Raw genomic sequence first — 127,975 nt, forward strand, 5'->3', positions numbered from 1 at the left:
CACCTGAGACACACAAATACCAGTCTTCAAACTAACACAGCTTACCAGCTACGCTACACTAAGCCCGTTGCTCAAAGATAGCTTGACCATAGTACACGTACGAAACAAAATTACGAGGAGCTATATTCCATTAAAATTCATCAAACATTTCCAGTGATTGCGCCCTCGTATCGTTACTGCATCACATAATTTTGAATTTAAGGGGAGGCGGAACGATCCATCTTCTCCATGTTAATTTTAGCAAATAGAAGGAACATTTTTTCTAAAACCATTTAACACATTGCTCTGAAATTTGGACTACATGTTCAGTGAATATTTCGTTACAAAGTTATTACGTCATGTTAAGAAATATTTATTGACTTTTGTTTTACAATTTTTTGTAAACAGATTCTTATTTTTTTCTCTAAAATTTTGCACTTTTTCTTCTATAACTCTTGAATTATACAATATTTTTTACAATTTGTTATAAAAATGAAGGAAAAGAAGTAAACAATATTGTGTATAAATTAGCAGTTTTGGGGAAAATATTCCTCAAAGATGAAAATTTAAATGTTACGGGAAATAGCTTCCAAAGTCTTTTAATACATTCGTGCCCCATATGATGGATTATCAGCATCCTCCTCTTTTTCCACTGTTAGTTTCCTTTTCACTGGTATTTTCTTCCCTTTTGCTGCATGTTGTAGGCTTTTGTCTGTTCTTCCTGCACCTCTTAGTCTTTCTTCATCAATTAGGTGCATTGTGTGAAATGGTGTTCTGTCCTGGTTGGAAACCTAAACGATTCAGCACATCACATTTGATAATGTTTCCTTCAGTGTATGTTGCCATTGCATCATACTCTCCAAAATGCAATGTTTTTATCTGTACAAACACTCTTTTGGGAATCCTATGGCTATGGATCTGAGCACTATGGGACTTTACTTCTGAAGTCATCAGTCCCCTAGAACTAATTATACCTAACTAACCTATGGACATCACACACACCCATGCCCGAGGCAGGATTCGAACCTGCGATCGTAGCGGTAGCGCGGTTCCAGACTGAAGCGCCTAGAACCGCTCGGCCACTGCGGCCGGCTTGGGAATCCTAATCCAAATTAAATTATTTACACATTCACTTGGATTTTGTGTTTTCCCATGTAGACACTTTTCCAGTAAACTTGGCTGTGATAAATATCTGAATATGGGCTTAATTACATCATTACAGAATTTGACAAACAGTTTTTATGGGAATATTCCTTTCCTGACTTAGACCATGAGTCATCAGTTGTCGGGCACAGTGCATGTTGTGGGTGCTCATTTGTTGATGCAGTATTAAAAAATGATGCCCATACTGCTCTCCTCATATGCTCAATGCTTCTTGTACTGTGCCCAAATGCACACGCTTAATACCTCTGCAATCTATCAATTGCTTCATCTGTCATTCTTCCTCTTCCTCCAAGGGTCTCACCATCACTAAGCTTCTGGGATCCTGATGTCTGCTTTAGTTTAGTTCCTCTACAGCTTTATATCCCATAGAATCACCATCTCCTAGATAATGTATCATACATTATACCACTCCTATGATCTGGAAAAATTGCTTTCACTCCCTCTAATTCCATCGTTTCACTAGTGCCGTGGAAATTTGTTTCACAACTTTCACTATGTTCGTACTTAGTATTTCCCTTACATCTATAATGTTTTGAGAGATTAAACCATCAATTACTTTGCAACTGTCTCCACTGATAGCTGTCACAACTCTACGTTTCCATGATCCATCTAAAGGAACAGTTAAATCTCTACAATTTCCATTATCTGCCACAGCTTCTTCAACTGCTTTCTTCCTTGTTGCTTGAGCAATATCTTCAGCAGAAGATCCCACCAATTCGTTGTAAAATCCAAACTTGGTTGGTGGTTTTGGGAAGTTCATTCCATATAACACTGTCCCTGCAGCACTGCCCTTGCCAATGCAACGCAAGCCATACACTAGCCTAATATTTATATCATACACCTTCTTTCCACTATTACCACTACGAGGAATATTGTTAGAATTAGAAAGGCAACTTCTGCAGCACATTTGGTATACGTCAGTAACATTTTACATGCCAAACCAATGTGTGAAGTTATTTTCAGTTCCAGTCCTCTTTCTTTGTAAGTTTACATAATACTTTATGTTTCAAAATATTAGAAAGCAATGAAATGTTAATTATTTCATTCACATCATTACTGTCACTTTCATAGTTTTCAAATTTTTCTTTGCGGCCACAAAGTTTCTTGTTGGAAGAAGTCAGTGAAGCAATCTGAGCAGCATCTCCCTTCAAAACAGCAAAAGATTTCTTCTTTCCTTGGTGGTCCAGCGGTTCAGGCGCTCAGTCCGGAACCGCGCGACTGCTACGGTCGCAGGTTCGAATCCTGCCTCGGGCATGGATGTGTGTGATGTCCTTAGGTTAGTTAGGTTTAAGTAGTTCTCAGTTCTAGGGGACTGATGACCACAGATGTTAAGTCCCAGAGTGCTCAGAGCCATTTGAACCATTTTCTTTCTTCTTCCACTCATTGTGCCTTTTCTTAAACACTCGATTGCTGAAACGGGGCAAGCTGATATCCACATACCAAATACGTGAAACAGTTATGAGTAAAATTCGTCAAATACGCAAAATTTAACAGCTAAACAACACAAAGCAAACTCCGCAAGTCAACACACACGGTATAGCGTTTATGTTTACCGATATGAACAGTCACTTGTCACAGCGATAAAGCCATACAACGTTGGAGAACAAAACACTGTCTAATTCCGCAAAGATACCCTGCTATCAGCCAGCGAGTGGCGCCGTCAGAGGGACACAACAAGTTGCTAATATCGTTTACACGGCGCGTCAACTTTGCAGCGATAAAAAAACACATTTAGGATTCACTTAGAAGGGTGAAACATGATTTGTTTTAGTCAGAAAACTTCAAATAATAGTGTAATAAAAAAAACGTTAATTTTGTCATTTTCATCGTTACGGTTCCCCTTAAAAATCCAAATCCATTTATTACAAGCTTCCGAAATCATTCCGAGGAAACTCATGGAAATCTACAACTGTCTTGAAAGTCTATACCGAATTCTCATAGCAAAATATCGATAGTGACACATGGAAACGTATCTCGACGCACATGCAGTAATACAACAATCGTCTAACCCACTGAAGCTCACGTACTCTTCAGCTCCTCGATAGTGACTAACTGCTTCTTTCCACAAAACCATAGTTGAACCATACATCTAGACAACCGTTAAGTCTCTACCCTTATTCTTTCACAATCAATATATACTATTTTGTGGCTCTCGTTTGGTTGCATAGCGGCCAGATCGCCCAGGACGACCCCTGGCACGCATAGATGGTCTTTGCCACTTTTGGCTGAACACTTGTACAACTGGTTTCAATACTGGTTTTATAGAAGATCTGCATACACATTGACTTTAATTACAAGAAATAAAACAGTTTAACAACCTTTACCTGCTTTACGACATTTCACTGCTGTCGTAATAGATTGAAACGATCACGTTATTTAAGTAACGACATGAAACTGTTCAAAATTAATCTTGACACGTTACAGGTGCTACGATCAACTTTCGAGTGTATGGTGTTACCCTCAGTAAGCTGAAGGAATATCTTCAGAGTGTTCGTCGCCACAAAAATACAAACGAACTTTTTCTCCTCCATGATGACGCAAGGCCTCAGACAAACCTGCGCTCCCGATATGAGTTCACCAAACTTCATTGGACTGTTCCTCCTCATCAACCTTCCAACCCGGACCACACACCTTTCGACTGAACATCTGTTTGGGCTTGTGAACGACACACTCCACAGGAAGCAGACGTGGATGATGAGAGGGACATTGGCTCCGACGTCGACCCGTAGAATGGTACCACGTGGACATAAAATCCCTCCCAATAAGGTAGCGTAAGGCCTTTGCATTGAATCAAGATTACGCTGAAACACAATGTTTTATAGCCAAAAGAGTGGGAAATAATATGGCGCATTGGAGACTTGAATAAAAAGTACCTGCTTTCAGGAAAAAAAAAGGAAGTTTTACATTACTTAGTGAATGCCCGTCATAGGAGGTTGGTAGCTTCCATGCGTCATGCGTGACGTGGAATCGATATCATAGAAGAAATGTATACACCAATGCCAGCTTTAATTGTACACTGTAGTTCTCTTATTTCGCAACCAAGGTCGAAATTGATTCAAATACTGAGCACGAATTCCTCACATGCACATTGTATTTCAGCAATGCTGTGTAGTAATGAAGACGCAAGGTACTAGTGAATAAATCAAACAGCTTGGGACGCAATAGCTGACAAGAACTCCTTCTGGAAGTAACATTACCATATCTCGTACAACATTTTAGTGGAAACTGAACTAGAGACGAGGTACGAAGTAAGGAAGATTGTGTTGCAACGTACTATCTTCCACGGATCAGTAACATCGAGCAGAAGCTTAAGTTTGGTTAGGATAAGGAAGGAATTTAGTCACGACCTTTCGATGGAACCACCATGACGTTGACCTCAAGCGCTTGAGGGAAACCACGGGAAAGCAATAAATCTAAGGATCAGAACAGCCATCCTCCTGAACGGGTGTCTAGTGTCTCACCACAGTGCCACATAGGGAGCTTGTGCATGAGGTGTTTTTAAATACTGTACATAACCTTTTGTTTACTTACAGATTTACTTACGAGTACTTAGTGTATTAAATTTAATGGTCACTCATTCGTTCCACTTACAGTAGCCCTACTATATACCGTTTGTCTCGAGTAGTATGGAACAGATAGCCCCTAAATAAAAGGACTATAAGTGGAATTTCCACCGACAACGCTACAAATGGCCCTCAAATTTGGAAGACCTCGAAGGGTTTAAAGAGACCAGTCGGATGTGACAAACTTAGGGAAAGAGACGCTCACCAGAGTATATAGTCTTCTTTCTTGTCGATGACTGAGCTAAACGTCTGTGGTGCCTTAATAATCCAATAGGCGTTTAATTGTCTGCATAAAGATGTAGAAAATACTTCCAGTGATGAAATAATGCCGACGAGAAGACTGTTTTAAATTTTCCAGATCAGGCGAAGTATGGTGAACTCTTGCCCGTACCGTTGAGAGTATGGCGTAAAGCTCGCTACTCGTACTTGCACAGCTTTTCGTTTTCAGTGTGCGGGGGAACGTGACATGGAAAACTATGGACAGCTGTTGGAGAGCGACGTGCTCCCTATCGAAGTAGTTAGCTCGAGTCTCTTGCAGATTTTTTTTGAGGTATTGCGTAAATTATCCACACTGAACTAATGTGAAATTTGTCTCATAACGGAAGTCTGTTCTTACCACAACGGTTTGAGGTGCTCCTGTGTGAAGTTTATAACAGGACGTACGAAAAGTTTTGCACAGACGTCTCTAATTTTTTTTATTTTGTTGCTGGAGGAGAATGAATTTTTTTGGGAACATACATGGAACATTTAGCTATACATTGAGCCTACTCAGTGTACCCTCCATCAGCTGTGACGCATCTGACCCAACGTTAGCCGGCCGCGGTGGTCTCGCGGTTCTAGGCGCGCAGTCCGGAACTGTGCTACTGCTACGGTCGCAGGTTCGAATCCTGCCTCGGGCATGGATGTGTGTGATGTCCTACGGTTAGTTAGGTTTAAGTAGTTCTAAGTTCTAGGGGACTAATGACCACAGCAGTTGAGTCCCATAGTGCTCAGAGCCATTTGAACCATTTTTTGACCCAACGTTCTTTCCATGATGTAAATTCACTTTGGTACAATTTGGGGATTGACTGTTACACCATCGCTTGACACAGGAAATAAGGTCTTTCTCACTGTCAAATGTTTTACGGCCCTGGTGGGCCCCCAGACAACCAAAGAGGTAAAAATCAGACCGAGTGAAGTCCGGACTGTAGCGAGGATGAGGAACAATTTTCCAACCCGTGTTCCTGATCCCCTGCGTCATAAGGGCTGTATGGGATTTGGTATTGTCATGGTGTAGTCTGATGAGCTTACCCTGCAGCTGGGGTCTGTGGGTCTTGTCGGTACGTCAAAGTTTGTACAATGACAAACACTAACGGTCCCAGTTAATTGTGGAGCCAGGTTCTAAAAAGTCAATGAAAATGACACCACGCTGATCCCAGGAGGCCATCAACTTTCGGCCAGCTGTTCGTGAAAGTCTTGGTTTCTTCCTCCGAGGGGAACCCATATCATCTATTTTCACAATATATATGACCTAGTAGATAGTGTCGGAAGTTCCATGTGGCTTTTCGCGGATGATGCTGTAGTATACAGAGAAGTTGCAGCATTAGAAAATTGTAGCGAAATGCAGGATGATCTGCAACTGATAGGCGCTTGGTGCAGGGAGTGGCAACTGACCCTTAACATAGACAAATGTAATATATTGCGAATACATAGAAAGAAGGATCCTTTATTGTATGATTATATGATAGCGGAACAAACACTGGTAGCAGTTACTTCTGTAAAATATCTGGGAGTATGCGTACGGAACGATTTGAAATGGAATGATCGTATAAAATTAATTGTTGGTAAGGCGCGTACCAGGCCGAGATTCATTGGGAGAGTCCTTAGAAAATGTAGTCCATCAACAAAGGAGGTGGCTTACAAAACACTCGTTCGACCTATATTTGAGTGTTGTTCATCAGTGTGGAATCCGTACCAGATCGGGTTGACGGAGGAGATAGAGAAGATCCTAAGAAAAGCGGCGCGTTTCGTCACAGGGTTATTTGGTAACCGTGATAGCGTTACGGAGATGTTTAGCAAACTCAAGTGGCAGACTCTGCAAGAGAGGCGCTCTGCATCGCGGTGTAGCTTGCTCGCCAGGTTTCGAGAGGATGCGTTTCTGGATGAGGTATCGAATATACTGCTTCCCCCTACTTATACGTCCAGAGGAGAACACGAATGTAAAATTAGAGAGATTCGAGAGCGCACGGAGGCTTTCAGACAGTCGTTCTTCCCGCGAACCATACGCGACTGGAACAGAAAATGGAGTTAATGACAGTGGCACGTAAAGTGCCCTCCTCCACACACCGTTGGGTGGCTTGCGGAGTATAAATATAGATGTAGATGCCACTCCATGGATTGGGTTTCACTCCCAGGTTCGGACCAAAACAACCATGTTTCATCCTGGGTAATGACGCTGTCAAAACACTGTTTCCACTCTTCAGTAAAGGTCTTCATGAGATACTCGCACACATTCTTCCTCATCGTTTTCATTTCTCTCGTCAATAATCTAGGTACCAAACGTGCAGAGATTTCTGTACCCTAGTGACTGTACCAGTGATACCACACTACCCAATGACAAACGTGTCCTTTCAACAAGCTTTCAGGGCGAAGCTCAGGGCGAAGCTCATCATCTGGGAGGGGTAGATGGTGGCAATTGTGTTGGGAAAGGAGGTAGGGGGTGTGGAGATGGGGAGAGGGTGGGACATAACGGTAAAGGTGCGGCAACAGGTTGGGGTAGAGAGGAAGGGAGATACCAGAGGGTGAGGGGGATCAAGGGGTCAGACAATATATAGTGTGCAGATGTGTTCGAGGAAAAGGAAAAGGTGGGGAATGGGGATGAGATCGTAGAGGATGTGCATGGGGGATGGAAGGCGGAAGCGGAAGGCGAGGCAGAGTGCATGGTATTCGAGGATAGAACCAGGCTTTATAGAACCAGGGATGGGCGGAAATCCAAGCTATGCTGGCATAGCTGAGGATGGGGCGGATCAAGGATTTGTAGGTGTGAAGGATGGTGGAAGGATGCAGACCTCACGTCCGGCCAGACATGAGTTTCAGGAGGCGGAGTCAGTTGTGAGCTATGTTTTGAATGGAAAGGAGATGGGAATTCCAGGTGAGGTGGCGGTCGAGGGTGAGGCCAAGGTATTTGAGGGTGGGAGTGATGTTAATAGGATGGCCATAAATGGTGAGGTAGAAATCATGGAGACGGAAGGGTGGATGGTGCGGCCTATGATGATTTCCTTGGTCTTGGAGGTGTTGGTACGGAGGAACCACTGGTTGCACCAAGCGATGAATTGGTCATGTTGGGTTTGGTGGGTACATTGGGACTGTTGAAGGGTAGGATAAAGGGTTAGGAAGGCGATGTCATCAGCAAACTGGAGAAGATGAACATGTGGGGGAGGTTTGGGCATATCAGCAGTGTACAGGAGATAGAGGGGAAAGGACAGAACCTTGGTGCACACTGGCAGAGGGATAGAAAGTACGGGAGTTGGAACTGTGGATAGTCACATAGGAGGGACGATGGGAGATGAAGGAAGCAATGAGATGGACGAAGTTGATGGTTAGAGCATAGGTCTGGAGTTTGAAGAGGAGCCCGGGATGCCAGACAAGTCATAGACGTTCTGGAGGTCAAGGGAAACAAAGATAGCAGAGCGACAGGAGTTAAGTTGGACGGAAAGAAGATTGATAAGATTAAAGAGCTGGTCGTCAATGGAGAAGGAAGGCCAGAAGCCACATTGGGTAAGGGGAATGAGGTGGTGCTGGTTAAGGAGGCAGTGAATACGATGAGAGAGGATGGCCTCAAAGACCTTACTGAACATGGAAGTGAGACAGATGGCATGGTAGGAAGAGGTATCAGAGGGGGATTTGTTAGGTTTAGGGAACAGCAGGACATGGGAAGTCTTCCACAGGTTGTGGTAAAATCCAGCGAAGAGGAGGACATTGTACAGAATAGTAAGGACACTCAGGAAGTATGGGAGGGGGGATTCCTTGAGGTGGCAGTAGGTGACACCATCATGACCAGGGATGGTGTTGCTTTTGGAGTGGAGGACGAGTCTGATGTCTTGTGTGGTGATGGGAGTGTTGATGTCTGAAGGGGGTAACTGATCCAAGTACTGGAAGCTAGGGGCGAGCGGTGGGACAGAGGTGTCAGTGTGGTCAAGGACAGTGGGGAAGAGGGAGTAATCAAAATGGGGATCGTCAGGAATGGAGAAGACCTCGGAGAGGTGGGAAGCAAAATCGTTAGCCTTACTGAAGTTGTCAGGAAAGCGTCGATCGTCATGGAGGATGGTGTAATGTGGGGTGGGATAATTACCAGTAAGTGGTGGAAGGCTGACCAGTACTTGGAGGAGTTGGCAGGAAGGGTGTAGTTGAGGCATTTGCATGTCTGGCGTCAGTTCTGTCGTGTCTTTGCTTTAAGGAGGTTATGGAAGTGTCGCTATAATTGCCAGTGGCGGGTGAGTGTATCCCAGTCACAGGTGTGGAGGAAGGAGCAGTAGAGCCTGTGGGATTCAGGCAGAAGGATGGCTTGTGGAGGAAGTATAGGGCAGTGAAGATGGATGAGTTTGATAGGGACATGAGCCTCCACAATGTAAGTGATGGAAGGAGGGAAGAGGCATGGGTGATGTCAGCAGGGTGGTGGAAGGTGAGGGGGTGGCTTTCAACCTGTAAGGCAATGGATTCCCGGTTGGCATCCCGATTGGCATGGCAATAGTCATTTACAGACTTTGGAGGGGCAGCTGGGTGGGTGGCTGCAAGGGTGGGATGGACAGAGGAGATGATGAGAAGGACAGGGAGATGGTCACTACCAATGTGATCGAGGACACCATTGGCGATGCAACCAAGGAGGTTGGGGAAGCAAGGATAACATTAGGGGTGGAGTTATTCTTAGGATGGGTGTGCTGTGGGAGAGGAACAAGGTCACCATGCAGGGTGGCAAGGTACTGAAGCCATTGCCGAAGGGTGACAGGGTCATGGCTGTGGATGCTGAGGTTAGCAGCGATCACACAGCTGGAGAAGGTATGGTCAATGTGGGAAATAAAGTCAAAGGGAAGAGGAGCTGCAGGGTGGATATAGTGGCACAGGTGATGGTGGTCAGTCAGGTCATTAAGGGGGGGTTGTGGCTTGACAGGGAGATGCTCGAGGTGGCCTATTGTGACCCCAACTCGGGCTAAGGGAAGGGGATTGTCAGTGCAGTGAAGGAGATAGGGGCAGGTGCGGACCACATGGTGGGGTTGGAGGAAGGTTTCATTAAGGATGAAGGAGTCAATCTTGTGTTGGGAGAGGGTATGCATTAATAGGTATTTGCATGCAGGGAGGGAGCGAATGTTGAAGTAGAGGAGATGATACTGTTGATGCTCAAAGAGGTTGGAGGTGGGAAGGATGTGGGAAGGGGAGAGAGGGGCTTACATGGAGGGTATTGAGGCGGGTGAAGGTAAAGTGTGCCTGGTTATGAGTGGCGTAGGTTTTTAAGTGGAAACAGAGCGGGCAGCAAGGGAAATCTGCTGGAGTGTGTTGGGGCCGCTGGAAGGCATGGACGTTCTGCACGATGATGGTGAAGAAATGGATGATGTCTTCTGCTGTAGGGGGAGGGCGGATATGGTGGGGCTTTTTCCTTTATTGTGATTTGTACACCTTATACAAAGGCGGGATGGCAAGAAAACAATAATTGAAAAAAAAGAGATGGAAAAGTAACAAATCGGCGGTTAAAAAACAGGAGATACAATAAATAAAGAAACATGAAGCCGTTCACACTCGACGAAAACACACAAAAATACTGTCGGCACTGCATACAAACACTGACGAACGAGACAGTACAAGTGAACGAGGAGCGTGGCAGTGAAAAACACTAAATCACAATCACAACAGCACATACACTAAACTGATGGTAATGATCTCCGGGGCGTAAATGTTCACTTAGTGTGCGCAAGTCAGGAGACCTGCTAAAGAGGGGAGGAAGGTGGTGGAGGAGGGAGGGAGGAGAACAGAGATGCAAATGGCAGGGGAGTTGGGGGGGAGGTGTGAAGGTAGGAGGGGGTGGGGAAGCTTGGGGAAGGAGGAGGGGGCAGGAAGGGAGAGGGAAGGAGAGGGTGCCATAAGGAAAGGACACAGGAAGTGGGAGTGGAGGATCAAAGTTGATAGGAGGGGTAGATGGAGGGGAGGAGGGCATCATCAGGGAGGGGGAGCTGGCAGAAGCCACCTTCGGAGAGGGTATGGAGAGGGGAGAGATGGAGAGCAGGTGGGATAAGGAAATGTAGGAGTGGCAACAGATGGGGTGGGAGAGGATGGGAGAGACCAGCAGATGAGGAGGATCAAGTTTACGGGAGGTGTAGAGGATCCGTATCCATTTGAGGAAAAGGAGGAGGTGGGGGAACAGAATAATGTCGTACAGTATCCGCTTGGGGGAGGGGAGATGGATGCGATAGGCGAGGCAAAGAGCATAGCCTTCTAGGATCTGAAGGGATTTGTAAAAGGTAGGGAGAGCAGAGATCCAGGCAGGGTGGGTGTAGTGTAGTATAGAACGAATGAGGGTATGGAGGATGGTAGAGGGGTCCAGGCCCCATGTACGGCCAGAAAGGAGCTTGAGGAGACAGAGTCGGGAGCATGCCTAGGCTTGGTTCATCCGGAGGTGGGGGGTCCAGGAGAAGCGATGGTTGAGGGTGACACCAAGGTACTTAAGGGTGGGGGTGAGGGCGATAGGATAGCCATAGGTAGTGATATAGAAATCTAGGAGGCGGAAGGAAGGAGTGGTTTTGACCAACAATGATCGTCTGGGTTTTCGAAGGAAGGACCTTAAGCAAGCACTGGTTGCACCAATCAGTGAACCAGTCAAGATGGGATTGGAGAAGGTTTTGGGAGCGCTGCAGGGTGGGGACAAGGGCAAGGAAGCCGGTGTCATCAGGGTACTGGAGAAGGTGGATGGGGAGTGAAGGCAGCGGCATGTCCGCCGTACACAAAAGGTACAGAAGAGGGCAGAGGACAGAACCTTGGGGCACACCGGCGGAGGGGAAAAAGGTGTAGGAATCCGTGTTGTGAATGTTGATGTAGGAAGGACGTTGGGAAAGAAAGGAGCTGATCAGACAGAAAGGGTGAAGGTTTGGAGCTTGAATTGGAAACCGGAATGCTACACGCGGTCATAGGCTCATTCAAGGTCAAGGGAGAGGAAGATAGCGGAGCGACGGGAATTAAGCTGTTTGGAGAGGAGATGAGTGAGGTGAAGGAGAAGGTCATCGGAAGAGAAGGATGGCCGAAAGCCATACTGGCTAACGGGAAGGAGGTGGTGCTGGTGGAGATGCTGGAGGATGCGTCGGGTTAGGATGGATTCCAGGACCTTGCTGAAGACTAAGGTAAGGCTGATGGGATGGTAGGAGGAGACAGCGGACGGCGGTTTACGGGGCTTAAGGAACATCAGGATATGGGAGGATTTCCACAGGTTGTGGTAGTAGCCTCTAGGCAGGACTACATTGTAGAGCCTGGCCAGGGTGGAGAGGAAGGAGGCAGGAGCTTCACAAAGGTGGAGATAGGTGACACGATGTTGCATTTTGTGCGGAGTGTAGCGATGAGATCCTGTGTAGTGATCAGGGCAATGAGTTCGGTGTGTGCAATGTTGTCCAAGTACTGGAAACCAGGTGCGAGGGGAGACGTTTCTTAGCCGCGAGCAGGTTTTGGATGTGTCGCCGGAGCTCCCAGTGGCGTCATAGTGTGTCCAGCTCATGCGTGTGTAGGATGGCATGGTAGAGACGGTGGTATTCACGGAGGAGGAGGACGGCCTGTGGGGGTAAGGTAGGACGGTGGGGGTGGTTAGTGCAGAAGGGACCTGGGCCTCCACAGCCTCAGACAAGGTGTGCTGGAGAAAGGAGGCGGCATGGGTAATATCAGGGTGGCGGTAGGGGAAGGGGTGGCCATCGACCTTGGTAGATAGGGTATCCCGGTAGGCATTCCAGTCGGAACAGGAATAATCATAGACATACTTCGGGGGAGGTTCATTTCGAGGATTGGGGTGGGGGCAACGACCGTTTGAAATGGTGGGGAGGACAGGGAGATGGTCATTACCAATGGGGTCCAGGACATCCCCCGCTATGTGGCCAATGAGGTTAGGGGAGTAGAGGGTGACATCAGGAGTGGAGTTGGATTCAGGGCGGGTGTGCTGGGGAATGGAGATAAGGTCGCCTTGGGGGGAGGAGAGGAACCGATGTCACCACCGTAACTGGGTGGCGGAACGACTATGGATGTTGAGGTCGGAGGCGATCACGTAGGAGGAGAAGGTGGGAGAGAAAGTAGATAGGAATATGGACGTTAGGGCGGACATAGTGCCGCAAGTGATGGTAAGACCAGGAAGAAGAGACTAAGGATCAGGTGTTCGGTGGGGTCGGAAAGGAGAGGTTGGAGCCGAACTGGGATCTGGTGGTGGTGACCAATGGCAACTCCGCCACGAATTTGTGGTGTGTTTTTTCCTTTATTGTTATTCTAAAACCTGTACAACAGGCAGGCTGTCAGCAGCGTTCTTTGCTGCTCTTCAGCCAGAGGAAACACAATGAGAAAATACAGAAAGATTACACATAGATTACAGAACGGTGGGCAAGAAAACAGTTGACACAGAAAGACAAACACGGAGCCGTTCACACTCGACGATAATCCACACTTGAAACTGTTGAAACGACGCACAAACACTGAAGATGGCGATGGCACAGGTGAACGATGGAGTGCGACTGTGAACACTGAACACTAAACATGACGGCACACACGAGACACTGATGGCGATGATCTCCACATGGAGCCCACCATTCAAAACTTTAGGATGTTGCTCCTAGATGGCAGAGTCCCGTTCACAGTTTAGTATGTGTGAAACTGGAAAAAGAAAACATATTATATTTGTTTGATGAAAACACGATAATCCTTTGAAATGTAACCTATAGTCACAGTGCATCGCCGTCGAGTAAATATTATGCAGGTTGGCATGACGTGATGACACAGTGATAGCCCTGTGATGCCTATGACGTAACAAGATGAGGATTGCTGGCTGAGCTGTATATAAAAACGCCACGCCCCTCTAACTGCTTAGTGTTGGGGCCTCCACACCGCGTCGTGTCTTTATCCGGTACGTGCTTGCATGCTGCAGGTATTCTTCATGAGGCATGTCGGATTATTTTATCGTTAATTCATTAAATTATTTTCAGTGATTAGCAGGTCTGCAGGTTAAGGTTGTTCAGTTCTTGTACAGATTCAGCTAAAAGATGAAAGTCCGCCTTAATCTCAGTATACAAACTAATAACCTCGTTAGGTGCAAATCAGCCAGTTTGCTCAACCCGAGGTGTACGTGGTGTTCCCCTTTAAATGAATGGAAACATATTGAAAACAAGTTTTTCTCTACTGCATAAAATACGTATGTAGATGGTGATTAAAATGCTTCTGGGTGTTGTCCCGCATCATTGTGTAAAATGCTTTAACGTTTCGACTGTATTAGAACGGCCTTCCTCAGGCCCTTAAGAAGTCGTTGGAATACAATCGAAACCTTGGTTTTACAAATTATAATTAAAGTATTTTATACAGTGACACAGGACAACACTCAGAAGAATTTTAATTATCATTATACCGACTGCGGAAGCTTAACAATACTACGAATAAACTGTTTTAAGCGCCAACGTACGTTATAATGAAACGAAAACTGAGAGGAAGTAGCTGTCTTCTTCCTCAGCATCGGAACAGTTTTAGTGAGTCAATCCACAACAAGGTCGATCAGTCCTTCGATAATAAGTCAAAATATGGCCTATTACAAAATATGCATTCTTCGTCTGGACCTTCGACTTATGAAAAACCTTGTAATTACTTTCGAGTCAGTCAAATCTTTCCTTGTGTCGATTTCTGCTTCTTCACCTTCTTCACGACTTACACATTTTGGTTCTTACCCATAAAAGTATTAGTTGAATTTTTCTTTCCTTCTTTCTCTTTCCTGCATTTTCTTCAGCTTCCATATAATGTTTGCGAGGACTGGTTGGTATTACTGTTTTGCTCTTTTTCCTGTTGGTGAATTTCCTTGAACTTTCTAGCAACTCACCCGTGATGGAGGCATTAGAAGCTTTGGCGACACAGAAATGACGACGACATACCAGAAATTCCAGCAACCGGAATCAATCCGTCCGATGGTATTTCCGCTGACCCAGGAACAGCTAGCAACTCATTTCGTAAGTCTGGAAATTTTTCGTTTGCAGAAGGCTGAGAAACTGTCTTGGAGCACCCTGGTTTGAGGGACATCGCCTTGAAATGTCTCAGCGCTGATACGTCCTCTTGTGATACTTTGCCTTGTGTTTCTCCTTTTCTTTCTAAACTGTGGTGCAAAATCGAGTTGACAGGTTCTGTCCCACATGTTGTACCTCCTTTTGCATCACAGAGCAAGTTCATCATACAGAGAAAAATCGCGCTTAGTCGAATTAATCACTTATACATTTCTTATTGAGTGACGTGTGTCTTCACAACACTGCTCCACGTCGAACCAACATCGGAGAAAATTCCAGAAAAACACGGAAAGGTTTAGAAGAAAAAAGAACAGGCATTCGATCATGAGGATTGTCTACAGCTTCCCGATATGGCGGCTGCTACTAATTTCGAGCTCTATCAGGCTAATGTCAACACTAGTCAGTTAAGGAGATCTGGAGGTACGAGGTTTGACCTACATATCCTGTTTTGCCCAGCTGCCAGAGAAATGCTGGAGACCCACAGAGAATGCACTATGTTACATTCATAATTTGTCGTTAAATTAAACCGCTTCTGTGGCTGGACTGAACAAAAAGCTGCATCGGACTGGGCGTGAGTAGACTTCCAGCAGAAATTGAAACGTTTGCTGTTGTCATTGACAAGTGTGTAAATCAGAATGTAGTCAGTAATTACGATTGTAGTCTGGCCATGACATGCCACACAAATATTTTAATTCTACCATAAAACCGGAACTTATATTCTCTTTGGTCACTTCGTTCTGAATCTTCTTGTTATGTCAGATTTTATTACGACAGTCCACGACTCAACTCTTCCAAATAGCCCTGTGACGCGACTAATCACTCGTTCTCTTAGTGCGATAGTCACACTGTGATATTAGTATACTGATTCTAATTTCATTTCAACAACTGTCAGAAACTGTTCTAGAAAAGAAACTGCCTGCGAAAGTCCTCTTCAAGTAATCGTTTTCTCTTTGCATTTCTACAACATGAAAGTACGGATTCCGATTTCGGGGAGGTCTGGCTGTTTGTTGTAGATAATTTTTCGTTTCATTTTTTTTATCTACATTCTTTCTGTCAATTCTCGCCAAAGGGACTTAATCTCTTTGTTTCACGGTGTAGTTACGAAGTTGCGTAGTGGAAACTGATGAGATACTTTCTCACTCAATGAAAGTGTGGTGTCCTCTAATAACTTTGTTTGGTCATAAGAATAATCATACAGGAGATTGCCTTATGACGCCTATGGTCACGAACTGTGATCACAATCGTAAATTCTTTGTTGTCTCTCAACGGTCTCGCTGTGCTCACGCCACGTTCAAGAACTACGAGGCTTGCTACATCCTACGAATTTATAACGTTAAATAAAGCCTATAGATATGATTACTAATGATGTCACAGGTTAGCACAATAGAGAACATAAACAAAGCATCCATAATATGCGTAGGATTATGTAATTTAACATTCGATACCCTCTCGAAACGATTAGATAAACTGTTATCACATATCAAGGTGGAATACAGCTTCACGTTCGACACAGCGAAAGAATGCGGAGGAGGGACAAGGATAATGTAACTCACACACACACACACACAGAGAGACACAAACATATTGGAGCATCCAAGCACACCATGAGGAAATGGGCAACCGTTACTTCTTCAACTGACCACCGCTAAACCATTCACACACTAAGCAGAGAAAGCAGAGGTGAGTATGGGAACAGAGTGCTTGGTCGCAAGACAGGATGAAATTAAGAAACTAGAAACGATAAGAAAGTCCCTACACATGTTGTTATATTGTTATTTTGATCACGTGTTACACGTTCAATAAGTGTATTATGTGATAGCTGTTCAAACGTGTGTTTGAATTTCTACGGGACAAAACTGCTGAGGTTCATGGACCCTAGACTTGCACACCGCTTAAACGAACTGAAGCTAATAACAACACACACACCCATACCTGAGGGAGGACTCGAACCTCCGGCGGGAGGGGCCGCGCAGTCAGTGACATGGTGCCTCTAACCGCGCGGCCACAACGCGCTGCTTAAGTGATAGCTATGAAATAAGGAACTCATGTTGTGTTTACACTAACTGGCTAAATGACAACTCATCTAGAAGGCACAGAAAAAGGAAACTGCAAATAAGTAAAGAATGGTCACTGAAGGTGTATTAAGTTTCACTTTGACAATACGTGGTGGCCTTATAGACAAAAGTATGAATTTCTGTAGTACAAGGTATCTGGTTAAAATGGTGTTACATTCGACAGAATAAATATCTCATCACTTGCGGTAAGATACATATTTAAGTTGGTAGGCAAGCAGTGCATGAAAACTGAAACACATTGTGTTATAGTCACTCAAGGTGGCAAGACTGAAAAGAATAAAGCGCATCACACTGAGTTACGCCCTAAAGGGAAAATAAGTAAAGTGTATCGTGAAGCACTTTCGCTAACGTAGCACCGCTGAAAGTAATAGATTAAGCACTATTACGTATTAAGGTTCCTCAGTACAAGGTGTGACGACGTACTTACAAAGCTGGGGAGAGCTGCGTTAACGGGAGTGGCAGAAAATTTACGTTAAATCACCAATTCTCAGCCGGAACCATCCCCCTTCTTCTCTGCCCTCACCCCCCACCCCACTGCCCAGTACAAGCTGGTCGCCGACCGGCTGACTATGTGTGGGCACACGGCTACTGCGTGGTGGAACGTTCCTGCTTGCTCTGTCGGAGTGAGGTCAGACAGCAGGTAGCGGTCGGGCAAGAAGGTAGAGATTCGCCAGGAAACCGAAGCTCCTGGACAATGGACGCTAAAAATTTGGCAGGGGGATCGACCGACTGGTGGGGTTTTGTTTGGGGGCCTTTACAGTGGTGTCATCAACCTTACATTGCGATGCGCCGAATGACAGTTCTGCTCTGACACTGACGACAACCATCTTCCAGTCTTATCCACCGGGTTAAGCTAGCGAAACTGATTGTCTCCGCTACTACCTCTGGCTGCCTGTGGAACATTTAAATGAATGCACTCTCACATTTTCAGCCATTAGTTATAACTCACACGGAAAATTAAGAAGAGGTTGGTGTTGAACAACAGGACAACTGAATGTATTAACTCGTACTTTCTCCCGAAATTCATAATTGAATTCACATGTCAACTCTGTACTGTGAGCACTTCTGGAAGCTTCATATTTGTGATATTTATGAAAGTGATCTGACTGACCCGTTTTTACACTCTGGGTGTGATTAAAGAATAGCACTCTAAGCCACACACTTTGTAGTTTCCGTATCTGAAGAGATATTATCCGCACGTAAATGTCAAAACAAAACTTTCCATGTTCTATGGTCATTCACTTTCCATTTAGCTGCGAGCAAGAAAATCCAGGACGAATATTTGTCTTGTTGACAGGTCTGAAGGAAGCAACTGCTGAACATGAGTGATTTCGTATGGGTAGAAATGCACGACGTTTCATAGGATTTTATGCACCATGCATGTCCAAAGTTTGAGCAATTCCACGTGCACTGCAAGTTTGCACTGCTGTGGTCACATCTTCGACAGACTGAGGCGTAGTGCCGTATACCGATCCCGCCTTGGAGGCGGAGAGCTGGTTAGTGATAGGAGGTGACGCGAGGCTGGACGCGAACGTAGTTTACGTATCAGCCGATAGAGGACAATACTGGATAGGGGGACTGTGATTTTAGTTTCGATTGTGCCCACCAGAGTGCACTAAAGCAATAAAATGTTTTTCATAAACTGTTCTAGTATTTTCATAAAGTGTTATTATGTCTTTTTGTGTATGCAAAACGTTATAAATGTGTTTTAGCAGTGTGAATGATGTGTGAGTGTGGTTTAAGGTTAATATTAAGATAATTGTTTAACGAGTTATGTAGTGGGATTTAGTGTGGGAACATTTCGAAGAAGTATGGATAAGGACGAAGGGGATTTTTGTAGAATAGACTTGTAAAGTAAGTTTATGGTAAAAGGAAAGTTAATTCAGGTATAAATAACAATGTTAACTAACTTAATGCATAAACAAAACTTCAGCATATTAGATAATTACGGCGGTAAAAAGTGCAGTCGTTAGGTTTACTATTTTGCGATTGGTTATTGATAAAAAGCGCGGACTGACGCAGGAGAATGTTGTTTTGCTATTGGCTGTTGAGTAAACTGACCAATCGTAAAGCAATATTCTTCGTGCACCTTTCTCTGCTGGTAGAGAAGACTTTATTCTAGAGAGGAGTAAGAGTCTAGCCAAGAAACATTACCGACGTGTGTAGTAGTAGTTCCGATGGAAATGATAACTTGCCGGATCTAGCAGTGTTTCATACACCAAAAGTGTTGTGCAGTGACGGCATAATTATTACGATGGGTGTGTAGAAATTCCGGAATATTAAGTGAATTTTGTGACGAGAAAAGACATAAAATCCGCGTGGCGTATTGAGCAGGTCGGTGTCTAAAAACTGTGACTCCATTAGGTACCGACAGACAATATTTGGCGAGCATTTCCATTAGAAATCAATCCGTATTTTGGTAGCTATTACGTTTTCGGATAATGCAACAGCATTAACTTGCTAACCTGAGTGAGAGGTATTGTGAGTGACTGTGTTAAGACTAGCAAGGCAGTGATACTTGTTCACCTAAGTTTCAGAATACAGAGAATAAAGAACAAAATTTCCAACCTTTCATTTAGTGTGAAAACTTTCTCAAACCTCAAATCACACACACCTCCAAACGTAGATTAGTGACTTTAATTGCAGCCTGGTTCACGCTTGGCTTCCCTACTGATGGTCTGCTGAGACAATGTTCACAGGTAGGTGCAGGTTCGTCGTAAGGACGGAAGGAACCGCGCAGGCCGCAAGATGTTGGATCAATTGCTTTCCTCCCTATGTCATATTGCACTTCAAAAGAGTCTATCATTCTTGATTTCGTTATTATTTTCTACTGACCTTTAACAGTCATCGCAACAGTGCCTTTTTTCGTACCGTTGAGGGCATGGGCACCCTCGTCTCCTACAAATAGGGGTCGCCAATCATGGGTAACTGGTTTCGTTGAAATTTGTAGCATATATTCATCAATGGAAAGATACCTCTAGCTGTAACAGTTTTTCGTGAAAAATCTCTAGATTTGGAACAAATCAAGGTAGAAGTTCCTTTGTAATGCCTAACCTGTCTGACTATTATGTCTCAATGTACCAGATACCGTGGAAGAACAGCGAACGATTTGTACATCTGATTTGAATTGTTTTAGATCGCTTGCTGATAGCGGGGAAACTTTTTTTTTTAATCAGAAAGAGCCAAAGCGGATCATTCATTTGCCGCAGTTTTTGCAGTATAGCCAAGTGTCTTCCTACTTTTTAAGGGAAAAGTGGTGTTAAAGTTATGGAAAAATACAGTTTTAGTTCATTTGGGTAAGTAAATTTAATTTTATACACAACAAAAAAAGTTTTGCATTAGCCCAGTTCCAAGAACTCATGAAGACAGACGTTCACTATGGGTATTGCATCACAGACACAGTCCCTGTGACTGTTGAGATATGTCATGTCACTAAACCCACCCAAAGATGTAAACAACCGTGCATGGGCAGCGCCTACTAAGGGAGACCGACAGACGATCAGTTCCAGTGATTCCGCCAGGAAGGAGGTACACGGTTCGTGATGTTTGTAGTTCAGCCATGCCTACACGGTCAATACCGTGGTTCGATCGCGTCCGCGTTGTTACTTTGTGCCAGGAAGGGCACAAGGGGAGTGTCCATGCGTCTCGGAGTGTACCAAAACGATGTTGTTCGGACCGGAACTGTTGGTGATACACCTCGCTCAAACCGCCCAAGGGCTACTACTGTAGTGGATGACCGCTACTTACGGATTATGGCTCGGAGGAATCCTGACAGCAATGTCACCTTGTGGAATAATGCTTTACGTGTAGGCACAGGACGTCGTGTTACGACTCAAACTGTGTGCAATAAGCTGCTTGATGTGCAACTTCACTCTCGACGTCTATGCCGAGGTTCATCTTCGCAAACACGACACAATGCAGCACGGTACAGATGGGCCCAATAACACGTCGAATGGAACGCTCAGGATCTCTTCACTGATGAGTGTCGCATGTGCCTTCAACCGGACAATCCCCGGAGACGTGTTTGTAGGCAATCCGGTCAGGCTGGACACCTTAGACATACTGTCCAGAGAGTGCAGCAAGGTAGATCTTCCCTACTGTTTCGGGATTGGCGTTATGTTGGGCCAATGTACGCCGCCGGTAGTCATGCAAGGCGTCGTAACGGCTGTAAGACATGTGAAGGCCATCCTCCGACCGATAGTGCAACTGCAACGATATCGGAAGCATATTGGCGAGGCATTCGTCTTCATGGACGACAATTCGCGCCCCCATCGTGCACTTCTTGTGAATGACTTCCTTTAGAATAACGGTCATTGCTCGACTAGAGTGGCCAGCATGTTCTCCAGACATGAACCCTATCGAACATGCCTGGGACAGATTGAAAAGGGCTGTTTATGGACGACGTAACCCACCAACCACTCTTAGCGGTCGACGCCGAATCGCCGTTGAGGAGTGGGACAATTTGGACCAACAGTACCTTGATGAACTTGTGGATAGAATGCTACCACGAATATAGACATGCATCAGTGCAAGAGGAACTGCTACTGGATATTAGAAGTACCGGTGTGTACAGCGATATGGACCAATACCTCTGAAAGTCTTGCTGTATGGTGGTACAACATGCAGTGTGTGGTTTTCATGGGTCATAAAAAGGGTGGAAATGATGTTTATGTTGAACTCTATTCCAGTTTTCTGTACAGGTTCCGGAACCGTCGGACCCAGGTGATGCAAAACGTTTTTTTATGTGTGTGTTTTGATACTAGCTATATCTGGCCACGCTCTGCTGTGGCTCAATCTGCTTAAATAGAAAAGAGAAAGCACACGTTTGTAACGTGCACGGGAATAGGATATGCCTTCTAATCTTCTTCTTTCCCCTCTACCCAAGCCACCATTCCCTGTATTCACCTCCTCCTTCCCGTTTTTCATTTCCTTCCATCCCTCTGTCCATCCCCTGTTCTTCACTCTCTGTAACCATGGCCAATATTTATTGTCCTTGAAAATTCAGAACCTGCAGTAGTATTCAAATAATAAACCGATTATCCATAAATACAACATTCCTGCTTGTTAACAACTTTTCACTAGTGTATATTTTATATACATACATTAAAGAGCATAATAGTATATCGTCTACATGTGCCTAAAAGTTTAAACATGTAAAACGTTTAAACGTTTATAACTGCAACTTCCCAGCTTGCTAACACCTTTTCACTAGTGTTTATTTTTCTATTTGTATCTGAGTGTTTATTACCGCAACTTGTAAAAATTTGAGGTGAATCCGAAAGGTTCATTTTGAGGTTTTTGGTAACAGTGTATGTACTAAAAACACACATATATTAAAGAATTATGTACTTAAAAACACGCCCATTTTAGAATTCTACGTTTTCTCAGAATTTAAGAGCTATCAGTCCAAAATGTCCGAAGATTAATGATTCTGAACATACCAACAAGACATTTGTTTAAACGTTTCCCCTTACATATAATATGTATTAAATATATACCAGATGGTGTTCTAGCAGATACACAAAAATATGTGCGTACAAGAAAGCAATGTTGTATGAGAATTTTGGCGCGCGCGATTAGCCGAGCGGTCTCAGGCGCTGCAGTCATGGACTGTGCGGCTGGTCCCGGCGGAGGTTCGAGTCCTCCCTCGGGCATGGGTGTGTGTGTTTATCCTTAGGGTAATTTATGTTAAGTAGTGTGTAGGCTTAGGGACTGGTGACCTTAGCAGTTGAGTCCCATAAGATTTCACACACATTTGAAATTTTTTTTTGTATCAGAATTTTAAAACAATCCGTGAAGAACTTCCGGAGATTTGAGATTTTAAAGAAACGAACATCAGCGTTTGTACTTATACAGAAACTATAAATGCTCCTAATGGTAGTCACGTAATGTTTTTGGCCGAATGCTTCTTTGAAATTTTGATAAAACGTTGCATTCGACTGCACGTGTGTTTTTACATATCATTTTTTTTAAAGATATGTAATTTAAAAAGTGTATGTAATTGTATATGCATATCTAAATTAATAAATGTAGTACATGATTTGTCGTAAATTAATAATGGGAAAACGTTGACACAAAATTTCAAAAAGAAAACACCTGAAAACAAGCCTGATCCGTAAAAACACGCCTTTATTAAACGTAACGTTATGTCAAAGTTGTTTACACGGTTCGTAGACTGATAGAGCACGTTAATTCCCTACTGGAGATTAAACGAAGAAAGTAGTGGCAAGTACGGCATCCGCTCACAATAAAATAAATTTGTCACATAATAAATAACTGTAGTCGACATGAACACTAGGATGGAAGAGAGAGATTGACGAATATAAAAAAAATTTCTATCACAAGGATATCGGCATTTCAAAATCCGAAGCAATCAGTTGACTACTTTCGGAGATACATGAGTTTGAACAAACAAACACTTAAATCTTTCTTTATACAGAGATAATGATGAAATTAAAATAGGAATGCACGAAATAAACGAACGAAAACAAATATTCACGTTGTTTCCATAACAATCGATTGAAAATGTGCACGGTATTGAAATGGCGATATCCTTGCGATATAAAGAATTTTTGTATTGGACAATCTCTATCTTCTCTCCTAGTGTTCACGCCGACTAAAATGATTTATTATGGGACTAATTTATTTTATTGTAATTTCGTGAGCGGCTGCCATACTTGCCATTACTTTCGTCATTTAATCTCAGGGACGGAATTAATGGGCGCTATCAGTCTTCGAACATGTGTCAACGTTTGTGTTATGGTATTTTAATTGCCTGTATATCTCATTTTTACGAGGAGCAGAGTTGTCACCACTGGGGCATTTGCTTAAACAGGCATGGAGAACTGCCCAAAAGCAAATCAATGATCCTTAATTCATAGTGTGTATTCATTCCTCCTTGTCTGTTAAACAAGGTGTCTAAATTACCAGAATTTTTTTGTTTGGCATTGTTTCCTCAAAAATTACGTCTATTAAAAGCACAAAATATTACGGACTGTTGAAACAAAAGCCAAAACAAGTGGCGGGCGCATTTTGCAATGACGAACATCTGTACCAAATTCCATCCAGATCCTTCAGTTACAATTTCGAGCCTCCCCTTGTGAGAACGAATTACCATGCGTATAGGACCGCGTAGAAAGGAAAATATTTTCAGAGCAGAGTACCTTGCAACGGCACACATAAGAGAAGCAAAGCTCTATCCATACAGATATTCAAAAACAGATTAGGACACACTTCATCAAACTAAACTAGTTACAACGATGCACCCAAATACAAAGGACTATATTTTGCACCATGAAACACAAGCAATGTGATAGAACAGACCAAAGGTGTATTGCCGACGCTTGGTGGCCAATGATGATAATATTTTGGCGAGCAACCCTGTCGTCATCATCAGGGAGAAGGTAAAGAACTGCTTGACAAATAACTTTTACAAGCCCTTAAAGCTAGGATAATGCCATGAAAGATACATTACGTTCACAGTATGTACTCACTGTATACTTGAATACGTGTTTTGACCAAAGAATTATATCAGTAAATATATGGACCTTCACCACAAAGATGATTCATCCTACATGATCAGGAGCCACGTTAATTCCTGTTTTCATTTCCCAAGTAAAGCGCACGCACGCATTAAATCTAACTAGTTATAATGTAACGTCGGCCGATGACGCAATTTTTTTTATATCTCATATAAGTCACTTATTAAAAGCTATTTATCCTGTGCAGTTACCGAAATGAAGCACTGAAAATATGTTCCAGAAAGCAGCTATGGCGCCAATAATTCTTTACGATTACGACGCGAGCCCTCCGTGCAACCTACTGCGTATTGTAGCCCACCTGGTTGGTGAAAGTGAAACTAAATGACGTCATACAAGAACTGGCTACTACTGAAATGACGCAGGTACGTTTAGTGCTTTTTACTGTTCCAAACTACACAGAATACATGAAATCTTGAAAGTAGCTCCTGTTTTGGAAATTAACCCTTAGACACAAGTGCATGCGGTTCCTCGTAGGAAATTGTGTTAGTTTACAGAGAAATTCCTGTGATATTCATAAAAAGCACTCCGTCTTCAGGCCACAAGGTGGCCCACCGGGACCATCCGACCGCCATGTGTTCCTCCGTTGAGGATGCGGATAAGAGAGGCGTGTGGTCAGCACACTGCTGTCCCAGTCGTGACAATGGTTTTCTTTGACCGGAGCCGCTACTATTAGGTCACTTGGCATCACGAGGTTGAGTGCACTCCGAAAAATGGCAACAGCGCATGGCGGCTGGATGGTCAACCATCCATATGCCGGCCACACCAGACAGCGCTTAACTTCGGTGATCTCACGGGAACCGGTGCATCAACTGCGGCAAGGCCGTTGCCTCTGTGATATTCATAACGTTACGTAATGGAAAAGTAATGTTTCATAAACACGGGGGAAAAGATTAAAATACTATGTGCTTTCTTGTATATGTTACACAAATTTAGATAACCAGATAGAAATCAGTATTTGCACTTAAACATAAAATTACATATTAAATGTTCGTAGTACGACACCACAGTGCAAGTAAAGGTCTAGTTTTTCCAGTGAAAAGCATGGAGAAATAAGAAAATGAGTTTAAGGTTTTACGATGAGCTACATTATAACAATCAAGTTATATAGTTAGTTCTGAATCTTCATAACCCCTAATATCCTGTGAAAGCTTGTTTCTTTTAGTTCCGTCATTGCAATGATAAACTACTGCAGATTTTCCGTCTCATGTAAGGTACAATTAATTACTTTTCTTCATTCAAATGCTTTTTAGCACCTCCACTGCTATCGTGAGTATTTAATAGCATTATCCAACAAACATTTAGGCGGAGTTAGGAGTTGTAATTATACAATATATCGACAGTTACTTATAGTGGAAATTGTCGCACAGACGAAGGCGACAGTTTTGAAAATAACATTTCTATGGAATAAACGTTACTAAATGATAAAATATTATTTACGTCATGGATCAAACCAACAAACATAAATACTGTCAACGAAACTCTGTGATACGCTTCTCTGAATATGCGAAAGGTGTTAAGCAACGTGTGGAACGAACAAATATAACACAGTAATTCTATTTGCTTCATAATACGCAATTATGTGAAAAATGATTAAAAGCTTTGAAAATTGCAAGTGGTGTAAAAAATAAAACTGATGAAAGCTTTTCACATACAGTTGCGTGGAATTTTAAGTAATTCAGAGAGAAAAAAAGAACATTCTCTTTATAAATTAGTGTAAAATTGTACTATAATTCAGATTATATAGTAGCTACCTCTGAGTGAGGTAAATCTTACGGTTCCATTTCAGTAAGTGGAAGAATATTTCTGAAGCTAATTTTTTCGTAAGCACTTAACTTGGACGTTAACCCTGGGCCGGTGAACATGCGAGAAAGAGTCCCACACATTCGTCGAACATGCCATACTCTAACAGTACTAGAAACATTTATCATCGTATTTCTTTTACTTACCGATTTATTCATCCTACCAAGATTAAGACTATCGGGTCCTCTCTGAACCCTAACAGGCATTTTTTCATTACGTTAATTACGATAAACACGTTATAGAAGATCTTGAATCTAATATAGAATCAAACATTTAGAAATAAGAATAATATAAAAGAGCCGTAGTCTTTGCCAAGGCACATGACCTGCTTGACTCTTAGAGTGCAGATAGCCGCGCTGCAATATCGTAAGGACACCTTTGAAGAGGCCAACGTCAGTGCTGTTCCTGAAATGGGGCAGCAGCCTTTTCAGTAGTTATAGGGCCAAAAATTTGTGTGATTAACTGGTCTGGCTTGTAACATCGGCCAACATGACCTTTCTGGACGGGTACTGCGAACGGCTCAAAGTAAGTTAAAAGCCCAGCCGTTGCTTTTCTGGAGGGGATGAAGTTCTGCTTCAAGGTTAACTTATGATAGCATTCTCTTGCGTAAAACATTCCGATGCTAAAACAGTCCTGAGATCAGATCTCAAGGCGTTACTCGGGATAATGTTGTCATCAGGAAAAAAACTGGCATTTTGAGGATTAGATCAATTAATATGGTAGGTACGTTAGAAAATTTAAAAAGGGAAATGGATAGGTTGAAGTTAGTGGGAATTAATGAAATCCTGTAACAGGATGAACAGGTCTTCTGGTCAGTTAAATATGGGGTTATAAATATAAAATTAAATAGGAATAATACAGGATTCCGTCGATAATGAATAAGAAAATGGGAATGCGGGTAAGCTGCTGTGAACAGCACAACGAAAACATTATCGTAGTGAAGACAGACACGGAACTAACACCAACGACTGTAGTACACGTTCACATGCCAACTAGCCTTGCACATGATAAATTGAAAGAATATATGATGAATAAATTATTGATATAGTTAATGGAGAGGAACATTTAATTGTCAAGGGTGCCTGATGTAAGAATTCATTAACTGGAAGAGGATGAGAAGGAAAGATAGTACGATAATGGACTGGGGACGGGGGAGGTGAGGGAGAAACGAAAGAGGAAGCCACGTAGTAGAAATTTTTACAGGGCCTAATTTAATCATTACTAACACTTTAATAAGCATGACGGAAGGTTTTATACATCGAAGAGATCAGAAAGCGCTGGATGGTTTTAGATTGAACTCGTAATGCTAAGGCAGAGATTTGGAACCAGATTTTAAACTGTAATATCTAGGAGCAGATGTGGAATTTGACGATAATTTATTTGTTTTAAGATGGGGATTACAACTAAAGGAACAGTAAAAAGGTAGGAAATTGAGTAGGTAGGATCTATATAAGTTGAAGCAGCATAGGTCGTTTAGAGTTCCAAGCGGAGAATTAGGCAACGTCTGAGTGTAAAAGCGGAAAGGAATACAGTAGAAGACGAATGATTAGCTTTGAGAGATGAAATAGTGAAGGCAGTTGGGGATTACATAGACTACAAGAAAGATCTAGTGCAAATCCTTGGATATCGCAAGAGATACTAAATATAATTGATTGGAAATTTGTGGTAAGGTCTTATGGGACCAAAGTGCTGAGGCCATCGATCCCTAACCCTACACATTACTTAATCTAACTTAAACTAACTTACGCTATGAACAACACACACAATGCCCGAGGGAGGACTCGAACCTCCGACGGGGTGATCCGCATTGCCCGTGACAAGATGCCCTGACCGCCCGGCTACCCCGTGAGGCAAATATAAGTGATGAAAGGGAAATATAAATTACCAAATGAATTCGGCGATAAGGAATATAGTGGTCAAAAAAAAAAAAAAGTAACTGATAGTGCAAACTGGCAATGCAGGATTGACGGTAGGAGAGATGCAAGGTTGTAGAAGTATACATTAGAAGTATATATTGCTTTGGAAGAAATAGATACGACCTTTATGGGAACGCTAGATACCACTTGCAGGAAAGTTAAGAGACATGTGGAGAAAAGAGATTCAGCTGATTGAATGCCAAGAGCTCAGATGGAAAGAGAGTACTGAGCAAGAAGGGGAAAGCCGAAAGGAAATACACAAGGGCTATTTAAATAAAATCTACTTGAAGGCAAGAAGAAGTGGATAAAGGTGAGACTGGATATATGAAACTATGAGAAAAATTTGACAGAGCTCTGAAAGACAAAGTTGGAACAAGGCCCCTTCAGAAGGCTTACGATCAGATCTACTGGTTCAAATGGTTCAAATGGCTCTAAGCACTATGGGACTTAACATCTGAGGTCGTCAGTCCCCTAGACTTAGAACTACTTAAACCTAACTGTCCTAAGGACATCACACACGTCTGTGCCCGAGGCAGGATTCCAACCAGCCACCATAGCAGCAGCGCGGTTCCGGACTGAAGCACTTAGAACCGCTCGGCCACAGCGGCTAGCGTATATACCGGTATCCTAGCGTGAGAGAGTCATGACAAAGCTATTCCACTAGTATGCAAGACGCATGAGACAAACGAAATACCTTCAAACGTCAAGAAGAATGTGATAATTTCAATTCCAGAAGAAGCAGATGCTGTCAGGTGTGAATATTACTATATTAGTTTAATAACTGGTTACAAAATACTGACGCGAATTATTTCCCAAAGAATGGTTAAACAGGTACTAGCCGAAATCGAGGAAGATCAATCTGGATTCCCCAGAAATATAGGAACTGGCGAGACACTAATGGTCCTATGACTTAACTTATAAGCTGGGTTATAGAAAGGCAAATTTACGTTTATAGCTTGTTTAGACTTAGAGAAAGCTTTTGACAGTGTTGACTGGAGTACGATCTTCTAACGTTCAGGGAAAATAAATAAAAACTTTGCCATCTGCAGATGACATTCTATTTCTATCAGAGATGGCAAACTGATTTGAAAAGTGAAGCTTCCTCGCTGATTAAAACTGTGTGCTGGACCGAGACTCGAACTCGAGAGCTTTGCCTTTCGTGGGGAAGTGCCCTACCATCTGAGTTACCCATGCACGACTCACGACCCGTTCTCATAGTTTTAATTTCGCCAGTACCTCGTCTCCTACTTTCCAAAGATTGTTGAACCCAATGGCTAGAGTCTGGAAAGGAGGATATAAAATGAAAGTCAACAAAAGTAAAATAAGGACAATTGGGTGTACTCTAATTAAATAAGTTGATGCTGGGGGAATGACACATTAAAAGTGGTATATTGAGTTTGATATTTTTGACGATGGTCGAAGCAGAGGGGATATAAAATGTATCCCGGCAAATGAAAGGAAAGCCTTTCTAAAGAAGAGAGATTTGTTAACACTGAATATAAATGTAAATGTCAGGAAGTCTGTCCTGAATGTATTTGTGTGGAATATAGCCTCGTTTGAAAGTGATAAGCAGATCAGAAAATTAGAGAACTGAAGCTTTGGAAACTTGATGGTACCGGAGAATGCGGAGGAATACATAGTTAGATAGCATAGCTAATGAGGAATTGCTGAACAGAATAGAGGAGAAAAACAATTTATGACGTAACTAGATTAAAAGAAGCGAATTGTTGATGGGACACATTCTCAGAGAATCGTCGATGTGGTAATGGAAGGAAGTTCGGGGAATAGAGAGAAAGAGCAAGTTATTCTTCATTTGGATTTGCAGCTCCTTGTGTCTACCGTGTTTGCAGTTAAAATTGTAGGATGTGAGGTCTGCCAGATTAAACAGAACACCCATCTACAAACAGACCTACACATAAGAACTAAACACAATAAAACAAATAGCGGTAGAAATTAGTTATAATACCCATATGGTAAACAAGTTAAATCAAAAAATATGTACACAGTACAATGACCACACACATGTCATAGTAGAGCAACAACACACACACAAAACCAAATGGCACATGCTCACCTACAATAACAAGATTGTTCAAAGAATAGACAACAGATTATAGAAACGGGGACTCCAAATAGGATGCAGAACAGAGAACACAACACCGAACCAGATCAGAACTCAAGAAACATCCATGGATGGATTTAATAGATCAGGAACATATGAACTCACATGTAACACTTGCCAGTCAGTGTATATAGGACAAACCTGCATAAACTTCAAAACCAGATATTCAGAATATCTCAGAGCTTTAAAAAGCAATAGTTCCCATAGCATATTTGCTGACCACCTTATAGACCACAACCACCACCCAACTACAGTAGAAACAGACTTAAGAATATTAAAACCCAGTCACAGCCTATACAGCAAACTGACTACTGAGGAAAACTTCCACAAACAGAAGGCAATAGCAGAAGGAAAACAGGTCATAAATGGATACACAACACTCTGCAAGGACACACTATTTAAGACATTAAAGGAACTTTCCAAAATAGACAACACAAACATATATATTCTACCACCCGCGCACCCACCCACCCACCCACCCACCCACCCACACACACACACACACACACACACACACACACACACACACACAAAGATAAAATGTATGCAAAATTCAAATTTGGGGCCGAAATCTCTGGCGAACAAATGAACACTGACACGCCTGTGACATACAACAACCACAATTACACTGTGTTTTGGTGAAGTGTACAGTGGTTTTACGACCTTATTTGTGAAAATACGTGTTATATTTACATGAACATCACGAGACCTGGCCATGTGGCTGAGAATAAAAGGGCTTGCCACATGAAAACGCAAGTAAAAACGCATATAGGCGCGAAATATCACGACAAATTAAATTATGTTTTAGATCATATGTTAACTCCTAACAAAATTTCTCATTAACATCGTTCGTTTGCAGATGACAAGCTACCTGTAATAAATAATAGACAAGTGGTTCGGAAAAATCATGCACACCAAGTGTAAAGGTATTCAAAAAAATGAAACGAACTATGTCTGAACTAAATATGTACGTAATTTTGTAATCATTTAATATAAATGTTCACATTTCACGATAAATAAAACGGAAACCCACTGATTTTGGCACAGTGGTGTGACACATGTTTGGGTACTTGGAAAATACGGTGTTTTGCATAACTGGCGGACGTGACATCCTACAAATAGAAACAGCAAGAGACGAAAATAGTAATGATGTTCACATGAATGTAGGGCGCAGTAGTTACTTGGAGATGAAGAGGCTTGCAGACGAGAGAGTAGCGTATAAATCTGTATAAAACCAATCTTTGGGCAGAAGACCCCGACAGTGATGAGATAAATGTATTTATTTGTTCAGAAGATTATAGGAGACGAAAATTTAATTTTGATGGGTGGCTGAAATTCCATAATAGATAATGACGCGAAAGAAAATAGTATAGGAAAATAAAATTGAGAAGAGGTATGAAAAACTAATCCACTTGTTAGATTGCGCATATATCAGAATTTTATCATTGCAATCACATGTTTTAAGAATTAATAGGTTGTATACTTGTAAGAGACCTGAAGATATTGGGAAGTTTCAGAATCATTATATACAAGTAACACAGAGATTTCGCAAACAGAATTTAAATATTTCAGGGGGAACATGTGTACAGTGGCCACAATGTACTGATTATGAACTGCATACAAAACCTGGCTAAGTACAGAACGATGTAATGTTAAAAAGCTGGAAAGTGGACGTACTGAAAAAAAGAAAGGGTGGTGTTATGAGCCCAATGGCACCATTAATCGATGACTGATTGAAACAGAGGAATGGCAAACAAAAAGATACGAATGGATAATTTCGAGAGATGAAACAAGCAAAACGACCAGTCCCAGCCGAAATCGCTGGATAACAAAGGGGATATTTAATCTAATTACAAGAGCAGAAAATTGAAAAAAAATGTAGCAAATGCGGCAGACAAAGAGAATACGAAAATCTAAAACAGTGAAACTGACAGCTAGTGCAAAATGGCAAAGCGGGACTAGACAACTCATGCAAGCCTGTAGAAATGGACATGACCATGAGAAAGACAAATGTTACCCACAGAAAAGCTAAGAAGACCTTTGGAGAAGAATGAAGCAACTCTATGAATATTAGAAGATCAGGTAGTATGCCTGTACTTAGCAGTGAAGGTAACGCAGAAAGACGGAAGGACTGTTGGCCTGTCTATTCTGGAAACAAACTTGAAAAACTTTATTATAGAACGAGAAGAGGAAGTACATGAAATATGAATTATCAGACTTCGAGGATAATTTGACAGAGCACTAAATGCTTAAATTGAAACAACGATTCTGGAGGGGGAGGAAGCCAAGATAAAAATATCCCAAATGGGGCATTTTAGGGACGGGGGAGAGGCGACATGGAAGGGAGAGGAAGAAAACCACAAACTTTAAGAGGAATGCAATAACTTCTATTTAACAAACAGTTGTGAATATTACCAAAAATCTGTTTAAGGACTCACTGTTGGAATGTTTTAGAATACGCACTGACTAAAGACAAACCTACATTCACAGAAAATTTTGGTTGAAACAACCCTTTGAATTTCTGGGGAAACAGGCATATAATAGAGAGAGCGAAAAGTTATCTATTGCTTGTATAGGCACCACACTGCTCTTACCATATTCAAAGGACATGAAGAAGGTAGACTTGTTGCAAAAAGGAGGAAATGTTGTTCCCTTTTCAGGGAGACAAACTCAGGAAATCGTGGTTTATTGATGACACAGTAATACTGTCTGATACAACAAAGCAATGAACTGGATAAGCAATTGAACGAAACTAACAGTCTTGAAAGGAGTCTACAGACGGATATCAACAAAAGTATAACACAAGTAATGGAAATGTACTCGAATTGAATGAGGTCATTAGGTTATAAAGAGCGAAGCGTAATTACTAATACAACCTACCCAGAAAACATGACATCTTTCATCACCCAATTCTGCCAAAATTAATTGATATTAAACAGCTGAATAGACGAATTTTCCACGCCAATGTTTCTTTAGATTTCGATTTCTCGTTAAATCTACGTTAGAAACTTTTTAAATATTTTCTGTACTTTCTTTAATAATTTCATAAACGATGTGCATTGCGTTGTTTTCTTAAAGAAAAATAAAGCGTAAATGGGTAATTAAGATGAAATAATATCCTCTAGTGTAACATGATGTGCAGTACCATAGTTACATGCTGCTCTGTGTTCTTTCAGAAAAATCCGCAGCGCACAATTCCGACGCTGGACGACAACGACTTAATTCTTGCTGAAAGATTACTGCAAACATAATCTGATAACACACGCGAAAGGATTAGTAATGGTGAACTCGCTGGTAAAGACATTCAACAGTCTGGAACTGGTGACATAATTACTGAAAAAAAAGCGACGTTTCAGTCATAAGGGAAACGGCCCCGTAATTGTTCAAATGATTATTTTAAAAAGTAATTTCTTTTTTCGACAGAGTCACAATAATTTAAGTTCCAGATTCCCACTTTCAGCCGTCATCGACCTTCTTCAGATTATAAGACAGATGCTGTAGTTCTCTCCAACCACTGAGGAAACCACATCGTCACTGAAACATTCCTATTGTGTTATGCGTTTGCCTACCGAGATTGTAAAAACGAATTAATTATTCATTTAAACTTTTTTGTTTTATGTTTCTCTCAGCAGATTTCCAGGTTCGTCTATGTTTTAATTTTTTGGGTTCTGTACCTCAATCGGTAAAATCGAAAATCTTAGAGGGTAACTTTGTTGTGCGTGTGTCCGTCTGTCTGCTTGCCTGTCTAACCGACGACTAAAACCGCTTTTCCTCAGGTGAGGGTAGATGTATCAAGTTGAAATATATGTCTACGGTCCCATGGTGGTGTAAAAAAATAAATCTTCGTAGTCAGTGCATAAAAGGCACTGTCATTTATATAATATATTTTGATACTCGCAAATTTAGTCATCGAAACCTATGGGGTACATCGTGTTGACTCGGAATCATTAAATTTTGCAAGAAGCAATTTTTCACAGTACAACCACAGGAAAAATCCAACATATTAATTTGTAATTACATTGCCCCCCTACACAAAAAATTTTCATTTGTTATCTGACTGCCTGTCCGTTCAGCTGTCTGTTAAGACCCTCTTTCTCAGGAACTGGTTGACAGTAAAAGTTGAAATTTATGTTACGTACTAAGATCTCAGTTCTCTTGCCAGTATAATAAATGTAGGCTCCAAAGTCTATACAATTACGTTATATATTTTGACACTCGCCAACTCAATCACCAAAACCTATGGGATATTTCCCGTTGACATTGAACCATGAAATTTGGAAAGAAACCAGATTTCACATTACAAATGAAGAGGAAGAAGCATTGATTTGTTAGTGCATCACACATTTTCTCATTTGCTATTCGACTTCAGTTTTAAAGCATTCTCGATAGTCTTGGTGTTCCCGGGACCAATACTTTGTCAGTTTCAATGTCGATAACAGACATAAATCTTTTATAATTTATATACCCGCTATGTATGTACAGTCTGTGTACATAATTATTTTTGCACAGAACCCTCAGTGCGCTAGTTCTACTCCCAACTGGCCCTTTTTTCTGACTACAAGGCCCGGTTGTTCATTTTGCACTGCTTAGAGCACTTGGTACAAGAAATGCACAGTGCTAGAGCGCAATAATCTGTAACACAATTATGCCCGAAATATGTTTGTTGTTTACGGTTGCCAGTTTAGTGTGTCGAATCACTAATTGTAACAGACACCGGTATGTAAAGTGAGACGCCATCTCTGTTACTTCACTCTGGACTACAGTCTTCTCCTCGAAGATTCGTTTGATGCAGGTCCCCAATGCACCTCTCGTGTGCAAGCATCTCCCTCTCTGCAGAACTTGTAAGTAGGCTGTTTAGGTTTTTTTATTGGTAACGCCGCCGCCACGTAGCGCTCTGTATGAAAATCACTGGCTGTGCCGTGTGCAGTCTGTGGCTGGTTTGCATTGTTGTCTGCCATTGTAGTGTTGGGCAGCGGCAGCTGGATGTGAACGGCGCGTAGCGTTGCGCAGTTGGAGGTGAGCCGCCAGCAGTGGTAGATGTGGGGAGAGAGATGGCGGAGTTTTGAAATTTGTAAGACTGGATGTCATGAATTGCTATATACATTATGACTTTTGAACACTATTGAGGTAAATACATTGTTTGTTCTCTATCAAAATCTTTCATTTGCTAACTATGCCTATCAGTAGTTAGTGCCTTCAGTAGTTCGAATATTTTATTTAGCTAGCAGTAGTGGCGCTCGCTGTATTGCAGTAGGCTGAGTAACGAAGACTTTTGTGAGGTAAGTGATTTGTGAAAGGTATAGATGAATGTTAGTCAGGGCCATTCTTTTGTAGGGATTATTGAAAGTCAGATTGCGTTGTGCTAAAAATATTGTGTGTCAGTTTAAGCACAGTCATGTGTAATTGTTCAAAGGGCACGTTTCAAACTATTGCAACCTACATTCTCTATGACCTGCTTGCTGTAAGTAATTCTTCCTCTCGCTACAAATTTTATCCGCCACACTTCTCTCTGAACCATGTTTTTATTCGCTGATGCCCCAGAAATCTTTTTAATAGTTACGTTCTGTCATTATATACTTTCCTCGCCAGTCAGTTCAGTATACATTTGTTAGTTAACCTATGCCTTTAAGACTTAGCCCTTTTCTGTGGTACCACATTTCAATAGCTTCTAACCTCTTCTTGCCTTTCCCCCTTATTTCACAAGTTTCACTCCCATTTAAGGCTACATTATAGGCCAATACTATTCAAAAATACTTAACAACACTCACATATGGTGCCTTTGTTCTCCTCCAATTCTGTGTAGTATTAACCACACAGTCTTGCCACTTATAGTTCAAATTGTTGTTTGTATTCTTCACTGTTCGGACATTTATATTTGCTGACTTTATGTTTGTGAATATCGTTCCATAATCCTAGCAGCCGCGCTTCATTTCTAGTAAGATAATTCTCCGTTTATGACACCCCTTTCCCTCTTTTTGGTACATGTTTGCACGAAAGACATTGCAAATGCAAGCCGAGTATGAGCTTCATCACCCACCTATGTGCCTGATCTACTTGTAATGTCTCACACCCAGGCTAGGATACGGTATTGAATTTTATAAGTTAATGTTTAATTCTAAATTGCTTTTCAGATTTTATCACATCAGTAGTATTTTACTAAAAATTTATGCTGTTCTTTACTTCTTTTTTCTGTACTTGGCAACTGTATTTTCCAATTTGTCAGTGACATAGATACACAGGCTATGATTTACAGAAATATTTGCGAAATGTTTACTGCTTAACATTACAATTCTTTTTTTAACATGTTTCTTACAATAATTAACCTTACAAAATATTCGGAAATTTATCTATCTTTCAGAACGTCGATCATGACCATCACGTTCTGTTGTATATTATGATCGTGATGGGTCTGTATTGTTCTTATAGCTGTATCGTGAGATCATCACCCGTTATAACGTATGCCAAATGTAAATACATATACGTATGAAAGAAATTATTTCTAGGTATCTGGCACAAAATTAATTTCTTTTTGCAATGCATCATTCATTCTAGTGACGGGCTACTCTTGGCCCACCATGACATCCCCCTGAGGCACGTAAGTCAAGGATGCTACTGAATATATGATATATAAAAAGATTCGATCACCCAACTTTTGTTACAAGACTGACAGAGAAATTCGTGAGCCTTTAACATTACCAAAAAAAAAAAAAAAAAAAAAAAAAAAAGACTTCGCTGAGGGATTTGTAGTTCGTGGAAGAATGGTTTCCTTTGAAGATTGTGATTTGCTTAAGAAAGGTAATGCAGGAGGCATGGAAAATTACTGGCCCATTTCGATGCTGTCAGCATTTTACAAAATAATAGAAGCAATTATGAAAGACAGATCAAAGAATTACCTCAATAAATACAATCTTTTAAGCGAATCGCATTTTCGTTTCCTGAGTGGCAAAAAACCGAGTCAGCCATAGTAGAATTCACAAAAGTTCTACTTGATGCTCTTGATAAAGATGCGTGTGCCACAGGCAGATTTTTGGATCTTTTGAGGGTGTTTGATACAGTTAACCACAAGTTTCTATTAAATAAATTAGAAGCAGTAAGAATAATAGGGGTAGCTAATGACTGGTTTAGATCATACCTAACAGATAGGGTACAAAGAGTAGAGATGACACATACTTCAAATAGATGTATACATTTAGTAAATTACTTATCAAATCAAAATACATTAATATAGGGGTGCCACAAGGTACCATATTAGGACCAATACTTTCCTGATATACATCAATTACTTTCTGAGTAGTGTTACTCACTGATAAAACGAGAGAACACCTTGCCGAGGAAGCAAATGTAACTCTCAAGGAAGTTTATGATTGGTCAAAAAGCAATAAAGTGACATTGCACATAAAGAAAACTAATGCCATGAATTTCAGTTTGAAGAGGAAAATTGACAATGTTAAATTAAATGTAGATGGTACCTCTATAGACTGTGTAACAAATGCAAAATTTCTAGGAATGAATATTCATTCTGAGTTGAAGTGGTGTGAACACACAAAGGTATTTCAAACAGAATGTCGTCACCATGTTATGCCCTTATAACCCTATCATCAGTGTTAACATGCAGTGTCTTTTAATTACATAATTCATAGCTATGACATTGTGACATTCTTTTTTGGCGAACAAATGCGCAAAATATGAACACAATTTTCAAACTCCAGAAAAGAGCCATAAGAATAATAACCAAAAATACAAGTCGAACTCATTGTAAAGATCCGTTCAACACACTGGGGATTTTAAGTGCTCAATGTGAATACATTTACCAGTCAGTTGTAAACATCAACAATAACATTCGTAATTACTGCACAAATAGCTCTGTCCATGACCATGCTACAAGAGATAGACTCAACTTACATTTGCCAAGAAAAAATAAACGTAAAACTCAAAACAGCATTTTCTACAGAAAATGGCCCAGAGATCAGCAGTGTGTGTGTGTGTGTGTGTGTGTGTGTGTGTGTGTGTAGTGAGTGAAGTGTTATGAAAAATGTGTGAATAGTGTGTGCAGTGACTGATAATAGGATATGAGTGAACAGTATGGCATTACATTACTGTATAAGTTATTTGTAAAAAAAGTATTGTATACCAGGAGTAAATCTAATGATTGTCTTTAACTAGAAGTCTGTAACTGTATGTCTATACAAATTATCTTATTATAAATGAGTCTAAACTTGTAAATACTTTGACTTGTCCTATATCCGTGTAAAAAGAGATCCACGGATGAATAAAGCTACTACTACTACTACTACTACAGAATTCTGTCTAGAGTAACAAAACATGAGGTAGAAACATCTTCACGCCTCCATGTGCTGCGAAATCTGATAGAATCTTTAATGTGAACACCTGACGTCATACTGAGTGAATTTCTTTGAACTTGTCCATGATCGACTTTTTCCGCATGCTTATGTTGTTGCAGCAACAACTTTGACGTCTACGGCTTATTAAACGCTAATATTATATTCATTATTCGGATTAACAGCACCATTTACTTACCAATACTGTTGTGTATAGCCTGCGAGGTAGTATGATGAGCTTCCGCAAGTGCTTAATATGCGTTAAGGTCACTATGTTTCGTGCACCAGACACGTTGTCACCACATGCGCGCCTGGTATCACAGAATATGCAATGGATTCCCCGCGCCGTTCTTTGTTATCCCCCACTTCTGCTCAGAGACAGGCAGAGTCTGACTTGGGAATTACCGTTGAATGTTTTAACACAATAACACAAACGACTATGTTTCAAATGGTGTCGTCATTTGCAAGCATGGAGTCTTCAGGAATGCATTGGCATTGCTTTGTACTCTATCGCAGGTAACCATCGTTGTCGATTATGGAGGTGATCTGTGGAGGAAATCGTTCTCCCAGTGTTTCGAAATGACACAGTGGTGTAACTTGTAGCCTCTGGTATGCGTACAGATCAAGAAAACTATACAGCATATCGGTACGTCACGAACATCCTGCGACCTCATGTTATACCTCTCTGTTGACACTATCGTTCTGCTGTTTTACAACAGGTCGATGCTCGTTTACACATGGAGCGGGTCTCTACTAAAGGTCTGCGTGATGCTGAGGTAGTCAGATGGGCAGCAAGATCTGCAGTTCCCTCCTCGATAGAGTACGTGTGGAAGTAGCTCGGACGTCAAGTCATTCCCTATACCAGTACTAACACGGGAAACTCCCCTCATGGTTAGTGGTAAGGGGGCACAGTGCACTGCTCGTCAAAGACTGAACAAAGACCAAACTTGAAAACAGGAAGAAGGTGTACTGAACTGTGAAAAGAAAGCAAAATAGAAACACTGAACGGTCCAAGGATAAGAAAAGCAAGGCAGCAACGGCGTCTTGATTAAGTGGTCACGGTGTTGAACTGCCAAGCGAGCGAGCAGTGTTCTAACCTCCCTCGGGGAATTTTTTTTCCTCGCTGTTCGCTGTATTCAAATCTGCATCTGTGTCATGGCGTAGCGTCCATTTGCAACGACAAGGTGTAAGGTAGTGTCCTTTAATGACAGTTGATTCTGCAAGACTACTCTGTTAGTAGCCGAAAGAGAATACCTTTCGAAAGGGAACCGTTAGATGACAGGGCGACAAGCCACCCGAATCCTCCAGCGGAAAACACATCTGGTGTGTCATACACAGCATAACCATATGAATCTATTGACGACGCTCCTAATTTGTACGCCTGGTAAATGAGTGAGATATGCCTCCTTGCCCGATTTAGGAGATCGTTGAACGCGAATGTAATCGCTCCGAAGGACATGATGAAAACACAATAGTTTGTCACAGGTTCGAATCCTGCCCCGGGCATGGATGTGTGTGATGTCCTAAGGTTAGTTAGGTTTAAGTAGTTCAAAGTTCTAGGGAACTGATGACCTCAGATGTTAAGTCTCATTGTGCTCAGAGCCATTTGAGCCAGTTTGTCACATAAGCTGCAACTAATGAACGCAACAGTTTCTCAATCACACAGTGTCTCCGTACTCTGTCAGAACCTGTGTTTTTAACGTTTCTAAAGTTGCGTTCCGTTTTGCCTGTTTCAACTCTTAAACTCCTTCGTTGTAACATAGGTCATAGCCGTTTTTTTGTTGCTTTCATTTCGGTGAGACTTCTATTTGGTATCTCGTCTGCTGTCAGTATTCGTCAGATTTACTTGAGACGGTAACGTTTTCTTACCAAGTACCTCATATTCTACAGCCAATGTATCGTATGACAATTGCCAAGACAACAGAAAGAGAACAAACATTTCAGTGACCAGGCGGACAATTCATAATAACGTGAGAAAGGAGTTGTGGCTCACCTTGCCTCAGGAGGGGCTGGAACGACTCAGCCACACCCTTCCCAACGGAATCCGTGAATGAATTCAGGCCAGAGTTGGTGGAACATCATACTGCCAAGTTCTTGATAAACGTGACTCGATTTTGTACCCACTGAAGTAACATCACAAACCATCTCGACTCGTGAAGTTTCATTGCGTTTTGCCGGCCGGAGTAGCCGTGGGGTTCTAGGCGCTACAGTTTGGAACCGAGCGACCGCTACGGTCGCAGGTTCGAATCCTGCCTCGGTAATGGACGTGTGTGAAGTCCTCAGGTTAGTTAGGTTTAATTAGTTCTTCGTTCTAGGCGACTGATGACCTTAGAAGTTGAGTCGCTTAGTGCTCAGAGCCATTTGAACCATTTTCTTCATGCGTTTCCTCCTTCCGTTTTAAATATTTCACTTTTATTCTCAGGCAGTGTATTTTGTTTTAATGATTTCCTGACCACCTTGTTTTCTACACATAATAATAGTTATTATTTACTTTTACAGCCGTGCTATCGCTATGTACGTAATATCGAAATATGCGAAAGAGGATTCTCTGTACCTAAGTGGCCCGCATAAGCGAGCTCTTGTAGATCAACGGCTGTTTTTTGACTTCGATATCTATGGAGCAATGGTGAAAATCTGGGTAAGTTCTGCAGTAATTCGACCTGTGAAAATACATGAGAAATGCTTACACGGTGTAAAGAAAACCTGTCAGTTCTCGATCTGATATATTTTTCTTGTCTGCACAGATTCTACGGTTTTCACTCTAGTCGAATATCGCCACTTCGTGAGTTACAGCAATTAGTTACAACGACAAACATTCTTCATCATTAAGCATCAAGTCAACAGAGAAATTCAACCTCCTTGTCTGCTAAGTGTGTCTTACTAGCTCTGTGAGAATGAGTTGCAGTAAATTCAAATACATGACGAAAAACACACAATATGCGAAGCTCGAAACTTCTCACATAGCATATGACGCTAAGTAGTATGGATTTTACTGAAATTCTGTGGATATTTTAGTCTGAGAATGCAAATCAATCGAGAAACGCTGTTCTATGACTTCATGGGAATGAAATAGATGCCGAAGCTGAAAACCAGTTGAGACGTGGTTGTAACTTATCCATCTTCATCAAAGTTAATTTGGAGAAACCGTAAAGAATACAAGGAGAAATTTGGAAAATGGAGTTACATTCAGGGGAAGAAATAAAAATATTGAGTTTCGACGTTGTCATTAATTATGTCAACGAAAGCAAAAGACTTGGGTGATTAGTTGTAAACAGGTTCTAAGATAAACATCAATAAAAGTACAATAAGGATAATAGAGAATAGCAAAATAAGTTTAGATATGTTGGAGGGCATGGAAAAAGAAATGAGACGCTGTAAGTCATAGTCGCATATTGTTACTGAGCATCAAACTAATTGACGCCATAACAGTGAAGAAGACGTTAAAGGCAGACTAACAGCAGGAAAAACGTTTCTAAAAAGAGAGAACATGTTAACATCGAATAAAGATACTTAGATTTTTTTTTAAATTTTATGCTGTGTGGAAATGCAATGTAAACTATAGTCAGTACAGACAAGGAGCGAACAGAAGCTTTCCATATGTTGCGTTGTAGAAGAATGCTAAAAATCATATGCAAAGATCGGATAACCAACGACGGAATAATATATCGTATTAAGGAGACTACAATATGGCGTAGGTTCACATAACAATTCATGAGGCGTAGTGAAATAGTTAACGCATTAAGTACCGGATATTTTTATTTCTGCCTACCCCACTGGCCTTGTATTGCATGGTGCCTGATTTGCATGCAGACTACTCAACGTAACTGTCTAGGAGGTCCTGTAATCTGATTTCGGTACAGTGCTTGACTTCATAAAACAGTATTTTATTGGCTAGCAGTTTTGTGTATGCATATAATGATAAAAATTTACATCTCATCAACTGTGCATCAGTTTTATTATAATCTTTCGGCGCTTGAACATAAAACGTTTCTGCACGTTATGAATCAATAATTTTTAATGCAAATAGAAAGGAAACACTTTTCATAAACTATAATCGTGACGTAATTTAAACTACATTTAAAAATAACGATCATAATCCACCATATTACTGAGCACAAGAGTAAACGCTTTATATTATATAGACAAAATATACACTTATTTCTACAACGTCTATTTTTCATTTGTACCTTTGTTAGAAAATTTACTATCGCTAATACACACGTAGAACTGCTCTGTGACACATAAACAGTTGGACAGTATTGTCATTGAGCCTTTTGGTTCGACTTATTGAGGAGACCTTGCCCTTTGCAGTTGCTATTATTCTACATATTTTATTTAACTTAGACTCAATATATGAACATATGTCCCTAGTGGTTTTTCACGTATGATAATCTCTACAAAGTGGAAGCACACAAAACTTGCAAATATACAGTGTTTAATTCTTTTTGCTGCTGACAGCACAACCTCGCAGGTCTGTGCACGAAATTTCTCCTTTCCATAATTTGAAGTTGATACAGGTTCGTGTTGCTGCAAGTCACCCGATAACCATCCAGGTGGATTTTTATTTGGCGCTCTCCCTGTTTCACAAGGGAATGGCTGGGCGCATCTCTCACTGGGTCCAGAGAGCCTTCATTATCATAATCGATGATCTAGCATTTCCCCACCTACTGGAGAAATTGTTTGTACTATTTCTCATCTGGATTCAGCGCACTGTAACTTCTAAGCGAGTGGAAAAGTCGTTAAAGTATTACATAAAGGACTAATTTTTTGTTCCATGCTTCGATTTACTTAAAACAGGACAGCTCGATAGCCATTGGTCCACACTATTAACTCCTGTGATGTGGACAATGTATTGATTTACACACCGGATTCGTATATCTTCTTCGGTTTTTCTATTTTCATTGCTGTTATCTGAGACGGAAGCATTCCATTCGTGATGCTTTGGATTTCATATTTTGCCGTTAGGCTCGGGTCACTCCAATAGTAACACAGGTTGTCTTTTTGCTTTTCAGGAGTAACTCTGTAGTTGACGCAATGTTATAACATTTACCCTCGTCGATATTAAGCTACATACGAAGATAAGGGTCAAGAACTGGCACAACAAATTTATCCAATTTTCTTCCAATACCAGCGTAAATCTCCATATTGCAGATATAGCTTATGTCACTGTCCACACAGTCCAACAAGAAAAAAATACTACATAATGTTTGCAAGTCTGTACGTTCGAAACCTCTCCATGAAATCACCCCCCTCTTCCAAAGACAATTGCATCTTCTGTTTATAAAATGTTCTAAATATATTGAGGAAATGATCCAGCAAACGCTGAACTTTGGAGAGTCTCTCCCATGTCTATATTTCAATTCCATGCCAGAATGTAAAAATATGCTCCAAACTGTAGCAACTGCGACTTATAGTTTATCTTTACAACTATGTGTTCTTCATTGTCGCATTAGAGAATCAGGCCAAAGAATTTCTTGACGCCTGTTTGTGAAACGGGAGACTACTAGAGTGTTGTAGGCGTTTGTTTAAGTTTCACTGAAGTTTCATCGTGACATGTGCACATTTATTTGCAAAATAGTTCGAACATGCCCATCACAAAACATTAGGGCAATTACAGAAGCAAAAGTGTCACATTGCGCTGCCGAAATGTAACGACCAAAGGATAGCCTTCTAACGGTTGCAAGAGTGGCTAAATATCAATTTCTCATTTATTATTGTTATAATGATGATAAAATAAATCATTCACACGAACAAAATTACCTTCATTTTTGCTGTCGGAATCACATGACACTATTGTCATATTAGCTTCTTGACAGGTCTGAAATAGCCAACCTCACTGGAATCGTTCTCTGACCATACACACATAACTTCGGGATCATTATTATCATTAGCAACATCTGAATATGCAATGGAAAACCCCCAGAAAATATTTCATAGTCATGTATGACGGAAAGTTTTGGCTGACCAATGGATGTACAATGTCTTTTTCCTTGAATATGATTGTGACAATCAAAACTGCTAGAGAATAAACATGAAACTGTACAGCTGATGACATAAATACACTTTTTCCAAATTATTGATCAGCCATAGAAAAGTTGTATTTCAAAGTCGTTCATTTCCTTCCGTTTGTGGAATAGGGCGAACTCTAAGAGGAGGATGGAATTCAAATTGAAGATGGCAAATGTCTTAAATATTAAAATACAGTCACAATGCTAGATATGCAAAACGTACAAGTAGGCAGTCTCCTTTTCCATGTTGCCTATGGGTGGAAACACGTTAATTCACCGATGTTTGTAGGCAGCGTGTGTTAATTCCCTAATGGTGCAAAGTGCCTATGTAGCTGTGTGCTAGAGGGGAAATGGGGTGGGAGAATTAGTGGAAGAAGAGGCGTTATTGTACACTGAGACCGAGACTTGAATGTAGCATGCAGTTTCAAATGGATAACGGTTGTTGTAGTCATGTAGAGGTGAAGAGGACTAGGCAGGATGTAATAGCAGAGACAGACTTTTGACTAAAGACAACATCAATAAAGTCTTTATCCTAAGTCGTAAGCGACCTTTTCGACTCGTTAAACAACGGTGCCACATATGCATAGGAACAATTCGGCGGCGAATGTACGGGAAAGTGCTTTTTATTCCTATGAAGGTGTAACTTGAGCCACCAGTGGTCTATCCGTGGTCGAACGGTAGCTCATCCTGTTCGGTCAGATGGTTAGCTACCCACTGTAATAAAGGAAATGGATTGACGATGAGCTTGAACGGTTGTTACGGGATGTCCGCCACGGACAAAGGCAAAGAAGAAAAAGGTGCAGCATCTTTGATCAGTAATCAAAACGTCTTCAGCCGCAGTTTCAAAACCCGCCACCGCTTAAATTTTGAATAAAAATCATCAGCAATGGTGGCCAAAGACTTTCAGCATAAGAAGTCACCCTCATTCTGCCAAAGGCCTTGTCAAAGCGGATGGAGGAGTGGACAGAGTTTCAGGGCACTCTCTTCTCCTTGGGTCTTGAAACTGCACCTAAAGGCGGAAGAATCAGCGATGATCAACAGCATGAGAATGCAGAAGGAAATGGATACTGATTAAAACACGTACTGTACATCCACAGCACATATGGCCTGAAATTGAAAAATGATTATCTCACCATTGGCAAAAGACTGCAGTCTAGATCTCATTTCGGATCTCCGGAATTAGACTACCAAGGAGCAGGTGACCAAGAGAAGAAGACTGGTAAACGAACGATAGAATAACGTGCTACAAGTCGGGCCATGGAATGCCAGATGTTTGCACGTGGTAGGGAAGCAAGAAAATGTAAAAAGAGAAATGCTAAGGCCCACTCTAGATATAGTGGGGGTCAATGAAGTGAATTAAAACACTAGTCAGGAAAAATCAGTGCGCAATGAATTGGGATACGGAATTGAAATTCTCTGCGAATATAGATACTGTGATAATGAATAGCTCAGTGTGCAGTTCAGTTGGAGAGGAATGGTTATCTCTAAAACGGACAGTCATAGAACTTGCAAGGAAAAGCATAGGTACGAAGAAGGTAACTGCGAACAAACCATGGGTAACAGACTAAATAGTACAGTTGATCGACGAGAGAAGGAAGTACAAAAATGTTCAGCGAAATTCAGGAAGACCTAAATACAAGTCTCTGAGGAATGAAACAAATAGGAAGTGTAGGGAAGCTAAGACGAAATTGCTGTGTGAATAAATCGGAAAAGAAATGAAGAGAATTCCACTCCTACTTGCAGAGGAGAGGGCGGATAGGTGGAAAGAGTACATTGACGGCCTCTATGAGGAGGAAGATTTGTCTGCTGACATGATAGAAGAAGAAGCAGAGTCTACGTGTATGAGAGAGCGGAAACAGTATTAGAATTAGATCTTAAGCGCTTTGCAAGCCTTAATTTCGAATAAGGCAGAAGGGACTGATAACATTCCATCAGAATTTCTAAAATCGTTGGAGGAAGTGGCAACAAGACGAACTGTTCTCGTTAGTGTGTAAAATGTATAGTCTGGCGACGTGTCATTTGACTTTCAGAAAACCATCATCGACACAGTTCCGAAGACAGTAAGAGCCAGCAAGTTCGACAGCTATCGCGCTGTCAGGTTAGCAGCCCTTGAATCCAAAAAGAGAAGAATGGAAAACAAATCAGGGGATGTGTTAAGTTGCGATCAGTTTGGCTTTAGGAAAGTCAAGCGCGTCAGAGAGGCAATTCTGATGTTACGGTTAAATTCGAAGCAAGACTAAAGAAAGTCAAGACAAGTTCGCCAACGCAAATGGTGCAAGATATTATAGGGGTAAGCCATTGGGGAATACGCCTAATACATATAATGTGTACAAGACGGAATAATTAAAGTGGAAGACCAAGAACGAAATGCTCGGATTAAAACGTTTGTAGGAGAGGGGTGTAATCTTTCGCTCTTACTGTTCAAAGTATACATCGAAGAAGTAATGACGGAAATAAAAGAGAGTTTTGGAAATAAAATTCAAGGTGAAAGGATATGAATGATGAGATTCGCTCATGACATTGCTATTCTAAGTAAAGTCGAAGAAGAATTACAGTATCTACTGAATGGAGCAAACAGCATAATGAGTACAGAATATGGATTAAGAATAAACAGAGGAAAGATGAGAAGGAGCAGAAATGAGAACAGCGAGAAATTAAACATTGGGATAAATGGTCACGAAGTAGATGAAATTAAGAAATTCTGCTAGTTAGTGAGAAAAATAAATCAAGACGGGCGAAGAGGACATAAAAAGAGGGTTAGCATTGACAAAAAGGCCATTCCTGGCCGAGATAGGTCTACTAGTATCAAACACAGGCCTTCATTTGAGGAAGACATTTCCGAGAATGTACGTTTTTGATAAAGCATTGTATGGTAATGAAACACTGGCTGTGGGAAATCCGGAAATGAAGAAAATCAAAGAATTTGAGATGTACTACAGAAGAATGTTGGAAATTATAGGAGAATCCGAGAGGAAAGATATATATTGAAAACAGACCAGAAGAAGGGACAGCTTGGCAGGATATCTGTGAAGATATCACGGAATAACTTCCATAGTACTATAGGGAGTTGTAGAGGATAAAAAGGGTAGAGCAAAACAGAAATTGGAATATATCCAGCAGATAAGGGAAGACGTAGATTGCAAGTGCTACTCCGAGTTGAGAAGTGTGGCACAGAAGTAAATTAACTGACTATCTTTATAAAATAAAGTTGATAACTTACAAGGAACGTATTCATTTACAGTAACTTTAAGCTGAAGTTTCTGTAGTTACAAGACCAGTAAGTGGAGTTTTTAATAATTTATCTTTTGTCATAGTAAGTAAACGTTTTACGTATATTTTGGTCTATGATCGATAACAAAGATCTGTCAATATTTCTTTTTGCCTGCAGTATGCAGTTATTGAGGGAAAACCACCAGACCAGACGTATGTGGACAAAATAAACGGTGGACTAGAGACTTGGAACAGAATGCTAGAAGGAAAGCAATGGCTCGCAGAGGATAACATCACACTGGCTAATTACTCTGCTGCTATAATTGCGTCAACAACTCAGGTAGTGCTGTTCTGTTTGTTCACAATTAGTCTCTAAGTGTAAACACAAAAGTAATATCAAAGAATTCAATTTTAGAGTTGTTATGAAACAAGCAAAATTGTTATGTTCACACTGTTGCATCAGTCTTACTTCTCTTCGGTCACTGTATTATGCTGCCTCTTACGTAACCCTTACTCAGTTAAGGTCAGTTTATTTGTAGGCAATATTCTATTTTATCATCTGAATTTTTTTGTTTAAAACGCTGAAAACATGTAAATGCTTTGATTTCAACTATCAGCATTTATTTTATAGGACTGTACTTCTTGCTTCTCATGTTTATATCTCCTTTACTAGAACATTTCATATACACATGCTTAAGAATTTAAATATATGTCTTAGATTTACTTTAGATTTTAAAATGTATTGCCTATGTTCAGAAGAAATCTCAGTTCCATTGTAAATTGAATTTTATATCAGCCGTAGCCGTGGTCTAGGGGTGCCGGCATGGTAACTCAGCGTGTTCGGTCAGAGGGTTAGCTGCCCTCTGTAACAAAAAAACTGAGATAATCGAGCAATAACGAACATAAACGGGTATCTCGCGACGTCCGCACCGAGCAGATGGAACGAACGAAAAACGAACAAAAATGAGATAACAAAAAAAAGAAGGGGTAGCGTCTTTGATTCAGAATCAAAACGTCTTCGGTCCCGGGTTCGATCCCCGCCACTGCCTAAATTTTGATAAATAATCAGCATTGGCGCCCGAAGACTTCCGGCATAAGAAGTCAGCCTCATTCTACCAACGGCCTTGTCAAAGAGGGAGAGGAGCGGATAGAGGTTCAGGGCACTCTCTTGTCCTAGGGGTGGGAAATTGCCCCTAAAGCAATGATCAACGACATGAGGATGCAGAAGGCAATGGAAACCACTGCATTAAAGACACGTAACGTGTATCCACAGGACATGTGGCCTGTAGTTGAAGAAGTGTCATGATGATCTCTCCATTGGCATTCCGGAATAGTATCCCATTCGGATCTCCGGGAGGGGACTGCCAAGGGGGAGGTTACCACGAGAAAAGGATTGAATAATTAACGAAAGGATAACGTTCTACGAGTCGGGGCGTGGAATGTCAGTAGCTTGAACGTGGTAGGGAAACTAGACAATCTGAAAAGGGAAATGCAAAGGCTCAATCTAGATATAGTAGTGGTCAGTGAAGTGAAGTGGAAGGAAGACAAGGATTTCTGGTCAGATGAGTATCGGGTAATATCAACAGCAGCAGAAAATGGTATAACAGGTGTAGGATTCGTTATGAATAGGAAGGTAGGGCAGAGGGTGTGTTACTGTGAACAGTTCAGTGACCGGGTTGTTCTAATCAGAATCGACAGCAGACCAACACCGACAACGATAGTTCAGTTACACAGGCCGACGTCGCAAGCTGAAGATGAACAGATAGAGAAAGTGTATGAGGATATTGAAAGGGTAATGCAGTATGTAAAGGGGGAAGAAAATCTAATAGTCATGGGCGACTGGAATGCAGTTGTAGGGGAAGGAGTAGAAGAAAAGGTTACAGGAGAATATGGGCTTGGGACAACGAATGAAAGAGGAGAAAGACTAATTGAGTTCTGTAACAAGTTTCAACTAGTAATAGCAAATACCCTGTTCAAGAATCACAAGAGTTGGAGGTATTCTTGGAAAAGGCCGTGAGATACGGAAAGATTTCAATTAGATTACATCATGGTCAGACAGAGATTCCGAAATCAGATACTGGATTGTAAGGCGTACTCAGGAGCACATCACAATATAGTAGTGATGAAGAGTAGGCTGAAGTTCAAGACATTAGTCAGGAAGAATCAATACGCTAAGAAGTGGGATACGGAAGTCCTAAGGAATGACAAGATACGTTTGAAGTTCTCTAACGCTATAGATACAGCAATAAGGAATAGCGCAGTAGGCAGCACAGTTGAAGAGGAATGGACACCTCTACAAAAGGGCCATCACAGAAGTTGTGAAGGAAAACATTGGTACAAAGAAGGTAGCTGCAAATAAACCATGGGTAACAGAAGAAATACTTCAGTTGATTGATGAAAGGAGGAAGTACAAACATGTTTCGGGAAAATCATGAATACAGAAATACAAGTCGCTAAGGAATGAAATAAATAGGAAGTGCAGGGATGCTAAGAATAAATGGCTGTAAGAAAAATGTGAAGACATCGAAAAAGATATGATTGTCGGAAGGACAGACTCAGCGTACAGGAAAGTCAAAACAATCTTTGGTGACATTAATAGCAACAGTGGTAACATTAAGAGTGCAACGGCAATTCCACTGTTAAAGGCAGAGGAGAGAGCAGATAGGTGGATAGAATACATTGAAAGCCTCTATGAAGGTGAAGATTTGTTTGATGTGATAGAAGAAGAAACAGGAGTCGATTTAGAAGAGATAGGGGATCCAGTATTAGAATCGGAATTTAAAAGAGCTTTGGAGGACTTACGGTCAAATAAGGCTGAAGGGATTGACAACATTCCATCAGAATTTCTTAAATCATTAGGGGAAGTGGCAACAAAACGACTATTCACGTTGGTGTGTAGAATATATGAGTCTGGCGACATATCATCTGACTTTCGGAAAAGCATCATCCACACAATTCCGAAGACGGCAAGAGCTGACAAGTGCGAGAATTATCGCACAATCAGCTTAACAGCTCATGCATCAAAGCTGCTTACAAGAATAATATACAGAAGAATGGAAAAGAAAATTGAGAATGCGCTAGGTGACGATCAGTTTGGCTTTAGGAAAAGTAAAGGCACGATAGAGGCAATTCTGACGTTACGGCTAATAATGGAAGCAAGGCTAAAGAAAAATCAAGACACGTTCATAGGATTTGTCGACCTGGAAAAAGCGTTCGACAATATAAAATGGTGCAAGCTGTTCGAGATTCTGAAAAAAGTAGGGGTAAGCTAGAGGTAAAGACGGGTCATATACAATATCTACAACAACCAAGAGGGAATAATAAGAGTGGACGATCAAGAACGAAGTGCTCGTATTAAGAAGGGTGTAAGACAAGGCTGTAGCCTTTTGCCCCTACTCTTGAATCTGTACATCGAGGAAGCAATGATGGAAATAAAAGAAAGTTTCAGGAGTGGAATTAAAATACAATGTGAAAAGATATCAATGATACGATTCGCTGATGACATTGCTATCCCGAGTGAAAGTGAAGAAGAATTAAATGATCTGCTGAACAGAATGAACAGTCTAATGAGTACACAGTATGGTTTGACAGTAAATCGGAGAAAGACGAAGGTAATGAGAAGTAGCAGAAATGAGAACAGCGAGAAACGTAACATCAGGATTGATGATCACGGAGTCAATGAAGTTAAGGAATTATGCTACCTAGGCAGTAAAATAACCAATGACTGAGGGAGCAAGGAGGATATCAAAAGCAGACTCGCTATGGCAAAAAAAGGCATTTGTGGCCAAGAGAAGTCTATTAATATCAAATACCGACCTTAATTTGAGGAAGAAATTTTTGAGGATGTACGTCTGGAGTACAGCATTGTATGGTAGTGAAACATGGACTGTCGGAAAACCGGAAAAGAAGAGAATCGAAGCATTTGAGATGTGGTGCTATAGCCGAATGTTGAAAATTAGGTGGACTGATAAGGTAAGGAACGAGAAGGTTCTACGCAGAATCGGAGAGGAAAGGAATATGTGGAAAACACTGATAAGGAGAAGGGACAGGATGATAGGACATCTGCTAAGACATGAGGGAATGACTTCCATGGTACTAGAGGTAGCTGTAGAGGGCAAAAACTGTAGAGGAAGACAGAGATTGGAATACATCAAGCGAATAATTGAGGACGTAGGTTGCAAATGCTACTCTGAGATGAAGAGGATAGCACAGGAAAGGAATTCGTGGCGGGCCGCATCAAACCAGTCAGTAGACTGATGACCAAAAATAAAAAAATAAAAAAAGATCAGCATAAAGCAGATGCAAGCTGCAAGTTGTACTCTGCTTTCTCCGCTTACTAACTTTAAAGTGGTCCTGCGGAGGTATAGGTTAAGAAGACAGTTTCAATAAGTTATAGCAGTCAGAGTAGCGAATTTTCTGACGTAATTAACGCCATAACGTATCTGAAATGTGATTAGATAGCAACAAGACAAAATCGCAACAAACCAGTGTTCCAACGTCAGTCGAAGTGGTCCCATAAAATCCACCGTATTATATTAAACGTAAGAAAACACCTCACTCATATATCGTTCCTCTTATTATCTTTGCACCTGAAAGTATTAAGTGAAAATCGGCTGAAGTTATCGGGAAGGTGTCAAGGAAAACTATAAACTGATGTATTTGTCTGTTCAAGATGTGTGGACAGATGGAACATCGCTTACAAACCATTGACAAGTCAGTAACATTCCCATATGCACCACCAGTGCTGAAGGTGGAAAAGAATAATATCGGTCATTCAATGAACGTTTTGGAATTTCGCGAATAATCGGGATTATAAAAAGCACAGTTATATACACTTCCGAAGATATGCTACCACACTTATTGCCAGACATCAGGTTGGACATAAGACAACAGTTGTGGTACCAATATGGTGGATATCGTACTCATTCTCTTCAGATAATTACAGGCCTTCGCATAAAATTTGGAGGTCGTTCTAGTATTCGTCCATGAACACAAAACAGCATATACTCCTAATAGTTTTCTCTGCCCATTTATTGTGAATAATGTTAAAAGAAGCAGCCTACTAGGAAACGCAGACTCCAGAAGACAAAAAATGTCCCTTAAAGGACTGTGCTAGGATAAGTCTACATGACTTCTTCGGAAATGAATTCTACGGAAACGCTTTCCTTGCCATCGCCAGTCTACATTTGATATCCTCTCTACTTCGACCATCATAAGCTATTTTGCTGCCCAAATAACAAAATTCATCTACAACCTTAAGTATCATATTTCCTATTCTTTTTCCTCAACATCACCTAATTTAATTCGACTACATTCCATTATGCTCATTGTGCTTTTGTTAATGTTCATCATAAATTCTCTTTTCGAGACAATGGCCATTTCGTTCAACTGCTCTTCCATGTTCTTCGCTGTCTCTGACAGAATTAGAATGTCATTGGCAAACCTCAAGGTTATTTATTTCTTCTCCCTGTAGTTTAATTCGTACTCCAAATTTTTCTTTTCTTTCCTTTCCTGGTTGCTCAGTATACTGATTGAATAACGTTGGGGATAGGCTCTAACCCTGTCCCATTCCCTCCTCTGCCATTTCTTCCTTTTCGTGCCCCTCGATTTTTATAACTGCCATCAGGTTTATGTACACCCTTCCGCTTCCTGTATGTTACCTTGCTACGTTCAGAATTTAAAAGAGAGTATTCCAGTCAACATTGTCAAAAGCTTTCTCTAGGTCTACAAATGCTATAAACGAATGCTTGTCTTTCCTAAACCACCCTTCTAAGGTTAGTCGTAGGGTCAGTATTGCTTCGCGTGTTCCTACTTTTCTACGGAATCCAAACTGATATTTCCCGAGATGGGCTTCTATCAGATTTTCCATTCGTCTGTACAGAATTTGTGTTAGTATTTTGCAGCTGTGACTTACTAAGCTGATAATTCGTTAGTTCCCGCACCTGTCAGCACATGGCTTCTTTGGAACAGAAATTACTATATCCTTCTTGAAGTGTGAGGGAATTTTCTCTGTCTTATAAATCTTCCTCACCAGATGGTAGAGTTTTGCATGACTGGCTCTTCCAAGGCAATCAGTAGTTAAGACGGTATGTTGTCTACTCCCAACGCGTTGTTCCGACTTAGGTTTTTGAGTACTCTGTCAAATTCTTCACGCAGTATCGTATCTCCCATCTCACTATCATCTACGCCCTCTTCCATTTGCATAATATTGCCCTCAAGTACATTGGCCTTTCATAGAACCTCTATATACTCCTTTCCGCTTTCCCTTAGAACTGGTTTTCCATCTGAACTCTTGAAATTCATACGGGTCTCTTTAGTTTTGCTGTAGGCGACATCTATCTCACTCCTAGTGATACATGTTTCTGCATCATTATACGTTGTGGTAGATATTACAGTGTACATAGGAGTAGTCAAACATATTACAGAGACACCAAAAACATAACATGTTACCATGCCCAGTACGTTGCAGGAAAATTACTGGCTAACCCCTAGCTTTCAGAGCAGTTCCAAGTCGTGTTGTAGAGGATAAATGGGGGCCCCGTATGGTTTTCAGGGGAATCATAGACCATTATTCCTGTAAAATAGTGACATGTTAGATAACAATGACGGTGATCACGTCCCCTTTTCTCCACGTAGGCCATAAAGGCTCAATAAGACTATTACCTGCTGACTGTGGCCGCCCCGTGGGATGCGACAATTCATCCTCCTGCTCGAAAAACCAGTTCTGGACGATGCGAACTGTGAGAACAGAGACACTGTCGGAACTCTTCCTCCCCTTTGGGAACAAATATTGTACCATATGGTGGACACATAATTCTTGGCAATAATGGCCCTTGCAGAGAAGCATGTGGCCCATGATATGGCTGCCCGAATCATCACCGAACTCCCGCGGTGTTTCACTCTTGGGGCGTAAACTGGGCCGTAAGTTCGAAACAGTGTGAAGCAAGACTCTTCCGATCAAACAACTTGCTTCCACTACACCATAGCCCCGGGTTTTATAGCTCCGGCACCAAGTTATCCTGTGATGGGCATTTGTGTCAATGATGTGCGATTTTGTAATCCCAGCTCGCACTGTATTCCCTGTTTACGGAGCTCCCTTCGTATTGGTTTGATGCTGACAGGTTTCACGAGGTCGACGTTATCTACTGCAATGAATTTTGCAGCTGCCGTCCTCTTAAATTTTCATCATAATGCTCTTCGATGATTATCTGTCACGCTTATGTCCAAGTTGTGACATAATGGGTGATTGGTTTCCCTCTATGAGATATAAATCTCTTATATGTGCCTCGTGAAATATCACACACTTGCGCTATGATGGTTACGGAAGCACCCACCATACGAACACCAACAATTTGTGCAGGTTCGAATTCACTCAGCACTTCATAGAACAATGTTGTAACCGCGACTGACACTTGTAATCTTTTGGGGTCTTGCTTACGTGCCGTTCGTGATCAAATTCAACAGCGCAATCTGCATTTTACAAGGTTTTTCGATATTTTTGTCCTATTCGTGTACGAGCTACTTGTTTTCTTACATTTGGTGCAACGGTGAATTGAGACGCTGCCATCTTGTTAGTGTTTGATTAAGGTCATGCATTTTACATTGTAGAAGTCTTCTTCTTAAGGTCTTCCACAGAAGAAAAAGTTAAATAAGAAATAGTAACCTCTCAGAAAACAATGCTGGTATATCAATTTGGCAACAATAAATATTACAAACCACTTTTGTAAAAGCCGCACGTAAATATGTTTACTTGTTTTGTACGTGTTTGTAGCTCTCTGTCTCAAGTGCTTAAGCATGTATGTTTACTGGGAAAACGCTGCTGAATCTACTGTATATTTTAAATGTTCTCTTTGTAAATTTGTGATAATTCATATTGTGTATTCGCTAGTAATATATTCCTATGTCTCCTGTTACAGAATATTCCAAAAACGGAATTTAATCCATAGAAGTACAAAAATATTGCGGAGTGGCTCTCTAGAGTTGAGAGGTCTAACCAAAACTACGCATACGAGATGAAATTATTCCGTGAAGCAGTGAAATCTCATCTAGAAAAGGTACAAAATAAATCAAAGTGATAATTTTTTTAGTACCCACTGTTTTGTATATTTTTCACAGAAATGTTTTAAATTAAAAATATATTAATTTATTATGAAGCTGATAACTACCATACAAGTATGAATTCTTATTTACAGTTCTTAGTGTGACATACCCAGTTATCAATGATTTCATAGTTTCGTCAAGTCATTACGTATAAAAAAGTGTTTAAAATACGAACTGCCGTTGATGTGGACTGGGTGGCACACCAGAGGTAGCACTTCGACGATTTTTAAGGAATGGGTCGCCAGATTGTAAACATAAAGGCACTTCCACCTTCACCTCCTGTAACATTGGTCTGAAGTATTTAGATTTGCCTAAAGTATTTTTCTCGATGACTAAAACAAGCTATGTATTATCGTGTCTAGGTAACATTTGTAACACGAGCAAAGTTCTGAAAAATTCTTCTGGTGACCTCACTGACCTTACAAAATAAAATATTCTTGGAAATGCTAGGTATCTGAACAGACAGATAGTGAACTTATCATTCCGCCGGAATGTGAGCAGAGTACAAGTAAACCTGATCACCCCAACCACAGTTGATGAACACCTCTGATTATGGTAAGCCAGTGTGTGTTAAAGGAAGGCGGTATTTTCAACTTTTACTATGTTCATTTTTTTTGTTCGCAACTATTTACAGCCTTGTAAGTCTTTCTAGGGTAATTTATGGTTCATGGTGTACAAACGAAATTAATACAAGAAGATTGTAAATACCACTTTCTTTTATAAATTCCTTGCTGTGGTACCCTCTAAAAAATCAGTGTTTGTCGTAACATTGTGCATGCCCACTGCGACAATCCGCTCCAGTACTCTTCTTATAAAAGAGCTTCGTGATCCATACACATTGCGGGAATCTTACAACATACAGGAATGGTGGAAGAAAGATTAGAACTTAATGTGTAGTTGACGACAAGGTCGTAATCGTAGTGTTTGGAATGCGATGAGGAAATAAATACTCCGTACACTTTCAGAGGAACGTTCCTAGCCTTCCCGTCAACCGATTTAAGAATATGCCAGAGATCGTCTCTGGATACACAGGCGGGAGTTTGAAGCGATGTCCTCTCAAATACGAAACCAGTGTATTGTTAATTCACCACGTCACTCGGTGTGTTGCCATACTAGAAAAAGAAAGAGGATTGTCCTTAAAGGAGTGAAATCTACACGTTCATTGGTATTAGAGTATTATCGTCATTTGTAAGTTATTATTCTTTCCCTACATGTCATAATCCAGTGTTCATTTGAGTAGCGCTGCTGTCTCACGATCACGGTGTTCCAGGATCCATTCCCAGTCGGGTCCGGGATTTTCGCTGCTCGGGGCTGGGCTTGTGTGGGTGTGTGTGGTTCTTGTCGCCATTTCATCACCAACGACGACCAATTCCCTGATTTGACAGCAAATAAAAAGAGTTTTGCCGAAAAAACTAGATGGGATTTCACTGCCAATTATGCCATACACATATTCCATATTGTTCCCTCTACAATTATTGATCACAATAGGATGCATAAAATCATAAAGAACACCTCATTGTTCCGGACATTACCCAATGTTGCTAGGAAATGACATATATATAACTACTGTTTAGTACAGGAGGAAAATTTATGCCACCTGAGATTCACCTGCAGAGGGACGTGTTCAAACGTCTCGAAAGCTTTACTGTATTCCAACGAGTAATTTACTCACCAGAAGTTTGTCTGTAATATTAGATTTTCCATTGCTTTTTGCAGAACGATTATAGTGTTCTCTCTTTTTCCGCTTATTTACCCTGTTATCATCACGTTCTAGACAGCAAATGAATACCTGCTTCCAACTCAGTAAAATCTCCATGGCTCTCTCTCTCTCTCTCTCTCTCTCTCTCTCTCTCTCTCTATATATATATATATATATATATATATATATATATATATATACCCCTCTGGAAGCTCAGAGAAATAACGCACCAATCTTGCTTTATAAGATCATAAGACAGTCAGTGGTCTCCTAGTTGTTATAATTTTTATATCTTCCAAGCATATACTTTCTTGCTCACTCGATTCTGTCTTCTGGCGCTTCCTTCCCTATACCAACAGTCACAATGCCCCCACCTATCTTTTAACAGTTTCGTTGTGGTATTAATTAAATATTTCCGTCATCAAGATCTCTAGTGTTCATGTAATTTTAACACCATTTCAAAAATATTCAAATTTTTATTGGTTTACAAGCTCTTATATTTGCAGCTGAGTTGTGATTTCGCCAATTAGTGAAAACAGCAACATGAGTTCCTTATTTCAAAGCTGCGCGGCCCCTCCCGTCGGAGGTTCGAGTCCTTCCTCGGGCATGGGTGTGTGTATTGTTCTTAGCATAAGTTAGTTTAAGCAGTGTGTAAGTCTAGGGACCGATGACCCTAGTAGTTTGGTCCATTACAAATTCTCACATACATTTGAACAGCTATCACTTAATACACTTATTGAACGTGTAATACGTGATCAAAATGAATAACTATATGATTACGGACTTTCTTGTCGTTTCTAGTTTCATAATTTTATGCTGTTTTGCGATCAAGAACCATGGTCCAATACTCATCTCTGCCCTCTCTGCTTATTCTGTGAATGTTTTGGTGGTAGTCAGCTGGAGAAGTAACGGTTGCCTATTTCCTCATGGTGTGCTTGGATGCTCGAAAATGTTTGTGTGTTACATTATCCTTGTCCATCCTCCGCATTCTTTCGCTGTCTCGAAGTTGAAGATGGATATGTTTTCAACAGAGCAGATGATTCCATTGCATCTCACTTTTATGTGTGACCACAGTTTATCTAACCGTTGCGAGAGGATATCGAATATTGGATTATATAATCCTATGCATATCATGGAGCCTGTGTCTAGGCTTCATTCAACAGTTTCACTGGGGTTCGTCAGCGACAAAAAATATCTTCGATGGTCATCTGAAGACAACAACAGGCAGCTTGTCAAAGCAAAGCGTGAAGAGAACACGACAACTAGGCTGCAGACTGAAAAACTTATATATTATCAGTTTGGCATACGAAAGGCCAGGGATTATGAAGTTATGTCTTTTGCTCTGATAATTTCTACTGTCATCTGTTTGTCTACATTTTACTACCACAAATCTCTTATATTTTGGATTGCTAGAAACCTGTTATCACTTACTCAATTGTAACTATGATAAAATTATTACACTATTATATATATATATATATATATATATATATATATATATATATATATATATATATATATATATATATATATATATATATAACGGAATGGCAGTTTAATGGAAACTGAGATATTTGCGAAATTATATTTTGTAGATACTGGACAAATGTATTACTTGCAATAAAAGCGAGCTATTTGGCTCCAGTAAGTAACTGGTGACCAAAGACATCCGGCATAAGAAGTTACGCTCATTCCGACAACAGCCTTGTCAAATAGGGCGGGGGAGCGGACAGTTGTTCAGGGCACACTCTTTCCCTTGGGGTGGCCTACTGACCCTGAAGTCGGAAGAATAATCAACTATCAAAGGCATGATGATACAGAAGACAATATAAATCACTTCATTAAAGACACATGACGTGTATCGACAGAACATGTGTCCTGTAATTTAAAAAAAAAATGTCACGATGAACTATCCATAGCCATAAGATTCCGGAATAGTCTATCGTTCGAATCTTCGGAAGGGGACTGCCAAGGGGAGGGTGACTATTGGAAAGTTAGACGTTTCAACGTGGTAGGGAAGCTAGAAAAAATGAAAAGGGAAATACAAAGGTTCAGTCTAGATATAGTAGGTATCACTGAAGTGAAATGGAAAGAAGACAAGAATTTCTGGTCAGATGAGTAAAGGGTAATATCAACAGCAGCAGAAAATGTTATAACTGGAGTAACATTCGTTATCAATAGGAAGGTGGGGCAGAGAGTGTGTTACTCTGAACAGTTCAGTGATACGGTTGTTCTTGTCAGAATCGACAACAAACCAGCACCAACAACGATGCTTCAGGTATACACGCCGAAGTCACAAGTTGAAGAGATACAGAAAGTATATGAGGATATTGAAAGCGTAAGGAGAAACGAAAATGTAATAGTTATGGAGGACTGGAACGCAGTTGTAGGGAAAGGAGTAAAAGAAAATATAATAGGAGAATATGGGCATGGGACAAGGAATGAAAGAGGGGAAAAACTAACGAATTTTGTAATACGTTTCAGATAGCAATAGTGAATACTCTATTCAAGAATCATAAGAGGAGGGGGTATGCTTGGAAAAGGCCAGATGATACGGGAAGACATCAGTTAGACTACATCATGGCCAGACAGAGATTACGAAATCAGATACTGGATTGAAAGCCTTATCCAGGAGCAGATACAGATTCGGATCACAATATAGTAGTGATGAATAGTAGGCTGAAGTTTAAGAGATTAGTCAGGAGGAATCAATAGGCAAAGAAGTTGGATACGAAATTACTAAGGAATGAGGAGTTAAGCATGAATTTCTCTATGTCTATAGATACAGCATGAGGGAACAGTTCAGCAGGCACTACATTTGAAGAGGAATGGTCATCTCTAAAAAAGACAATCACAGAAGTTGAAAGAAAAACATAGGTACAAAGATGGTAACTGCGAAGAAACCATGGGTAACAGAAGAAGTACTTCAGCTAATCGATGAAAGAAGGAAGTACAAAAATGTACATGGAAATTCAAGATTACAGAAATAAAAGTCGCTGAAGAAGAAAATAAACAAGAAGTGCAGGGAAGCTAAGACGAAATGGCTGCATGAAAAATATGAAGATATCGAACAAGAAATGATTGTCGGAAGGAGCGATTCAGCATGTAGGAAGGTCAAACAATTTTCGGTGAAATTAAAGCAAGGATGGTAACATTCAAAGTTCAATTGGGATTCAACTGTTTAATGCAGCGGAGAGAGCTAATAGGTGGGAAAAGTACAACGAAGCACTTTATCAGTGGGAAGAATTGTCTGACGTGATGGAAGAAGAAACAGCTGCCGATAGGGGATGTTAGGGTTTTGGAGGACTGAGGATCGAATAAGGTAGAAGGGATCGATAACTTTCTATCAGAATTTCTAAAATAGTTGGGGGAAGTGGCAAAAAAAGTCTACTGGTGTGTAGAATGTCTGATTCTGGATACATACCATCTGACTTTCGGAAAAATATCATCCACACATTTCCGAAGTTTGCGAGAATTATCGCAGAATCAACTTAATAGCTCATGCATCCAAGCTGCTGATAAGAATTATTTACAGAAAAATGGAAAAGGAAATTGAGATTGTTTTAGATGATTATCAGTTTGGCTCTAGGAAGCGTAAAGACACCAGAGAGGCAGTCCTGACTTCGCGGTTGATAATGGAAGCAAGAGTAAAGAAAAAACAAAACACCTTCATAGGGTTTGTCGACCTGGAAAACGCGTTCCACAATGTAAAATGGTGCAAGATGTCCGAAATTCTGAGAAAAAAAGGGGTAAGCTATAGAGAGAGACGGGTAATGTACAGTATGGGCAACAGCCAAGAGGGAATAATAAGAGTGGACGCACAAGAACAAAGTGCTCGGATTTACAACAGTGTAAGATAGGGATGTAGTTTTTCACGTATAGTTTTCAATATTTACATCGAAGAAGCAATCATGGAAATAAAGAAAAGATTCACGAGTGGAATTAAAATTCAAGGTGATAGAATATCACTGATACGATTCACAGATGACATTGCTATCCTACGTGAAAGTGAAGAAGAAATACGTGATCTGGTGAATGTAATGAACGGTGTAGTGAGTATGGAATATGATTCTGAGTAAATCGAAGAAAGACGAAAGTAATGGGAAGTAGCAGAAAGGAGAACAGCGAGAAACCTAACATCAGGATTCATGGTCATGAAGTAGATGAAGTTGAGGAATTCTGCTACCTAGGCAGTAAAACAACCAATGACGGACGGAGCAAGGAGGACACCAAAAGCAGACTAACACTGGCAAAAATGGCATTCCCGTCCAGGAGAAGTCTACTAGTATTAAACATTGGCATTAATTTGAGGAATAAATTTCTGAAAATGTACTTCTGGAGCACAGAAATGTATGTTAGTGAAACATGGACTGTGGGAAAATCGGAACATCAGAGAATCGAAGTATTTGGGATGACGTCCTATAGTGTTGAAAATTACGTGAACTCATAAGGTAAGGTATGAGGAAGTTCTGCGCAGACTCGGAGAGGAAAGGAATATGTGGAAAACACTGACAAGGAGAAGGGTCAAGATGATACGACATCTGTTAAGCCATCAGGAAATGACTTCCATGATAGTAGTGGGATCTGCAGAGGGCAAAAACTGTAGAAGAAGAGTTGAATACATACAGCAAATTGAGGACTTAGGTTGCAAGTGCTGATCTGAGGTACAGAGGTTGCCACAGGAGTGAAAGTCATGGTGGGCCGCATCAAACCAGTCAGAAGACTGATTACTCAAAAAAGAGAAAAAGTAACTGTACAGTTTATGAAATATGGAAAGAATTATATTTTCTTTGCCATAGATTCTGTTTTTCGTTATTATTGTTATTATTATTATTATTATTACAATTATCAACATTAAGTCCAAGGATATTTTGATGATGATTGTTAAGCTACATATCAACATTTCTAAGACGTATTAGTTACACAACCACATTTCTGAAACGTAGCAAATGTGATTGCTAATCAGAACAAGTTAGATCTAGGTTCGAGCCCACTCGCTGCTTAGATGCCGAATGCAAACCACCAGCAATTGCAGTCGAAGATTTTCGGTGAAACGAGTAGCCCTTCTTCTGCCAGTGAACTTGTCAAAGAGTGTAGAAAGTGCACAGAAGTTCGTGCGTGGGAAAGTTTCCCTAAATGGTGGAAGAATCAGCAATGATCAATGGATAACGGTGACAACTATCTCACACTCGGCTTGAAAGCTCACAAGAATAATAAGCAGAAAAACGGGAAAGAAAATTAAGGCTCTTTTACATGAAGATCAGTTTGGCTTTCGGAAAGGTAACGTTATCAGAGAGGCAGTTTGGACGTTGTGACAGATTATGGAAGCAAGAGTTAAGAAAAATCCAGATGCGTTCATGAGATGTAGCGCCTTGGAGAAAGCGCTTGACAGTGTAAAATGGTACACGATGTACAAAATTCTGAGAAAAGTAGGGATGAACTACAGTAAAAGACGAATTAAGTACAATACTGTCGAAACCGAAAATGCTTAGCAGTAGATAAATACGTATGAGAATGGTTATACATTGCGTCTCACACTCCATATCCTCCCTCTCTGGCATTCGCCTCCTTCCCCATCTCTCTGTAGTCTCCGACCCCGGTCAATATTCACGTTCTCTCTCTATGTAAATTTCTTCCTCTGTCCATTTCTTCTTCTCCCCTCTCGCTGACCTTGAACCTTGTTCATCATCATTGAAGACGAAGCGTTGATTAGCAACTGAAGTCGATTAATATGAGTGGGTAAATCGGTTGAGGTCCTTGGTGTATGGGGTATGAGAAAGAGACCTCTCCACCTGCTAGATCTGTGAGATGCCTTGCTGCATACTTAAAACTAAATATACAAAATTTTATGACCGTACAAAACTCTATTATGCTGTATCCATAGGCTAACAGCTAAATTCTCACAGATAGCCACTAGCTTTAAGTCTTACATCGTACCTCTAACAGAGTACAATGGCAACTGCTAATGCGTTCTGCGCGCCCCTACTCACAATCGATTCTGCCACTCAACGTCTTTGGTTCAGTGATGTCAAAGATACAATCTCTTCCACGTGTGATAAGCATTTCATGTAATTTTTTATGAAATATATTACAAAATCTGGCACCACGTACAAGTGGGTCCCTCAATTTCTCTTCACAAAAGTGTTTCAAACCCATTAAAGGACCTATTGTCAATTATTAAAATGATTGTGAATTGCAGCAGAAATAGAGTTCAGTTCCGTGTTCGAGATTTGTTCGAATACACAGCACTAGTCTGGTACCAAGTTTCGTTGATAAGGACAGTCTGAAGCACACTGATATTTACATTAAGCACTTACCTTACCTGTGAGAATCAATACCCTCTATCATCAAAAGGAAAGACATGTTATTCAGATGAATCAGAGTGACTAATGTATGAATGTTTAGTGTCACGCCTGTAAGAAACTTGAGGCTGTTGCTCGTGCATGGCACAGTACCGTTCACAGTATAGTACATGTCAAACTTGAAAATGAAAACACATTACAAACTGTTTGAACTGATTGTTTGATGAAAGCACGATGATTCTCTGGAATGTAGCCTATCGTCACAGTGAATCGCCGTTGAGTACAGATTATGCTTGTTGGCATGACGTAGTAGTCCGTGATGACACAGCGATAGCTCTGTGATACCTCTGACGTAACAAGATAAGGATTGCTGGCTGAGCTGTATATAAAAAGGCCACGCTGCTCTAACTGCTTAGTGCTGGGCCTCCACACCGCGTCGTGTCTTTATCCGGTACGTGCTTGCATGCTACAGGTATTCTTCAGGAAGCATGTCGTATTATTTTATCGTTAATTCATTAAATTATTTTCAGTGATCAGCAGGTCTGCAGATTAAGGTTTTTCAGTTCTTTTACACGTTCAACTAAGTGATAAAAAACCGAGTAAATCTCAATATAGAAACTAATAACCTCGTTAGGTGCAAAACACCCAGTTTACTTAACCCGAGGTGTAAGTGGTGTACCCCTTCAAATGAATGGAAAAATATTGAAAACAAGAGAAAAGTTTTTCTCTACTGCATAAAATACGTGAAAACGTTTGTAGATGCTGATTAAAATGCTTCTGTGTGTTGTCCCGCGTCATTGTGTAAAATATTCTAATGTTTCGACTGTATTAGAACGGCCTTCCTCTGGACCTTCGACTGATGAAGAAGCTTGTAATTACTTTCGAGTCGGTCAAATCTTTCCTTGTGTTTATTTCTGCTTCTTTACCTTCTTCACAACTTGCACCTTTTGGTTCTTCCCTATAAAAGTATTCTTTTTGAATTGTGCTTTTCGTCTTTCTCTTTCCTGCATTTTCTTGAGCTACCAAATAATTTTTGCGTGAACTGGTTGGTATTACTGCCTTGCTCCTTTTTCTGTTGGTTAATTTCCTTGCACTTTGTAACAAGTCACCCGTGGTGGAGGCATCAGAAGCTTCGGCGACACATAGATGACGACGACGTACCAGAAACTCCAGCAAACCGGAATCAATCCGTCCGATGGTGTTTCCACTGACCCAGGAACAGCTAGCAACTCATTTCATAAGTCTTGAAATTTTTCCGTTACAGAAGACTGAGAAAATGTCTTGGAGCACACTGGCTTGAGGTACATCGCCTTGAAATGTCTCAGCGCTGATACTGCTTCTTGTGTTGCGTTGCCTTGTGTTTCTCCTTTTCTTTTTAAATCGCGGTCCAAAATCGGGTTGACCCGGTTCTGTCCCACATGTTGTACCTGCTTTTGCACCACAGAGCACGTTCATCATATGCAGAAAAATCGTGCTTACTCGAATTAACCACTTATTGGATGGTGTCTGTCTTCAGAACACTGCTCCAAGATGCGTCTACATCGGAGAAAATTCTAGAAAAACATTGAAAGGATTAAAAGAAAAAAGGATAGTCATCCGGCCATGACGATTATCTACAACTTCCCAAAATGGCGGCTGTTACTACTTCCGATCTCTATCAGACCAATGCAGCACTAGTCAGTCACGAAGATCTGGAGGTACCCAGTTTGACCTACACATCCTGTTTTACCCAGCTACCAGCATTTCGTTGGAGGCCAACAACAGCTTCTGTGGCTGGACGGAACAAAAAGCTGCATCGGACTGGGTGTAAGTAGACTTCCAGGAGAAATAGAAATGTTTGCTGTTAGCATTGACGCATGTGTAATTCAGAATGTAACCAGTAATTACGGTTGTAGTCTGTCCATCACATGTCACACTAACATTTTATTCCTTCCAAAAAACCGGAAATTATTGTCTCTTAGGTCACTTCGTTTTGAATCTTCTTCTTATGTCAGGTTTTATAACGACATCCACGACTCAACTCTTTCAAACAGCCACGTGACGGGAGTATTCACTCGTTTTGTTAGTGTGATAGTGAGACTGTGGTGTTAGTATACTGATTATAATATAATTTCAACAATAGTCAGGAATTGTTCAGGAAAATAAATTGTCTGCAAAGGCCCTCATCAAGTAATCATTTTCTCTTTGCATTACTACAACATGAAAATACGGATTTCGCAATTCAGGGAGGTCCGATTGTTTGTTGTCGATAATTTTCGTTTCATTTTTTTTATCTAAATTTTTTCTGTCAGTTCTCGCCACAGGATTCTAATCTCCTTATTTCACGGTGTAGTTACGAAGTTGCATAGTGGAAACTGATGAGTTACTTTCTCACTCAATGAAAGTGTGGTGTCCTCTAACAACTGTGTTTGGTCATAAGAATAATCATACAGGAGATTGCCTTATGACGCCTATGGTCACGAACTGTGATTACAATCGTAAATTCTTTGTTTCTCTCAACGGACTCTCTGTGCTCACGCCACGTTCATGAAGTACCAGACTGCCTACATCCTACGAATTTATAACGTGAAATAAAGGTAAGCACATTAGAGAACATAAACAGAGAATGCATGATATGCGTAGGATTATATAAATCAATATTCGATACCCTCTCGCAACGATTAGATAAACTGTTATCACACATCAGGGTGGGATGCAGTGGAATCATCTGCTCTGTTGAAAACTTATCCAGCTTCACGTTCGACTCAGTGAAAGAATGCGGGGGATAGACAAGGGTAACGTAATCCACACACATATTCGAGCATCCGGGAACTCTAGTTGTGGTTTACAGTAATTAGCTAAATCACAACTCATCTACAACGTACAGAAAAAGGAAACTGCAAATAAGCAAAGAATGGTCACTGAAGGTGGATTAAGATTCACTTTGACAATACGTGGTGGCTTAATAGACAAAGGCATGCATTTTTGTTGTACAAGGTATCTGGTTAAAATGTCGTTACATTCGACGGAATAATTTTGACAAAACGTTCCATTTGATTTTTAAATACCGAATTTTTAAAAATATGTATAATTTAATATGTATATACAATTGTATATGTGTATATAAACAAAATATTACGGAATGTTGAAACAGAAGCCAAAACAACAGAAGCCAAAACAAGTGACGGGCGCATTTTGCTATGACGAACATCTGTGCAAAATTCAATCCAGATCCTTGAGTTACAATTTAGAGCCTTCCCTTGTGAGAACGAACTAGCATGCGTATAGGCCCGCGTAGAAAGGGAGATATTTTCAGAGTAGAGTGCCTTGCAACGGCACACATAAGAGAAGCAAAGCTTTATCCATAAAGATATTCAAAGAGAGATTATGGCTCACTTCATGAAACTAATAGAGTTACAAATGTGCACCTTTATACAAAGGACTATATTTTGCACCATCAAACAAAAGCAATGTGAAAGAACAGACCACAGGTATATTGCCGATGCTTGGTGATCAATGAAGACAATATTTGGCGAGCAACCCTGTCGTCATCATCAGGGAACCGCTTGACAAATAACTTTTACGAGCCATTAAAGCTAGTATAACGCTTTGAAAGATACATTACGTTCCTGTATATACTCATTGTGTACTTTGAAACGAGTTTTGATAAAAGAATTATATGCGTAAATATATGGACCTTCGCCGCAAAGATGATTCATCCTACACGATCAAGGGCCACGTTAATTAATGTTTATATTTCCCAAGTGAAAAGCACGCTCGTCTTAACTGTAACTAGTTGTAATGTAACTTCTGCCGATGGTGAAAAGCTCTTTTCTTACTTCTCAAATAAGCCATGTAATAAACCCTATTTATCCCGTGCAGTTACCAAATTTACGCACTGAAAATATGTTCCAGGAATCAGCTATGGCGCCAATAATTCTATACGATTACGACGCGAGCCCTCCATGCACCCTAGTGCGTATTGTAGCCCGCCTGGTTGGCGTGGAGCTCAAGAAAGTGAAACTAAATGACGTCATACAAGAAGTGGCTACTACTGAGATGACACAGGTAACTTTAGTGCTATTTACTATTCCAAGCTGAAGACAATACATGAAATCTTGAAAGTAGCTCCTGTATTGGAACCTATCCATTTAGACATAAGTGCATGCGGTTCCTCGTACGAAATTGTGCTATACGTAGATTGTGTTAGTGTACAGAGAAATTCCTGTGATGTTCAGAACGATACATAATTGTAAAGTAACTTTTCAGAAAAGATTAAAATATTATGTGGTTTCTTGTACATGTTACACAAATTTAGATAACCTGATAGAAATCAGTATTTGCGGTTGTAAGTAGGCTGTTTAGGTTTTTTATATTGGTAACACCACGTAGCGCTCTGTATGAAAATCACTGGCTGTGCTGTGAGCAGTCAGTGGCTGGTGGCATTGTTGTAATTCTCGCCATTGTAGTGTTGGGCAGCGGCAGCTCGATGTTAACAGCGCGTAGCGTTGCTCAGTTGGAGGTGAGCCGCGAGCAGTGGTGGATGTGGGGAGAGAGATGGCGGAGTTTTCAAATTTGTAAGACTGGATGTCATGAACTGCTATATATATTATGACTATTAAGGTAAATACATTATTTGTTCTCTATTAAAATCTTTCATTTGCTAACTGTACCTATCAGTAGTTAGTGCCTTCCGTAGTTTGAATCTTTTATTTAGCTGGCAGTAGTGGCGCTCGCTGTATTGCAGTAGTTCGAGTAACCAAGATTTTTTTGAGGTAAGCGATTTGTGAAAGGTATAGGTTAATGTTAGTCAGGGCCATTCTTTCTAGCGATTACTGAAAGTCAGATTGCGTTGCGCTAAAACTATTGTGTGTCAGTTTAAGCACAGTCTTGTACAATTTTTCTAAGGGGTGTCAGTTTAAACACAGTCTTGCATAATTTTTCTAAGGTGACTTTTCATACGGTTAAACACACAATTACACACTAAACGTTCGTAGTACGACACCACAGTGCAAGTCAAGGACTAATTTTCACAGTGAAAAGCATGGAGAAATAAGAAAATGAGTTTTAAGGTTTTATGATGAGCTACATTATAGTTAGTTCTGAATCTTCATAACCCCTAATATCCTGTGAAACATTAATCTTTTCAGTTCCGTCATTGGAATGAAAAACTGCTGCTGATTTTCCGTCTCATGTAAGGCACAATTACTTACTTTTCTTCATTCAAACGCCTTTTAGTACCTCCACTGCTATCTCGACTGCGTAATAGCATTATCCAACAAACATTTACGCACAGTTAGGAATTCTAATTATACACGATATCGACAGTTACTTACAGAAGAAAATCATCTCACCGACAAAAGCGATAGCTTTGAAAATAACATTTCTATTGAATAAATTTTACTATATGATAAAATATTATTTGCATCATGGGTGAAACCTACTAAAATAAATACTTTAAACGAAACTCAGTGATACGCTTCTCTGAATATGCAAAATGTGTTAAGGAACGTGGAACGAAAAAATCAAAACAGTTATTTTATTCACTTGATAATACACAATTATGTGGGAAATGCTTAAAAGTTTTGAAAACTGTGAGTGGTGTAAAAAATAAAACTGATGGAAACTTTTCGCATAGAGTTGAGTGAAATTTTAAGTATTAAATTCTGACAGAAAAAAGAATATTTTGTTTTTAAAGTTAGTGAAATATTGTACTGTAATTCAGATTATACAGTAGCTACTTCTGAGTGAGGTAAATCTTGTGGTTACATTTCAATATGTGGAAGAGTATATCTGTAGCTATTTTTTTGTAATTATTTAGCTTGGACGTTAGCCCTGGATCGGTGAATATGCGAGAAAGTGTCTCTTATATTCGTCGAACGTGTCATACTCTAAAAGTACTTGTAATATTTTTCATCGTATTTCATTTACTTACTGATTTATTCATCCTAGCAAGATTAAGACTGTCGGGTCCTCTCTAAACCCTAACAGGCATTCTTCCATTACGTTAATTACGATAAACGATAAACGTTAATTACGATAAACACTTTACGATTACGAATTACGATAAACACTTTATAAGAGATCTTGCATCTAATATAGAATCAGGCGTTTAGAAATAACAATAACATAAAAGAGCCATTGTGTTTGCCAAGGGACCTGACTTGCTTGCCTCTATGGCCCATATAGCCACGCTGTAGGAACTGCAATATCGTATGGACACATTTGAAGAGGCCAATATCGATGCTGTTCCTGAAATGCAGCAACAGCCTTTTCAATAGTTATAGGGCCAACAGTCTGTGTGATTAACTCGTCTGGCTTGTAACATAGCCAACATGACCTTAATGGACGGGTACTGCGAACGGCTGAAAGTAAGGGAGAAGCCCAGCCATTGCTTTTCTGAAGGTGATGAAGCTCTACTGCAAGGTTAACTTATGATAGCATTCTCTTGCGTAAAATAGTCCGATGGGAGAATAGTCCTCAGTTCTGATCCCCCTCGGCGGGCACTGCTCGGGATAATGTTGTCATTGGGAAAAATAAAACTGGCGTTTTGCGGATTAGATCAATTAAACGGGTAGGTAGGTCTGAAAATTGTAAAAGGGAAATGGATAGGTTGAAGTTAGTTGTCACGGGAATTAATGAAATCCAGTAACAGGATGAACAGGTCTTCTAGTCAGTTAAATATGGGGTTATAAGCACAAAATGAAATACGAATAATACAGGATTACATCGATAATTTATAAGAAAATGTGAACGCGGGTAAGCTACTGCGAACAGCACAACGAAAACATTATCATAGTGAAGACAGACACGGAACCAACACCAACTACTGTAGTACACGTTTACATGCCAACTAGCCTTGCAGATGATAAACTGAAAGAACATGCGATGAGTTAAAACAGATTTTGAGATAGTTCATGGAGAAGAACATCTGATTGTCATGTGTGCCTGCTGGAATAATTCATTAGCCGGAAGAGGAACAGAAGGAAAGAGAGTTGGAGAATACATACGAGGGGGGGGGGGGGGGGGGGTGAGGGAGAAACGAAAAAGGAAGCCGCCTGGTAGAAATTTTCACAGGGCCTAATTTAATCATTGCTAACACTTGGACGGAAGGTTTTGTGCGTCGAAGAGATGCTGGGAGGTTTTAGATTGAACTCTTAATGGTAAGGCAGAGATTTGGGAAGCAGATCTTAAACTCTAATATCTACGGGCAGATGTGGAATTAGACGATAATTTATTTGTTTGAAAATGCGGATTACAACTAAAGAAACGGCAAAAAGGTAGGAAATTAAGGAGATAGGATGTATATAAGTTGAAAGAAACACAGGTTGTTTAGAGTTCCAAGCGGAACATTAGGCAACGACTGAATACAGAAGACGAATGATCAGCTTTGAGAGATGAACTAGTGACGGCAGCTGGGGATTAGATAGACTAGAAGAAAGGCCTAGTGGAAATCCTTGGATATCGCAAGATATATTAAATGTAACTGATTGCAAACTTGTGGTAAGGTATTATGGGACTAAACTGCTTAGGTCATTGGTCCCTAAGTCTACACACTACTTAATCTAACTTAAACTAACTTACGCTATGGACTACACACGCACCCATGCCCGAGGGAGGACTCGAAACCCCAACGGGGAGAGGAGCACGGACCGCGACAAGGTGCCTAAGACCGCGATGCTACCCCACGCGGCAAATATAACTGATGAAAGGAGAATACAAATTTATCAAATGAATTCGGCGAAAAGAAGTACAGTGGTTTAAAAATGTGACTGACAAGTAGTGGAAATTGGTAATGCGGGATTGACAATAGGAGACATGCAAGGTTGTAGAAGTATAATTTCTGTGGAAGAAATACATACCACTTAATGGGAACAATGGATACCACCTGTAGGAAAATTAAAGAGACATATGGAGAAAAGAGAAGCGGCTGTTTGAATGCCGGGAGCTCAGATGGAAAGGCAGTACTGAGCAAGGAGGGGAAAGCCGAAAGGAATATACGAATGGGCTATACAAGGAAAATGTACGTGAAGGCAAGAAGATGTAGATAAAGGTGAGATGGGAGATATGAAACTGTGAGAAGAATTTGACAGAGCTCTGGAAGACCAAATCTGCAACAAGGCTTCTGGAAATGGAAATGCCCTGTGGCTAGGGCCTCCCGTCGGTTAGACCGGTCGCTTGGTGCAACTCTTTCGAGTTGATGCCACTTCGGCCACTTGCGTGTCGATGGGATGAAATGATGATAAGGACAATACCAGTCCTTGAGCGGAGAAAATCTCCGACCCAGCCGGGAATCGACACCAGGCCGTTAGATATGACATTCAGTCCCGCTGACCACTTAGATACCAGGAGCGGACACAGGGTCCTTGCTGAAGGCTTACGATCAGATCTGCTGGTATCCTGGAGTGGGAGAGCAATGAGAAAGCTATCCCACTAGTATGCAAGATGCATGACACAAGCGAAACACCCTCAAACGTCAAGAAGAATGTGATAATTCAAAAATGCTTCAAATGGCTCTGAGCACTACACAACTTAACTTCTCAGGTCATCAGTCGCCTAGAACTTAGAAGTAATTAAACCTAACTAACCTAAGGACATCACACACATCCATGCCCGAGGCAGGATTCGAACCTGCGACCGTAGCGGTCGCTCGGTTCCAAACTGTAGCGCCTAGAACCGCAAGCCCACTCCGGCCGGCTGTAATAATTCCAATTCCAAAAGACGCAGATGCTGTCAGATGTGAATAATACTATTAATTTAATAACTGTTTACAAAATACTAACGCGAGTTATTTCCCAAAGAATGGTTAAACAGGTACAAGCGACATCGAGGAAGATTAGTTTGGATTCCCCAGAAATATAGGAACAGGCAAGACAGTAATGGTCCTGTGACTTAACTTATAAGCTGCGTCATAGAAAGGTAAATCTACGTTTATTGCTTTTATAGACCTAGAGAAAGCTTTTGACAATGGTGACTGGAATACGATCTTCTAAATTCTGGAGTCAGTGGAGTTAAAATTCAGGGAGCGAAAGCTTGTATACAATTGTATAGAAAACGGAGTGCAGTTGTAAGAATCGATGTCATAAAAGAGAAGCAGTAGTTGAGAAGAGAGTGAGCAAAGGTTGTACGGCATTTCCTATGCTATTCAATCTCTATGTTGAGCAAGCAGTAAGAAAGCTTTGGAGAGGGAACTAAAGTTCAGTGAAAAGAAATAAAAACTTTGCCATTAGCAATGGCATTCTAATTCTATCAGAGATGGCAAAGTAGTTGGAAGCGTGAAACTTCCTCGCTGGTTAAAACTGTGTGCTGGACCGAGACTCGAACTCGGGAGCTTGGCCTTTCTCTGGGAAGTGCCCTACCATCTGAGCTACCCAAGCACGACTCACGACCCATCCTCACAATTTTAATTTCGTCAGTACCTCGTCTCCTACCTCCCGAAGGTTGTTGAACCCAATGCCTAGAGTGTGGAAAGGAGGATATAAAATGAACTTTAACAAAAGTAAAATAAGGACAATTGGGTGTGCTCTTATTAAATCAGTTGATGCTGGGGGAATGAGACACTAAAAGTAGTATATTGAGGTTGATATTTTTGACGATGGTCGAAGCAGATGGGATATAAAACGTATGACGGCAACTGAAATCAAAGCATTTCTAAAGAAGAGAGATTTGTTAATACAGAATATAAATTTAAGTGTTAGGACGTCTTTTCTGAAGGTATTTGTGTGGAATATAGCCTTGTTTGAAAGTGAATCGTGGACGATAAGCAGATCAGAAAATAAGAAAACAGAAGCTTTTGAAACTTGATGCTACCGAAGAATGCGGAGGAATACATAGTTAGATAGTGTAGCTAAGAGGAATTGCTGAACAGGAATGAGGAGAAAAACAATTTATGATCTAACTAGATTAGTTGATGGGACACATTCTCAGAGAATCATCGATGTAGTAATGGAAGGAAGTTCGGGGAATAGAGAGAAACAACAAGTGTCTACCGTGTTTTGGCAGTTAAAATTGTAGGATGTGAGGTTCGCCAAATTAAACAGAACACGCATCAACAAACAGAACTACACACAAGAACTAAACACAATAAAACAAATAGCAAGAGAAAATGGTTATGGTACCCATATGGTACACAAGTTAAATCAAAAAATACGTAAACAGTACAAAAATTAACACAAATAATGACCACACACATGACATAACAGAGCAACAACACACACACAAAATGAAATGGCCCATACTCACCTACAATAACAAGATTGTTCAAAGAATAGGCAACAGATTATAGAAACGGGGACTCCAAATAGGATGCAGAACAGAGAACACAACACCGAACCAGATCAGAACTCAAGAAACATCCATGGATGGATTTAATAGATCAGGAACATATGAACTCACATGCAACACTTGCCAGTCAGTGTATATAGGACAAACCTGCATAAACTTCAAAACCAGATATTCAGAATATCTCAGAGCTTTAAAAAGCAATAGTTCCCATAGCACATTTGCTGACCACCTTATAGACCACAATCACCACCCAACTACAATAGAAACAGACTTAAGAATATTAAAACCCAGTCACAGCCTATACAGCAAACTGACTACTGAGGAAAACTTCCACAAACAGAAGGCAATAGCAGAAGGAAAACAGGTCATAAATGGATACACAACACTCTGCAAGGGCACACTATTTAACACATTAAAGGAACTTTACAAAAAAGACAGACACACACACACACACACACACACACACACACACACACACACACACACACACACACACTGACTGGGCTGTGACACACAACAACCACAATAACACTGTGTTTTGGTGAAATGCAAAGTGCTTTTACGACCTTATTTGTAAAAATATGTATTATATTTACGTGTGCATCACGACACCTGGCTATGATGCTGAGAATGAAAGGGCTTGCCACACGTAAACGTAAGTAAAAACGAATATAGGCGCGAAATATCGCGACAAATTAAATTACGTTTCAGGCCATATGTTGTCTCCCAACAAAATTTCTCATCAACATCTTTTGGTTGCAGTTGACAAGCTACCTGTAATAAATAATACACAAGTGGTTCGGAAAAATCATGCACACAAAGCGTAAAAGTACACAACTGGACATTAAAATTGCTACACCAGAAAGATGACGTGCTACAAACGCAGAATTTAACCGACAGTAAGAAGGTGCTGTGATTTGCAAATGATTTACTTTTCAGAGCATTCACACAAGGTTGGCGCCAGTGGCGACACCTACAACGTGCTGACATGAGGAAATTTTCCAACTGATTTCTCATACACAAATAGTAGATGACCGGCGTTGCCTGGTGGAACGTTGTGATGCCTCGTGTAAGGAGGAGAAATGCGTACCACAACGTTTCCGACTAAGATAAAGGTCTGATTGTAGCCTATCGCGATTGCAGTTTATCGTATCGCGACATTGCTGCTCGCTTTGGTCGAGATCCAATGACTGTTAGCCGAATATGGAATCGGTGGGTTCAGGAGGATAATAGGGAACGCCGTGCTTGATCCCAACGGCCTCGTATCACTAACAGTCGAGAGGACAGGAATCTTATTCGCATGGCTGTAAAGAATCGTGCAGCCACGTCTCGATCCCTGAGTCAACAGGTGGGGACGTTTGCAAGACAACAACCATCTGCACGAACAGTTCGACGACGTTTGCAGGAGCATGGATTATCGCTCGGAGATCATGGCTGCGATTACCCTTGACGCTGCATCACAGACAGGAGCACCTGCGCCGGCCGCGGTGGTCTACCGGTTTTAGGCGCTCAGTCCGGAACCGCGCGACTGCTACGATCGCAGGTTCGAATCCTGCCTGGGGCATGGATGCGTGTGATGTCGTTAGGTTAGTTAGGTTTAAGTAGTTCTAAGTTCTAGGAGACTGATGAACACAGATGTTAAGTCCCATAGTGCTCAGAGCCATTTGAACCACTTGAGCACCTGCGATGGTGTACTCAACGACGAACCTGGGTGCACGAATGGCTAGAAGTCATTTTTTCGGATGAATCCAGGTTATGTTTACAGCATCATGATGGTCGCATCCGTGTTTGGCGACATCGCGGTGAAGGCACATTGGAAGTGTGTAAACGTCATCGCCATACTGGCGTATCTCCCGGCATGATGGTATAGGGTGCCATTGGTTACACGTCTCGGTCGCCTCTTGTTCGCACTGACGCCGCTTTGAACAGTGGACGTTACATTTCAGATCTGTTACGACCCTTGGCCCCACCATTCATTCGATCGCAACGAAACCTTTCATTTCAGCAGGATAATGCACACCGTACGTTGTAGGTCCTGTACGGGCCGTTCTGGATACAGAAAATGTTCGACTGCTGCCCTGGCCAGCACATTCGCCAGATCTCTCACCAACTGAAAACGTCTGGTCAATGGTGGCCGAGCAACTGGCTCGTCACAGTATGCCAGTCACTACTCTTGATGAACTGTGGTATCGTGTGAAGCTGCATGGGAAGCTGTACCTGTACACGCCATCCAAACTCTGTTTGACTCAATGCCAGGCGTATGAAGGCCATTATTACGCACAGAGTTGGTTGTTCTGGGTACTGATTTTTCAGGATCTATGCACCCAAATTGTGTGAAAATGTAGTCACATCTCAGTTCTAGTGAAATATATTTGTCCAATGAATACCTGTTTATCATATGCCTTTCATCTTCGTTTAGCAATTTTAATGGCCAGTAGTGTATTAACAACGAGTAACGAACTATTGTTTGAACTAAATATCTACATAATTTTGAAAGCAATTAATGTAAATGTTCAAATTTTAGGATAAATGAAACAGAAATCCACTGATGATGGCACAGTGGTGTGAAACATGTTTGGGTACTTTGAAAAGACGGTGTTTTGCATAACTGGCGGACTTCACATCCCACAAATAGAAACAGCAAGAGACAAAAATAGTAATCATGTTCAAATAAATGTAGGGGTCAGTAGTTGCTTGGAGATGAAGGGCCTTGCAGAGAATAGAGTAGCGTATAAAGCTGCATCAGACCATTCTTCGGGCAGAAGACCGCGACAGTGATGACGTAAATCAATTTATTTGTTGAGACGATTAAAGGAGACGAAAATTTAATTTTGATATCTGAAATTCCATAGTAGATAACGACGCGAAAGCAAAATGGTATAGGAAAATAAAATTGAGAAGAGGTATGAAAAACGAAGCCACTTATTAGATGAGTGTTTTTTTCCGAATTTTATCAATGCCATCACTTGGTTTAAGAATTAATAGGTTGTATACTTGTAAGAGGCCTGAAGACATTGGTAAGTTTCAGAATCATTATATACAAGTAAGAGATTTCGATAACTGATTTTAAATATTCCTCGGGGCACATGTGTACAGTGCCCACAATGTAGATTATGAACTGCATACAAAACCTGGATAACTACAGAAGGAAATAATATGAAAAAGATGGAGGGTGGACGTACTGATAAAAGGAAAGGATGGTGTTAGGAGTCCAATGGCACCATTAATCAATGACTGATGGAAACAGTGGAAAGGCAAACAAAAAGATACGAATGGGAAATCTCGAGGGATGATATAATGAATGCCACAGAGGATGAGACAAGCAAAACGACCAGACCCAACCGAAATCGTTGGGTAACAAAGGAGATATTTAATCTAATTACAAAAGCAGAAAATAGAAAAATGTTGCAAATGGAGCAGGCAAAGGAAAGTACAAAAATCTAAAAAAGTGAAACTGATAGCTAGTGCAAAATGGAAAAACAGGACTAGACAAGTCATGCAAGCCTGTAGAAATGTACATGAGCATGGGAAAGACATATGTTACCCACAGGAATGTTACAAAGGCATTTGGAGAAGAAAGAATCAGCTCTATGAATATTAGGAGATTAGGTAGTATGCATGTACTTAGCAGTGGAGGGAAGACTGAAAGACGGAAGGATTATTGGACTGTCTATACTGGAAACAAACTTCAAAAACTTTACTATAGAACGAGAAGAGGATGTACATGAAATTTGAATTATCACACTGCGAGGAGAATTTGACACTTGCTTCAGTTGAAACAACGCCCTTGGAGAGGGAGACAGCCAAGACAAAAATATCCCATCTGCGGGATTGTAGGGGTGGGGGAGGGGCGAGATGTATGGGAGAGGAAGAAAACCACAGACTTCAAGAGGATTGCAATAACTTCAGTTTAACAAACAGTTGTAAATATTACCAAAAATCTGTTTAAGAAGTCATGGTTGGAATGTTTTAGAATACGTATTGACTGAAGATAAACCTACATTCACAGAAAATATTGGCTGAAATACACCCTTTGAATGTGTGAGCAAGCAGGGATATAATAGAGAGAGAGAAAAGTCATCTATTGCTTGTACAGGCACCAGACTGCTGTTACCATATTCAAAGCACATGAAGAGGATGGATACGTTGAAAAAGGAGGAAATGTTGTAACCTTTATCCGAGAGTATTCAATATACACACAAGCAGTACAGAAAACTCAGGGGAGTATGTTTCAAAAAGGGATTAAAGTTCAGAGAGGAAGACTAAGGAAATCGTTGTTTGCTGTTAATATAGTAATAATGTCCGATACAACAAAGCCAATTAATTGGGTAAGCAGCTGAACGGAACTAATAGTCTTGAAAGGAGGTTACAAGATGGATATCAACAAAAGTATAACACGAGTTATGGAAATCTACTGGAATTAAATGGGGTCGTTAGGTTATAAACAGCAAAGCGTAATTACTAATACAACTTACCCAGAAATCATGACATCTTTTATTACCCAATTCTGCAGAAGGTGACATCTTTCATTACCCATTTCTGCGGAAGGTCGTTGAAATTAAACAGCTGAGTACTGCAGTAGACGAATTTTCCACGGCAATGTTTCTTTAGATTTCGGTTTCTCGTTAAATTTTCTTTAGAAGGTTCTTAAATATTTTCTGTACATTCTTTAATAATTTCTTAAACGATGAGCATTGCGTTGTTTTCTTAAGGGAAAATGAAACGTTCATGGGTAATACAGATGATATGATATCCTCTAGTGTAACATGATGTGCAGTACCATAGTTACATGTTGCTCTGTGTTCTTTCAGAAAAATCCGCAGCGCACAATTCCGACGCTGGACGACAACGGCTTAATTATTGCTGAAAGGTTTGTGCAAACATAATCTTATAACATACGGGAAATGATTAGTAATGGCGAACTCGCTTGTAGAGGCATTCAGCAGCCTGAGACTAGCGTCGTATCTACTGAAAACGGCGACGTTTCAGTCATAAAGGAAACGTTAGTAAATGTTCAAATGATTATTTTAAAAAGTAAATAATTATTTTGACACAGTCACAACAATTGAAGTTCCATTTTCCCTATTTCGTCCGTCATCGGCCTTCTGCAGATTATAAGACACTGAGGAAACAACATTGTCACTGAAACTTTCTTATTGTGTTATGTTTTGGCCAACCTAGATTGTAAAAACAAATTAATTATTCAAATACACTTTTTTGTTTTATGTTTTTCTCAGCAGGTTTCGAGGTTCATCTACGTTTTCACTATTAGGGTTCCGAATCTCAGTCGGTCTAACGGACTGCAAACTACGCTTTTCCTCAGAAGAGGGTAAATGTATCAAGTTAATACGATAGCCTTGGTATTTCCCGGACCCATACTTTGTTAATTTCAATGTCGACAACACATACAAATCTTTTAGAATTTATATTCCTGCTATGGATGTATAGTCTATGTATGTAATTAAGTTTGCAGGGAACCCTCAGTGTGCAAGCAGTACTCGCGACTGGATTTTTTTTTCGGCCTACAAGGTTTGGTTGTACATTTTGCACTGCTTGTTGCAATTCGTACAAGAACTGCACAGTGCTAGAGTGCGCTATAACCTGTAACACAATAACGCCCGAAATCAGTCTTTTGTTTCCGGTTGCCAGTTCACTGTGTCGAATCACTAATTGCAACAGACACTGGTATGTAAAGTGAAACGCCATCTCTCTTGAGTACTTCGAACAGCTCGAAGACCGCGTTTGATTCAGGTCTCCACTGCATCTCTTGTGTGCAAGCCTCTTCGTCTCTGCAGAACTATTGCAGTGTACGTACACTATGACCTGCTCGCTGTATAGAATTCTTGCTCTCTCTACAAATTTTATCCGCCACACTTCTCTCTGAACCAAGTTTACTATTCGTTTATGCCTCAGAATCCCTTTTAATAGTTACGTTCTGCCGTAAAATACTTTCCTCGCCGGTTAGTTCAGTATACATTTATTAGTTATCCTATACATCTAAGATTTAGCCTTCTGCAGTGACGGCACATTTCAATAGCTTCTATTCTCTTATTGCTTTTCCTACTTATTTCAAAAGTTTCACTCCCATTTTGGCTACATTATAGACAAATACCTTTCGAAAATACTTACTAACACTTATATCTGGTGTCTTTATTCTCCTCGAATTCTGTGTAATATTAACCGCATAGACTTGCCACCTATAGTTCAAATCGTTGCTTGTAATCTTCACAGTTCGGAAGTTTATCTTTGCTGACTTTATGTTTGCGTATATCGTTCCATAATTTTAGCAGCCGTGTTTCATTTCTAGTAAGATAATTCTCCGTTTATGAGGCACCTTTTCCTCTTTTGGCACACCTTTGCACGAAAGACAATGCAAATGCAAGTCGTGTATGAGCTCCATCACCCAGCTATGTACCTGATCTGCTTGTTATGTTTCACTGAGGCTAGGACACGGTAATGAATTTTATAAGTTAATGTTTAATTCTAAATTTCTTTGCAGGTTTTACCACATACAGTGCCATTTTACTAAAAATGTATGAAACTCTTTACTTCTTTTTTCGTAGTTGGCAACTGTATTTTCCTATATTGTCAATAACTTAGATACACAGGCTATGATTTACAGAAATATTTGTGAAATGTTTACTGTTCAACATTACAATTCTTTTTTAATATGTTTCCTATGGTATTTACCTTACAAGTCATCTGTCTTTCATAACGTCGATCATGACCGTCCCATTCTGTTGTATTTATGATCATGATGTGTTTGTATGTCTCTTGTAGCTGCATTGCGAGATCATCGCCCTTTATATTGTATGTCAAATATATATATATATATATATATATATATATATATATATATATATATATATATGAAAGAAATTATTCCTTGGTATCTGGCACAAAATAAATTTCTTTTTGTTATCAGTAGTTCAGTCTCGTGACTGGTTAAATGTGGCCCACCACGACTTCCCCTTGAGGGTCGTACTGAAGCTACAGTCAAGGATGCTACTGAAAGGATGATATATAAAAAGATCCGATCACCCACGTTCTGTTACAAGACTGACTGAGGAATTCGTGAGTCTTTACCATTACAAAAAAGACTTCACTGAAGGATTTGTAGTTCGTGAAACACCGGTGTCCTTTGAAGATTGTGACAAATTTCTGACTGTAGAGAAATGAAATATGAGGTAGAAATATCTTCACGTCTCGATGAGCCACGAAATCTGGTAGAATCATTAATGTGGACATCTGACGTCACACTGGGTGAATTTCTTTAAACTTGGCCATGGCCGATTTTTTCCGCATGCTTGGGTTCTTGCAACAATAACATTGATTCTACGACTCATTAAACGCGCTAATATTGTTTTCATTATTCGGAATAACAGCACTATTTACTTACCAGTACTATTGTGTATAGCGTGCAAGGCAGTATGTTGGGCTTCCGTAAGTGTTTAATATAGTTGTCTAAAGCGCCCTATATGCGTTAACATCACTATGTTTTGTGCAACAGGCACGTTGTCACCACATACGCGCATGGTATCAGAGAATATGTAATGGATTCCCCGCACCGTTCCGTGTTATCCCCCACTTCTGCTCAGAAAACAGGAAGAAGGTGTACTGAACTGTGAAAAAAAAGCAAAATAGAAACACTGAACGGTCCAAGGATAAGAAATATAATTCATAGAAACGTAAATCAGCAACGGCGTCGTGGTTAAGTGGTCACGTTGTTGAACCGACAAGCGAGCGAGCATTGTGCCAACCTCCCTCGGGAAATTTATTTTTTCTTCGCTGTTCGCAGTATTTAATGTCCGTCTGCAACAGCAAGGTGTAAGGTAGGGACGTTTAATGACAGTTAATTCTGCAAGACTACTCTATTAGCAGCCGAAAGGAAATGGTTTTCGAATGGGAACCTTAAACGTATGATGAGAAGGCGACAAGCCAACCGAATACTCCACCGGAAAACACATCTGTTTTTTCATAAACAGCACAACTGATGGTACATGTGTCATATCACAGGGATCTCTTGACTACGCACCTAATTTGTACGCCTGGTAAATGAGATATGCCTCCTTGCCCGATTTAGGCGTTCGTTGAATGTGAATGTGATCGCTCCGAAGGACATGATGAAAACATAATAGTTTGTCCTTAAGCTGCAACAAATGAACGCAACACTTTCTCAGTCATACAATTTCTCTGTGCTCCGTCAGAACATCTGTTTTTAGCGTTTCTGAAGCTGCGTTTCGTTTTGCAAGGTTAAACTATTAAGTACCTTCGTTGTGACATAGGTCACAGCCCCTTTTTTGTTATTTCGCTGAGACGTCTATTTGGTATCTCGCCTGCTCTCACTCTCCATCACATTTACTTGTGACGGTAATGTTTTCTTACAACGTACCTCATTTTCTATAGCCAATGTATTGTATGACAGTTGCCAAGACAACAGAAAGAGAACAAACATTTCAATGACTAACGGACATTTCATAATACCGTGAAAAATGAGATAGCACGAAGGGGGTTTCAACACTGTTCGTCCGATTTATAGCCCAACACTGTAACCACTTAAACACGAAGCCGCGGCTATTATATTTGTTTTGATATTGCTCTTGTTCGGCTTCGACCGTTTACTATTTCTGTTTTGCTTTTTTCACAGTTCAGTGCACCTTCTTTCTCTATCCATGCTTGATCTGTGTTCAGTTTTTGACAGGCTTTCCGTTGGGCCATCTTACCACTAAATGTGAAGCAGATGGGATGGGGATTTTCCCTTTTACGGACCAGTTACAGGAGTTGTGGTTCAGCTTACCTGAGAAGGGGCTGGAACGACACTGCCACACCCTTCCCAACTGAATCAGTGAGTGAGTTCAGGCCACAGGTGGTGGAACATCATACTACCAAGTTCTTTATAAACGTAACTTGATGTTGCAACCACTGAACTAACATCACATACCATCACGACTCGTGAAGTTTTCCCTTTCTGTTCTGGGTATTTCTCTTTTATTATCAGGCTGCGTATTTTGTATTAATAATAATATATTGACCATCTTGTTTTCCGCACATAATAATAATAATTATTATTTTCTTTTACAGCCGTGCTATAGCTATGTATCTAATATCGAAATACGCGAAGGACGATTCACTGTACCCGAGTGACCCGTCTAAGCGAGCTCTTGTAGATCAACGGCTGTTTTTTGACTTCGACATCTATGGAGCTATTGGGAAAATCTGGGTAAGTACGGCAGTAATTCTACCTGTGAAAATACATGAGAAACGCTCACACAGTCTAAAGAAAACCTGTCGTTTCTTGATCTGGTTTATTTTCCTTGCCTGCACTGATACCTACCTGCTTATCTCCTTGTAAATCATCGGGCATCACGCTGTCTGGTAGTTTGTGGTGCAGGGTTTGAGCACGAAAAAGCATGATCTAGGAACACAAACTGTGGTAGGAAACTAATCCGCGTCCTAACTGGTGGTGATCTGGAAGCCATTGTAGAACAGCAAACAAATAAAGAAACGGTTATTTTCAACGGTTTTCACTCTAGCCCAATTTCGCCAATTGTTTGAGGGGCTCTGTAGCCCGTTTGTGAGTTACAGCAGTTAATTACAACAATAGAACATTGCTTCATCATTAAACATAAGGTCAACAGAGAAATTCAACCTCATTGTCTGCTAAGTGTGTGTCACTAGCTCTGTGAGAATGAGTTACAGTACATTCAAATATATGACAAAAAAGCAATATGCAAAACTTGCAACTTCTCACCTAGCATGTGACGATAAGTAGTATGTATTTTACTGAATTGCTGCTGATATTTTAGTCTGAAAATGCAAACCAACCGAGAAACGCTGTTCTATGAATTCATGGGAATGAAAAAGAGGACGAAGCTGAAAAATGGTTGAGACATGGTTGTAACTTATCCATCTTAATCATAGTTCATGAAGAGAAAACGGTAAAAGAATACCAGGAGAAGTTTCGAAAACGGAGTTACATTCAGAGAAATAAACAAAAATATTGAGTTTCGACGTTGTCATTAATTTTGCCAGCGACAGCAAAAGACTTAGGTGATTACTTGTAAACAGGTTATAAGATGAACATCAATAAAATCACAGTAAGGATAATAGAGACTAGCAAAATTAAGGTTGGAAATTTTGGAGTGCATGGAATATTGTAACTGAGCACCAAACTGATTGACGCCATAACAGTGAAGAGGACATTAAAAGCAGACTAACAGCTAGAAAAACGTTTCAAGAAAGAGAGAAACATGTTAACATCTAATACAGATAATTAGATTTTTTTTCAAATTTTATGCTGTGTGGAAATGCAACGTGACCTATAGTCAGTACAGGCAAGGAGAGAACAGAAGCTTTTCATATGTTGCGTTGTAGAAGAATGCAGAACATCGTATGGATAGAGCGGATAACACATGACGGAATACTGAATCGGCGTAAGAGGACTACAATATGGCGTAGATTTACATGACAAGTCATGAGGCATCGAAAAATAGTTAACGCATAAATACCGGATATTTGTATTTCTGCTTACCGTAGTGGCCTGATATTGCTTGGTGCCTTATTTGCACGTAGACCACACAACGTAACTGTCTTGGAGGTCCTGCAGTCTGTTATCGGTACAGTTGTTTGACTCCACAAAACAGTATTTTATCGGCTAGCAGTTTTGTGAATGCATATAATGATAAAAAATTGCATCTCATCAACTCTGCATCAGTTTTATTATAAACTTTAGTGCTTGAACATAAAAAGTTTCGGCTCGTTGTGAATCAATAATTTTTGATGCCAATAGAAAGGAACCACTTTTCATAAACTATAATCGTAACATAATTGTAAACTACATTTAAAAATAATGATCACAATACACGATATTATTGAGCCCAAGAATAAATGCAATGCGAATCTGCGGAAATAATTAACATTTGGGTCATCGTTTGTAAAATCCTAATTCCTCTCTCTACCCAACGCTACGGGGAGAGAGAGAGAGTTTTAGTTTTAGCGAATCAAAATTTACGAGGTAAATAAGTATTTTTTATTTATCACTAACCATTATCCACGCCAAAATGAGAACATGGTATTTCTCTTATTACAGCGCCAACTACCAAGAATCAAAGCAAATGTTTAAGACAAAATGTACATAGTTTTTTATGTAGAATCTGATTCTGCAATGAAAAATGGGGGTTCTCATTTGAAATTTTGAAGTTGCCTCCCACCCCATCCCACAGGGAGCTAGGGGTGGCGGACAAATTTTAGCACCAGGATATCCCCCTCGAAAATAATCCACTTTGGATTCTACATATTTTTTCGTCTGAAGCTTAGTTTTCGAGTTAATCTGGTTTGTCAACTGAAAATTTACACCCGGTATACCACAACTGATATGTCTGTTATGTGTTGTACATCTTCATTCATGTGGTAAGCAGCATCTGAAACGAGTTACTTTACTGACAGGCTAACCGTAAGTAATAAACTGATATAAAGAATATGAGATTATACAAAATATAAAAATTTAAAAAAAATCATGTTAGCTTTAATTTCATATTATTTTGTCATAGTAAGTAATCTTTTTACGTATATTTTGCTCTATGATCGATAACAAAGAGCTGTCAATATTTCTTTTTGGCTGCAGTATGCAGTTATTGACGGAAAACCAGCAGACCAGACGTATGTGGACAAAGTAAACGGTGGACTAGAGACTTGGAACAGAATGCTAGAAGGAAAGCAATGGCTCGCAGGGGATAACATCACACTGGCTGATTACTCTGCTGCTCTAATTGTGTCAACAACTCAGGTAATGCTGTTCTGTTTGTGCACAATTAGTTCTAAGTGAAAACACGAAAGTAATATCTAAGAATTCAATTTTCGAGTTGTTATGAAACAAGTAAAATTGTTGTGTTGACACTGTTGAATAGATCTGACTTCTCTTCCGTCACGGTATTATACTGCCTCTTACATAACCCTTGCTCAGTTAAGGTCAGTTTATTTGTAGGCAGTATCCTATTTTATCATCTGAATTTTTTGTTTAAAATGCTGAAACAATGTAAATGCTTTGATTTTAGCTATTAACCCTTATTTTATAAGACTGTACTTCTCTCTTTGCGTGTTTATATCTCCTTTACTAGGATACTTCTTAAACACATACTTCATAAATTATATGACTTTGGAATTATTTTAGATTTTAAAGTGTATTGCCAATGTACAGAAGAAATCTCAGTTCCATTGTCAATGGAATTTTACATCAGCATAAAGCAGATGCAAGCTGCAAGTTGTACTCTGCTTGCTGTACTAACTAACTTTAAAGTGATCCTGCGGGTGTATATGTTAGGAAGACAGTTTCACTAATTGGTAGCGGTTAGTGCAGCGAATTTTCCTACGTAATTAATATAATAACATATGTGAAATGTGATTAGATAGCAACAAGACAAAATCGCAGCAAACCACTGTTCCAACGTCAGTTGAAGTGGTCCCATAATCATCTACTCTACTATATTAAACGTAAGAAAACGCCTCACTCATACATCGTTCCTCTTCTTATCTTTGCACCTGAAAGCCTTACGTGAAAATCGGTTGAAGTCCTAATTATGGTGTCAAGGAAAACTGTAAAGTGACGCGGGTTTCTGTTCAAGATGTGTGTATAGTTGAAACATGGCTTACAAACCATTGACAAATCAGTAACATTCCAATATGCACCACCAGTCAGTTGAATATCCACACTGGCTGCTGAAGGTGAAAAAGAATAATGTTGGTCTTTCAATGCACGTTTTGGAATTTCGCGAATAATTGGGATTAAAAAAAAGCATAGTTATGTACACTTCCGAAGATATGCTACCACACTTACTGCCAGACATCAGATTGGACATCCGACAATGCTTCTGGTACTAATATGGTGGATATCAAACTCATTCTTTACAGTTTCCCTGCCCTTTTGTTGTGAATAATGTTAAAAGAAATACTCTATTAGGAAATGCAGACTCCAGAAGACAAAGTGTCCTTTAAGAGAAGACTGTGCTATAAGAAGGCTAAATGACATTCAGCGTTAAACAAGGTCTGTCTGGAATTGCATGAGTCAGTCAATTCCCATGGTCAGCATTTTGACCACTTGTTGTGTCTGTTGTGGTCTTCAGTCAAAAGACTGGTTTGATGCAACTCTCCATGCTACTCTATCCTGTGCAAGCCTCTTCATCTCCGAGTAACTACCGCAGCCTACAAATGGTTCAAATGGCTCTGAGCGCTATAGGACTTAACATCTGAGGTCATTAGTCCCCTAGAACTTAGAACTACTTAAACCTAACTAACCGAAGGACAACACATACATCCATGCCCGAGGCGGGTTCGAACCTGCGACCCTAGCGGTCGCGCGATTCCGGACTGAAGCGCCAGAACCGCTAGGCCACATCGGCCGGCCCGCAACCTACACTCCTGGAAATGGAAAAAAGAACACATTGACACCGGTGTGTCAGACCCACCATGCTTGCTCTGGACACTGCGAGAGGGCAGTACAAGCAAGGATCACACGCACGGCACAGCGGACACACCAGGAACCGCGATGTTGGCCGTCGAATGGCGCTAGCTGCGCAGCATTTGTGCACCGCCGCCGTCAGTTTCAGCCAGTTTGCCGTGGCATAAGGAGCTCCATCGCAGTCTTTAACACTGGTAGCATGCCGCGACAGCGTGGACGTGAACCGTATGTGCAGTTGACGGACTTTGAGCGAGGGCGTATAGTGGGCATGCGGGAGGCCGGGTGGACGTAACGCCGAATTGCTCAACACGTGGGGCGTGAGGTCTCCACAGTACATCGATGTTGTCGCCAGTGGTCAGCGGAAGGTGCACGTGCCCGTCGACCTGGGACCGGACCGCAGCGACGCACGGATGCACGCCAGGACCGTAGGATCCTACGCAGTGCCGTAGGGGACCGCACCGCCACTTCCCAGCAAATTAGGGACACTGTTGCTCCTGGGGTATCGGCCAGGACCATTCGCAACCGTCTCCATGAAGCTGGGCTACGGTCCCGCACACCGTTAGGCCGTCTTCCGCTCACGCCCCAACATCGTGCAGCCCGCCTCCAGTGGTGCCGCGACAGGCGTGAATGGAGGGACGAATGGAGACGTGTCGTCTTCAGCGATGAGAGTCGCTTCTGCCTTGGTGCCAATGATGGTCGTATGCGTGTTTGGCGCCGTGCAGATGAGCGCCACAGTCAGAACTGCATACGACCGAGGCACACAGGGCCAACACCCGGCATCATGGTGTGGGGAGCGATCTCCTACACTGGCCGTACATCTCTGGTGATCGTCGAGGGGACACTGAATAGTGCACGGTACATCCAAACCGTCATCGAACCCATCGTTCTACCATTCCTAGACCGGCAAGGGAACTTGCTGCTCCAACAGGACAATGCACGTCCGCATGTATCCCGTGCCACCCAACGTGCTCTTGAAGGTGTAAGTCAACTACCCTGGTCAGCAAGATCTCCGGATCTGTCCCCCATTGAGCATGTTTGGGACTGGATGAAGCGTCGTCTCACTCGGTCTGTACGTCCAGCACGAACGCTGGTCCAACTGAGGCGCCAGGTGGAAATGACATGGCAAGCCGTTCCACAGGACTACATCGAGCATCTCTACGATCGTCTCCATGGGAGAATAGCAGCCTGCATTGCTACGAAAGGTGGATATACACTGTACTAGTGCCGACATTGTGCATACTCTGTTGTCTGTGTCTATGTGCCTGTGGTTCTGTCAGTGTGATCATGTGATGTATCTGACCCCAGGAATGTGTCAATAAAGTTTCCCCTTCCTGGGACAATGAATTCACGGTGTTCTTATTTCAATTTCCAGGAGTGTACATCCCTCGGAATCTGCTTAGTGTTATCATTTCGTTCTTGGTCTCCCTCTACGATTTTTACTTTCCACTCTTCCCTCTAAAACTAAATTGGTGCCCCCTTGTTACCGCAGAACGTGTCCTATCAACCGATCCCGTCTTCTAGTCAAGTTGTCTCTCGAATTCCTCTTCTCCCTAGTTCTACGTGATCTACCCATCTAATCTTCAGCATTATTCTGTAGCACTACATTTCAGAAACTTCTATACTCTTCTTATCTAAACTATTTATCGTCCATGTTTCACTTCCATACTTGACTACAATAGAAGCAAATACTTTCAGAAAAGACTTCCTGACACTTACATCTATATTTGATGTAGACAAATTTCTAGTCTTCGAAAACGCTTTCCTTGCCACCTCCAGTCTGCATGTTATATCCTATCTACTTCTACCATCATTAATTATTTTGCTCCCAAAATAGATAAACTCGTCTACTACCGTAAGTATCATAGTTCCTAATCTGATTCCTCAGATTCACATAATTTAATTCGACTACATTCCATTATCCTCGTTGTGTTTTTGTTGATGTTCATCTTATATTCTCCTTTCACGACAATGTCCATTCTATTCAACTGGTTTTCCAGGTTCTTCACTGTCTCTGACAGAATTACAATGTCTTCAGCATACCTCAAAGTTTTTATTTCTTCTCCATGAAGCTTAATTGGTTCAAATGGCTCTGAGCACTATGGGACTCAACTGCTGTGGTCATTAGTCCCCTAGAACTTAGAACTACTTAAACCTAACTAACCTAAGGACATCACACACATCCATGCCCGAGGCAGGATTCGAACCTGCGATCGTAGCAGTCGCACGGTTCCGGACTGCGCGCCTAGAACCGCGAGACCACCGCGGTCGGCCCTTAATTCATACTGCAAATTTTTCTTATGTACTTGAGGGCAATATTATGCAAATGCAAGAGGGCGTAAATGAAAGAGAGATGGGAGATACGATACTGAGTGAAGAATTTGACAGTGCACTGAAAGACCTAAGTCGAAAGAACTCCTTGGGAGTAGACAACATTCCGTCAGAACTACTGATTGCCTTGGAAGAGCCAGCCATGCCAAACTCTTCCATCTGGTGAGCAACATGTATAAGGCAGAGAAAATACCCTCACACTTCAAGAAGGATATAATTATTCCTGTTCCAAACCAAGCTTGTGCTAATAGGTGTGAGAATACCGAACTATCAACTTAATGCGTCACTGCTGCTAAATACTAACACAAATTCTATACAGATGAATGGAAAAGCTGGTAGAAGCCCATATCGAGAAAAATTAGTTTGGATTCCGCAGAAATGTAGGAACACGCGAGGCAATACTGACCCCACGACTCACCTTAGAAGGATGGTTTAGGAGAGACAAGCCTACGTTTACAGCATTTATAGATATAGAGAAAGCTTTTGATAATGTTGAGTGGAATACTCTCTTTGAAATTCTGAAGGTAGCAGGGTAACAGACCGGGAGCGAAAGGGTGTTTACAATTAGTGCAGAAACCACATGGCAGTTATAAAAGTTGAGGGGCACGAAAGGCAAGCAGTGCCTAAGGAGGGAATGAGACATGGTTGGATTCTATCCCAAGTGTTATTCAACCAGTGTATTGAGCAACGAGTAAAGTAAACATAAGAAAAATTTGCAGTATGAATTAAGCTTCATGGAGAAGAAATAAAAACTTTGAGGTATTCTGAAGACATTGTAATTCTGTCAGAGACAGTGAAGAACCTGGAAAACCAGTTGAATAGAATGGACATTGTCGTGAAAGGAGAATATAAGATGAACATCAACAAAAACACAACGAGGATAATGGAATGTAGTCGAATTAAATTATGTGAATCTGAGGAATCAGATTAGGAACTATGATACTTACGGTAGTAGACGAGTTTATCTATTTTGGGAGCAAAATAATTAATGATGGTAGAAGTAGATAGGATATAACATGCAGACTGGAGGTGGCAAGGAAAGCGTTTTCGAAGACTAGAAATTTGTCTACATCAAATATAGATGTAAGTGTCAGGAAGTCTTTTCTGAAAGTATTTGCTTCTATTGTAGTCAAGTATGGAAGTGAAACATGGACGATAAATAGTTTAGATAAGAAGAGTATAGAAGTTTCTGAAATGTAGTGCTACAGAATAATGCTGAAGATTAGATGGGTAGATCACGTAGAACTAGGGAGAAGAGGAATTCGAGAGACAACTTGACTAGAAGACGGGATCGGTTGATAGGACACATTCTGCGGTATCAAGGGGGCACCAATTTAGTTTTAGAGGGAAGAGTGGAAAGTAAAAATCGTAGAGGGAGACCAAGAACGAAATGATAACACTAAGCAGATTCCGAGGGATGTACACTCCTGGAAATTGAAATAAGAACACCGTGAATTCATTGTCCCAGGAAGGGGAAACTTTATTGACACATTCCTGGGGTCAGATACATCACATGATCACACTGACAGAACCACAGGCACATAGACACAAACAACAGAGTATGCACAATGTCGGCACTAGTACAGTGTATATCCACCTTTCGCAGCAATGCAGGCTGCTATTCTCCCATGGAGACGATCGTAGAGATGCTCGATGTAGTCCTGTGGAACGGCTTGCCATGTCATTTCCACCTGGCGCCTCAGTTGGACCAGCGTTCGTGCTGGACGTACAGACCGAGTGAGACGACGCTTCATCCAGTCCCAAACATGCTCAATGGGGGACAGATCCGGAGATCTTGCTGGCCAGGGTAGTTGACTTACACCTTCAAGAGCACGTTGGGTGGCACGGGATACATGCGGACGTGCATTGTCCTGTTGGAGCAGCAAGTTCCCTTGCCGGTCTAGGAATGGTAGAACGACGGGTTCGATGACGGTTTGGATGTACCGTGCACTATTCAGTGTCCCCTCGACGATCACCAGAGGTGTACGGCCAGTGTAGGAGATCGCTCCCCACACCACGATGCCGGGTGTTGGCCCTGTGTGCCTCTTTCGTATGCAGTCCTGATTGTGGCGCTCACCTGCACGGCGCCAAACACGCATACGACCATCATTGGCACCAAGTCAGAAGCGACTCTCATCGCTGAAGACGACACGTCTCCATTCGTCCCTCCATTCACGCCTGTCACGACACCACTGGAGGCGGGCTGCACGATGTTGGGGCGTGAGCGGAAGACGGCCTAACGGTGTGCGGGACCGTAGCCCAGCTTCATGGAGACGGTTGCGAATGGTCCTCGCCGATACCCCAGGAGCAACAGTGTCCCTAATTTGCTGGGAAGTGGCGGTGCGGTCCCCTACGGCACTGCGTAGGATCCTACGGTCTTGGCGTGCATCCGTGCGTCGCTGCGGTCCGGTCCCAGGTCGACGGGCACGTGCACCTTCCGCTGACCACTGGCGACAACATCGATGTACTGTGGAGACCTCACGCCCCACGTGTTGAGCAATTCGGCGGTACGTCCACCCGGCCTCCCGCATGCCCACTATACGCTCTCGCTCAAAGTCCGTCAACTGCACATACGGTTCACGTCCACGCTGTCGCGGCATGCTACCAGTGTTAAAGACTGCGATGGAGCTCCTTATGCCACGGCAAACTGGCTGAAACTGACGGCGGCGGTGCACAAATGCTGCGCAGCTAGCGCCATTCGACGGCCAACATCGCGGTTCCTGGTGTGTCCGCTGTGCCGTGCGTGTGATCCTTGCTTGTACTGCCCTCTCGCAGTGTCCAGAGCAAGCATGGTGGGTCTGACACACCGGTGTCAATGTGTTCTTTTTTCCATTTCCAGGAGTGTATAACTATGACGGTGATCATGTCCCCTTCTCTCCAAGTAGGCCATAAAGGCTCAATTATACTAATACCTGCTGACTGTGGCCGTGCAGTGGGATGCTCATAAAACCAGTCCTGGACGATGATAGCCGTGTGAACAGAGACACTGTCGTCTTGTAACACGTCCTCACCATTGGGAACAAATATTGCACCATGGAATGGACAAATAATTCTTGGCAATAATGTCCCTTGCAGAGAAGCATTTGGCCCACGATATGGCTGCCCGAATCATAACCGAACTCCCGCCGTGTTTCACTCTTGGGAAGTAAACTGGGTTGTAAATTCGAAACAGTGTGAAGTTATACTCGTCCGATTAAATAACTTTCTTCCACTGCACCATAGCCAAGGGTTTTATAGCTCCGGCACCAAGTTATCCTGTGACGGGCATTTGTGTCAATGATGTGCGATTTTGTAATTCCAGCTCACCCTGTGTTCCCTGCTTACGGAGCTCCCTTGGTATTGGTTTGATGCTGACAGGTTTCACGAGGTCGACATTATATACTGCAATGAATTTTGCATCTGGCGTCCTCTTTAATTTTTATCACAATGCTCTTTGATGATTGTCTGTCACGCTTATGTCGGAAGTGTGACATAATGGGGGATGTTTTCTGGTTTCCCTCTATGAGATATAATTCTCTGATACAGCAACTCATGAAATACCAAACACTTGCGCTACGATGGTTACGGAAGCGCCAACCATACGAACACCAATAACTTGTGTAGACACGAATCCACTTAGCCCCTACATAGTGCCCTCAACACTTGATAGACCACTGTTGTGACTGCGACTGACACTGGTAATCTTATGGGGTTTTGCTTACTTGCCGTTCGTGATCAAATACAACACAGAAATCTGAGGGCTTAGCTGGGATCTGCAGCTGTGCATTTTAGAAACTTTTTCCATATTTTTGTCCAATCCGTGTACGAGCTGATTGTTTTCTTACATTTGGTGCAATACCGAACGGTAAATTGCGACGCTGTCTTCTTATTTGTCTTTGATTAAGGTAATGTATCGTACATTGTGGAAGTCTTCTTCTTAAGGTTATAAAAGTTAAATATCTGATAGTAACCTCCCACAAAACAATGTTGGTATACAAATTTGGCAGCCGGCCGGATTGGCCGTGCGGGTCTAGGCGCCACAGTCTGGTATCTCGCGAGTGCTACGGTCGCAGGTTCGAATCCTGCCTCGGGCATGGATGTGTGTGTGGTCCTTGGGTTAGTTAGGTTTAAGTAGTTCTAAGTTCTAGGGGACTGACGACCTCAGCAGTTAAGTCCCATACGTCTCAGAGCCATTTGAACCATTTTTTTTGAATTTGGCAACAATAAATATTACAGATATCTTGCGTAGGTCATAAATTCGCCACACTATGCGCTATAACTTAGGAAAAGCCGTACGTCAATATGTTTACTTGTTTTGTATATGTTTTAGTTCTCTGTCTCAAGTGCTTAAGCATGTACGTTTACTGGGAGAACGCTATTGAATATGATGTATATTTTAAATGTTCTCTTTGTAAATGTGAGATGATTCATATAGTGTATTCACTAGTAATATATTCCTAAATCTTCTGTTACAGAATGTTCCAAAAACGGAATTTGATCCATACAAGTACAAAAATATTGCTGAGTGGCTCTCTAGAGTTGAGAGCTCTAGCCAAAACTACGCAGACGAGATGAAAGTATTCCGTGACGCCGTGCAACCTCATCTAGAAAAGATACAAAAAAGATCAAAGTGATAATTTGTTTAGTACCTGCTGTTTTGCATATATTTCTCAAATAAAGTTTTAAATTAAAAATATATTAATTTATTACGAAGCTGATAACTATTTTTTCAGTTCTGATTATGTTACAGATACAAGTATACATTTCTATTTGCAGTACTTGATGTGACATAACCAGTTATTAATTACTGCATAGTTTCGTCATGTCATTACGTATAAAAATATGTTTAAAATACGAACTGCCGTTAATGTGGACTGAGTGGCACATCAGATGTAAAACTTCGACGATTTGTAAGGAATGGGTCGCCAGATTGTAAACATAAAGCCACGTCTGAAGTATTTATCTCGATGACTAAAACAAGCCATGTGTTATCGTGAATAGGTAACATTTATAACACGAGCAAAGTTTTGAAAAATTCTTCTGGTGACCTCACTGACCCTACAGAATAAAATATTCTTGGAAATGCTACGTATCTGAACAGAGGGATAGTGAACTACACCGCAGGAATGTGAGCAGAGTACAATTAAACCTCTTGACACCAACTAAAGTTGATGAACACCTCTGATAATGTTAGGCCAGTGTATGTTAAAGGAAGGCGGTATTTTCAACTTTTAATGTGTTAATTATGTTTCTTCACAGCTAGTTTCAGTCTTTAAGTGTTTCTAGAGTGATTTATGGTTCTTGTGAACAAATAAAATTAATACAATGAAGACTGTAAATGCCACTCATTTATAAATTCCTTGCTGTGGTACCCTCTATGAAAAAATCAGTGTACTTCGAAACTTTGTGCATGTTCACTGCGACAATCCGATCGAGTACTCCTCGTATAAAAGAGCTGCGTGATCCATACACATTGCGGGAATCCTCTAATGCATAGGAATGTTAGAAGAAAGGTTGGAGCTTAAGGTGTAGTTCACTACTAGGTCATAATCGACGGCGCGCTAGCTGTGGTGTTTGTAACATGATGAGGAAGAAAATATTCCGTACACTTTTAGAAGAACGATCCTAGCCTTCCCGTCAACCGATTTAAGAAAATCGCTGAGATCGTAAGTCTGGACTGACAGACGGGAATTTAAAGCGAAGTCCTCTCAAATACGAATCCAGTCTATTGTTAATGCTCCACGTTGCTGGTGTGTTCCAATACGAGAAGAAGGAAGAATTGTCCGTGAAGGATTGAAATCTACAAGATCATCAGTATTAGCATATTAGCTTCATTTGTATGCTATTATTCTTTCCTTACATGTCATCATTCAGTGGTCTTTTGATTAGCGCTGCTGTCTCCCGATCACGGTGTTTCAGGATCGATTCCCGTTCCGGTAGGGGATTTTCGCTGCTCGGGACTAGACGTGTGCGGGTGTGTCTCGTCCTTATCGTCATCTCATCATCAACGACGACCAATTCGCTGATTTGGCAACAAATAAAAAGAATTTTGCCGAACAAACTAGATGGTATTTCCATGAAAATTATGCCATACACACATTCCATATTGTTCCCTCTACAATTATTGACCTGAATAGGATGTAGTTAGGAAATGACCTATACATGGAACTGCTGTGCAGTGCAAGAGGAAAATATATGTCACCTGAGATTCACGTGCAGAGTAACGAGGTCAACCAATTCGAAAGTTTTTCTGTATTCTAACGAGTAATTTGCTCACCTTAAGCTTTTCTGTAATAGTAGATTTTCCATTGCTTTTGTAGAACGATTACGGTATTACAGTGTTCTCTCTTTCTCCGCTTATTTACCCTCTTATCACCACGTTCTAGACAGCAAATGAATACGTGCTCCGACCGCAGTAAAATCTCTAAAATACCCATGTCCCCCCCCCCTCTCTCTCTCTCTCTCTCTCTCTCTCTCTCTCTCTCTCTCTCTCTCTCTCTCTATATATATATATATATATATATATATATATATATATATATATATATATATTGATGGGTAGAATGTGTGCTTCTGGAGACATACCATCTGACTTTCGGAAATATATCATCAAATATTTTGCTATTATAACTAGTACCATAAATATCTTACATTTCGGATTACTAGAAACCTATTATCCCATCCTCAATTATCCCATCCTCAATTGTAGCTGTGATAAAATTATTCCATATATATATATATATATATATATATATATATATATATATATATATATATATATATATATATATATGTCTACTAGTATTAAACAGAGACATTAATTTGAGGAATAAATTTCTGAGTATGTACGTCTAGAGGACAGAATTGTATGGTAGTAAAACACGGGTTGGGGGGAAACCGGAAAATTAGAAAATCAAAGCATTTGAGATGAATTCCTATAGACAAGTGTTGTAAATTAGGTGGACTGAAAAGGTATGGAATGAGGAAGTTCTGCGAATACTCGGAGAGGAAAGGAATGTGTGGAAAACACTGACAAGGAGAAGGGTCAAGATGATAGGACACCCGTTAAGCCACCAGTAAATGACTTCCACGGTATTAGAGGGATCTGCAGAGGGCAAAAGCTGTAGAGGAAGACAGAGAGTTTATTACAACCAGCAAATTGAGAACTCAGGTCGCAAGTGCTACTCTGAGATGAAGAGATTGGCACAGGAGTGGAAGTCGTGATGGGCCGCATCAAAACAGTCAGAAGACTGATTACTGAAAGAAGAGAAAAAGGTAACTGGAAAATTTATGAAATTTGAAAAGTATACTATTTTCTTGTGAATACAAAATGTACGCTACCATAGTCTACAGTTTTTCGTTATTATTATTATAAAATTTCTTCGTTGTCTTCCTTTAATTACATCTGGTACGGATCCCAAACACTCGAGCAGTACTCAGGAACAGATCGCACTAGCGTCCTGTAAGCGGTCTCTTTTACATGTGAACCACATTTTCCAAAAATTTTCCCAATATACAGAAGTCAACAATTCACCTGTCCTGCCTCAGTCGTTAGATGCTCGTTCCATTTCATACCGCTTTGCAACGTTACGCCCAGATATTTAAATAACGTGACCGTGTCAAGGAGAATACTATTAATACTGTATTAGATCATTACAGGTTTGGTTTTTCTACTCATTCATAGGCAGCTGCCATTCGTCACACCAACTAGATACTTTGTCTACGTCATCTCGTATCCTTCGACAGTCACTACACTCCGACACTTCACCGTACACCACAGCATCGTCAGTAAAGAACAGCAGATAGCTGCTAAACCTCTCCACAAAATCTTTTATGTATACAGAGAATAGTAACGGTCCCATCACATGGCCCTGGGGCACTCCTGACGATACCCTTGTCTCGTCGAGAACAACTTTATAACTTCTATAACTTAAGAAGTCTTCGAGGCACTCACATATCTGTGAACCTATTCCATATGCTCGTTCCTTCTTTAACGGTCTGCAATGGGGCACCGTGTCAAACACTTTCTGGAAATCTATAAATATAGAATCAGCCTGTTGGCCTTCGTGGAGTACATCGTATGTAAAAGGGCATCGCGTAAGAGATGCTATCGAAAACCATGTTGATTCGTGGACGTAAGCTTCTCGGTCTCAATAAAATTTATTGTAATCAAACTAAGAATATGTTTAAGTATTCTACAGCAAATCAGTATTAGGGATATTGGTCTGTAATTTTGCGCCTCAGTTCTTTTGCCCTTCTTTGCGTACGGAAGTCAGCTGGGCCTTTTCCAGTCTCTTCGGACTTCGTGCTGGGCGAGAGATGCGGATAAATGCAAGCTAAGTAAGGGGCAGACGTCGTAAAGTAATCTTTGAAAGTGAACTGGGGTACCTGAAAACCTGGTGACTGGTTTTCAACTCCTTCAGCTGTTTCTCTGCGCCAAGGATGCTTATTACTATGTACTCCATACGGGAGTCTGTTCGATGGACAAATGACGGTATGTTTGTATGATTCTTCTGCGTGAACAATTTCTTGAATGTGAAATTCAAAACTTCGACTTTCGTTTGCTGTCTCCAATTGCCGCAAAAGTCTGGTCAAAAAAATACTGGACGGAAGCCATAGACGCACGGGTTCCCTACCAGATCTTTTGCTAAGATATGTTGGTGGTAATAGTTGTATGCTTTGCGCATGGATATTTTCACAGGTGCACGAATCTCTACTAAGCTTTACTTGTCGTTATTTGTGCGTTCTCATTTGAACCGAGAGTGCCAAATCCATTGTTTCCTCCACATTTCGTCATTAAAACAAGGTGGTTCTTTTCCATCCTTAATCTACTTGTTAGGCAAATAATCATCCAGACCACGATTTCTAATCTGCTTAAACTTTACCCATTTTTCCTCTAAGTCAATCTTACTAGAACCAAGTCATGACAGCTCATTGTTTACTTGAGATGCTGACAACTCCTTATCTTCTCTTTCTAGCAGAAATACTCTCCTAGCCTTCTTAACTGAGTTGTGAACTGTCGTAACCATACTTGCTGCACTGACATCGCCATTGCTTGTCACAATTTCTGAACTGACATTGACGATAAGATACGGTCTACTTTTAGCTACAAGGTGTAAGATATTTCCATTCCTTGTGGGCTGCCGAAATAGCTACTCAAGACAGATTTCAGGAAACCTGTTCAAACGTACTTCGGATGACTGTTTGTTGTACTTCCCTGTAACGAATCCATGGACATCCCATTCTAAATTTCATAGATTACAATCGTCTACAACTAGTAATGCATGATATAGGCATTCACGCGCTAATGATCGTAGACACTCTTTGTATGACTCTCGAGGTGTCACGTCAGAATCAGGTGACTGCTAAAAACATCCAATAATTAACTTGGTTTCACCTAGACCTGATACACCTGACCGTATAACTTCAATGTCATGCTCAACTTCGAGCTCAGTAGAGTCAGTATTTTTGTCACCGTCTCCTACGGCCTCCCATCAGTGATATAAGTTCCATGATTCGCTAAATATCTCAGCCTTCCACTTCTGGTTTAAGCCGGGTGTAGGTCTCGAGAATAATTTGAGCGGGAGAACATGGGGGGCAGTAAATTCTGGAACCTTATTAGGAATATTTCGACAGCTTGCTGATAAAATTTTGACAATCGAAGTACCTTTACTCTGAATGCAGTCTGACTTCCCTTGCTGGGTACTAACTGGCGAGGGTTCATCAGAGTACCTCAAACTGTCGCCTAGCCTAAAATAAACCTCATGTGTACTCCATAAGTACTCTGCAATAGCTACTTAATTTGTGTACTTGTGTACTCCACCTGACCTCTCAAGTGCAACCCTACAAATCCCGAATCGATAACGCAGGTCTGCAAATCTGCTTCCAAGACTATCACAAAGACGACAAATCCATTGGCTGAAACCCTCCACTTGGCTCCCAATCAAAGGACTTCGATCATTTATGGGCTTAGTGTTGCAAACTGAGAGCTCTGTTTGCACTCCTCGCCTAAAGCCAGGAGCCTTCACCACTTTAGCCAGCCACCTATATGCACTGGGGATGGCTTCGGGCTTTATTGGTGCGGATGTGAGCCACAAGTTGCAAACGACTGCACCCTGTACTCCTCTAGCGGAAGGCACGGCCGCCTCAACACCTCGGCAGACATACCGAGTCCACATTGGCTTTCTTTCCAGCCCAGGACGCTATCTGCTTGTGGGGCTCCGTAACAAAACAAAAATGGTTCAAATGGCTCTGAGCACTATGGGACTTAACATATGTGGTCATCAGTCCTCTAGAACTTCGAACTACTTAAGCCTAACTAACCTAAGGACATCACACACATCCATACCCGAGGCAGGATTCGAACCTGCGACCGTAGCAGTCGCGCGGTTCCGGACTGAGCGGCTGAACCGCTAGACCACCGCGGCCGGCGGTCCGTAACACGCGCAATGTTGGATCTCCCAGTAACTACTAAAAACCTGTCCCCCGTTTGTTTACTCCGACTCAGCTGAAGGAGTGACCACCTGAACGCTCACGGGGTGGTTGGGCGAGGCCAAACGACCTTTCTCCACACTCGCCCTACACCTCGAGCGACGCGAATGCGTTACCACCCGCCGTTCACCCTGCTGTAAGGGCGGATTCATCGCGTCGGGTACACTACGAGGTGTCTCGGTAGCAGAAAGTGTGAGCGAAGCAAGCGACACCTGATGTATCTCATATTAAGCGCCAGATTATTCGTCATCGCTACACCCTAAGGAAGCTGCCTGAAGGTGACTGACCATAGCCAAAAGCCCTCTCAGATATTATTAAACTGCGTCCAACTCCTCCTCCGTCCGCACACACCATGCACACATCCTCCCCAACCTAGCGAGAGTAACTGAGAAAGTAAACCGTAAAAGCAGACAGGATCCTAGGTATACAAGTTCCCATCCTCCGAATGAGTCACCAGCTGCCGCTGTAGCCTCAGTGAGCCATGTAGCTGACTGTTCAGAAGAAATGAAAACTGCGAAACAGACTGCTCGAATCTACATACACAAAACCCGATCTTACAGCTCTTAAAAGGAAATACGCATGAAATTTTAGAAGTATGCAACGAGGAAAAGACAGGAAAAGATGATCACTTAACTTGTCGCTTTGTAGATGTGTATCAGTCGAGAGCTGGAGCTTCACTGACTGGCTTAATAAACGAAGGAATGCTGGCCTTCGAAACAAAGCAAATGAGCAACTAATGCACTATAGGTTCAATGAATTTACACGTACAAAAGAGCGAGTTTACACCTATTAAGCAGAAAAATACCACGAAATTTAAAAAAAATACCGTATGAGGAAAAGACAGGAAATGATAAACACTTTGTGACGAAGCAAGCTGGGATCTCTTTACTTCCTCTCTTGTTTTGTGCTTAGGTTTGTGTATTTAATTAGTTTCCTTATTTATTTTGAGTATTTCTAATTACTATATTTTGTTATAGGGTGAAATAAGTATTTATTTCGCGACTTAGATTGTACTGTTGACTTGTAAACAAATAGAAATTCTATACTGATTATAAACATTTGGAAGAAAAAGCACTACGATTCTTAAAATATTTATTTGACTCTGTTCGAAAATTTACTAGCAGAGCCAGCCCTTAGTTCCAAAATAATCACTTGATTTGTCAAAAGCATTGTTAGCGTAACTATATGTGTTAACTTCATCATTTAAACAAATACTTCAGCCTAACATTGTAGTAGCAGAAACAGTTAAAAAGAAAGAAATTTTCTATATCTATTTAGTTAACTGAATGAGTTATGTTTTAATTGTAATTTCTGTAGCTTAAACATCGAACAATGTATAGTTTCAGTACCTATTATTGTGAGGATATATAAAGGCCGGACTTTTCGTCCCGAGTTAGTCAGTCCACGGCCAATTTGCAGATGAGAAACCTGAATTGGTTAGATCAAGAACAATGCATCGACTTAACCGTGAAATAAGTGTTACACCAATAGGCCATGCGTTAAAACAATGACAGAGTCTGTTCAATTTATTTGAAAGACTGTGAACTGTGTGGTTACGTTTTTACTGCTCATGCCAGCCAGCCTGGATGTGGTTTTTAGGCGGTTTTACACATCCCGCTAGCTGAACACCTGGCTGATCCCCAAGTTCCGCCACAGTTACACGCCTCACAGACATCTAAAAATGTTCGCACTATTTCATGACTTACACTAGACGCAGACAGCTGGGGTACACTACTTCCGTCCCGGAGGGCTCGGGGTGGCGGCAGAAAGGCCATCCGGCCACCCTCTGCAGTTAACACTGCAAAATCCGTCATAACAAAGCCGACCCCGGGTTGAGCAGGACAAAGGCCCGAGAAAGAAAGAAAGATATTCAACAGTAAACTATTGTAGCAGTATGCTGATGTTTACCTGCAAACTATTAATGTGGCTTATCAAAAGTTAACCAATAATGAACTGGGCATATTAACTGTGTAATGTTGGGGAGTTTTGAACAGTGAAAGTAGAGAACTGTGAAAGCAACTCCGCAACTGTCGGCTACATCATTTACAGTAGTCAGTGTTGAACTTCCACCCCCCCCATTTTACAGCCAGGTTAACAACGCAGTACATCGACACCGAGGACTGTCAATGAAGAAATAAAGCAGGCAGACGTCACAACTTGACGCTCTGTAGACATACATCAGCTACGAGCTGGGGTCTTAGCTGTGGGAAAGCTCTGACGCGATTTCTTGAGCTCGAAACCATAATCAAAGTTTTCTTGAATGAAAGGAATCTTCTGTACCTGTGTTACAAAACAAATGAGTGGTTATGGATGTTATAATTTTATATTAATTTGTTCAATATATGAATGTTATTAATTTAAAATTACTGGGAGAAAACCAACTGCTGCCAGATTTGTATACTCTTATTAAATCCATTACACAAAAATGTGTTTTGTTTCAATGGCAACTGAACAAAAAAGTGCCAAGCACTCAGTCTGCAATCAGAAACGCCATATCCGGTAGATTTTGTAATTGAAACTTTGAGTGTCTTAAAAATAAATTTTGAGTCTTGATTTCCAGACTTTGATGTAACTGCAAACGATACCAAGATTTTTCAAAATTCTGTTAATAAATGCACAAACCCTCGCCAATAACTTCACGTGGAAATGTTTATTTGCAATGTAGCGATTCTTATAAAGATAGATGTTTAAATTCAGCATTGCTAGAACTGTATAAGAGCCCTCCACTCACGCAGTTTGATCAGTTGCGTAATTTTCCTTGTGGACTTTCTCCGATTTGGACATCACTCATCTCAGTGAGTATTGTGAAAAAATTTATAGTAAAACAACCAAGTACTTTTCACGATTTCTCTAACAAAGTTGAACAACGACGTATCTTTATATACTAGTATATATGTACAAGAACCAAGGAGAAACGCTAGGAGTGGAAGGCAAAGAACGAAGTGTTCAGATTAAAATATATGTATGACAGGTATGTAGCCTTTCACACCTTTTGTGCAGCCTATGAACCGAAGAAGCAAAGATGGAAATAAACGAAAGATTTAAGAGTGGGATTTATATTCAGGGTCAAAGGCTACAATGATAAGACTCACTGATGACAATGTTATTCCTTAATAAAAATTAAGTAGAATTACTGGACTCGCTGAAGGGAATGAACGATTTAATTTGTACAGAATGTGAATGAGGAATAAATCGGTGAAAGACGAATGCAATGAGTGGCAGAAAAGAGAATAGCGATAAACGTCACATCAAAATTGGGGACATAGACGTATACAAACATAAGAAATTCTGCTACCTCAGATTCAAAATCACACATTATCAGCAGCGCAAATTGTTTGTAGTCTGCGTTTTGCAAGACTGCTCTGTAGCCTTTTCTATTGTTGTCTTCATCACCATTAGGAATAAGGACGTATGTACAACCACACAGCCATTTTTCTCACGATATTTGGTTATTGATGGCATTGAAGTCTTCCCTGAACATGTAAAATATAGTATAAAACTTCATAGTTAAGTCGTCTACACGAGTTGTCTTATTTCTTGAAGGAGTCTTTATTGTTAAGAGTATAACATATTCCTTAAGCATTTTATTAACAAAGAAAGACACTATCTTCATCAACATCAAAGTCCGACTGTCTTACGTAATTCCTAAATTATATCTTCTGCAAAGGTCTCGTCGCAACTTCTGTGCAACGGATTCTGGTGCAGTACACCGCTAAGACCATTTCTCCCTGCTACTATTGAATAGCTATGCCCCAGCTTCAGGTAACGCCACAGGTGAACAAAGGATTTACAGCAATCAAACAACTTACTAACAGAGTCACACAAATGAGGAAAAAAGTGATTTGTTGAATGAGTAAGTCTGCAACACTGCCTATAATAATACAATACACGGCCGTCAAAGGCAAATAACAGTGGGTAAACTTAAGGAGAACATAGAAAATGCAGTTTACAACAACTATCGGGTCACGTCTGAGAGTTCCTGTCTTAGTCAGGCCTGGACGACGACCTATAACCCAGTGGGCGATAGCTGCCCTTCTATCTTACGAGAAGGCTTCTGTCCGTTGCCATCCGCTCATTGGCGGATTATGTTCGGCCGGAAATTGGCCGGGGCGAAGTCGATATCTTCATCCTCTGCGCCGCCCGTGGCGAGTCTGTATGGCACTGGAACCAGCTCGCATCTTTTCTCCTGTGGTGCTTCTGCCCTGGCTGTGTCTTGTTCGGACGACACAGCAATTCCGGTGTAAGAATTTTACTAAACCTTCACGGTGGAGTGTCACTGAACAATAACGGCAGGCAGCCAAAACACGTTGGCTTGAAACTTGATGATTTTTTTTCTTTCAGCGATAGGAACCATTAATGATCTTTTTTCAGATTAGAACAGGTTCTTATAAATGGCGTGAATGCCGACTATAGGATACAATGAAAATCCGATCATGATTGGAATGCGTCTTCTTGCCATGACAAAACACGCACCCGGAACATTGAATCAATAGAATTTACTAACGACTTTTAGCTGGAGATTTGTTCCATTGTAGAACTTTCCCTATTGAGAGGACACATTTCATGTAGTGACATTTTCCTAGGGCTTCGCAGTAAAACATTCACTGCATGCAATTAAAATCGTACGTTTTTGTTGTGTGTACCTCAACATATAGCAACATAAAATACATCTATTGATGAAGACATAATAGTAAGAAAGGGACAACCACGGAAAGGCGCAGGAATTACAATTGTAAATTACGAGAAGTTCCGTCCCAAGAATTTCAGGTAAGGTTGGGTTGAGTTGTTTGGAGAAGGAGACCAGACAGCAGTGTCATCGGTCTCATCGGATTAGGGAAAGAAGGGGAAGGAAGTTGGCCGTGCCCTTTCAAAGGAACCATCCCGGCATTTGCCTGGAGCGATTTAGGGAAATCACGGAAAACCTAAATCAGGATGGCCAGTCGCGGGATTGAACCATCGTCCTCCCGAATTCGAGTCCAGTGTCTAACCACTGCGCCACCTCGTTCGGTAATTTCAGGTAAGGATATCATCGTTGAACCAACGGAGATTGCAGGCTGTTTTTTTATAACTGCGCGCACTCCATCTTGTGCATCCATGTTATCTAAATTTACATTTCAGTGCACATTCCTGGAAAGTAAGTAAGAGAGGTGCAGAAGTTTCATAAAAACTGGAAATCCTACAAAAATGTTGAAAATGGGCCCTTTGTGCCCCAACGGATGCGTGTACGAGCAGTAACTTGTCCCGTCGCACACGTTCACATCGGCTAGACTTCATTCGAACAGTATACGCAACTCCAGTGTCTCCACATCGGGAATCGGTTCCGCATACACGATACTTTTCAGAAGGCCCCATAACCAGCAATCGCACGTTACAGGATTCGCTTGTAAGAAACCTGTTTGTATGCTGGCAGCAGTATAGACTGTGTTAATATCGCTGACACCTTTCTGCTCCCTCGGCCAGAGATTCTGTGAATGGATGGACTAGCAGTTAGTGAGTGGATAGAGAAGTGTATGGACATGATTTTCTTAGTGGAGACTGTGTATTGGTAGGGCATGCATTGTGAAGCGAGATGAAATGATGTGTATATAAGAAAATACGTAAGAAAATGTATGAGGATGGATGTCTGGTTGATAATGCTTACTTATTGACAACTACATAACTTTTGGAACTGGATATCACATGAATAAGATAAATTTTCTAAATACATTGTTTATTCTTCAACAAAATCTTTCTTTTGCTAACCATATCCCTACTAGTAGCTAGAGTCTTTAGTAGTTATAATCTTTTTATTTTGCTGGCTATAGTTGCTGTAGCTCGTGTTATGAAGATTTCCTATGAGGTAAGTGACTTATGAAAAACAATGGGGTTTGCACAATCGGGATTCGTGACTGTATTGAGTTTAGGCAATTAATAGAGTTGGAGATAGTTACGAATTTGTTTGATTTCATATTTTCTGGATTTGTCTTATTTTTAAGATTTCTTGCCATTCTTGGCCATTCTTTTGTGTTAATTATTGGAAGTAAATGAGTCAATTATAACAGTCAGATTGCGTTTTGCTTGTATATTGTGATTAATAAATGAATAGCTTACGTTTGAGTTGTACTTGTGAGGGAAAATTATGTAGGTTAGTGTTTAAAAAAAATAATTAAAGAGTTTCTTAAACGGTGAAGGAGCAGACCACGCAACTGGACCTCTTCGTCGTATCCATCTACCTGGGAAGACACGAGTCAGATGTGTCCTCACGTCAACGGCGAAGTGGGCTGAAGTACCATCATGTAAGAGCCACATAACTTTCAAATCATCAATGGTACTACTTCGAGCAGGGGAGGGAAAGTCACCCTCAAGAAATACCGATAGTTCAGGCCTGTTAGGAGACGTGGAAGGAAGACTGGTCCCTAAATACTGTCGCCAATTATTCCAGGCCACATACTCCTGCTGCACCGATGCTGATGATTTGCTGTCACCATACAATGGGGGTTCTGCATATTATCCCACAGATGATTCTTATGAAAGTTGAAGATACCACTCCTCTGTGAGTAGGATGGATGACACAAATCCTGGAGTGGTGGTTGCCTGCTGAATAAACCATTGAGAAAATTGCTCCTAATGTGGAAAGCCTTTCGCTAGTAAGCCCTAAACAAGCTGTAGCTGATAAGGGTGGTAACAGTTGTCATGGAGAATGTTCCACACGGTCGTCTGTCTTAACGTGTACTGCCGGGCCAACTGCCTGCTACCGACATTTTCCTCCAAGTCTGGTGTCCGAATATTTCGTGTACATCCTTCATGATTTCCTGCTTCCTGAAACGAGCTGTCGTAAACACCACGTAGGCAAGCTCCCGATTCCACTGCAGAACCATCTTGTACAACGTTGTATCACATCCACTACAAGGTGAGTCAGCAAGAGAAATGAATCGGACACAACAATACCAATTACTATGCCAAGAGAGGGGCTAGGACATGACGTATCAGGAACAGTACCACCCTCTAGGAGGAGCCATCCATACCGTAAATGGGGCTCCACGATACAGCGCATATTAGATCGCAGTCTCTGGAACTAAGAGTATGATTCAATAAATGGTCTCTAGCATGGAAACCATGCATTTTCGGACTTCGAGTCATTGGATCAATCCTTAGAGTTTGTACACGGTGAAAAAAATCAGCCGGATTCCTGATGTTCACGGTACACTCTTAAAATGGTCGTTAGTGGAAATCCCCACTTCATCGCTATCTTGGAGATGCTGTGTCCCATCGCTAGCGCGCCGACTATAACACCACTTCAGACTCACCGTAATCTACCTGTTCTCTGTATTTGAACGCGCATGCCTATACAATTTTCTTTGCTTTCTCAACTAACAATCACCCATATACAGGGTGAGTCACCTAACGTTACCGATGGATATATTTCGTAAACCACATCAAATACTGACGAATCGATTCCATAGACCGAAAGTGAGGAGAGGGGCTAATGTAATTGTTTAATACAAATCATGTTTTTTAACACAAACCTATGTTTTTTTTTAATGGAACCACGTTAGTTTTGTTAGCACATCTGAACATATAAACAAATAAGTAATCAGTGCCGTTTGTTGTATTGTAAAATGTTAATTACATCCGGAGATATTGTAACCTAAAGTTGACGCTTGAAACCTCCGACGTTCAGTTGCGTGTTGTAAAAAACACGGGTCACGGTCGGCGAGCAGCATCTGCAGGGACATGATTACGATGACGACCGTGTTACGAGTGTGGCTGTAGTGCACTGTTGTGGGTTGGTCTAGCTGTCGCAGTGTCCGCATGTAGCGCTTGCTGCTATTGTTATTCTGCATTCGTCTCCGCACGCAGACCAACTGTAGTACACCGTGTTACCAGACGTCTGTGATAGTGTAGTGTTGTAGGAACTGTGACCATGGTGTATTCGAACTCTGAAAAGGCGGAGATGATACTCATCTATGGGGGGTGTCGACGAAATGCAGCTGAAGCCTGCTGGGTGTATGCAGAACGGTACCTGAACAGAGAGCATCCAATGTGCCGCACAATGCAAAACATCTACCGCCAACTGTACGCAAAAGGTATGGTCATAGCACGCAAACGGGTCCGTAACAGGCCCCTCACAGGAGAAGCGGGTGCAGTTGGTGTGTTAGCTGCTGTTGCCATGAACCCACACATGAGTACACGGGGCATTGCGAGTGCCGGTGGACTGAGTAAAAGTAGTGTCATGTGCATACTGTATCGTCACCGCTTTCACCCGTTTCATGTGTCGCTACATCAGCAATTACATGGTGATGACTTTAATCATCGAGTGCAATTCTGTCAATGGGCATTAACAGAGAATGCGTTGCAGTTCTACCTGTTTACCGATGAAGCGGGTTTCACAAACCACGAGGCAGTGAATCTACGGAACATGCATTACTGGAAATCCTCGCTGGCTCAGACAGGTAGAGCGACAGCGACCGTGGACTGTAAACGTCTGGTGCGGAATCATTGGCGACCACCTCATTGGTCCTCCCTTCATTGCAGGGGTCCAAACAGCTGCAACATACATCGCGTTTCTACAGAATGATCTGCCAACGTTGCTCGAAAATGTCGCACTGGAAACGCGTCGACGTATGTGGCATCAGCATGATGGTGCACCTGCACATTCCGCAATTAACACTAGGTTGACCCTTGACAGGATGTTCGACGAGCGTTTCATAGGACGTGGATGACGCCTAAACTGGCCAGCCCGTTCTCCTGATCTTACACCTCTGGACTTCTTTCTGTGGGTTACGTTAAAGGAGAATGTGTACCGTTATGTGCCTACAATCCCAGACGATATGAAACAACGTACTGTGGCACCCTGCGGCGACATTACACCAGATGTACTGCGGCGTGTACGACATTCATTACGCCAGAGATTGCAATTGTGTGCAGCAAATGATGGCCACTACATTGAACATCCATTGGCCTGACATTTCGGGACACACTCTATTCCACTCCGTAATTGAAAACGGAAACCACGTGTGTACGTGTACCTCACCCCTCATGGTAATGTACATGTGCGTCTGTGAAAAAGACCAATAAAAAGGTGTTAACATGTGGACGTAATGTGCTGTTCCAGTCTCTTCTGTACCTAAGGTCCATCACTGTTCCCTTTGGATCGCTACGTAATTCCATGCTCTCCGATACACACGATCTAACAGCTGAGGAGTGGTACTCAAGCGTCAAATTTAGGTTACAATATCTCCGGATGTAATTAACATTTTACAATGCAACAAACGGCAATGATTACATATTTGTTTATATGTTCAGATGTGCTAACAAAACTAACGGGGTTTCATACTTCCGTGCATTTTTGTATGGTTTGTATTAACCAATTACACTAGCCCCTCTCCTCACGTCGGGCCTGTGGAATCGATTCGTCTGTATTTGATGTGGTTTACGAAATATATCCAGCCGTAATGTTAGGTGACTCACCATGTTTATGTGATTTTTTCCACCGTGTACAAACTCCAAGGATTGATCGATGAGGGGATACGGAAATATCTACTGACTATAAGTCCGAAAGTGCATGATTTCCATGCTAGAGATCATTTATTCAGTCATACTCTTTGTTCCAGAGACTGCGATCTAATATGCGCTGTATCGTGCAGCAACGTTTACAGTATAGATGGTTCCTCCTAGAGGGTGGTACTGTTCGTGATACGTCATGTCCTAGCTCCCCTCTTGCCACACACACACACACACACACACACACACACACACACACACACACACACACACCAACGTCGGGGATTTTATGTTTTTCCGGTTTCCTGATATTCACGGTTCACTCTTGAATTGGTCTTTCGTGAAAATCCTCACTTCATCGCTACCTCGGAGACGCTGTGTCTCATCGTTCGTGAGCCGACTATAACACCACTTCAGACTCACTTAAATCTTGATGATCTGCTATTGTAGCAGCAGTAACCGATCTGACAACTGCCCCAGACACTTGTTGTCTTATATAGGCGTTGTCGACCACAGCGCCGTAATCTGCCTGTTTACATATCTCTGTATTTGAATACGCTTGTCTATACAATTTTCATTACTTCCTCAACTAACAAGATGCGTCTTCTCCGGCAACTGTCTATTGCAGCAGTCATAGTACGTCAGATGATCTGCATTTCCCAGAAAGACGGTAAGATAGCGACGAGTCCTATTGAAGATGAAAATAAGGATTTAGATAAATACAATTAATCCCCACTGCTGCTCCAGTGCACCGTCTACTGTGTAAGCTTCGCTGGTAAGAAGTTTTAAAACTCTTTAGAAAAGAAGTAGGAATGGAACGTGTTGGGCGGGTATACGGACACAGGTTTAAGGACAAAAGTGGGCGCCTATTCATTAATACTTTACTGTTAAATTTAACATGTGCTTTGATCCTCACAATAAGTAATTTGTGAAACAGATTCTCAACTCATAGTGCACTTTTAAAATACGGAGATCAACAAATAGTCACTTTTTGTAATCCCCGACTGTACTGACACTATGACATTCTGTCATATTTTTCCTATCAATTTCGTACACAGTCTCTGTTACTGGAGCATATTGTTTCATTTTGTGATGAGGACTGGTCCCTTCTCGTAATTTCGATGCTTGATTGTTCGCCTGTTCTTCTGTCCTGCGCGTCCATCTACTGCTGAATTTTCCGTTGTTGCGTCTTCTCCCGTTTCTGTCTTCTCTGCTCCATTGATAATTTCGAAACATATCGTGGTCTGCTCTTAAATTTTATCACCTTACAGCAACAATGCTTCCGTTGTCGTAATTTGCTGGCTACTTCTTCATTTCGCCCGTTCAGCACTTTCAAATAGCTTACACCGTCTCCGTACTAAACTCTCTTCTCCGCGTTATACCATATGGCTATTAATAACAAAGGAAACAACCTCCTTTCCACAAAATTACCACTATTTCTCACTAAGAAAACAAGATGCCTCATCTGTCCATCATTACACTACTTCAACTGTCTTTTTCATTTGTCTCTTTCCTCTTAACATTCCCCTATTTGACCAAAGCATGCTTTTTTACATATAGATTACATACAGGCAAAGTTACATGGGCCATATTTACAGAATATATTGAATTCTTTTACGTTTATATAAAAATTAATGATATACGAACTACTTTTAATCATTGTTACGTATATCTTTTATCACTGAAAATACGCTACGTTTCGGTCGCTAACAGCTGAGAGGAAAACAAATTTGAGGTTTTACATCTGGCCCATTATGACAGAAACAGCTGTAGCCATAAGAGAAAATTTGTTAGCTTGTTGTTTTTTGATTTTGGTTAAAAAATTCTTTTTGAAGAAAAGCATTATTACAGCCATGGGCTGGTCACATTTTGCCTTACTCTTTACCGGTTTCGGTATTTACAACCATCATCAGTGGAAGAAAAGCAGTATGCCAAATGTACCAAAAATGCATACAGTTCATACAAGCCACAATAATACGATAAATACAACGATGTCTCACAGTGCTACGTAAGATACACAAAATTTAGCAGATCTCATAAATCAGACAGAGAAGATGCTTGAAGACAATGGACAGTTAACCGGTGAATATCACCAAAGGCACAACTACATAATTGTTTGGCCACATTCGCCATACAAGAAAACCATATCCACTTTCTCGACTGTCATATACATCGTGAAAGTAACACGAACTTGTGATTACTACTACAGTAGATCACAGATGTATACAGATGTCTTTTAGCTACACAGGTGAACACACAAACCGCGCCTGAGTTACGTTTCTATTACTATACACTTCGGCGACATCGGAAAGAAGCTTCCGAGTTAACCTCGACGTAACATATGTGGAACAATGCCTCAGAGGAATGTACCGCCATCAGGAGAAACATTCTGCACTGAGAAAAATCCCCTACTGGACTAAATGTAAACTTCATTATGCAATGATAGTTTAGTTTTAGACTTTTGCCTTGAAATTCTTAACTCAGAATCCACCTTTCCATTAAACTGCGAGTTTTTCTCAGATATCGATTTCGTAAATTCTTGAGAAATATTCCGTCTATCTACATAAAATTCACAGTAACAAGTTACAGCCAGCAAATACTGATACTAAATTTGCAGGACAGACAAAGCAACATATGACATGTAGATTAGAATTACGGAGTAATATGGTCTGGTCAGGGCCCCAAGAACGGCCGTTTCTGCTCTGCACATTGTAGAGGAGTGCTTAACTTGTACATAGCAAACAGAGGCAAATGTTGAACGAGGTACCATAATGCCTGGTCGGCCCTAAAGGGCGATGCATAACGAAGTTCCGAACTTCGAGAGGATAGCAATTGGCTGGCCTTGCAAATGTCAGACAGTAACCTCGTTAAATTATATGCCGTTGGGCCGTAATACTACTACACTGATTCGTTTGCGGTATTAGTGTGGCGAAGATAATCACAACAGACTAAAGTTCACAGTGGACCACGGAAAGGGACATAAGCTCAACTACACGACAGGCCTATCTTGTGGGCTGCTCCAGGGAACATGTTCTTATTGCTCAACTGCACGTCCACACATTTTTGATTGCCTTCGTACGTCACTAACTTTTAATTCGTCATAGTGGATTCGGCGGTTCTCATACCGCTTTCCTGATACATGTTTCTCACAATTTCTCTAAATCTATTAACGAGAACAAATCTATTAAGGAGAAAATCTTGACGGCTCTTTTAAAAAGACAAGACCGACTTTGTTCCCCATAATCTTCAAATCGAAGTTGCGCTACTATCTGGTGAAAACACGTTCTCGTCCCTCGTATCGTGAAAATTTTAATTTCCTCTATCCACTTTTTTTCATCTGTTCTGTCACGATTTGCTTTGAATTAAAAGCTCATATTCGATGAATTGTTACACATGGGAGATACCTAGAGCATTCGGATGTAACGCACACTGACAGACTTGTCAGTAGACCCTATACCATATAGATGACAAAGAGATATTGGTGAGCTCCTGCGTCTAATTAAATAATTCTGAAGGGACATGATAGTAACAATGTCAAATGACATTCCTAACAATTGACTGCGACACATCAGTTACTACAGTTAATTTTGTTGAAATAATAGCAAGTTTATCTCGATTCTGCTGAATAAACAGTAAAAACTATGTCCTTTGGTTGTACTTACATAAAAGCATAGTCTGGGAGAAATCAATAGCTTTAACACAGGGATGTTGTAATAATGGTCGTTCTCTGATACATATTTTCTCTGTGAAATATGTGACAGTAGTTTGCCTTCTTCTTCTTGTTTTGGCATCTGATTTCAAGGATCCAGGAGAGACAAACCACAGTAGACACGACAGTGAAAAATGCACCACATTGTAGAGCATCTCAAAGATTTTATATTCCCGCGTCAGAAGTGCCAAGTATCGTCGCCAGAGTGCACCATGGTGGCATGAAGTGAAAATGGCGACTGCACAGCAGCATGTGCAAGCAGTAGTGTGGTTTGCGGAAACAAAGTCGCCGATTACTGTGCGAAGAAGTTATTGAAGTTATTGTAGTGTGTATGAATGTTATCAACCTGGTGTGAAAACAGTTAAGGAATGGTACAGGAAGTTTCTAGTAACAGGAAGTGTTCTGAAACCTTCTGGTGGTGCACGTTACGGTGTTTCAGAAGTGACAGTGGAAGTCAACAGACAAACGTTTCTCAGAATCCAACGTAACTCAATTCTTCAAGCATCTAGGCAACTTCGTGTACCTCAATAAACATTGAATTATGTAGTTCACCAGCGTCTTCGTATGTGTGCTTGTCTCAGATTGTCTCATCTGAGAATAAACATGTTTCCAGGAAGCTGGAATTCATAAAAATATGCTGCAGAATATCCGTAGCAAGTCGCTGTCTGTTGGTTTGTCGTTTGACGTCAGATGTTGCAGAATTGGCACTCTCTAGTGCCAATTCTACAACATCTGACGTCAAACGACAAACCAACAGACAGCGACTTGCTACGGATATTCTGCAGCATATTGATATGAATTCCAGCTTCCTGGAAACATGTTTATTCTCAGATGAGACAATCTTTCATTTTTCAGGAAGGGTTAATAGGCATAATGTTCTGATTTGGGGTTAACAAAATTCACACATTGTCATTGAACATGTTCGTGATATCCGTAAGCAAAACGTCTCGTTTGCACTAATGCATGACATGAGTGTTGGACAGTTCTTTGCGAAACAAACAGTAAATGGATCAGTGTATCTGGACATGAAGGAGCAGTTTGTGTACCCTCAGATACAAGACTTGCAACCCAACATAATTTTTCAACAAGATGAACCACATTGGTCAATGGTTGTTCACAAGTTCCTGGATAGGAAATTTTCCAATCGTTGGACCGGACGTGGAGGACCCATTGATTGGCCACCACATTCACCTGACATTACTCCACTTGATTTCTTCATGTAAGGATTAATGAAGGAACGCGTGGTTGTGTGCAAAGTGGACGACATTTCTGCGTGGCGACATCATACCACTAATGCAATTGCAACAGTAACAGAGGAAATGTTACAAAGAACGTGGCAAGAAATTGACTGTAGACTCGATATTCTTTGTGCTATAAATGGTTCACATGGAGAGGTGTATTGATGATAAATGAATAAATTCTTTGAGATGATCTTCAATCTGGTGCATTTTTCTTTGTCGTATCTATTGTGGTTTCTTATCTTCCTGGGTCTTTGAAACCAGGAAGCAATGTAACTTGCACTAGAATTTTTTGGTCAGTAATAATTGGAATATTGTATTTAAACTTGTTTTACGCTATAAAACAACAAACCTCTCAGTTCTCCTGTTTTAATTAAACCACATACTTAACCTCTGAGCATTAAATTAAGCTGGAAGGCGCTTGTTTAGTGCCACAGAGTATTAAGTGCCAAACCTTTAGTTATTCTATTATTTAAAAGTCGAGACTACATCTTTATTCAAATCTCAGTTATCTTTTCACAAAAAAAACCTTTTTTCATGTGCACATTAACTACTTTTGCAGTCATTCATCACCAACAATTACCTTTTGGCCTGAAGCTAATTTTCTTCCATTCAGCTAAAGCCACTGAGTATAATATTTAATTTGACGTAAAAATATTCAGTATTTGTGGTTCTGGAGCTACTTCAAGAGCCGACCATTTTCGAGGACCTAAATATAATTTTGTTGAGTTTATGGCACGTAAGACTTTTATTGCCACGTAACTAAAGCTTATACTTATTCTTCCATTTTTTACATACGGTTTCAGTGACGCAACCTGATGTGGAAAAGGAAAGTAATAATACAACAGATGTCAAAAGGAAAATTTTAATTCCATAAAATAGTTTAAATACAATTTTTGTAGTGTGAATATTGCCATTCAACTGAAATATACTGCCACATATAAGGTAAAAATATAATCATCTATCCCTCCACTAATGTGTGTTACATAACTTTTTGTCAACCATGTACAAAAACTCTGGCTCATAAATTAAGGATAATAGTGATACAAGGTGAAACAACGCTCTGGTGGGCGGTTTTTGGATTTAAATCACCTCAGGGTATGACCATACTGTGCATTTGACCTGTAGTCGTCGCACAGTGGCAGTGTCAGCTGTCCACTTACTCAGAGGTGTGTTGGTGCATATCATAGTATGGTGCAGCGAGTAAGTGTGCAGACATTTTCAGACGTGCTAATGGTGACTGTGTGTTAAAAATGGCTCAAAAAAAAAAACATCGTGATGACATTATGAGAGGTAGAATAGTTGAGCGACTGGAGGCTGGTCAAACACAGCAGGCCGTAGAATGGACCCTCCATGTTCTGCAAAGTGTGATCTCAAGTTTAAGGCAACAATTCTAGCAGACAGGAAACGTGTCCAGGCGCTACAGTACGGAACGTCCATAGTTTACAACACCACAAGAAGACCGATATCTCACCATCAGTGCTCGAAGATGGCCACGGAGTACTGCACATAGCTTTTCTTAGGACCTCCTTGCAGTCACAGGAACGGCTGCCTCCAGACACACAGTCTACAGATGACTGAACAAATATAGTTTATTCGCCCAGAGACCTGCAAGGTGCATTCCACTAACCCCTGGTCACAGGAGAGCCCATAAAGCCTGGTGTCAAGAGCACAGTTCATAGTCATTGGAACCCTGGTCCCAGGTTATGTTCACGGACGAGTCCAGGTATACTTTGAACAGTGATTCTCGCCGGGTTTTCATCTGGCGTGAACCAGGAACAAGATACCAACCCCATAATGTCCTTGAAAGGGACCTGTACAGAGGTCGTGGTTTGATGGTGTCGGGCGGGGCTATGATTGGTGCACGTACACCCATGCATGTCTTTCACAGAAGAACTGTAACAGGTCATGTGTATCGGGACCTCATTTTGCACCAGTATGTATGCTTTTCAGGGGTGCAGTGGGTCCCACGTTCTTCCCGATGGCTGATAATGCACGGACCCACCGAGCTGCCATCGTGAACGAGTACCTTGAAACAGAAGATATGAAGCGAATGGAGTGGCCTGCCTGTTCTCGAGACCTAAACCCCATCGAGCATGTCTGGGATGCACTCAGTCGATGTATCGCTGCATGTCTTCAAACCCCTAGGACAGGAGCGCTGACTGGCACTGGTGCAAGAATGGGAGACTGTACCGTAGCAGCTGCTCGACCACCTGATACAGAGTATGCCAACCCATTGTGTGGCCTGTGTACGTGTGCATGGTGATCATATCCCATACTGATTTCGGGGTATATGCATAGGAAACAGAGGCGTTTTCTAGCACATGTGCTTCAGGACAGTTTCGTCAACGTATCAGCAATACCATTGACTTACAAATATGTGTCCTGTGTGTTTCCTATGTGTCTATGCTATTAGCGCCAGTTTTGTGTGGTGTCACATTGTGTGGCACCATATTCTGTAATTATACTTAATTTATGAGCATGAGTGTAGTTCAGAGCCTATAATCTATCTCATATCCCGCTTTTCAAATTTGTTAATAAATTACTATATTGATAATACTGCGGGAACAAGATGGCTTACTTTATGCACAGCATGGGCAATATGGAATAGCACTACTCTCTTGTTTCTTGCATCGTTAATTTCCTGTTGAGTCAGTATTACTTTCATTCTGCTGTTTAAACAGAAACAAAATTTATTAAACCAGTTTCAGACAACTGTGGCATTTTTTCAGCCAAATGTTATATGTTCAAGTTAGGAGAAATTATAAATATGGAACCTATAGAAGACAGTGATATTTAATCTCATGTCAATGACAGCGAACGTGCTGCTCTGGGATTTGCTAATGTAGAACATTCAACTATCGAGACAGAATCATTAGCTGAAGGTGAGAACTTCATTCCACTATCCAGGCATATTGTAGTTGGATAAAAATTTGAAACTCATGACGAATACAAATGTACATAACATATCATCAAAACACGATGCATTTTAATCTATTCAGAACGCTTTAAAACCTGAAATCTCAGAATTAAAAGTGTTTATAACGACATTCCTATAATATGTTAACAGATGAAGTGGGTTCTCCCTAAAACAAATTGTTCAGCAGCTTTTAGCTAAAAAGCCTGAGTGTTTCTCATGAATTTACATAATGGAAATTTGAGAAAGAGGCAGAGATTAATGAAAACGTGGGTTCTGATTTAAAAGTTGCAGTGCAACGATTTAGTACTGGAGTATCATCTAAACAAGATGCATCAGGGGAACTGTTTAAACCTGAGGTATTTAAATCCAAACCACACTCAACAGGGACTTCATCAAGCTGCATGAGAACGTTGCGTCAGAAATTAGTGATAAGAGGAGGGAGTTTCGTGTTGTTATTACAGAAATCGTGCACGACGCACCGCCCGTTGTTATTAAGGCAGATTATAAGCATTACCTGGTTATAACATTCTTAGTCAGTGTGATAGAATTATAGAAACGATGTAGATCATTGTAGGCCTTCGACTAATCATGCATCATGTGGGATGGGGACAGCTTTTACTTTGTTATCTTTTCATTTAGAGGAAAGTCTGCTGAGGCACAGTCAGTTCCACATCTTCTCACCTGATAAAATGAGCATTTACCTAGCTTTCATAAAATCACTTACCTCAGTCAAGGACTGATTTGGAGGAAATACACTTTCCTACAGAATATATGGAGGCTGAAGCAGCAGTATGTACAAGACAAACTTCCGAGGCTGTCGGTCATATGAACCATTTCAGAAGGCTTTCTTATCAAACTATTGGTCTACCTGTGTACAAGAAAGGCTCAGGTAAGAAGTTTTCAGTCCAAAGCCTTTCCATAACTACCAGGTAGTTTACGTAAATACTTAGCAAAGTATTTGAAAAAAAAATCTGATACTGGGATGAGCTCGAAAAATTATTCGTGACATCATATAGCATGAAAATTACCAATGAGATCATTCCACGCTGGGCGCCAAATATGTTGTTACCTCGAGACATTGTTTATCATGTCATATAACATAAAAATTACGATGAGATCGCCCCATGCTGGCAAACAACAATTAAGTGACATCAGTTGTTAAACTGAATCAAACGCAAAAGGTTATGAGATTGCGGGGTTGATATATGAATGGAGCTGCTTAGGTGTGACTGGAACTGATTGCTTAGATGATTAAAACATGAAAGAAATGTATTTCAGAGCGATTTACACAAAAATTAAACAGGCGCTGCTTCGGTACGACGCATCGCCTTGGAGCTATGCGGTGGGAGTCGGCTGTTCTCATCGCTAATCACGGCTTTGCAGCGAAGCCCAGGAACGATCGCCGCACTGTCTGCTAGCCGTGCGTACTCGAAAGTTGTGACGTCACGGTGTCGATAAGCGGATGCTGGAGTTGGATGGAAGAGACCCTATATTATCTTGCTTTCGCTTCTCGTCAATTTCTCTGCTCAATGGTTCCTCGAAATTGTCTACTCTCACTGCGTTGTTATTGGCGGACTCAGTTTACAATGCCACTCAGTGACTGTTCGCCGTTTAACGAACACTCCTCTCCGTTTAGGGTGGAAATTTCCTATTTTGTGTGGGCTGGTGAGTGACTCGGGAATTGGAGTCTTTCTCAGGATTTCACCTGCGCTGATGGCAAATTCTTCCTATGTTTTCCACCATTCCGAAGCGGTACAACACTTATTTGTTACCGCTGTCTCTGCGCGAAGCCTGGACAGACTCATGTTTGGGCTTCGTCTCAGAGTTTGCTGGCGTATGTGATTTATAAGGAATCACCTTACTGCCCGGAAAAAATCTCACACGCCTCCCTGTGCGAATTCTTCGCGCTTTGTGTACATTCTTCCCAGTGTCTGTAGGGTGCAGCAATTGTCGACGCGTTCTTGCATTCTAAGGCAGTTAAAACGACTGCTCCAAACCAGAAGAGTTCACATGCTTTCACGTGTGCATTCTTGATGTTCCATCCCAATACCTGCAGGGTTCTATAACTTTTTTCATGCTTCTCATTGTCCGCCAGGGTCTTCACAACCTGTCCATTCTTACGCAAGGCAAGGGCATCCTCCTTGCTATGCCATGTGTGATTGCAGAATTGCTCCAATTTCCGTATCTCGGGAGATCGCTGCATACTTTCTCTTGGGGCACTGGCGTTTTCAGTCGGCGAATATGCTGCATATTTGTGAAGCTTAACTACCAGTAGATACCAAAGATAAAGTAGTACATGTTCCTTAAATTAACTTAGAAACATATTCCTGAAACTAACTTAGAAGATTTCATGTGCATATGTGACTCAACTGATTTGATACGTGTGTATTCTAAAACAAATAATATTAACATAGCTAGACAGTCCACTCTGCCAGGTACCACATCGCAAATGAAGGGAAAAAAACGAATGCTGCGAAAGCTGTTTAGTGAGACTGGTGGGACCTCAGATCAACAGCCTTGTGCAACAGAATCGAAGTCTGTCAGAGATTGGGGCATTTTGGTGCTGCAGAATGTCCAAGAATGGATTAATCTTCATTGCTACGTTCTGAAAATGTACACAAGAGAGCAACAATTCATGTTCTGGTACCCTGTTGTGATACAATGACGGAATAGATAATAGAGATGAGTTGTGTGCTAAAATTAATATTTGTCATGAGAAGAATGATAACCTAGTCCAGGTGGTTGTGAACACTGTAGTGGGAAACATAACTACAGCTATACTATATAATGAATCTGCTGTTGCCAATGTGATATCTAATAATTTATTCAACAGAATTAGTGTGACTACAAAAGTGTCTTCATAATCTGTCCGGATACCAAAGCAGTGATCAAATGCTGTCAAACGAATGCACATTCAATATTGCCAACTAAACAGCTACGCATTGTCTCTGAACACTGACTCATGCTCAGTGTGGACTAAAATGCTGTACCTATCCTAAATATGTAAAGTGGTATGGAACAAAACTACCTCTTGTAATGAATCACCCTCATCTAACATAATCTTTTTTTTTTATAGAGAGAACCGATACCATGTATAACCTCGAATCTCGCATAGGTTAAAATTATCTCAGCTGTTTCATTAAAGGAATTCATATGATTTTGTATACGATGTATTATATTTCAAGCTAAAATGTATTAAAAAGGAATTAATTTGTTACAAGCTATATGTACTAATGACTAAAATTACTCTTCTTTTAAGAATAATTGAAATTAAAAAAATTCTGCTATACTTAAAAGTCATATTATCAATTCCAAAATCTGACGCTAATTATTAAATTCATTTCTGGATTAACTTACAAAATAATGATATATTTTAGCGATGATTCGTCTTTTGTTTTGTAAACTCTTTTGCTTTTTAAACACTTTGGTGTATGGTGAGGACGGCAGAATGAAAGTAGTGGTGGCTATGCCACTGATGGAAACGCACGAATTTTGCTAAACTTGTCAACAACAATATAATTGTTGGTTTTTTGAACGTGGGAGTTGTAAAGTCAGTGCGATTTAGAAGAGTTAGATAAAGTAAAAGATATTCATAGCAATACGCAACTCTTCAACAATTATTTTTTCAACACGAACCTAAGAAATCGAAATTTTCAGCTGCAAGAAAGTACTCCTAGAGAAGATTTTGAGCCATCGCCAACAAAAACGAGGTAATTAAGATTCTTTCGTAATCTTACTCCTCTCGTAATTTTCAAGAGTTGTGCAAGAAATGTGACTTTAATGGTGATTTGTGGGAGGGTAAGATTACACTCTGAAGTACCCATCATTAAAAGGATAACAAATGACTACATCCCAAGGATTGATAAGACTGCTACAATACTATCAAACATTGCTTCTAACTTTACTAGCGCATGGTGGAAAACATTTCTAACGAAACTTAAAGTTAAGCAGACTTTAATTTCAAGACTTCAACTAGAAGCGAGCACTGTGGTAGGAGATTTTAGACAATTTAGAGACTTCATTCGTACCTATTCTACGAATCAGCAAACTCCGTGTGTTGAGTACATTGGGCCTTTCGATCAAACAGTCAGTAATCTACCATGCATATTTCCTTAATGCATGACAGCTGAATTAATGCTTGGGCACCAGGAAGGAACTACTGGATGGATCTACTTCCTCAAATCCATAGGAAGGAAAACTCTTGCGAAATAAGACAAACACTGATTAGAGCAACAGAAAACGCTCAAATAAGGAAAGCATATTATAACAGACAGTTTACCCACACCCAAAATAATTTTGGGGACATGTCCAAAGCCATCATCTTTCCAGAGTAACCGGAAACGACATTTATTGTATTAAGGTTCATTTAAAATCGTTACGATACCTCATGAAGAGAGCTACCTACTAGCCTACCTAGAATCAAACAAGATTAAACGTTATACCCTCACCAGGACTTCAACAAGTATATACAATAATTTTAAGTTTTATACACATAGACGGACTAAGTTATACATGAGTTGGTTGCTTTAAGGACATTGAAGAAAAACTTAATTTCAAGATTTATGCGAGAAATACGCAATAAGTGTATGAATAAAGGTTATAATTAATACGTATTGTGGAACAGACACTAGATCATAATCAGCAATCGGTTATTGTGCTCATTTTTGAGCTCACGTTTGCTTTTATCTTCATACTAAATAAAGTCTCCTTCTCATATTCAGGTATAAGTGCAGATACCCATACTTTTGAAAATGAACAACCTTCAGTACATACACTTTCGGAAAGAAAATTAGAACACCTGAAAAGATTACGTAGATTTTGATGCGATGTCGGCTTATGCCATGTGGCATGTAGTAGATGTACTGGTAATGGTTTCAACGTCGCCCGCCAGCAGACAGCGTTGTGGCATAGCTGCCAGAGCGCTATCTGCGTCTACCCAGGAAGCTCAGTGTGGTGCAAACGTGTGAAGCAAGCAGGCGACCACACAATGGGGACGCACTCGTAATTCCTGCAGCCAAATGAACAAGTCTGGAAGGAGTCGAATTGTGGCCTTCCAAGTGGCAGGGTGCCCCTTTCGGAAACCGGCCACAGAAGTTGGACGTTCTTTGTCTGTTGTGCAACGATGATGGTGTCAATGGTCATTCTCATAGCAGTAGTCGAGGTTCTGGACGTCCACGCAGCACGGATGCCCGCCAGGATCGTCGTGTTGTAAGGGTAGCAGTGGCAGATCGTACATCTACCACAGCACAGATAAGACGGCCTGTGACACCAGACACGTCAACATGAAAAGCTGCGAACCATTTATTAGGAGTGGGTCTACGGGCACGATCCCTCTAGCCTATCTTCCAGTCACGCCACAGCACCGATGTGCGTTGCTCGATTGAGAATCACATGGAAGTTGGAATGATGCGCCATGGTCCTCAGCGACGAAAGCAGATTCCGCTTGTACGCATGTGACGATTGTTTTTGCATATCACGTAGGCCTGGTAAGCACTGTCTCGTCGAGTGCATTCGTCCAAGACACGCTGCCCCATACAGGTCTTATGGTCTGGGGTGCGATAAGAATGTTGTTAGACCCGCATTTTTACCAATGTTGCAACAGGAAGGTGATGAGTTATTCCAGTAGTATAATGCTCACCCACACACTGTTCGTGAAAATCTACTTGATCTGAAAGACGTGCAGCAACTTCCCTAGTCAGCCCAATCTCCTGAGTGTTTCGTGCTATTCGTCAACCAACAACTTTGACAGAAGTACATGATCAGGTGGAGGAGACAGGGCATAACGTATTGCAAAACAGTATTCGTAATGTATACGATCGACTGGATGCCAGAGTCAGGTACTGCATTGCCGCCAACGGAGGCTACACCACGTACTAAAATGGGTGTTTCACCGTCGCTCGATACCTGGTGCCTCAGTACCGCTTGAGCTGTTCATCTGTAAGTGTAATTATTTCATGTACTCCATACGAATTAAGGCAACTATAAATCTTGGATGCGTGACCGTTACTGATTTAAACTGTGCAGTGCCGATGTTGAAACTTAGCTTCACAAAGACACTTATCAGACTTCCATAGATACGTGAATAATAGTTTACATAAAATTTAAATCAATATACGTTAACATGTGGGTCGATGGACAATAAACAGACCTGCAAGATTGAAAGAAATGGAAAACGGATTTCAAATAAAACCGTTGATCTCTTTAACGTATTCAAATAATTAACAATTTCTTCATAAGCTTACGTAAATTTTATGTATGTGTTAGTTAATATGTCTTTTATTTCAGAACAGCTTAATGTAAGTCTTGTGCTATGTTTTATCGACGCAAAAATGTGTTGTTTTATGTAATCCACATCTGATTAGCTGCCTGATGTGTCACTGAAATGAAACCAAGGCGCACGAACTGTATATGATGATGAACAAATTATATCAGTATAAAATATTTCCAAAGAAAGGTAACATACGGATTAAGATATATGGTATGGGAATAGCTCTACAAGCTGAAAAAAATAACATTTTTAGGCAATAGAGCAATATAAGCTCAATCTAAATACAGACTTCAAGAGCTCCTAGAAGACATGGGCAAGAACTTTCCAGGCAACATGTAACATAAAACTTAAAAACTGAGAATCTTGGTATGTACCGAAGTATCGACCGAGACAAACATTAATCTGTATGGAGCGAACTTGAAACACGTTAAATAATCCAGAGCACAGAATAACGAATGATGGTGGATCGTACCAGGAGGTTAAATGAAGTATTTCACCAACTAAAATAGCAATCATTCAGAAAAAGAACTTACTTGTAGCATAGCAAGTACGCTACCAGTATTGTGTAAAGGTCTCCTCTTGTCTCTTCTTCTTTTTTGTTTCAAAGTTGTAGTTAATGATTTACGTTAACAATACAATCAATTAAACGCTTCCCACAAATGTTAAAGCAGTAACGAGCTCAAAAAATGTAACATATTGAAGAGTTTAAATCAGTACAGGCAGGCCAGGCTTCTCTAACACAATTAGTCGGATGTGATGTGAATTTCCGATGAGCAGGAAATCAGTGTTCATCAAGATTTTCTAGATGTTTCTTACCGTATGTAGACACTGTGTCCACGGGAAGTGTGATAAATCGAAATACTGTTGTTGTCACAAAGCAGTTCCAATATTTTACTAACCCTTCAGGTTTCAAGTAATCGTCTTGATAATAAAGCAGCGAAGAGAGGACAAAACCTAATTAGATGGTTTCCACTAAAGTATTTAATATAGATTCATTTATCTAGATTGTGTAGTAAAAAATTTTATTTTAAGCTGAAATCAAGTTAATTTTTGAACCTTGAATATTTATGAAAGACACGTTTTCCATACTTTTTGTTAAAATAATCCTTCATTCTTCTTCTTCGAACGTCGGTAATATAAGATTGTATCATTCCTGTAACTTGTATTTTGTGTTAAATAATGATGTTATTTGGACCATTTGGTCTCTGGGTTTGAAACCTTACATTCCTGTACTAATGAAGCGTATTTTTTTTTTTTTTTTTTTAGCTAGTAAATTAGTTGGAAGTTGTTAGTTTGGCGACGCAACGATCGGGAGCTATAAGCGCGCTATCGTTTTTCGCATTTAGATATTATATGTCCAACTAACAGTCCATGTTTTTAACAAAGACCGCTTGTGATTATTATTATCACTCAAACTATTTCAGTGCATTGACAATTAACAGTAACACGGTATTGCGTCACAAAGCTCGCTGCTTTCCAGCGATATTTTGGCCTGCAGCTAACTATTCTGTGAAAATGAAATAACACTCATATGAGTAAAAGAATGAAGAAATCAATAACTTATTTCTAATTTTGTAATCATGTGTTTTCTTTCTTACTGAGAATGAGGTGCATCTGCTCTTCGGTAGCATTTTACTCTCACATATGTATTTAAATGCTTGTAGAAGCGGTAATAGCGGTTCCCGTCAGATCATCGAATTTAAGGGCCATCGGGCTTCTCCAGCACTCCGTCTGGTCTGGTCTGAGGAACGCTGTTGGCAGCGGGTTGCACTCAGCTTTTGTCCCGCAAATTGAGAAGCTACTTAACTGAGAAGTAGCGGCTCCGATCACGAAAACTGACAACGGCCGGGACATCGTGCTGACCTCACGGCCTACGATCGCAGGTTCGAATCCTACCTCGGGCATGGGTGTATGTGATGTCCTTAGGTTAGTTAGCTTTGCATACTGCTACGTTCTAGGGGACTGATGACCTCAGAAGTTAAGTCCCATAGCGCTCAGAGCCATGTGAACCATTTTTTGACCTCACGCCCCTCCATTCCTAATGTAGTGACACCTATAACCTACACTCCCAATACGTTTTCGAGAGAAAGTCAGATGTCTCTGTGTCTGTCAGGACCGGAAACTTGCATTGGGGTACCACACTGGATACGTTGCCAATAGAGCGAACGAGAGGCTCAAACAACTCTACCCACTGCTCAACAGGGGAAGTACACTGAATGGGAGGGTGTTGAGCTCCATATACATGACACTGATTAGACCTCTCATGATGTACGCAGTTCCCGTCTGGGGATACGCAGCTCCTACACGCATGCGTCGCCTGCAGATCATACAGAACATAGTGCACAGACTCACCGCGGATCTTCACAGTGAATACCGCCTTGAAACCCTCAAGGAAGTGTTCAAAAACGCACCACACGTCTGTACAGGGACTCGATACACTCGAATGGTCCTTTCATCCTTACTCTTCGAAACTATGATCACAACCATAGGTGGAAACATAAGCGGCCAAAGACTGTACTAGGTAGGGCATAACCACGTATGGCGAGCTAACATACACAATGTGGTCAAACGTATCCGGTCGCCCGACTTAAAATGGCTTACAAGTTGTGGCGCCCTCCATCGGGAATGCTTGAATTCAATATGGAGTTGGCCCACCCTTAACCTGGATGACAGCTTCCACTCTCGCAGACATATATTCAATCAGGTGCTGGAAGGTTTCATGGGGAATGGCAGCCCATTCTTCACGGAGTGCTGCACTGAGGAGAGGTACCGATGACGGTCGCTGAGGCCTCGATTGAAGTCGGCATTCCAAACATCCCAAAGGTGTTCTATAGGATTCAGATCAGGATTATGAGCAGGCCAGTCCATTACAAGGGTGTTATTGTTGTTAACCACTCCGACACAGGCGGTGCATTGGGAACACGTGCTCAAATGTTTTGAAAGATACAATCGCCATACCCGAATTGCTCTTCAACAGTGCGGAAGCAAGAAGGTGGTTAAAAGATCAGTGCAGGTGTGTGCTGTGATAGTGCCACGCAAAACAACAAGGGATGCAAGTGCTTCCCCACCCCCCTCCTAAGAATAACACGACCACACAATAACACCACCGCCATTTTACTGTTGCCACTACACACGCTGGTAGATGACGTTCACTGGGCATTCGCCATACCCACGCCCTGTTATCGGATCGCCACATTGTGTACCGTGATTCGTCACTCCACAAAAACGTTTTTCTACTGGTCAATCGTCCAATGTTTACGCTCCTTACACCAAACGATATGTCGTTTGACATTTACCAGCGTGATTGTGGCTTATGAGCAGCCGTTCAGCCATGAAATGCAAGTTTTCTTACCTCCCGCTTAGCGGCCATAGTACTTTCAGTGGATCCTGATGCAGTTTGGAATTCCTGTGTGATTGTCTGGATAGACGTTTTCCTATTGCACATTACGACCCGCTTCAATTGTAGGCGGTCTCTGTCAGTCAACAGACGAGGTCGGCCTGTACGATTTTGTGCTGTACGCGTCCCTTCACGTATCCACTTCGCTTTCACATCGGAAACAGTGGATCTAGGGATGTTTAGGAGTGTGGAACTCTACAGATATATGACACAGGTGACACCCAATCACCTAACCACGTTCGAAGTCCACGAGTTCCGCGAAGCGCAGCATTCTGCACTCTCATGATATCTAATGACTACTGGGATCGCTGATATGGAGTACCTGGCAGTAGGTGGCAGCACAATGCAGATAATATGAAAAGCGTATGTTTTTGAGGGTGT

The 127,975-nt window shown here is 41.0% G+C and overlaps 1 protein-coding gene across 5 annotated transcripts; it reads left to right on the forward strand.

The window, feature by feature from the left end:
* The first annotated feature begins 13,782 nt into the window (after positions 1-13,782).
* LOC126336884 (glutathione S-transferase D6-like) lies at positions 13,783-95,418 on the forward strand. Of its 5 annotated transcripts, none has more exons than XM_050000995.1 (6): positions 13,783-13,818; positions 67,960-68,112; positions 79,140-79,198; positions 83,410-83,548; positions 85,952-86,113; positions 94,564-95,418. In XM_050000995.1, exons 2-6 carry the CDS (start codon positions 67,969-67,971, stop codon positions 94,720-94,722), a joined length of 663 nt encoding a protein of 220 aa, XP_049856952.1. In that variant the 5' UTR covers positions 13,783-13,818; positions 67,960-67,968; the 3' UTR covers positions 94,723-95,418. The 5 variants fall into 5 exon arrangements, with proteins under 5 accessions (XP_049856952.1, XP_049856949.1, XP_049856951.1 ...); XM_050000992.1 differs by having other exon boundaries at positions 13,798-13,839; XM_050000994.1 differs by lacking the exon at positions 13,783-13,818 and adding an exon at positions 64,484-64,516.
* The last annotated feature ends 32,557 nt before the right edge of the window (positions 95,419-127,975 follow it).

Source organism: Schistocerca gregaria, chromosome 2, assembly GCF_023897955.1.
Source record: "Schistocerca gregaria isolate iqSchGreg1 chromosome 2, iqSchGreg1.2, whole genome shotgun sequence".
Classification (NCBI taxonomy): domain Eukaryota; kingdom Metazoa; phylum Arthropoda; class Insecta; order Orthoptera; family Acrididae; genus Schistocerca; species Schistocerca gregaria.

Excerpts from the sequence above, each read along its gene's own strand:
- LOC126336884 (XM_050000992.1), top strand. Across the intron at positions 79,199-83,409 it reads GGCTTAATTATTGCTGAAAG|CCGTGCTATAGCTATGTATC; the intron begins GTTTGTGCAAAC and ends TTTCTTTTACAG. Across the intron at positions 86,114-94,563 it reads TAATTGTGTCAACAACTCAG|AATGTTCCAAAAACGGAATT; the intron begins GTAATGCTGTTC and ends CTTCTGTTACAG.